The sequence below is a fragment of the Homo sapiens genome, chromosome 2, assembly GCF_000001405.40.
Source record: "Homo sapiens chromosome 2, GRCh38.p14 Primary Assembly".
Taxonomy (NCBI): domain Eukaryota; kingdom Metazoa; phylum Chordata; class Mammalia; order Primates; family Hominidae; genus Homo; species Homo sapiens.
Genome location: NC_000002.12, coordinates 131,309,598 through 131,432,185, shown reverse-complemented (window position 1 = coordinate 131,432,185; position 122,588 = coordinate 131,309,598). Strand labels below are relative to the sequence as shown.

The window sequence follows — 122,588 nt, the reverse complement described above, 5'->3', positions numbered from 1 at the left end:
TAAGCAGATGCTCAAGTGAGTAGCAAGATGCTAGTCTCGCCAGAAGACAGACAAACATACTCAGTTTCAGGAGTAAAGTGGGCCAGGGATGGCAGTTCTGCTGTTTGGAAGCTGTGCACACCCAGTGAGACTTCTCCCTTCACGGACCTTGGCTTATAGGAAGGGGGAGGAGATATATGCAGGAGTTAGTGGTAGAGCCAAATCTTCATTAATGCCTTTCAGTAAAAGCAAGATGTGGCTGGTCTCCTTGGCTTTGAGCCATGAAAACGGAAAAAAATCTATTTGATATTCTATTACATAGCATCACAGACAGACACAAGCATGAACATATACACATTATTTCATAATTAATAAAATTTTCTCCATAGTTCTAATAACACACACACACACATTAGTCCACTAGATACCAGATTGAGAGGTTTCCTCCTGCCACTGTTATCTAGTTTTCTGAATATTATGTAAATTTCATCATGACCAACACTAGACTGGATTTCGTCAACTCCTCCTTCCTCCCTCACCTTCCACAGTTAATCCATCAACAAGTCCCACCAACTCTTCTTCCAAACATACCCTGACCTCTCGCTTTCTCTCTCACACCCCTACCATCCATTTCCACAAAACAGGCAGGAGGATCTTGTAAAATATAAATCCGATCTTGTGAGTCATCACTGAAAACCTTCCAATGACTTCCCGTTGGCCTTAGAAAAAGATCAGACTCGCTGTGGCCACTCCAGCATGTGAGGTCTGGCCCTCCCTGGTCTCTTTTGCCTCATCTGGATCCGCTCTCTTTGAAGGTCTCAGCCACCAAGCTCCATCTACTTGGCCTGTACAGTTCCTCAAACAAAATGAACTCCTTGCAGCCACAGCCTTCGCTTCAACTATTCCCTCTACCTAGAAATGTGACCCATTGGAACTTCTCCTGACCAGCTTCTTCCCGATATTGGAACCTCAAATTAAAAGGCACCTCCTCAAAAAGGCCTTCCCTGACTATTCTCATCATAAGGAACGATTTATTCACTCCATTCCATCCACTCTGGGTAGTTCTTTTCACTCTCTGGTTTTTTAAATTGTCTGTGTGTTGTCTGTCTCCCCCTCAGCAGAATGCAGGCTCCCTGAAGGGAAGACTTTGACTGTATCCTTGACTGTATCCCCAGTGCCTAGAAGAACGTTTTGCATGTAGGAGGGCCTCAGTAATAATGCTCAATAAATGAATGCTCAACAAATCTGAATGAATACAATGGGTTATCTAATTAGCAATCAGATATTTTACTCATTAATGTCATTAATTATCAGATTTGTGTAAAATGTAAGCTACTTTTAGTTTTTAAAGAAGAAAAAATAGATCCATAGTATTATAAAAAACAAACGGTTCCTAATCATTTGGAGCCAGCGATACTTCTTTAGCCTGAAAACTACATTCCTCAGATCTTTTTCTCTCTTTTGCAGACTTCATGAAATGTTAACAATGGCCCCATTACCTATCCTATTCCACTCTTGGATGCTGCTACAATTTGTATTATCTGACACTGATTCAGGGAAAGAGGTGCTGTTGAAGAAGAGTGGGGTGAAAATTGAGGATAAAGGGGTGGCTTCAGCTGCCACGAATACAACTCTCTCTCAGTAAAGGAGATGACTGCTGGCTTTCTGATTCATGGGCCAGACTTTTGGCAGAAGTGGGTGGCAACATTTTTCTACCTTACTCCTGCATGCCCTGGAACCTCTCAAAGCCTGGAATTGGAATGGTCATGAGCTTGTTGATGACTTTTGATGGCCAGTGACTGATAATTCTTGCACAGATTGGCAAACTGCTGATGGGCATTTCTTATTCCCAGTGCCAAAAAATAACTTTATGTATTGTGACTTTATACCTTTTCTGTGCTTAAATGGAAGTATGACCATGAAGTTTGGGTAGAGATAAGGTTTCACCATAGCCTAAAAGCCCACAGGCATTGCTGGCAATACAACAAAGGTGAAACTGTAATAGTTTTATTCTCATCTCATAGCATTCAAAATCAGTTTTAGAGAAATGTGTTTTAATATATTCCTCAGTCTTTTCTTCACTTAGTCAACATGACTTCTATAAGTAATGCACAAATAGCATGTACCCAGTAAATCAAATCCTAGTTGAAAATTATCGACCAGCATGACCAACATGGAGAAAACCCATCTCTACTAAAAATACAAAAATTAGTTGGGTGTGGTGGTGCATGTCTGTAATTTCAGCTACTCGGGAGGCTGAGGCAGGAGAATCACTTGAACCCGGGATACAGAGGTTGCATGAGCTGAGATCGCACCATTGCACTCCAGCCTGGGCAACAAGAGTGAAACTCTCTCAAAAAAGAAAAAAGAAAATTATCAATTATCCTTCCAAGTCAAGGCCATTTGATATGGACTTCTGTCTTCTACCTATGAGGTGGGCATAATAATGATATTATCTAATTCAACGGTGGTTGCTGTGCTTGAATAAAAAAACTCTGGAGAGAACCTGACACAAAACAAGTGCTCATTGATGTAGACTGAGGTTGAGACTACTTTTATTTTCTTCTGTCTTTAAAATGTTAAGTGCAAAATGCCAGGGCTCATGACAGGTATATTTACTAAGGGGAAGTTACTGCTTTTTAAAAAAACTACATGTATCTCATACCTGATGTTGCCTGAGTGTGGCTAGGGGTGGCTGCATGTTTCTGCACATGGGTGTGAAAAATGAGGAACAGACAGAGACACCTTAGGGAATGGTCCAGCTGATGGGTCCAGGGGAGCCCATAGAGGACACTGCCTTTGTAGGCATCCAGGACCCAGCTTTAATCCATAGCAGATGCATACAGTCATACAGGTTTGATTTTTGTTGGTCCATGGAGGATTTGTCAGGATCTCAGGGGAAAGCCAGAGGTAGAAGGCATCTCACATTTTGAGCATTTATTGCTTGCAAAGCTGTGCGCTACACACTACAAATGCTGTTTCATTTAACCCTAACAACCCCCATACACTGCCTGTTTGTAAGAAGTGGAGAAAACTTAGGCTCATAGACTGTTCAAATGACTTGAAGGTCACACAATGCTAATAAGGGATTGAATCACATTTGAACTCAGGTACATATGATTTCAAACCCTCATCCTTTCTACTACATGGCACAGCCTTCCTCACAGGCTGACATGCACTAAGCAATTTAATTTAGGAGACTGGGAAGTAAACCAGAAAAGCCATGCATTATTTCACAATGTGTTTCAAACCTTTCCAGTGAGTGGAATACTTAAATCTGCCATTTTGGATATTCAGTTATGATTTAAAAATTACTTGAGAAGTAAAATTTCCAATCAGAACAAAATCCACCTAGTCTGGAGGGATCATTCTGAGTTTATTGGATTCTGCCTGGCTAAATCTCTCTGTCTTGTGTTGGGTGTTCCTCTCATGCAGATCGGCTACTGCTCTACCAGCCAAGGTCTGGGGAAGGCAGCTCCGGGCACCAAGGCACAAACTTCCTTCCTTGTCCTTGCTCCTTTTCCTCTGTTGCTGGTGGGTCTACTCTGTGTGCCCTTTTGCTGAACTGGGAGTGGTAAAACCTACTTGTGTTGGGACTTGCAGTAGAATGGACAGAACTAGTAATTTCACCTGCTCTGGCCTGTGGCTACTTTGGCCTCCACTTCCTCCACTTGGTCTAGCCTGATTGACCAGAGGTCCACAGAAGTGCTCGGGGCCAGAGCTCCAGCTTAGTAATGGTGATGACTTGCTTTGCTTTGTCTCCTGAGCTTGCTCCATTGTGGATCCTTGACAGGGACAGGGAAATGAAATATTCCTAAATCTCAGCCAAAATAACAACACATCACTTTGATCTCCTAATTGTCCCGAACATTCTGTGTGTGACTGCCAGATTCCATATCTTCCTCTCCTGGACACAGTTAGATAAACACTGCCAAATCCTTGGTTTTAGATTCCCTAACTAAACTCCATGTAAACCAACTTCCTTCTGCTAAAACACTGTCTTCGGACAAAATGACAACATCCAGTGTTTTTTTACATCTGCCCAATTCTGATGAAACTGATGAGGCTGCATTTCAATGGCAATCTTGCCTTCATTGGACTTCATAATTTCTCCAGTTGTTTAGCCCAAAACTTGAAGACCTTCTCTTTCTGTGGTGTATATCTCTAAATCGCTAATTTACTCATTCATTAGGTATTGTTCTCATATTTCCAATCACAGAGGTTAATCTTATTTCCAAGTTTGGGGCACCTAAATTTAGCCCATTTATGTCTGATTTTGTTAAGTAGATTTGCTGCTCCACTCTTCTAGAGACACATAGATTCATCTAAACAGAAAATTTAACAAACTTTTTTTTTTTTTTTTTTTTTGAGATGGAGTCTCATCCTGTCGCTCAGGCTGGAGTGCAGCAGCGCCATCTCGGCTCACTGCAACCTCCGCCTCCCCGATTCAAGCGATTCTCCTGCCTCAGCCTCCTGAGTAGCTGGGATTACAGACATGGGCCACCACGGCTGGCTAATTTTTGTATTTTTAGTAGAGACGGGGCTTCACCATATTGGCCAGACTGGTCTCAAACTCCTGACTTCATGATCCACCTGCCTAGGACTCCCAAAGTTCTGGGATTACAGGCGTGAGCCACTGCACCCAGCCAACAAACTTATTTTTGAGCAGACTGGTTGTACTAAATGATTACATATGGCAGGAGTCTGGGGAAAATTTTTACTTATCTCTATTCCAGAACATCTACTGCAAATGCCATAATAGACTATTGTTCTTGTATTATCTGAGCTATTTGAATTATCTGAGTAAAGCTGTTTCTGTTTTTCTTGACTCAGGAAATACAGAGTTCTAATGACTGAACTGGGAAGGTAAGGATTGGGTTTAGAAAGAATAAGATGGACTTGACAGCTTTCAAAATTACTTGATAATCCATTATTATCCAATGACTACCTGCATAATAATATAATTTCCATACAAAGTTAAACTGAAAGAGTCCTTTGAGGTTCAATTTCTACACACTTGAATATACCACAATGCAGAACTTCAGTTGTTATGAGTAGACAAAATAAAACTCATTTTAAATTTATTTAACTGAAAAGCAGAGAAATTATTCCCCAAACCAGCAGGCTTTCTCTTTAAGGCTATTTTTCTTTCTCACTGAACGGCAGCATCTACTGTGAGATGCACAGGCAGGGAACAGCTCTAAGTTTCTGATAGGAGGGGCCAATGGTTCATGGTTCAGGAAAGAACGGTTAGTCCGGAAATTCTCTAATTTAGAGAAACATAAAGGGGAGGCATCTGAACTGAAATTCTCTAAAGTGCTGCTTCCTTGTGGCTTACACCGTTCTCGTGTTTATTCATCAGTATGTATCAACAGCCCTTTGGACTGAGCATTTATGCTGATAAATGCTTTCTCCTCCTCCCCTACATTCTTCTTTTTTTCTTCTTCCATTCCTCCTCCTTCTCTTTCTTCCTCTTCTTTCTCCTCCTCTTCCTTCTCTTCTTCCTCTTGTTTTCATCCTCCTCCTCCCCTTCTTTCTCCACCTCTTTTTGCTGCTTGGGATATAGTTAGACAGTTTGAGCTAGATACGGTTATAGGATTGCTATCACCATGGTATGTGTTGGTATTAAAGATAAGACATATATGGATCTAAGTAATGTCTTCAGTGCCAAGATATTAGAAGCTTTGAAATCCATCTTAAACATCTTTGGAGCACTATTAGTTATTTTTTATGTGACAACAGTTATGGTGATAGGAACGTGTGCTTTCTGGGAGGAAATTATGAAAGGTGTTAAGTACAGGGAGGTTTAAGTTATAAGAAACAACATAAAAGCACACTTTTTTTTTTTTTTTTTTTGAGAGGGAGTCTCAGTCTTTCACCCAGGCTGGAGTGCAGTGGCACTATCTTGGCTCACTGCAACCTCTGCCTCCTGGGTTCAAGCGCTTCTCCTGTCTCAGCCTCCCAAGTAGCTGGGACTACAGGCACACGCCACCACCCCCAGCTAATTTTTGTATTTTTAGTAGAGGTGGGGTTTTGCTATGTTGGTCAGGCCGGTCTTGAATTGCTGACCTCAGGTGATCCACCTGTCTTGGCCTCCCAAAGTGCTGGGATTACAGCATGAGCCACTGCGCCAGCCAAAAGCATACGCTTATGCTGGGCTTGAGATGTCACACTTTGCCTACTCCCATTATTCTAATGTCCACTTTAAGGTTATTAAAATGTCCTAAGATCATTCAAGACAGACCAGTCTACATCTTCACTTTATTATCCCCAAGCCCTCAGAGATGCCACAGCTACTGAGAAAAGGTCACCTAACACTTCAGAATCAGAAAGTTCTGCAAAAGCCAAGGGCTCTTCTAAAAAGAGACCACATTGCAACTGCTTCCCGTACATGCCCGTCAACTAATGTGATCACAGAAGTGTTTTAGAAACAGCTTTTATCTTACTTGGTTTTCTCCTCATCAAAGGTTTTCAATTTAGTTTTTAGACATTTTAATTTTTCTTGAAAAAGAATCCCCCATTTTATAATTGAATCCTGGCGCTGTCATTTGCCAGTTCTGTGGTCTTCTGCAAATAACCTGTGTGCTTGTTTCTTGCCCCTGCCAATGGTGCCTACAAGACTTTTGTTTCAATGAAATGAACGTATGTGAAAACTTCATCACAGGGTTGCCGGGCGGGCGGGGAACCGGGTCTGCGCGCCAGCCGGGCGGTGGGCGCGGACAGGGCCGAGGGCGCCCGGGAGCCGTGTCAGGCGGCGGCGAGGAGCGGGCGCGGGGAGCCTTCAGCGGCCGCTCGCTGCGGGGACACCCCGGTGGATGAGTTCTCGCTGCCAGGGGCACGGCGTAGGGGGCCTCGGCAGGCGGCGGCGGCGGCGGCGGCTCGGGGAGCGAGGCGGGCCGAGGCGCGGGCGTCTGAGCGTCTGAGCGAGGCCGGGCGCGGCGGCTTCTCTCACGCGCCCCCCGAGCCAGCGCCCGCCTCCCGCGCCCGCCTCCCGCGCCCGCCTCCCGCGCCCGCCTCCCGCGCCCGCCTCCCGCGCCCGCCTCCCGCGCCCGCCTCCCGCGCCCGCCTCCCGCGCCCGCCTCCCGCGCCCGCCTCCCGCGCCCGCTTCGCTTCTCCCGTCGACCCAGACCATCCGCTTCCACCGCGCCCCCGGCCCACCTGGTGGCCCCGGCCCTGGCCGCCGCCCCCGCGGCGGTTCCCGGAGCTCGTCCCGGACGCGCGCCCAGGCGGCGGGGGCTCGGCAGCCACCGCTGCCTCGGGGGAGCGATGGCGGGAAGGCGTGTGTGCGCGATGTGAGCAGGGGGTGCCGGCGGGGCTGCAGCGGAGGCACTCTGGAAGAATGACTCTGGAGTCCATCATGGCGTGCTGCCTGAGCGAGGAGGCCAAGGAAGCCCGGCGGATCAACGACGAGATCGAGCGGCAGCTCCGCAGGGACAAGCGGGATGCCCGCCGGGAGCTCAAGCTGCTGCTGCTCCGGACAGGAGAGAGTGGCAAGAGTACCTTTATCAAGCAGCTGAGAATCATCCATGGGTCAGGATACTCTGATGAAGATAAAAGGGGCTTCACCAAGCTGGTGTATCGGAACATCTTCACGGCCATGCAGGCCATGATCAGAGCCATAGACTCACTCAAGATCCCATACAAGTATGAGCACATACAAGTATGAGCTCATGCACAATTAGTTCGAGAAGTTGATGTGGAGAAGGGGTCTGCTTTTGAGAATCCATATGTAGATGCAATAAAGAGTTTATGGAATGATCCTGGAATCCAGGAATGCTATGATAGACGACGAGAATATCAATTATCTGACTCTACCAAATACTATCTTAATGACTTGGACCACGTAGCTGACCCTGGCTACGCAACAAGATGTGCTTAGAGTTCGAGTCCCCACCACAGGGATCGTCGAATACCCCTTTGACTTACAAAGTGTCATTTTCAGAATGTTCGATGTAGGGGGCCAAAGGTCAGAGAGAAGAAAATGGATACACTGCTTTGAAAATGTCACCTCTATCATGTTTCTAGTAGCGCTTAGTGAATATGATCGAGTTCTCGTGGAGTCAGACAATGAGAACCGAATGGAGGAAAGCAAGGCTCTCTTTAGTACAATTATCACGTATCCCTGGTTCCAGAACTCCTCGGTTATTCTGTTGTTAAACAAGAAAGATCTTCCAGAGGAGAAAATCATGTATTCCCATCTAGTCGACTACTTCCCAGAATATGATGGACCCCAGAGAGATGCCCAGGCAGCCCGAGAATTCATTCTGAAGATGTTCGTGGACCTGAACCCAGTGACCAAATTATCTACTCCCACTTCACATGCGCCACAGACACCGAGAATATCCGCTTTGTGTTTGCTGCCGTCAAGGACACCATCCTCCAGTTGAACCTGAAGGATTACAATCTGGTCTAGTTGTGCCTCCTAGACACCCGCCCTGCCCTTCCATGGTGGGCTATTGAAGATACACAAGAGGGACTGTATTTCTGTGGAAAACAATTTGCATAATACTAATTTATTGCCGTCCTGGACTCTGTGTGAGCGTGTCCACAGAGTTTGTAGTAAACATTATGATTTTATTTAAACTATTCAGAGGAAAAACAGAGGATGCTGAAGTACAGTCCCAGCACATTTCCTCTCTATCTTTTTTTTAGGCAAAACCTTGTGACTCGGTGTATTTTAAATTCTCAGTCATGCACTCACAAAGATAAGACTTGTTTCTTTCTCTCTCTCTCTTTCTCTCTTTTTCTTTTCTATGGAGCAAAACAAAGCTGATTTCCCTTTTTTCCCCCCTAATTCATACCTCCCTCCTGATTTTTTTCCCATGTTACAATGGCCTTTATCCTAGTTCCATTCTTGGTCAAGTTTTTCTCTCAAATGTTACAGTCAGGACACATCGTTCGATGTAAGCCATCATCAGCTTTATATAAGTTTGTAGTTTTTGCTGAAGGATTATATGTATTAATACTATGGTTTTAAATGTGTTGCTCTGGATACACACATGGTTTCTTTTTTAATAGAATATACTGTCTTGTCTCACTTTGGACTGGGACAATGGATGCCCGTCTAACAGTTAAGTGTCATTTCTTTTAGATGTTTACCTTCAGCCATAGCTTGATTGCTCAGAGAAATATGCAGAAGGCAGGATCAAAGACACGCAGGAGTCCTTTCTTTTGAAATGCCACGTGCCATTGTCTTTCCTCCCTTCTTTGCTTCTTTTTCTTACCCTCTCTTTCAATTGCAGATGCCAAAAAAGATGCCAACACACACTACATTACCCTAATGGCTGCTACCCAGAAACTTTTTAGAGGTTGTTCTTAATTTTTTATTGTTGTTGTTTGAGCTTTTCCTTTCTTTTTTTTTCCTTAGTGTTTGGGCCACAATTTTAAAATGACTTTTATTATGGGTATGTGTTGCCAAAGCTGGCTTTTTGTCAAATAAAATGAATAAGAACTTAAAAAATAAAAGCTGGTATCTTAAAATGTAAGAGAGTAAGACTGTGAAGCCTAAAATGACTGGCTGAGAATGAACCAGAAATGCCAATTGCCAAACAGTTGGAACTGTAAATTTGATTCTCACGGTCCATTCTTTTCTTTGTCCTTAAGATGACGTTGTTAGTGTTCACGTCCCATGTTCAGTGTCCAAACCGGCAATGTAAAAAGTATCTTGTGAGGTTTAACAGGAAATCTGTTTATGTCTCTTTATTTGAAACCAGTTTTACTCTCAATGGTTCTTTAAGTTCAATTAAGTCTGCCAGGAACATTGGTTGATAGTATTATTCTGACACCTTTAATTTCCTAAATCTGAAGTTCCTGCTAGTTTACCACCTTCAAGATCTTCTTGAACTGGTAACTGATTAGGTTGAACTTACGGAAGATTTGTGGACTTAAAAGTAACCTCTCAGTGTTCTATAGAACATGTATTTGTGTAACTGAACCTACCAAGAGAAATGTTTGGAATTCTATATGTGCAATTTTTCAACAAATGCAAAAAAAATACAGCACATGTATTGACAAGCTTCTGTCAAGCAGCTTGAGTTGAAATTTGATTTAAGAAAATAAATCATGATTGTTTAAAGCTGCTGGGACGTCAGAATTAGGCCATGATACTGGTCTCATTTTAACTATAGTGCTATTTGGCACTAGTCTAAACTTCCATATAAATCACTGTTTTGGAACAACAAAATGGGGAGGGAGAAAAATCACGGCCTGTTAGATGAGTACCAAAACCACCAAACAGTAATGAGATGTTCTCATCCTTGATTCTCCCAGCCTCAAACAACACAGGTTACTTTTTTTTCCCCTTGCTCAGAAAGCACCTGTAATTTAACAAACAGACTGCCTGCAGGTATAGTGCAATTACAAATGCTCTAATCATTGTACGTACATCTCTCTTGATATTGCAGCATCCATACTGGCTTTGTAATCATTAATTTTTTGGCAGATTGAATGTGCTGTATCGATATGTATCTATGTAATTGTATGTCTATAGCTAATTCACATTTTGAATAATGTTATTTTATTTACTTTTTTAAGAGAGGAGAATGTAAATTTGTCAGTTTATTTCTGACTAGGGATATTTTCTTTCTATTTAGAAAAGAAGAAAAAAAAACCTTACTGTCATACAGAACGGTACTAGCGTCATGCTGTATAAAATCATTTGCACATTCCTGAGTAGAGGTATACTGATTATAAGATCCAAAGGTAATTTCATAGCAAAATACATAAAATCAGTCGGAGCTTTTATACAAACATGGAAACCAACTTAGTGGCACTTTTGCTGTTTGATCTAGGATTGGAATATGAGCTTTTATACAATTCATATTCTTATTTGGCAAATGCACAGTTTAGTATTACCTCTCTGATGGCCTTTACTAGAAAGGCAGTTTTAGAAGCTATTGTGATCCACTAAGGAAATGTTTTAACAGCTAGAGACCACTGCTTGCCTGAAAGGGCGTTCTTAAATTTGGTGCATCAAAAAAAAAAAAAAATTAAACAACAACATTTGAAGGCCTACAGTGTGTATAGAGAAAACCTCATCACAAGATCATAAGTGTCACGGTTTTAGGGAATCAAGATATTCTATTTAATAGAGCTATAGTAGATGTAGTCAATTAAACCTGATCTCAAAGCTTGAAGAAGCTGAGCAAAACAGGGAAAGATTGTTATATTGGTCATTATGAAATTGGGATGGAATTTGCTATGCAGAATTGAGGTTTGTGGCTTCACTGTTCCTGTAGGGTGCATGACAAGATCCCTTCTCTTGAGGAAGGACAAAATTGATCACCCTAGCAGCAGTGATGCATAGAAACCTAATTTTAGCCACACCAGTCAATCGAAGCTAAAGGATTTTCTTTTTTGTTTCTTTGGGGTTTTATTGAAGGGGCTAGGGGCGGGATGGGATTCTCTTCAGTTTTGTATAAAAACAAAGTTTACTCATGCTTTATATTATATTGTGATTGCAGGCGTTATAAGCGTGTGCCACTGGCCTCCTATTGTTGATGCTTAGGTAATGGAGGCCTGTGGTGAGTTTTATGGTGACTTGGGCATGTCTTATTGAAAAACAAAAACATAAAACACAGAAACCTTTCGTCTGCATACCAAGGCAAGCAGCCATTTCATGACTGACTTAACACATTGCAGTGTAGCAGTTTACAGATGATTTTTCCCTTTTTGCATGACATGGCAGTTCTAACCCCCAGAGAATTCCTTATTTGTAAATTGGAAGTTTCTACTATGCCTTACAGAGCTTAAATTCAGAAGTTTGTGCCTCATATCTGAAACAAAGGGAAATAACACACCCATTCAAAAGTAAATAAATCTCCTAGAAGTTCTTGTTTTTAACATTTCCATATAAAAAGCCCTGTTGAATGTCATGAATAGACTGGAAAAAAAATTTTTAGGAACCTGCATATGTTGTTTACTAGCAGATGACAACTACAAAAGGAATTTGAAGAACACGTGAAACTTGTTTTTTTTTTGGTAGATTAACTAGCAGGCCTATTTTAAAAAGGTAATTCAGCTAAAGGGCAATTTACTTTTTTGTACTTCAGACTATCTTGATTGTCAAAGTGTACGAACTGTAATTTTAAAATTTATACTGCCACATGATTGTAAATTTTAGTTGTCTTAAGTTAGGAATTGGTGAAAAGCTATTTATGCTGGATTTGGGTCAAAATGACTTATTTGCAAAAAAAAATAAATAATGGGAAGAAAGGGCTGCATAATGACAGAAAAAAAAAAAGCTTCATCACATACTGAGGACTTTCCAAGTCACCTGGTACATGATAAGTGCTTGACATAGGGTAGCTGTTACAATTGTTGTCGATATTAGTATATTACAGCAAAAAACTTGCTTTAATTCTCACATTAGCTGAACAGCATAAAGGGTGAGATGATTTGGTAGTCATGCTGACAAATTGCTTTCCAGCAGTGGGAAGGGAGGCTGCAGGAACAGCAGAGAACAATTCGGGACAAGAAGAAAACAGCAGGGTGCACCAGACGTAGTAATCCCCTAAAACCAAAGGGAAAGCCGCCCGCTCCCACGCAGTAAAACTAGGAGTATCCAGGAATGAACAAACCCGAAAAGAACGTGAGCTGTTTTCCAAAACGGAGACCTCCTCAGAGGATGAGGCCGGGCATTTCCTGGGACAGCCTGTGTTAAGACCACGTGCCCCTTGCCCTAACAACTCACTGTAGTACTCTTCATAGACACATCTTGCAGCATTTCTCTTAATACTATGCTTGTTTTTCTTTCTAAGCCACCACAAGCCATAGTGATAGGTTTGCCCTTTGGTACAAAAGGTGCATTAAAACTGGTGGAAAAGGCTTACTGCATTCTGGATAACCTGTGTGCATACTTTATGAAATCTCTTGTGTGGGGAAAAAAATGCTTTTTACAATTTGACCTAATTATATGCATTGTAAAATAAACACCATTATTTCAAACAAAACACCTATCTTTTTACAATATGTTTTATTTCTGTTTGAATTCTGTTGTTACAATGTTAGTGTTTTAAAATGTGATGGAAAATATAATGCTTCTAAGGAGGAAAGCCAGTGGAATGAATGTTTAAAAGATCTTCATGTGTTTACGGTCTGCAGAAGGATTTTTGTGATGAGAGGGGATTTTTGAAAAATCTAGAGAAGTAGCATATGGAAAATTATAATGTGTTTGTGTGTATATGTGTGTGTGTGTTTTACAAAGATTTCTGCTCTGTTTTTAGCCAGAAACTCTAAAAACTAAAATAATAACAAAGAAAAATAAATAAAAGAGAGACAGAAGTGTCTGGATTCCTGTTTCCTGGTTACCCTGCCATGGTAGACATTCTTTCATTTCATGATCATGATTCTTCTTGTCAACACCGTTTTGAGCAGCACCAGAAAGTGACTTTGTCCCATTAGGACTCAGGTACTAATTAGTCGGCCAACTCTCAAGTATAAGAATAGCCAGCCAGGCGCGGTGGCTCACACCTGTAATCGCAGCACTTTGGGAGGCCGAGGCAGGCAGCTCACCTGAGGTCAGGAGTTCGAGACCAGCCTGACCAACATGGAGAAACCCCGTCTCTACCAAAAATACAAAATTAGCCGGGTGTGGTGGTGGGTACCTGTAATCCCAGCTACTTGGAGAGCTGAGGCAGGAGAATCACTTGAACCCGGGAGGCGGAGGTTGCAGTGAGCTGAGATCATGCCATTGCACTCCAGCCTGGGCAACACAAGCGAAACTCCATCTCAAAAAAATATATATATTGGCCTTTTGCTAACACAGTAAGCATGTATTCTCTATAAAGCATTCAATAAACGCACAATGTCAAGAGGAATTAAAATCCTATCTAATCCCACTCACCACTACACAGAGGTAATCACTGTTAGTATTTTGACATATAATTCTCCAAGTGTTTCTTACGCACTTCTAAAATGATTTGAACAAATAAAATTAGGAGCCTACTATACATGTGTTTCCTAACCTGCCTCCTTCACTCGGTCCTTATTGAGATCAGTTTTCATGTCAAGAAGGTGGATACCACCTCATTTCTAACAGCTGTGTTATATTCCATAGTAGGCATTACTCAACAAACCCTTTGCTCTTGGATACTTAGTTTATTTCTTCACTGACCACACTGAATAAACATCTCAATAGCCAAACATCTGTGCACATCCTTCATTAGTGCCTTGGGATAAGTTGGTTTAAATAGCATTGTTGGGCCAAGGAGTATGCTCAGCAAGGAAAATTATTCATCATGTTGTCAATTATGCCCCAGAATGCTTGGACCATCGGTGTATGGAAATGCTGACTTTCAACCCCTAAGATTGTTTCTCCCTCCCCATATTTGTTATACATTTAAAGTTGGAACTGGTGACCACCTTGGGCAAGCTGCCTCCCTTCATCTGTGAGCCATCAGCTAACAACATTCTCAGCACTTCCAACACTGCTGGCAGCTGGGAAAATGAGTGATTTGAGCATCTCAAAGTATATAGCTAAATGGATGGATGGATAGATGATTGATTTCTTAACTGCCGGAAATGCCTATGCAACCTCCTCTATTTTTTAATGACTCACACTTAATAATAATCCCACTTAATAATAATATAAATCACAATAATAATCACACTTAATAATTATTATTATTACTTAATAATAATGTAACTGGTTAACTAGAGAAACTGAAGAATTAATAGCAGAGCTGCCAATAGATCTTCTCTGCCTTGCCTCCTTTTAAGATACATGAGAACCTACAGAAATAGTCTTAGCTTTTACTTTCCAGTTCTAAACAAATGCAGACTGACCATACTTTTGGTTTCTTTCCTTGGATACCTATAAAATTATTCTATTCTTACAACAAAACCCCTGGACTTGTACTAGCTTGAGGGTGTTTCCTGTTGGGGGAACCTGTCCCTGAGTGAAAAAGAAGGGCAGTTTTTTGTTTTTTGTTTTTTTTGAGACAGAGTCTCACTCTGTAGCCCAGGCTGGAGTACAGTGGCACAATCTTGGCTCACCGCAACCTCTGCCTCCCAGGTCCCTGTTCAAGCAATTCTCCTGCCTCAGCCTCCTGAGTAGCTGGGATTGCAGGCACGCATCACCATGCCCAGCTAAGTTTTGTATTTTTAGTAGAGACGGGGTTTCACCATGTTGGCCAGGCTGGTCTTGAACTCCTGATCTTGTAATCTGCCCACCTTGGCCTCCCAAAGTGCTGGGATTACAGGCGTAAGCCACCACACCCGGCCGAAGGGCCCATTTTTACCACAAGTTTCTATCTGCTATTATCACCAATTCAAAAAGCAAAAATAGTTATTTGGAATCATGGAAGGAAACGGTTGAATGAGACCTCAGAAGTTACAATCTCGCTTGTTGGAGAAAGGCTGTGTGAAAGTTCATCTGACTTCTCGCACATAGTTAGAGACAGATCTGGGCCCTCGAGTCTTCTGAATTTTAATTTGACAAACCAAAGTGTACTGATTTTTTGGTAACATAAATCTGGGCTGCTAGGGGGACTACTTATTTAGCATCATAAAAAGAGCAATGGGATAATGAAATTTCTGTTTCTTGTTATAGTCTGATATACGCTAATACTAATGATATTTCCTAATGGAAAATACTTTTGAAAAGCATTTTTCCCTGAAATATGTATTACATCATAATCAAAGACATGTCAACCAACAATATCAGTTAATTGTCAAATTTGTGACTTAACTGATAAGGAAGCATGCCATGTTCTCCAGATGAATGAAGCACCCAAGATAAGAGTATCTACTTTAAACTACCCTAAAGAAGATGCTTAAGCCTAGGATAGCAATGAAATATCCGCCTTTATTATTCAAACAACAGAGATAAGCAAGCAAATAAAACAAAAAGACCGCAAATCCCAAAGTAGCTACTCAAAATGTCAAAGTTAGCATTTTGGTGTGAATCCTCCCAGGCTTTCTTTCTGTTTTAGTGTTTAAACTTAGTAAGGCAGCATGAAAATTTCTCCATATAAAGAAACGTAACAGTATGTTTATATTGCACAGTTGCATAGTGTAGATGTATGAGTTTATTTTACCAATAATTTATGAAAACCGACTTTTAAATGTGGTTCCCAAGACATGCCAGGGTAAGACAGGTTTCTGTGACACAAATAAATTTCCGCCATTATTGAATACTCAAGATCATAAAAAACATTGGCATAAAAAAGTGCAAGGCTTACATGTTTTCTGTATTTTGTCTAATGAACATGTGTTGCTTTTATAATTATCAGATACTACAAAAATATTATCAGAGATACATATAGAATGTAGTTTGGTTTAAAGTCATTTAGACATGCTAACTTGAAAACTATACCCTTGATCATATGTGTTTTCACCTGGGTCCTCGGAGAAGCAAATGCCAAAACAGAATTAAATGTGCAAAATGCCCATGAGAGAGAATGGGGGGCGGATCTGGGTAGGGCTGGGAGAGCTATCAGAGCACAATGGATGTCCACCATGAGTGAAGGAGACAGGGAAGAGAGAAGGAATGCTGGGTGGAAGCATTCCGGATTGCCGCAATGTCAAAGAAGGTTTGGCAAGGCTGTTTGGGAGTCTTGAGCCAGTCATCTGTCAAAGGAATCCCTCATCTACCAGGGGCAGCTCTAAGTATCTTGGTGTGCTCAGTCACTGACTGGGAGCAACCCATAGGTAGAGTGGTCTTGCTGCAAAGGTGGCAATGAATTTCAGAGTGCAGGGATATAACAGAACCCTTGTCAATTATGGCTCCTGTCCTGTAGTTGGAGGTTGTGATTCTCATTCTCACAGTCATCACAGTATGACAATCATAAAAACATTAAAATTTGACCACTACGTTTTCTAGCACAATCTATAAAGTAGTGTCAAGCAACAAAATGTCTCCGTTAATTTCTGTAATTGGCAGCCACACACAATTTAATCCCTAAACCTTGGACTTTTGTCTTCATGCCTTTTCATGTCTTTTTTATTTCAAATTTATTGAAGACAGAATACGTTGATCACACTATAGATCTTACAGTATTTATTTGCTCTGCTACCTGAGAGAAATCTTTTTCCACTAGAATGTAATAAAATATTTTCAAAAAGGTAATTAATGGCAAGAACAAAGCCATAGTGTATAATTTTGCCTTTACAGCATAGGTCTAATATATTAGTTGTGATATTTATATGAGAACAATTTTATAACCAAAACATGCACCTGCAGTATCTCAATGAGAACTACTTTATAGTGGCCAGTATGGCTCACTTTAATGATGTAGTATGAAAAGGGAAAAGAAGCCAGGCACAATGGCTCACTCTTGTAATCTCAGCACTTTGGGAGGCCGAGGAAGGTGGATCACCTGAGGTGAGGAGTTCAAGACCAGCCTGGCCAACATGGAGAAACCCTGTCTTTATTAAAAATACAAAAAATTAGCCAGGCGTTGTGGCACACACCTGTAATCCCAGCTACTCAGGAGGCTGAAGCAGGAGAATCACTCAGACCTGGGAGGCGGAAGTTGCAGTGAGCCGAGATCGCGCCATTGCACTCCAGCCTGGGCAACAAGAGCAAAACTCCATCTCAAAAAAAAAAAAAAAAAAAAAGAAAGAAAAGAAAGAAAGAAAAGAAAAGGGAAAAGAATATACTATACTAACAATTAAATTTAGCTAACAGAGAGGATTCATAATCGGAGAACTATTTCTAAATTTCATAAAATTATGAGAACTTGAATAATATAACAAGATGTAAAGACCTTAAGCCAAAAAAATGGTATTATAAATAAAATTTCATCATGGTGCCAAAAGAAATCTAAAATAACATTGTTAATTCAAACTGATGGATTTTTAAAGTTCATTAACATTTTCATAATAACTCTAATCATTTAAAATATTTATTATGTCATTGAATTATTTCAGGAGCTGAAAATCATGTGGACAATTCCTGAGTCAATTTTCTCCCTTTTTGGAAAGCATAAAATGTCCCACTTTGGCGGTCATCCAAAGTAGCTTCCAATGGGTCAGCAGGTTGAGACATAGTACCGACAGGTGTCAGTGTCAGAGATCCCCTTCAGTGTGCAGAAAGGGGGCCACGACAGTCCAGCTAGAGGGCTGCAAATAGAGGACAGCATATTTTATAAAATCTGTCCATTTTCCACAGGGCATGCCAGGAAGGTGCTGGAGAGCATTAGGCTTGAATCAAGAATGCTTTGTGTGTCCTGTCATGGAACAGGGCTGGAGGGACTGAGTGGGGCCATCAGACTCTGGCTTTAGGGTCAAGGTGCATGACTGAGCCAGTACTAGAGACTGTTCTGTCTGGGGGAATTCATGCAGACATTGACCTCATCCCAGCAAAATCCTCCTAATCTGTTTGGCTGTTGGGATAGAGGCGCTTCCTGCACAGGGGTCCCATTGCCTACTTATTGAGCCTGTCCCTGAATTCAGACCCACATCCCACCAAATGGGTATCTCATCTCTTGACAGTTCTCAGCCCCAAGCTCCAAGTTTTTCCACTGATTTTTCAGTCTTTACTTGCCTCAGCCACAATGGTCCAGGACATGATTTTACTGCCTAAAGTCCAGCTAAATTTCAAGACCAGCCCACTAAGCTGAGGCCCAGGTGACTTTCCAGCCTTTTAAAATCTTTCTTCCCCAGGGGGAAGAAGATATTTCCAGGTACTGCCAACCCCAGTCCTTGCATGTCTGCCTCTTTGTTGCTGTGTTCCACCCACTAAATTCAATCCCCTTGAGACCAAGATGAACTCAAATTAAAGCTTAATCGGATCGATCTCTTTAGATATTATTAGATTTCTGGCTACTTACTTCAATTAGAAAGAAATGGCCTTTATGGCTTGTGTACGAAATCTTTGTACAGAATTCGTCACATATAGGCACAACTGAGTGTAGCTTGCCCTCTGCTGGTGAAATACAGTATCACGTTCAAGAGAGTTTTTGTTTGTTTTTTCCAACGCATTCAAAGAGCCGGACCACTCTTGAGGCAATAGCAGTGCACAATCATATTGTTAATACCCAAATACTATCAGGCCATGTAAAGCAGCAGATAATAATATTCAGCCTGCAGGAGCAGGGAAGGTTAAGGAAGTGTGGGAAGTGAGATATTTACTGTACTTATTTCTCTACACAATCTAAAGGAAGCCAATAATTGATTTACTTTTTTTTTAATGCATTCTGGAAAAAAACTGAGAAATATCCTTACTGATAACTCCCATGTACATAACTAGATTTTGTATAATTTAACGCTGTTCACAAACATTATGTTTCTCAAACATTATGTTGGAATATGAAAATATTAGAGTAATCTGTTACTAATGCTGAAGGATCAAAGTTTGTGGGTCTTTTTTTTTTTTTTGAGATGGAGTTTGGCTCTTGTTGCCCAGGCTAGAGTGCAATGGTGCGATCTTGGCTCACTGCAACCTCCGCCTCCTGGGTTCAAGTGATTCTCCTGCCTCAGCCTCCACCATGCCCGGCTAATTTTGTTTTTTTTTTTAGTAGAGACAAGGTTTCTCCATGTTGGTCAGGCTGGTCTCGAACTCCCGATCTCCGGTGATCTGCCTGCCTTGGCCTTTCAAAGTGCTGGGATTATAGGAGTGAGCCACTGCACCCGGCTGTAAGTCTTAATTTTATTAATGTTAGAGTTAAGAAATTACTTAAGAAAGTTAATCATTCAACATTATTCTCACTCGTCTGTAATCCAGTACGTTCTCCTGAGTGGAATGGAAAGGAGGGTGTCACAGCTAACATGCTGGGAAGTGCATATTACTCTAGCTATGGGCTTAAGAGCATGCCACTGCAGAAAACGTCATTCAGAATACATCGTTAGAGAGAAAACAAAAACAAAATTGGCTTACTACCTCCTATCACTGGGGACATCTGCATTATCTTACCATCAGGGAGTTAGGCACACAGCCTGCATTGTCCTGCAGCTTGCAAATTATATAAATGTATATGCCAGCTTTTCAGAGTTTTCTGCAAGAAAGTTTAGAGTCAAAATTTCGACCCATTTTAAATAGGCAGTATATGCATTTGTATTTAACTCTACTCCTGGCTTTATTTGATCTCTCCTATTGTCTTCTTCTCCACATTCCATGCTCCTCCCCGAATTATCTTGTTGCATGTTGTGTGCATTTATATACATTAAGTCTTTTGATTATATGTTAATATGAACTTATGTGTTATCTTCTCAAAGTTCTAGAAAAATAAAGATTGCATAATAAAATAAATGACAGTGCTGTATATTAATCTCTAAGTAAGCAGTTACCAGTTTCCATATTGGGAGTTTTGCACACAAATCAGAACAGGGAGATGGGCCTTTTTCTTTATCTATAGACAGCCTGATTGAGCAAGTAAGCAGTCACAGAACATTTACATAATGAACAAACATTTGTGACAGGGTCAAAAACAGTAACTTGTGAGCAAGCACAGCTTTCTACCCAACTCATTCCAGGATTCAGAACTGCTGGTTAGGCCAAAGGTGAGAAAGAGAATTGGAAGGGGCTGAGAAAGACACCAGGACTGATTGAGCAGCTCCTTCTGAACATGACGGACAGGCTGGAGTGTTAAGGGGGCTGTGGGGTGGCCTGGGGGAGCAGCTGGGGGTTCAGCAGGACTCTCAGGTCAGAGATGCCCAGGAAAGAGATTAGGGAGCTTGCTGTTATTGTTATATTTTGTTTAAAAAAATTCCTTTATTTTAAAATATCTCTTTAAGAGCTTTATTAGAGGCTTACTTTTTTCTTCAAAAAAAATTTTTTTTTCAGACGGAGTCTCGCTCTGTCGCCCAGGCTGGAGTGTAGTGGTGCCATCTCGGCTCACTGCAAGCTCCGCCTCCCGGGTTCACACCATTCTCCTGCCTCAGCCTCCTGAGTAGCTGGAACTACAGGCACCCGACACCACCACGCCTGGCTAATTTTTTGTATTTTTCTTTTTAGTAGAGACGGGGTTTCACCGTGTTAGCCAGGATGGTCTCGATCTCTGGACCTCGTGATCCACCTGCTTCGGGCTCCCAAAGTGCTGGGATTACAGGCGTGAGCCACCGCGCCCGGCCTGTTTTCTTCAACTTTTAAGTTTAGGGGTACAAATGTGCAGGATGTGCAGGGTACACAGGTCAATGTGTGTCGGGTTGGTTTGCTGCACAGATCATCCCATCACCTAGGTATTGAGCCCAGCATCCATTAGCTATTCTTCCTGATGCTCTCCTTTGCCCAATCTCCTGACAGGCCCCAGTGTGTGTTGTTCCCCTCGCATATGTCCATGTGTTCTCATCGTTCAGTTCCCACTTATAAGTGAGAACATGCGGTGTTTGGTTTTCTGTTACTGCATTAGTTGCTAAGGGTAACGGCTTCCAATGCCATCCATGTCCCTGCAAATGGCTGCATAGTAGTCCATGGTGTATAGGTACCACATTTTCTTTATCTCATCTGTCACTGATGGGCATTTGGGTTGATTCCACGTCTTGCTATTGTGAATAGTTCTGCCATGAACATACACCTGCATGTATCTTTATAATAGAAGGATTTATATTCCTTTGGGTATCTACCCAGTAATGGGATTGCTGGGTCAAATGATATTTCTGGTTCTAGGTCTCTGAGGAATTGCCACACTGTCTTCCACAATGGTTGAACTAATTTACACTCCGATCAGAAATGCTTACTTTAGTTAAGGGTTTTGATGTTAAGATTACATGCATTTTCTTTTAAAAATGTAAAAGTAGCTTAATTTTGCATCATTTTGGAGAGGGCTTTGTAGACTTAGCTTACAAGGGATTTTCGTGCTTGTCTAGGAAATCATTCTTCCTTATTTCACTATTTTTGTTACTATTTTTTTAATCCTGGCAATATGTCAGGGTTGTGTGTATAAAATTTGCAATTTCAGCAATTTAAGTGTACAAATCAATGGTATTAATGACATTTACGTGGTTTGCAACCATCACCACAAACTATCTCCAAAATATTTCATCAACTTAAAACTCTATACTCATTAAGCAATAACTTATAATTTCACCCTTCCTTCAGCCCCAAGCTGTTTATTTACTTTTTATCTCTATAATTGCCTGTTCTATGTACCTAATATAAGTGAAAGCATCAATATGTGTTCTGTGTCTGACGTTTCATTTAGCAAAATGTTTTCAAGACTCATCCATGTTGCAGTATGTATCAATACTTAATTCCTTTTCATGGCTAGATATTCCATTTATGTTTATATCACACTGTTTATTCATTCTTCTGTTATTGGACACTTGGGTTGTTTCTGCCTTTTGATTATTGTGAATATTTTTTCTATAAACATTAGTGTACACGCATATGTTTGCATCCTTGTTTTCAATTCTTTTGGGGATATACCTAGGAGTAGAATTGTTGGATCAAATAGTGATTCTACGTTTGACCTTTTGAGAAACTGCCAAACGATGATCCAGAAGAGGCGCCATTTTACATTCCCACCAGCCCAAGGTGACTGTGGGTTTTTCAACCACAGAACACTGTTTTCAAGCAATGCCCACTGTTTTTCCTAGCAGAATGGTTTCTGGGTCAGGTAAAACAGAGATGATGAATACCTTCTTCAGACAGCCTCTGGAAAGATTAAAACAGACAAGCATAATCATTTGTGAATCAGATCTGCTCTCCTCTCTGGAACCAGGGATAAGGGTCCCAGCCTGGGGAATCCAGCCTGCCGTCTTCAAGACTATCACCAAGCTGGACTTGTGGGACAAGCAAAAATGCCACACAGCTTTCATATCATTTTTAAGTTTCCTTTGTGTTGATCCAGCATTCTTTTAGTTGCCGTACACCTTTGATTATTTTCCCGGTTCTCACAAAGTTGGTTCTGACAGTGTCTGGTTGTTTATTCAACATTCCTATGGAAGGATGGGAGCTTAGAGCTGCCTTCCCTGCCATTTTGCTGACACCACTGCAATGGAGCATTCTTGACTCCCCTGCCCTAAGAGTTTGACTTACTCTGCATTCAAATGTCCTCTACCTAACATGACCAAAACACAACTCGTGGTATTTCCTTCTAACCTGCTTCTCTCTTGTGGGCCGCCTGTCTGGGAATGGTTAGATCCTTTACTCAGGTACTCAAGCCAAGAAGAGTTCTCATTTCCCTCTTCTTCTGATTGGTAGCCAGTCAGAACTGTGGCTGCAATACAGCCTTCTAAGACTTGTCTGATCATTCCACTTATGACAAAGTTTCTTTCTTTTTACAACACCCCAGGCTTCTCTCATAGTTCACTTTGATTACTGCAATGCCTCCTGCCTGGATAGTTTGTATCTCATTCTCCCTCTCCCCACTTCCTGTATGCATCTGCCCACAGAACTCATTCTTACCCCTAGAAGTAACCCAAAGACACATGTTCATATTCTATCCCTTGCTCTTGGAGTCATAAGCTGCTTTGGGACAAGGACTGCATATATCCATCCCTGCAACAGTTTCCAGCATATAGAACAAGCTGAACAAATGATTCCTGAGTGTCTGGAACAGACCCGAAATACCAGCCCTCAGAGTGATTAGACACAGTGTAGTATACATTAGTAAGACAGAAACCAGCAAAATGTCTATGCATGTAAATATGATTGCTTAGAAACTTGAAAAACTGAATTCTCTTTCTTGCGTCTTTATCTCTGATTTTGAAAATCCTACCCATTCTTCAAGGTCTATTTTTATTTCTTACTTTCTCCAGCTCCTAACCATGGAATATATTCCTGCCAATTCTGCACTGAATTATACACTCACTGGAAATCCCCTATATCAGCCCTAATGCTTCCTCCACCACAAAGTGGAGGAATATGCAGATGTTAGGAGAGAGACAGCAGAAGCAACAGAAGCTAGAAACAGAGTGTAGCTTCAATGACAGACCAGCCTGCCAGTAATTCATCACTGACATGCTTCATAATGTACTGCCTCATGGTGGCTATGATGAAATACTGTTACTGTGAGTTTTGTCCCTCCACTAGATTTGCATTTTCCTGAAGGTAACAACCTTCATCAACCAGTTTTGTATTAATCAAGAACCCACAGTTCAAGCAGACATACAATATATATTTTCCCAACATAAATTTTCATGTGTTGTTCATGCCTTGGTCTGCTATTGAGCTGGACTTCTGAAATAAACTGTGTTATGCTAGAAATAACTCATAACCAAAGTGTCTCTCCAGCAAAAGCAGGGAGGAAAGTGTCACCTTTCTCAGTACTAAGATTTTTCCTTAGCAAACGGGTGATCTCAGAGTAAGTACCGCTTGCCAGAATCGCTGAGTCCGTTTTCAGAGAGGAAGGAAAACGCTGTGAGCATCAGATCATGCTGTGTCCTGTGTGCATGGGTCTTTTCTTCAGTTGGTGACATTAGAAAACCATCTGGGAAATAACGCTCAAGGCAATGGCTCCCAAATAAAGCATAGAAGACACCTGTGGAAAGGCCCAAGAGTTTGTGTAAGATTTTCAAAATGATTTTGGTTGCACAGTCAACACTATTTTCAAGAACACATTTCTCCTGAGGAAAATGCTCTCTGCCATGCAGTTTGTCACTGAAGCTGTCATCTATGAGTGCCATCTGGACCAAGTTCCAGTTTGGTAATGGGCTCTCACATACATTTGCCCACCAAGAAATTCTGTAACTCATCTACAATGTCCATGGTAAGATTTGCATATCTTAGTTCAAATGAAATAGAAACCTAAAGAAATAAAATTGCCATCTCAGACAAAGAAAGAAGACTTTACCTTGTGAAGAGCCACAGCCTATTCCGAGGAAGTCTCTCTGGTCCGCTCCCCTCCAGGTGGTCCCTGAAATCTAGGAAACGTAGAGTCACTGTCAGCCACGGGAGCTGCTGAAGGACCTCTGGCAGCCTTGGGTGCTGAGGACGAGGACTGGTGTGTGCAGAGGAGGTGGGTGAGAGCACAGGCTGAGCTGCTGCTGGGCCACCCTCCTTGGTGGTGAAGGAAGGTAAAGGAGACCATCAGGAGAGCCCTGGAGGACAGAGCCTCGGGTCTCTGTCTAAGCCACCCTCATCACTGTGAAGTAGGCAGTGTTCACCCAGGCAGCACACAAATGCACGGCATCACTCCAGGACAGGGTCTCCTCACAGAAAGAGGCCTGGTAAATATCCTCTTTTTAAAAAAAGTTACAATGTTTAACGTTCCTGAATCTACATATGCTCCTTCTGCACTTACCATCTATATTACTGGATTTTAAATCATTATTTTGGTGAAAAATACACAATATGTATTATTTTGATTATTAAATGCACACTTCTGTGACATCAGTTCCATTCACAATGCTATCTAGAAAACTAAAAACAATCTTAATTCAGTTTTCTTACCTTCCACCTTGGGAAACTAGAGAAAAAAGTATTGTGTAATGTAAACCCAACATTAACATAGAAAAAAAATATATTCATTATAATAGAAATAATAAAATAAACAGAGAACAAAACAAAACCAAAAGCTGCTTCTTAGAAAAGATAAACAGAATTGATAAACCTCCAGCCAGGCTAACCACAGAGAAAAGATAGAAGACACAATTTATAAATAATGTAAATAAAAAGAGGAATCATTCCTGCTGATCCCATGAATATGAAGAAGATAATAAAGGAATACTTAGAATAAATCTATGCTCACAAATCTGACAGCAAAATTCCTTCAAAGGCAGAAACCATAACTACCCAAAGGAGACTCAGATAATCTGAGTAGGCTTGTATGTATTATAGAAATTAAATCAACAATAACTTTTTAAAAAATGCCCAGTAGATTTTACTGAATTCTACCTAATTCTTACAAAGGAAAACATAGTGTTATTATACAAAAAACTGATTAAAATTCTAAACATTTACCCAGTTAAATTTTAAAATTACACCCATTGCAAAATCTGCACAAGAATGAGGGCAGCTGTATTCGTAATTGCCTGAACTGGAAGCAGCTGAGATGCTCTTCAGGCGGTGAGTGCACCAACCCACACCATTACATGGACCCAATGGAATACGATTCACTGATAAAAATTTGTAAGCCATTAAGCTACAAAAAGATATGAAATCTTGCATGTATGTTGCTAAGCGAAATCAGTTAGTCCTAAGTGGCTGCATACTTTATGATTCCAATTCTATAGAATTTTGGGAAAGAAAATCCATAGAGGCAATAAAATAAATGATCTATAGTAGTCAGGGGTCCTAGGAAAAGAAGAAAGGGATTAATAGGTTCAGCATTGGTCATGTTTTGGGTGTGAAACTCTTCTGTCTGGGTGATGGATGACATTACGAGTTTGTCAAAATCCATAGGCTGAACAACACAGGGTGAGCCTTAGTGCAAACTCTAGACTTTCATTAAGAAGAAGATATCGCTATTGCTTCAACCACTATAACAAATGCACCACATTCATGTAAGATGTGGTCACAAAAAAGATACTGAGGGGGGAGGGTATATGGGAACTTTCTGTACTACTGCAATTTTTAAGTTAATTTACAAGTTTCACATGATGTCCATTTGTTTGAAAATGTGGCAACGCTATCTCAGGAAGAGTTCCATTTTAGCTAATGTCTAACAATCAGCTAGACATTATATCTAAACCTTGCATTAATATCTAAACCTTGCATTGACGTGTTCTTTACTCTTAAAAGTGAACCAAACTTGAAGTGGAAATACATCTTTACTTCTGCATTTGTAGCACTAGTGATTGACTTGTACATTTAAATTGGCACACATGAAATAAAGAAGAATATAGTGTAGCAATTTTAGAGTTATCTGAAGTTTGGGACCCTGAAGAATCTGGAATCCTTATGCTTGCAAGGGTGAGTAACTGAATTTCTACAGTACCTTCAGATGGCTCCCTGCCAGGGTGCACACAGGAATGGTCTGGAATCCTTCTGCTCCCAAGAGTGAGTAACTGAATTTCCATAGTACCTTCAGATGGCTGACTGCCAGGGTGCACCTGAGGATGAGGCCTGCAGCGGAGCACCACGTCTCTGAAACTGAGCTGGCGGACCGTCGATTTGTGACGGACAGTGGATTCTTTGGAGCCCTCAGGATCTTGCATCTTGGAGGCAACACTCTGGGAAATGGATTAAATAAAGACAACTGTTGATATCTTGCTGCAGAAGACCACAGAGAAAGGAGGCACCGTTTATTCACAGTTTAACCCATTTCCTGTGTTCCCCGAGAACACTGTGCTCCCAGCGAGCTGCACTTTTACTTTCTAAATGGGAAACGGGTTAAGTCAGGGGTTCCCAAACCCTGGGCCACCGATGGTGTGTGGCCTGTTAGGAACCAGGCTTGAGCAGCGGCTGGGAGCAAAGCTTCATCTGTATTCACAGCCGCTCTCATCACTCGCATCACCGTCTGAGCTCCACCTCCTGTCAGATTAGCCATGGCATTAGATTCGCATAAAGTGCACGTGGCCTGGATCCCTGGCCTGTGCAGCTCGCAGTAGGGTTTGCCCTCCTAGGAGAGTTGTATAATTATTTCATCATATATTACAATGTAATAATAATAGAAATAAAGTGCACAATAAATGTGCTAGGTTCATCCTGAAAGCATCCTTCCACCCCATCCCGGTCCACTGAAAAATTATCTTCCATGAAAACAGTCCCTAGTGTCAAAAAGGCTGGGGACCACTAAGTTCAGTGTTTGAACCATTGTCCCCTGTTCACCATCTGCAGAAATAAGCCTCCTGAATCTGAGTTGGGCGTTAGGAAGAACTTGCACTGTAGGTTGCACTTAAAACCGTGCAGACCGACTGTGTAGGCAAATCCCTGTACTGAGATGAGACGAGGTAGAAAGGTGGCAGATGGGAGTGACCAAGAGCACGCGGCCTGGTGCACAAAGGTCTGGCTCAAGTCCTTATTGGGAAGCTACATGAACCTGAGAAGTTCTATAGACCCTTCTGTGCCTCAGTTCTCTCTTCCGAGTGTGGAAGTTAACTGAAATGTGGCCATCAAGGCTGGTGCTTAAGTGATTTAGGGAATTAAATCTGTGACCCCCACTGTCTTCTGACTACTGATCTGAGCAGGCTGAACTAAGGCCTGCCTGAGAGTGGGCAGTGTCTAAATGAAGTTTATTGAATAACTTCAAAGTCACACCTGATCAGAAGGGCACTCGAATTTAACAAGACACGGCGTGTGTTCAGTCATGAGTGAATATTCTACTATAGAAGAAATGTAAGCAGAAGAGCTAGTAACTTGAGCAGGGGGGTACCTGGCTCTAACGAACAACATGGGAGGTTTCCTGGTCACCTGAAACAATTAAGACATCAAAAAGCCAAGAGCACAAAATCGTGCTGCCTCTGAGACAAACATTAGTATTTTAGACCTTTAAAAATAAGCATTTTAGTATTACAGCAGCAGAATTAGAACCTGCGGTGGGGGAGGCGGCGGGGTGGAGTTAAAGGGGCTGATGAAAATTTGAAGGAGAGAGTTATCATCCCAGCCTGGAAAAGATGCACCTTTTCCAGGAGAAAAGAAACAAAAGGCAATAATATGGGACCTGTAAATTACGTGTAAAGAGACACAGTAAAAGTCGAACTTCTGAGGTATAAATCTGAGAAGTTTAAAAAATAATAGATTTCAGAATGAAAAATTATTACCTCTTGTAATTTCATTGAGAACAAATTAATATCTTAAGAAAAGCTTATTTTTTAAATCAAAATTTTAGTTTGGTATTAGTGTATTTTTAATATTGTAGCTAATTTTAATAAGACCTTGTAAATAAATCACTTACCCTAGTCAATTTTGACTACAAAGTAAGATTTTCATAAACCTTTTATAACCTCTAATGATTTTTTCTATTTTGTAACTTTTTATATCCACCTGATTGTATTTATCTTTTAAAAATGTCTTTAATTTAAAACAATCCCTCGAAACCTCTTAACTAGGCTATTATGTTTCCCATCAGAAAATCTGTTTATTTTCTTAAAAAACTCTGGATTTAAGATGTTCCGATATCTGATTTAAGATTTTCACATCTCTATTCAGAAGACTTTGGCCTGTAATCCCCCTTTCATGGAATGTCTCTTACCGTATTTGGTATCAAGATCTCCTGATATGATGAAGGCAGTATTGTTGTGTTTCTTCTGGATCTATTCTATGGAAGAGTGTGTACAAAACTGGCCTAGGAAACAGCACATTCTTATAAACAGAGAAAAATATTTAAGGCAAAAAGCTTCATAGGACCGAAAATACAAATTGAGTCATAAAACTATAAAACAAATTTGTAAATCTGTAGACAAATTGGAGCTGGGGAAGTAAAAAGAATAAATTAAGAAGACATTTTAAGTACAAGTGGCCCACGTGAAGAAACTGCAGTGAGAAGATGGAAAGCGGCAAAGGCCACCTCCCATCTTTACCAGCAGTCTCCCAGGTGGCAGTTGAAACCCAGTGGCAGTTGGGATGGAGGGCAGGATATACATCATCACATGACCTCCGTGACAGGTCATCACAGAATATTCAAATGAACACAGGAACACGTGCCACACTCTGGGGTCCAACTGCCGCTCTCTAGACCAGTGCACTTTCACAAGGACAAGGGGCCACTCAGAGTCCACGCTTCATTTCAAAATCTGAATCCCAGACCCACAGTGTTATTCTCTGTGTATGAAACAAATGTTAAGGAAAAAAGACTTGCTTTCAAATATATTTAGTAGTGAAAATTTCAGGGTGAAAACAGTCAAAACTAGTATGTTCAGAATAAAATGAGGTTCCTTCCTTGATTTGAAACATTATCCCCACCCATTTTTACTATTCCTGAGTCATCAGAAATTTCTCTATTCAGAAATTTTAAATTTGTTCCAGATTAAAGTTTAAAATGCCTTACCATAAATTCAAATTTTAAAAGTCAATCTCTAAGAATATCTCACAGTAACTGTATGAAATCTTCTCTTATCAGCTATCTATGTTATCTACTGTTTTTCTCTATGCAACTAAGTTTTCATACTTACTAATTTCTGAATTTCTGAGTTCATTGAGAGATTTCTCTGTCAATGTGTATATGAAAGACTGGCTATTCACTCGGAGATGCTGAAAAAAGCAGCATTACATGTTTACCAATGTGTTGTTTGAAAATATATAAAGAGTGATTTTCTTTTTTTTATTATACTTTAAGTTTTAGGGTAGAAGTTTTAGATACATGTACACAACGTGCAGATTTGTTACCTATGTATACATGTGCCATGTGGGTGTGCTGCACCCATTAACTCGTCATTTAACATTAGGTATATCTCCTAATGCTATCCCTCCCAACTCCCCCCATCCCACAACAGGCCCCGGTGTGTGATGTTCCCCTTCCTGTGTCCAAGTGTTCTCATTGTTCAATTCCCTTGGCAACAAAAGCCAAAATTGACAAATGGGATCTAATTAAACTAAAGAGCTTCTGCACAGCAAAAGAAACTACCATAAGAGTGAACAGGCAGCCTACAGAATGGGAGAACATTTTTGCAATCTACTCATCTGACAAAGGGCTAATATCCAGAATCTACAATGAACTCAAACAAATTTACAAGAAAAAAACAAACAACCCCATCAAAAAGTGGGCAAAGGATATGAACAGACACTTCTCAAAAGAAGACATTTATGCAGCCAAAAGACACATGAAAAAATGCTCATCATCACTGGTCATCAGAGAAATGCAAATCAAAACCACAATGAGATACCATCACACAGCAGTTAGAATGGCGATCATTAAAAAGTCAGGAAACAATAGGTGCTGGAGAGGATGTAAAGAATGATTTTCTAAATGGAGAGTTCTGATAACCTCAAATGGTCCCTTCCTTGGAGGGTTATTTTGAAGAATAAGTAAGGAAGTATACACAGCATATTGCCTGACTGGTATTAAGCATTACATATTCTTTCAAAAAGGGTGGGCAGCTGGAGGGATGAGGCATGGCCCCCTTTTCCCAGGACCTTCTTTGGGCACATGGATGCCTAACCCTAAGCTGCAAAAATATGCAGCCCAACCCCCGAAGGAGAAGAAATGTCTGCTTCCTATTTCTCTTTGTGCGTGTGTTTTGCTTGGCCTTCTCAGGGCCTCTCCAGCACCAGAGCAGCCAAGCTGCTGGCCCACCACGAGCCCAATGTCCTCATGCCTCCCAAGCAGACACCAGAGATTGTCAGGTTCCTCAAGCAGATGGTGGAAGGTTCTCCCTCCTCCTATGGACAGGTGCCTTCCTGTGCTGGATCGCATGTGGGAATCAGCACTCCCAACAGTCCCTGGACAATATAAGGCTCCTGAGTGTCCCCTCCTGGTTTTGCTCAGGCAGTAACAGGGAGAACAGAGGCTGTCACTGCATGGGTGTGGGAAAAACAGTCATTTCCTCCGCTGTAAAACAGAAATGGTACCTGCGTTTCCAATGTCTCACAGGCAGTCTGTGCATGAATTTTACAAAAGAGAGAGACAGACATGAAGCACCTTGCATTTTTAAGAGGAAGAAAATCTGCATCCATGTGTAGTATCTTTGGGCTCTGTTTCCTCCAAGCTAGCCTTTCCCTTTAACATGGAGAGCATGTGTGCCTGATGAGACCTGGGAAATCAAATCACAAAATTGAGTCCGCCACATGACGCTGACAGACAGAAACCAGAGGCAGCAAGGTGTCGCAGGGTTAAATTGATGTGAAATGTGCAGAACAGGCACATCCACAGGGCAGGAAGCAGATCAGTGGTGCCGGGGCTGGGGATGGAGCAGAGGGTACTGCAGAAGGGCAGGGGGCATCTGCTGGCAGCATGGAGATGCTGAGGCTGGAGTGCAGGATGGTGACAACTCTGCAAACTTACAAAAAAGTCAACAAATGGTGCACTTAACATAGGTGAATGCTGTGGCCTGTAAATCACACCAGGACACAGCTGCCAGCATCACATCCTCCTATAGAGAGCTCCAGCCTCCAGCCTTGGGTCCTTGCTGCTGCCTGTTTCTCTGGCTGATGCCCCTGCTCCTCACCCAGGTATACTTGGCTCTGTACTTGTCCTAGTTGTCATTTTGATAGGGATCTTTACCTGTTAGCAAGAGATAAAAAGCACTGACATCGTGTCCATCTTTTCAAGATGATCCTCAGGTGGGTGCCAGCCACCGCTCCTCTGGTCTCTGGTGACTCCCAGGTGAGGAAGCCTCAGGAGAGTAGGAGCTTGGGGCCCCAGGAGCCGAGAGTCCCTGCTCAAGCTCCAGCCTGCCCTTCCCTGTCTGAGAAAGCTTGGGCAAGTTACATCTCTCTGAACCCTGTTCCTCACAGGATTTTGATGATCAAGCATGTTCCCATCCAGGAAAATGTGAATCACTGTCCAACATCTATGCCTGCTCTCAGCATTTGTGGACAGTTATCTGGGGGTTTCTGGGAAGAGCCTATAGAAGGTCAGGGAGTTTCTTAACCAACAGCAGAGGAGACCCACCTGGGATTGTTGATCTGTGACTGTTCTGAGACAGTCTGAGTCCCAAAATGCACTCAGCCAGGGGAACTAGCACTCCCCTCTCCCCAGGAACCCTGACAGGTGTCCGAAGCAGGAAAGCCATGCTGGCCCTGGCTCAGGGAACTGCTGGCTGGAGTGAAGGTTCTAGGTGCAAAGGATGCCTCCTGCCGAGCTCAAAGCAGGAGATCACCTTGTTAGAATTTCCCTGACCCTCACGAGATTATTAACACCTTCAGTGTTCTTCCCAGATGCCCAGCCAGTATAGCTCACCCTTGTTTCCCTTTCTATGAGCCCAGGGCTCTTGCTTTGTTAGATCTGCCTGACAGCAGCCTTTTCTGGTTCCAAGAACATCTCTTTGAGCTTAAGAAAGAATAGTTCTTAGAGTCTTCAGCTCCTAGGTCAAACTATCTTCAGTTGTATTCTTGCCAATGTGACAGCTTCAGGTTCCAAGGCCTCCATGCTGGGGTTTGCTGCAGCACAGATTGGAGAGGAGGGCTGGGGTCCTTCTAGGATATGAGGCACCTGTCACAGCTTTCTTCTGCAGCAAGCTCTTGTCATCTCAGATTCTGAGGAGATCATCGCTGCAGAGCAGCTGGGGTGTGGACATTGTGGAGGCTAAAGAGGAGACCAGATCTCTGCAGATATCAAGGTGCTGCCTTCTACGGGGTGTCGGGCAAGTGGCAGGGGCACCAGCCCTGGGGACTGTGCTTAGAGCAGCTGGTGTTCCACCTTTCCCTACCTCAGTGTAAGAGGCAAGGAACAAGGTGCCTAATTTTGATCTGTTTTCCACATTTCTTCTAGGTGGGTAACTCGCCCGTCATGGGGGAGTCTGAGCCCTAGGCCCGCTCCTCTGAGTTGCACACGAGACCCTCTTGGGAACAAGAACATCTGTTTCTCTTCTCCAACCTGTCTGGGAGGTGAGGCTGCTAGCTCTCGGGCTGCATGCCCACGCACACCCCTTCTCCCTTCTGGGGCCTCATGTCTGTTCTTTGTGACACCTTGTTACAAAGCTTGTCCTAGAGGAAGCATGAAACTGAAGGGCCTAGATGACACATGTTTGGTCTTCGTAACATTACACGCTCATGGATCATGCAAGCGCTGAGGGAAGGCTACAAGCTGGCTGTGTGCCCCTCATAGCTAACATCCCTGGAATAAAATGTCTACTTCCCTGGTAGGCATCGCCACGGCATAGTGATTGGCACGGTGACCGCACACCACTGGTCATATTGCCTCCTTGATCTCAGGAGTTGGAAATGAGAAGATGCCATTGCCGCTGAGAGGGGGCACTGTGTTGGTTTGTGGCGGGAATGGCCATCTCCACCAGCACCTTTTTCTTCATCATGGCAGTGTCCCTGCAGTATCACATCCTGGACTCTGTTATATTCCTCACTGGCATCATTGTGGCCAATGTGCCCAAGGTGTCCTGGCCACTGTTACTGTGAGTCCCTGCTGTTAGGCAGCTGCACTCAGCCCTGTGGACACAGCATTGCTGCTCTCTCCACCAAGTCCAGGGCACCAACCCTCCCTGCCAGGGACAATCACGGCACCTTCTGAATAGACTGTTTCTTAGAGGGACAAAAGGAACTGTCTAACATTAGACAAACTTACTTTAAAACAACAACAAAAATATTAACAGAAATAAGGATATTTTATAACGACAAAGGGTAAATTAATCGGGAAAATGTAAAACTTATTGACATGTATGCACTCAGGGAAAGAGTACAGAAACACAAGAAGCAAAACTTGACAGAAATGAAATAATTCAGCAATGATAGTTGGAGACTTTAATACCCCACTTACACTAATGGGTATAACAACTAGACACAAGATAACAAGGAAATAGAAAATATGAACAACATTAGAAACCAAATACACCTAACAGATACATATGGAACACGCCATTCAACAGCAGAATCTGTATTCTTCCCAAATGCACACAGAACATTTTCTAAGACACTATGCAAAGCCATAAAACAAACATCAATTAAATTGAAGGATTAAAATAATACAAAGAATATTTTCTCATCATAATAAAAGCAAATTAGGGATCAATGAAAAGAAGAAATCTGGGAAACTCCTAAAAATGTGAACATTAGCAAAAATTTTCCAAAATAATAAAAGGCCAAAAAAGAAACCACAAGTAGTATAAGACAGTATTTTAAGATAAATGAAAAAGTAGACAAAACCTAAAAAAACTTACAGGATTAATTGAAAACCATGCTCTGAAGGAAGCTTATAGCAGAATTCCATCAATGAAAAAGCAGAAAAATCTCAAATCAATAATTAAATGCCTGTTAAAAACATTTAAACGGAAATGGCTGACCCCACTCATCTGAGAAAAGGATATCAGTTGGGGCAAAAATAGTCTTGCTGAAAAACCCTAGGAAGGAAGACTTGGAAAGGACACCCTTTGGAATTTAGGGCTGTGACAATAGTTTTGGGAATCTAGAAGGCAATGTGGATGCTCGGGGCCAGGCACGTGATCAGGAATGACCCAGGAAGACCCTAAGCTCTCACCTCTGACCTTCAAGCTCTGCAGAAGAAGAAAGTAAAAAGAAGTTGTCATTAGATTAAAATAACTGGTTATAAGATGTTCTTTACAAGCTTCATGGTAACCAAAAACCAAAATCCTATGATAGGTATGCACAAAATAGAAAGCAAGCAGTTAAAACATACTACCAGAGCAACTCACTTTTTATACAAAGGAACACAGGAAGCACGAAAGAAAGGAAGAGAGGACCAAACAATCAACTAGAAAACAAGTAGCAAAATTGCAATACTATGCCCTTACCTATCAATAATAACACTGAAGGTAAATGGACTAAATGCTCCAATCAAAAAACACAGAGTAGCTCAATCAATTAAAAGACAAGAGCCAACTATCGGCTTCCTACAAGAAATCCACTTCACCTATAAAGACACATATAGATTGAAAATGAAGGGGTTGAAAAAGACGTTCCATGAAGTGAAAACCGAAAAAGAGCAGGAGTAGCTACACTTATATGAGATAAAATAGATTTCAAGACAAAAACTGTAAAAAGAGACAATAAAGTTTATTATATAATCATCAATTCTTCAAGAGAATATAACTATTATAAATATATATGTACCCAGCATTGGAGCACTCAGATATATAAAGCAAATATTATTAGAGTTAGAGAGACAAACACCAATAAAATAATAGCTGGGACTTTAACACCCCACTTTCAGCACTGAACAGATCATCTAAACAGAAAGTTAACAAAGAATCATCAGACAATCTGTACTGTAGACTCAATGGACCTAATACATATTTACAGAATATTTCATCCATCAGCTTCAGAATACACATCCTTCTCCCCAGCACATAAAACAGACCCAAAGATTGACCATATGGTAGACCACCAAACACGTTTCAAAAAAATTTTTTGAAAACATGAAATTACATTAAATATATTTTAATATTTAATAAAACATATTAAATATGTTTTATTTAATGCTTTATTAAATATTAACACATATTTAATAATATGGAATAAAACTAGAAATAAATAACTAAAGAAACTTTGAAAACCATACAAACACATGGAAATTAAACTACATGCTTCTGAATGACCATTGAGTCAATGAAGAAGTTAAGAAGAAAATGTTTAAAAAATTTCTTGAGACAAATGAAAATGGAAACACAATGTAACCAAATCTATGGGATACAACAAAAGCAGTACTAAGTGGGAAGTTTATAGCAATAAACACCTACATAAAAAGTAGAAAAACTTCCAATAAACAACCTAATGTTGCATCTTAAAGAAATAGCAAAGTAAGAGCAAAGCAAACCCAAAATTAGTAGAAGAAAAGAAATAACAAAGATCAGAGCAGAAGCCAGGGTGGTGGCTCACGCCTGTAATCCCAGCACTTTGGGAGGTCAAGAGTTTGAGACCAGCCTAGCCAACATGGCAAAACCGAGTCTCTACTATAAATACAAAAATTAGCCAGGCATGGTGGCTGGTGCCTGTAATCCCAGCTACTTGGGAGGCTGAGGCAGGAGAATCGCTTGAACCGGGGGAGGCAGAGGTTACAGTGGGCTGAGATCGTGCCATTGCACTCCAGTCTGGGTGACAAAGCAAGAATCCGTCTCAAAACAAAACAAAACAAAATCAAAACAGAAATGGAGACTAAAAAAAATACAAAAGACCAATAAAATTTCCAGTTATATTGAATCATCAAAACCAGCAACAGACGCAGCAGCACAGGGCACAGCTGCAGCTACAGGAGCAGCAGCAACAGGCTTTGCAGGCCCAGTGCCAATACAGCAGCCACCAATGCAATGAAACGCGGCTCACTCATGAGCCCAGCGGGCTCCAGCCAGGCCGAGCAGCAGCAGTGCCTGGACAAGCTAAAGCCGCTGCCCAAGTACAGGGAGCCCCTGCGCCGCCTGAGCAACGGGATCCACGGGAACCAAGACATCAAAAGGGCTGCGGTAAGACGAGCCTTCTGGACGCTCTGACAGTCCGCTCTCAGCGGTGTCCCCTGGAGACCCTGTGGAAGCCTGAGATCGCCCTGGAGAAACGCAAGCATGACCTGGAGGTGCCCACGCCCCGAGTGCCCCTGGCGCCGCTGACCACGCAGCAGCACCTGCGCTGGCCGCTCCTGGAAGCCGGCCTGGCCCGCATCTGCTCGGAATCCTGAACCATTCCCTGCACCGCGCCTTGGTGCTGCCCAGCACAAACACCTTTCCAAAGGAGGCAAATCAAATACGCATCTATCTCAGTGAGCAGGGGAGAGACTTTAAATAAAATGGGAGGCAGGGTTGCCCTAAGCAGCTCCCAGCTTAAGTTTAATTTAATGATTTTGGGGGGCCCAAAATATTTTCCTTTCACAGGCGCAATGGGAGCTCAGGGTCTCCTGAGAGTATCTTGTGTGCAGGCTCGAGGCACCTCCACTCGCTTCCACAGGGGAACACGGAGGACACAAGAAACCCTTCACACACACGATTCTCTGATCGCAGCTTTGGGTTCAGGCTCCCTGCTTTCCGCATCTGAACGCCGCAGGCGGAAGTTAGGGTCAGGGTGCAACGCTGCCTCTGGAGGGAGCCCGGGCCTAGAGGCTGTCAGCTACCCGCCCCCAGCTGGAGCTCAGCCCCGCCGAGCTTCGGCTCAGCACTGCGGGCGCCCGCGGAGCAGGGACATCGGAGATCCTGTCCTCCGCACCCCTGCCCCGCTTTCGGGTCAGGGCCGCACCCCTGCTGTGCAGGATGCCCCGCGATGTCTGGGGGCCCTGCGCTCAGAGCACCCCGGGCGCTCTGCGCCACTGCAGAGTGTGCGGCCCTGGCAGGAGAGCCGTGCCTCCCTCTGCTACCCACACTCGGGACCCAGAGCAGCTCTCTGGCCACAGGATCCCCCTTTTTAATGTGCGCTGCCCCATCATCCGTGACTTTTTCTCTTTTTTTTGGACACAGCTTCGCTTTGTTGTCCAGACTGGAGTGCAATGGCGCGATCTTGGCTCACTACAATCCCCGCCTCCTGGGTTCAAGCACTTATCGTGCCTCAGCCTCCTGAGTAGCTGGGATTACAGGCGCCGGCCGCCACGCCCAGCTGATTTTTTGTATTTTAGTAGAGGCGGGGTTTCACCATCTTACACAGGCTGGTTTCCACTACTGAGCTCAGGCAATCTGCCTCTCTGGACCTCCCAAAGCGCTGATTACAGGTGTGAGCCACAATGCCCGGCCTCGTGATTCTTACAATTGTATCACTCCTGTGTTTGTCCGGGGTTTATCACTGCAGCGGCCCCTTCTCCGTCCATCTGGGGCCCGCTGTCCCCTCAGGATGCTGTCAGCCTTGGAGCTGGCAGAGACCAGTCTGGCCCTGGATGCCCAGACCTTACCTCTCCTCTGATGCAGGGTCCTCTTCCTCCACCTGGTTCACCCCCCAGCTTCCTGGCACAGTTCTTGCTCCCTGTAGCAGCAAGAGACTGAGCTTAATGCCAGGAAATCTGGGCTGTGGGACATGAGGTTGGGCTGCCAGTGAGGGTGGCACTGAGCTGACCACCCAGGACAATGGTGGCACCTGGGGCTATGGCGATGGGGGCCACATGGGCTGGGCAAGGCACTCTGGAGATGGCTGCCCAGAAGGATGATGACCTGGTAGGACCAGGCCTAAGCGACCCTGTGTGAGGCAGGAGAAGCCAGCAGCTTGCCCCCAGCAGTGTGCGGTGTTTGTGAGGAAGCTGCCGGCCCAGCAGGGCACCAGGAAAGCCCTCCCGTCTCCAAAGAGGGCCTGCACAGCTTTGCCAATGGTTTTTTTCCAGGGTAGCTGCCAGGTCCTGGAATGAGCAAGACTCAGCTGCCCAGAGGGGTCCCTGCGGACAGCAGGGGCTGGGATGGGACACCTGATAGCCAGTGAGAAATGCAAGCACAACTTGGGAGAAACACAAGTCTTATTTTCAGTCTTACAGATAAGGCGATCCTCATTTTGTCATGTGCATTTGTGTACCCACTGAATAGCAAAATAACAGCAAGAAAAGATGACAATTTATATTTTCATAGACCCAGAAAAAGTAACAGGCAACCCTGTGTTTCAAATTTTCGATTAGTTGATTTTACAGTGCAAACATGGAAGAATCTGCAGCATGGTAGGAGAAAATAATTTTATTAATTTTATAATTTTACTGAGATTGCTATTTAAAATAATTAGATGTGGGGATACTACAGGAAAATAGGAAAACGTTCATGCTGCAGATGAGTTTTTCAGATGAGTTTTAACAAATATTTTTGAATCTTGAATCTTTGAATAAGATGAAATTATTCTGAATATGTGTGTTTGGGTGATAACAGTTGCCAACAAAAATATGGCTCATAACACCAGTTTCATTTGATTGCCTTTGGTACATTTTTTAAAATGCTACACTACTTTATTCCACATTAGGTGAAATTTATTTTTTCTTAAAGTCAGATTTTATCATGTAAAAAAACATTCTGGATATGTAGGTAAATTTGATTTATTATCTGATTATAGGAGTTTCTGACTGTAACTGGCATTGTTTGGATACAGGAGAGTTAATTAATCATCATTAATGAATCACAGTTAATATGTCCATTACAGTTGAGTGCTACATCTTTACACTGGAAGAAGCAGTGGATGTGTAGCAGAAACTTTCGAGTAAAATAGTTCTGGGTTCTTAATCCCTTCTCTGATATCTACCAACTCTGTGTCCTTAGGCAAGTTAATTACCATCACTTTCCTGATCCATAAAGGGAATAATACCAATGTCTACAAAATACAGTCAGAGTGAAGTTTCATGAAGTGATGAATGTAAATAACCTGGCAGAGTGCCTGGGGATACAGCATGATTCATCACGATACCTACTAATATTAATACTGTCCAGTTAGAAAATTATTTAGATAAAATCATCTGGGTAATCATCACGGTGTATTAGCAACACAAAATCAATTTATAACCTCTTTTTACTCCTGCTGGAGAAGCTGTAAAGCCTAAAGATTTGCCTTCTCAGTTTCCTTCTGGCTAGAGCTAGTCATGAGACCTTGTGGCCAATGGAATGATACCAACATACAAGACTTCTGGAAAAACCGGACAGACTCAGGTGACCTAGATTTTAGCTGTTTGCCCCTTCTCTTTTCCCTTGTCTTTCTAATATCTGGGATGTGGGTGTGATGTTTGAAACTGTTCCAGCCCTGGACTCGGGCGTTCAGAGTCAGAGGAACGTGTGTGGGCTGAAGGTGGCAGCGCTGGGGTGGCAGAATGGGTGGCGATGGGTCCAGCAGGGAGCATAGGGTCGGGGGACGTGGGTGCCAAGGCCCAGAAGCCAGGAGGAGGCAGGAGGGACAGCATTGTGCCTAGAACCTGGGAAGAGACAGAGGGGATCCCCAAGGTGAGTCCCCAGTTTAAAGTCTCAGGTGCCCTCTGCTGTGGCCACAGACGGCCAGGGAATTGGAAAACCCCACTGCATGGAGTTGGCCCAGGCAGGGCTGGACACCCATCGGGAGCACCCCAAGTGCAGCGTGGGCGACTGGGAGCTGGCCTGGGGGTACAGCTGCTGCCCGGCTGACAAAAATTCACCAATGGTTGCCGTGGTTCAGATGTCCCTCTCATGGCCATGACTGGGGGACACAGTGGAGAATGGGCACAGGCTCACAGGTCAGTGAGGACAGTGCAGGTGTCGGGGACTTGAGGGAGGGGAGTAGCACTGGGCAGGCCCCTGGCCAAGCCTGGATGACGGGGCAGGTGGAAGGGCAGGGAGTACCATGTGCCCGGCCGTGCACTGTGGACACGGGGGCTTCCCTGCTCCCGTCCTGGTGGCCAGAGTGAGGATGTTCTATGCTCCTTCAAGGACATCAACCGCCTCCCCTTCCTGGGACCTTGGACAAGGCGCACTGTCCAGGTTCCCCCCACCGGCCTCACAGGGTCTGGTGAGTATGGCAGTGGGACAGGGCCACTCTTGGCCCAGGCTGCAGTGAGCACTCAGCCAACCTGGCCACAGTCTGGTCACTGGGGACCTGGTGTCTGCTGCCCACAGGCCTAAGGACCCCAACACCCATCCCAGCCCAGGCTCCCCAAGGCTGGGCAGATGAGGGTGAGAGGCCCCTGTTCGCTGGGACCCATTCTTGACAGGCTGGGCTGGGCTGTGCAGGGGCACACCCGCTCTGGGGGGATGTGGGGTGGGGACACTTCTGGGCCTGGTTCTGTTGGCCCCAAGGACAGACATGGCATCCCTGGCAACAGCTACACCAGAGGCTCAGGAGCCAGGAGACAGAGCCTAGGCCAGCCGGGCCCCTACTGGGGATGAGTTACAGGGGCTGCAGATGCAGAGGGACTCTCTGGGGGGGTCAGCACCAGGGGACAGACAGAGGCTGCAGTCCCCCCGCCCCAGGCTGGGACAGAGGATGAACCAGCCCCCACCCTTCCCCACCCAGCATTCCCCAGGGGCTGCTGTCACCCTGCACACAAGAAGCTGTCCCAGGCTGTCACCATCTGACACTGCCCAGGCTCTCCCCTCAGAATCCCTGATTAGCAACTATGGCCACCCTAGTCCCTCCCACTAACCTTGGGCAGAGCACAGGGACCCTGATCTCATCTGCACTGCTGCCACCTCCACCCCCAGTATGGTGCATAACTGGGCTGGGAGGGGGATCCCAGGACGGTGCACGCTTGGGGAGCCCCAGCACCCAGGCAGTGGGAGGCCAGGGAGGAGCCATCCCTGCTGGGCACAGCACGGTCACTGCAGACCATGGGTCAGCCTCAGCGCTGAGGACCCACCAGCACACAGGAGGCGCTCAGTAAATGCTGGAGGAGTAAGTGACGGTCCACGTGGTGTGAAACTCCTGTGCCCTGGAGCCCTACCCAGACTCTAGCACTGTGATGTTTATTTCTCCCACCCCAAGCCCCCCTCAGTGACACCCTGGGACCCTTAACAAATGCCTTTTTCTTCCAGGGTCCATTTGGACCTCAGGGCCCTCTAGGATACCCAGGACCTCCAGGTGTCAAGGTAACTGACCTCCAGGCTGGGGATAAAGGACTGTGTTGAAGGGAGCGAGATGGGGTCTCAGGGGCTCGCTCCTTCCAACCCACCTCCATCCCCTGGCCACTCTGTCATCCTCTAATTTCAGGGTGCAGATGGAAATCGGGGTCTGAAGGGCCATAAGATGAAAAGGTGAGCAGAATTTCCCAGCACCTCACTCCTGCCATCGCCGCTCCTCAGCCTGCCCCTGGCTGCCCTCCAGCTCCTGATCCCACCCTTCCACCCATGTTCTCAGAATCCTCCATTAGAGCCCCCGGCCCTCTGTCATCTGTGGGGTCATCTCACCTCCACCTTTCTCAGGGGATGGCTTTCTGAGGTTCAAAGGTGACATAGATGTGAAAGGTGTCAGGCTGAGTAAAGACCCCACACTGGCCCCAACTCCATGTCCTAATGATTCTCCACTCTGGAGTCCCCAAGCACCGGTTCATTCCCCGGAGGTCCCGGGCTCCTCAATTCCAGTGCTGTGCATCCTTGGGGGCCTGGTCCCTGCAGGACGGCAAACCCACGATCTGCATCGCGCTGGCCCTGGATCACCACACTCTCTATACCCCACAGGCTCCCTCTCCTGCAACAGCTCCTGGGATCCGCCAGCCCCACTCGGCCTCACTGGTGCCCCTTTCCCCTCTGGGCCCAGACCTCATCCCCAGGCCTCCAAACTCACCTCTCCCACTCTCTCACTCACGGTGAGGCTGGAGCCCTGGTTCCAGAGGAGAGGATGGTCCCAAGGAGCAAAAGGAACACAATGCACTGACTAGAGATCCTGGGCTTCCCAGGGCTCGCAGGCAAGATGACGACAGGAAGAGAGGTCTGTGCCTGGACCCTCTAGGGATGTGGGCACTAGGTCAGGGCGGGCATGGGGGGTGCCCGCAGCTAACATCAGCCAGTTAATTGAAGATGGCCATGCATTAATTATGCTCCTCTCTCTATAAACGGCACCTTCTGGCTGCTGATGGGTTGAGGAGCCTATAGGAAAAGTCAAGGAAAAGCCGCTGTTGTGAAGAGTTGATTGGAGATGAGGCACAGAGTGGCTGCAGGTCCCAGGCAAAGTGAACATGCCCAGACTCAGAGCAGTGGCAGCTTCGAAAAGGGAGTGTCCAACAGCAGTGAGACCTGTGGTCTCCAGGGCTGACTCCCCCCAGCCCTCGCCATGTGCAGGCACTGTGCTAAGGTGTCCTCTCCATCCTGTGAGGTGGGCGTGGATGGTCCTGTTTTGCAGATGAGACTCTCCAGAGGCACAGAAAGGCTTGGTCATCACATGGGCAGTGATGCACAGGCCAGGGGCTGAGTCAGGGCAGTCTGGCTGCAGAATTGCTGCTCTCAACCCTTGCTCCACCGCATCCCGGGCAGGAGGAGCCCTGGAGCATCAGGAGGAAGGGGACAGGTTGGGGAGTTGGGGTGTTGTGCCACGTGGGCAAAGGGCAGGGGTCCTGCAGGGTGACTGGTCTTGGTGGATGGAGCAGGAGTGGGTGCTGGGACAGATGGTACTGAGGTCGGCAGGTGGGCTGCAGCTGGATCACAGTGACCCTGAGGACTTGACAGGGCTGCAGGCACAGGAAAGCAGGATCCCAGCACTAGAGTTGGGGAAAATTCGCCCTCTGGAAGGAGAGACTGCAAAAGGCAGCCATGGGGCAGGAGAGAAGGGGCTAGGAGCTGGGGTGTGTGGGTGCACTGGGGGATGGGGCATGGCCCTCACATGTGAGGGTCGGGGTCTCCAGAAAGTAGCACCTGGGCCTCCTCTCACTCCTAATTGCTCCCTGTCCCTCCACAGGGCAAGCTGGGTGTTCCTGGTCTGCCTGGCTACCCCGGATGCCAGGAACTCAGGGTGACACCGGGTGTGTGCCCCTCCTCCTTTTCACTTCCCTGACTTCGATTCCAGGGAGCACAGACTAGCAGAGCAGTGGGGGGCCCTCAAGAGTGTTTAGCGGCCCCCAGTCTACAGATAACAGAGAGGCCGAGAGCAGCAGGGGTTTGTCCCAGGCCACCTCATTTGTGGCAGGATCCAGGTCTCCACGCTGCTGCCTGCATGGCCTCTGCTGGCCCCCTCTGCCCCTTCCCGAGCCTGACCTCTCATAACTTCTCAATTTCCCCGCTTCTCCTTCCTCACCAGGGACTCCTGGGATTTCCTGGCTTTCCTGGAGTCAGTGGGGAGAACGGAGCCTGAGGAAGCTGGGGGCAGGGAGAAGGTGTGGAGGGAAAGGCTGGAGGGGTGTGGGGGGGGCTCTGTGGGGAGGCACGCCCCGGGGGATGTCCACTCCATTCCCACCAGGGCCTGTCAAGGAAGTCAGGGCCTCGAGGAGAATGGGGCCTCATGGCAAGTGCAAGGGAGAGAAACAGGGGGCTCAAGGTCCAAATGGGTTTGGGTTTTTCTGACAACAACGCTCCCCTCTCTAGGGTCCACAGGGTCAGCCGGGTCCTCGAGGTGCCACTGGGAACTCTGGAGCTAAGGTCAGTGGTCTCTGCAGGGCTCCCCCTGACCCCTGCCCACTGAGCCCCAGCTCTCCCTCAACCACCTGACCTTGGGGACAACTGAGGAGCAGCTCCTCCCACTCTGTTTCCCCCATAGGGAACATCGGGGGCGAAGGCCTCCATGGGCCCCCCAGAGACAGGGTGTGTGTGGCATGAGTGTCCTCTCTCTCCATGCTCCCAGGGAGCCTGGGTGAGCCAGCTCCTTCCTCACCCCAGTGAGGACCCCAGCCCCTGCCCCCATTCTCCTGACTCAGCCCACCTCTGTCCCTAGGGTCTTCCTGATTAATGTGTCTGGTCCTCTGCCTCCCTTTCCCCAGGCCATAAACTCTAGTCTTGTCTCAGGGGCCAAAAGAAGCCCCTTTCCCCAGGAGGGCTTCACTGTCTCCCTGTAGTGACCTTGGAGCACTTATCCTGGCCTCTGCCCCAGAAATGGGCCCACCTCCCTAAGCAATGACGCCTATTTCTGCTCCTCCTTCAGGGCCCACAAAGCGCCCCAGGAGGCATTGGGAACCTGAGTCCCCCTGGAGAGATGGTCACTGGGAAGGGGGTGAATGGACAAGTATTTCAACTGAGGGATGAAAGTTGGTTTTCTGCCAATTTTGACTGGGGAGACATAAAAGAATGAGATGTGGGGAACACCAGGATTTTTTGAGGGGGCAAATAGGTTTTTGACCTCAATCTCTTTGCAGGGGGAGCCAGGACATTCAGGATCTCCAAGGATCCAGGGTGAGCCAGGTGTCAAGGAGACTGGCAGCTCCAGGGCCCTACTTTCCAACCCCTTTCACCCCCCTCACTGCACCCCACTTTTCCTGTGACCTCTTTGAGCTGGAGCTCCTCTGTGGCCAGGAGTATCTGCTCTGGACCATACTCTCAATAAGCCCTTCCTCTCTTACCTCCAAGGGAAAGAGACCAGGGTCTCCCCTTATAGGCTGGACTTTCTGTGTCTGTCACATTGTCCCTGAGGGCAGTAGGGTGTGGCTGAAGGTGTCTTGGAAGCAGAGGCTGCATCCCTGATCTTCAAGAACCCCCAGACCATCTGTGCCCTTCACTTGTTCTGCAGCACCCATGTGGGGAGCGTGGGGAGAATACAGTAGATTTGGGGCAGCTGGGAGAGGCAGGACCACCAGGGCCTAAAGGACACTGGGGTCAGGTGACAGCCCCAAAGGGAACACTGCGATTTTGGGGGCATGGAGGCTGAGGCCCCTCATCCCTTGTGAATGACAGCCCTGGGATTATGGGTGTCTGTGAGCAAGGATCTTGGAGTGTGGGGAGCCCAGGAGTTGGGGGATGCCTGGGAGGGAGGCTCTGGGAATGGGATCTCCTGGGAGGATTCATGGGGTCTGGGATCCAAAGAGAAAGTGAGAAAGGCCCTGTGGCTAATACCCTGAAGCATCAGACGGCATGCAGTGAGTGCATGAAGTGGAGAGGGGGCACTTCGATAAAATCATCTTTCACTCTTCCTATACAATCAAAGATATCCTAGGTTTAATTTTTCTCCTCCTCCTTTTAATAATGCTAGCACTATCTTCACCTGACCTCCTGAGCGACCCAGATAATTACGCCTTAGCCAACCCCTCAAAATAGCCATCTACTTTATTTTATGATCAGGATGAGCAACCTATTCAAACTATGACTAATCGGCGTGTTACAAACCATCACCTAATTTCATATGAAGTTACCCTAGCCATCAGCCTATTATCAGTTCTACTGATAAGCAGCTCATTCAATTTATATATACTTATCACAACACAAGAATCCCTCTGACTACTCTTACCATCATGACCCCTAGCCATAATATTATTTATTTCTATATTAGCAGAAACTAACCTAGCCCCTTTTGACCTAACAGAAGGAGAATCAGAGTTAGTCTCAGGTTTCAACATCGAATATGCCACAGGTCCATTTGCCCTCTTCTTTATAGCAGAATACATGGATATTATAATAATAAATTCCCTAACTACTACAATTTTCCTAGGTACAATTATACTCTATGTATTCACCGGAATTCTATACTACGTATTTCATTACCAAGACCCTCCTCTTAACCTCCCTATTTTTATGAATTCGAACAGCCTATCCCCAATTCCGCTATGATTAACTTACACATCTTCTATGAAAAAACTTTCTACCACTTACACTAGCATTCTGTGTATGATATATCTCAGTACCCATCATAATCTCCAGCATCCCACCCCAAACGTAAGAAATATGTCTGACAAAAGAATTACTTTGACAGAGTAAACAACAGAGGTTAAAATCCTCATATTTCTAGAACTACAGGAATTGAACCCATCCCTGAGAATCCAAAATTCTCCGTGCTACCTATCACACCACGTCCTAAAGTAAGGTCAGCTAAATAAGCTGTCAGGCCCATACCCCAAAAATGTTGGTTACATCCTTCCTGTACTAATTAACCTATTAGCTCAGCTTATCATCTACTTTACTATTTCTACAGGTACCCTTATCACAATGCTAGCCTCACACTCATTTTTCCTCTGAACAGGCTTAGAAATAAATATACTAGCCCTCATCCCAATCTTAATTAAAAAATAAATCCCTGCTCCACAGAAGCAGCCACTAAATATTTCCTTATACAGGCAACCGCATCTAGAGTCCTCATAATCGGTATTCTCTCCAATAATCTGTTATCCGGACAGTGAACAACAATAAATACTGTAAATCAGTTTTCATCCCTAATAATAATAATAGCCTTAGTAATAAAATTAGGAATAACCCCCTTTCACTTCTGAGTTCCAGAAGTAACCCAAGGAACTTCTCTAACATCTGGCATACTTCTCCTCACATGACAAAAACTAGCCCCTATTTCAATTCAATTCAATCAAATTTTCCCATCAATAAATACGAATATTCTCCTATCTATCTATTTTAGTGGGCAGTTGAGGAGGACTCAACCAAGCACAACCATGTAAAATTTTAGCCTACTCCTCAACCACTCATATAGACTGAATAATAGCAGTACTCATGTATAACCTAAACATTACCATTTTTACCCTAATTATCTATTTCATCCCAACAATTACTGCATTCCAAGTACTCAACCTGAGTTCAAGCACCACAACCTTATCACTGTCTCACACCTGAAACAAATTAACATGATTAATATCTATAATCCTATCAATTTTATTATCCCTAGGATGTTTACCCCCATTAGCAGGATTCCTACCTAAATGAATTATTATCCAAGAGTTTACAAAAAATAAGTCTTATTATCCCAACCATCATAGCCATCATAACTTTACTCAACCTATATTTTTATATATGCTTAATTTACTCCACTTCAGTGACAATATTCCCCACATCCAATAATATAAAAAGAAAATGACAGTTCAAAAACACAAAACCCGTATCATTCCTCCCCCCACTCATCATCTTCTCTACTTTCCTCCTACCAATATCTCCACTGACACTATTTATAATCTAGAAATGTAGGTTAAGTAAGACCAAGAGCCTTCAAAGCTCTTAGCCAGTACATTATACTGAAGTTCTGCAAAAACCTAAGGACTGCAAAATTCTACTCTGTATCAATTGAATGCAAATGAATCACTTTAATTAAGCTAAGCCCTTACTAGATTGACGGGACTTAAACCCACGAAAATTTAATTAACAGCTAAACACCCTAATCAACTGGCTTCAATCTACTTCTCCTGCTATTGGAGGAGACAGGAGGGAGAAGCCCTAGCAAGATTGAAGCTGCTTGTTTGAATTTGCAATTCAACATGAAAATCACCTCGGGGCTGGTAAAAAGAGGTCTTGACCTCTGTTTTCAGATTACAGTCTAATGCTTACTCAGCCATTTTACCTTTTTCTCACTTCACTTATGTTCACCAACTGTTGACTGTTCTCAGCCAACCATAAAGATATCGGGATATTCTATCTACTATTCAGTGCATGAGCAGGGATAGTGGGTCCAGATTTAAGCCTCCTTATTCAAGCTGAACTGGGCCAACCAGGTACTCTTTTAGGAGATGATCAAATTTATAATGTCATCATTACAGCTCATGCATTTGTCATAATTTTCTTTATAGTAATGCCAATTATAATTGGAGGCTTTGGCAACTGATTAGTTCCTCTGATAATTCACCCCCCCCATATAGCATTTCCCTGCATAAATAGTAGAAGCTTCTGACTCCTCTCACCCTCTTTCCTACTATTATTTGCATCCGCTATAGTAGAGGCAGGTGCTATTAACTTTATTACCACAATTATTAATATAAACCCCCAGCCATGTCCCAATATCACACACCCCTCTTCATCTGATCAGTCTTAATTACAGCAGTTCTTCTACTCCTTTCTCTCCCAGTCCTAGCTGCTGGCATTACTATATCGTTAACTGACCGCAATCTGAATACTACTTTTTTCGACCCAGTTAGTGGAGGTGATCCTATCTTATATCAGCATTTATTCTGATTCTTTGGTCACCCTGAAGTGTATATCCTCATCTTACCAGGCTTCGGATAATTTCCCATATCGTAACATATTATTCTGGAAAAAAAAGAACCATTTGGGTATATGGGCATAGTATGAGCCATAATATCAATTGGCTTCTTAGGGTTTATCATATGGGCCCACCACATATTTACAGGAGGAATAGATGTAGATACACGAGCATATTTCACCTCTGCTACTATAATTATTGCTATTCCTACTGGTGTCAAAGTCTTTAGCTGGCTAGCTACACTTCACAGCAGTAGTATCAAATGATCCCCCACAATGCTCTGAGCCCTGGGATTTATTTTCCTTTTTACAACAGGAGGCCTAACCGGCATCGTACTAGCCAATTCATCACTGGATATTGTACTACATGATAGATATTATGTTGTAGCCCATTTCCATTATGCCTTATCAAAAGGAACCATATTTGCCATTATGGGAGGCTTTGTTCACTGATTCCCTCTATTTTCAGGTTATACTCAATCAAATCTATGCTAAAACTCACTTTGCTATTATATTTGTAAGTGTGAATTTAACTTTTTTCCCACAGCACTTCCTTGGCCTATCTGGTATGCCTCGATGTTACTCCAGTTATCCTGACACGTACACCGCATGAAATATTATTTCATCTGTAGGCTCATTTATTTCCCTAACAGCAGTAATACTAATAATTTTCATGGTCTGAGAAGCCTTCACTTCAAAATGAAAAGTTCTAATAGTTGAGCAACCATCTACCAACTTAGAATGACTATAAGGCTGTCCACCAACCCATCACACATTCGAAGAACCAACCTACATGAAGACCTAAGTGAAAAAGGAGGGAATCGAACCCCCCAGAGACTGGTTTCAAGCCAATCCCATAACCTCTATGACCTTCTCAATAAGATATTAGTGAAATTATTTCATAACTTTGTCAAAGTTAAGTTATAGTTTAAGCCGTATATATCTTAATGGCCCATCCAGTTCAATTAGGTCTTCAAGATGCTTCATCTCCTATTATAGAAGAACTACTTACCTTCCATGACCACACCCTTGTCATTGTTTTCCTAATTAGTTCCCTGGTTCTATACATTATTTCTGTAATACTCAACAAAACTGACCAACAATAGCACCATAGATGCCCAAGAAATAGAGACTGTCTGAATTATCTTGCCTGTTATCATCTTAATCTTAACTGCCCTCCCATCCCTACGTATGTTATCTATAACAGATGAAGTCAATAAGCCTTCTCTCACCGTTAAAACAATTGGACATCAATGGTATTGAAGCTACTAGTGTACAGATTATGAAGAGTTAAGCTTCGATTCTTATATGCTTCCAACAGCAGACCTAAAACCAGAAGAACGTAGACTCCTTGAAGTCGATAACCGAACAATCCTCCCAATAGAAATTCCCATCCACATGTTAACCTCATCTGAAGATGTCCTGCACTCATGAACTATTCCCTCATTAGGTTTAAAAACAGATGCAGTCCCTGGACGCCTAAACCAATTTACCTTAACCACTACACGACCAGGCCTCTACTGCAGACAATGCTCAGAAATCTGTGGATCTAATCACGGTGTTATACCTATTGTTCTAGAATTAGTTCCATTAAAAACTTTTGAAACTTGATCTATATCCACACCATAATATCACTGTAGTTACCCCAGTGTTAACCTTTTAAGTTAAAGATCGAGAGAAATCATACCTCTCTAGAGTGAATGCCTCAGCTAGATACTTCCACATGACCTATTATTGTATCAATAATCGTAACTTTATTTTCCATTATTCAATTAAAAATATCAAATTTCATCTACCATACACCCCCTTCACCAAAAATAAAGTACAAAAACATAACAACCCTTGAGAACTAAAATGAACAAAAATCTGTTCACCTCATTTATCGCCCCAACAATCCTAGGGTTACCCACAGCAGCACTAATCATCTTGTTCCCCTCCACACTCCTTCCAACCTCCAACTATCTAGTCAATAACTGATTAATTTCTATTCAACAATGACTAGTTCAACTTACCCTAAAACAAATAATTATACGTAACATTAAAGGACAAGCCCGATCCCTTATACTGATATCTCTAATTCTCTTTATTGCCTTAACCAATCTCCTTGGACTCCTACCAGACTCATTTACACCAACTACCCAACCATCAATAAATCTAGCTACAGCAATCCCCTTATGAGCAGGCACAGTAATCACGGGCTTCCGCTTTAAAACTAAAAACTCCTTAGCTCACTTCCTACCACAAGGCACACGCATACCACTTATTCCTATACCAGTATTCACCGAAACCATTAGTCTATTTATTCAACCAACAGCACTAGCTGTACGTCTAACAGCCAACATTACAGCCAGTCACTTACTCATGCGCTTAATTGGAGGAGCCACACTAGTATTATCAACTACTAACCTTCCCACAGCTTCAATCACCTTTATTATTCTAATTCTATTAACCATGCTCCAATCTGCTGTGGCCCTTATCCAAGCTTATGTCTTTACGCTTTTAGTAAGCCTTTATTTCTATGACAATACATAATGACCCACCAAACACACACCTATCATTTAGTCAAACCCAGCCCTTGACCATTAACAGGGGCTCTCTCAGCTCTCCTAATAACATCCGCCCTAGCTATATGACTTCACTTTAACTCTATTACTCTTTTAACCCTGGGCCTACTAACCAATACACTGACTATATATCAATGGTGATGTGACATTATCCGAGAAAGTACATTTCCAGGCCATGATACAACAACTGTTCAAAAAGGCCTCCGATGTGGAATAGTCATATTTGTTATCTCAGAAGTATTTGTCTTTGCTGGATTCTTTTGAGCATTCTACCATTCTAGTCTAGCCCCAGCTCCAGAATTAGGAGGACACTGATCTCCAACAAGCATTTCTCCCCTCAACCCCCTGGAAGTACCCCTCCTGAACACATTTCAATTACTTGAGCCCATCACAGCCTAATAGAAAATAATCAAAAACAAGTAATTCAAGCACTACTTTTCACAATTATCTTAGGCATTTGCTTCACCCTCCTACAAGTCTCAGAATACTTAGAGGCTCCCTTTGCTTTTTCTGATGGAATTTATGGCCCAACATTTTTTATAGCTACAGGCTTTTATGGACTTCACATCATTATTGGATCAACTTTCCTTACTATCTGCCTTCTCCGCCAATTAAAATACCACTTTACATCCAGCCATCATTTTGGCTTTGAAGCCACCGCCTGATATTGACACTATGTAGATGTAGTATGACTATTCTTGTATATTTCTATCTACTGATGAGGGTCTTACTCTTTTAGTATAAACAGTACCATTGACTTCCAATCAATTAGTTTCGATAGTATCTGAAAAAGAGTAATTAACCTAACACTAGCCCTAGTAATCAACACCCTACTAGCCCTGTCACTTATAGCTATTACATTCTGGCTCCCACAACTTAATATTTATACAGAAAAATCCAGCCCCTACGAATGAGGATTTGACTCGTTATCCTCCACCCGCATTCCTTTCTCCATAAAATCATTTCTAGTAGCCATCACATTCCTCCTATTTGACTTAGAAATCACCCTACTGCTACCCTTACCATGAGCCCTTCAAACAACCTGACACTAATAATTAGTACATCCCTTATGCTAGTTATCATTTTAATCCTAGGGTTACCTTATGAATGAACTCAAAAAGGATTAGACTGAACTGAATTGGTAAGTAGTTTAAGCCAAAATAAATGATTTTGACTCGTTAGTTATGATAGAACATGTTTACCAAATGCCCCCTGTTTACATAAATATTATATTCACATATACCATATCACTTCTGGGGTTATTAATCTATCAATCCCACTTAATATCAGCAGTTCTTCTACTCCTTTCTCTCACAGTCCTAGCTGCCAGCATTGCTATATATAAATACAACTTTTTTCCTACTATGCCTAGAAGGAATAATATTATCATTATTCATCATAAATACCCTTATAACTTTATTTACTTATTTATTTATTTATTTTATTATTATTATACTTTAAGTTTTAGGGTACATGTGCACAATGTGCAGGTTAGTTACATATGTATACATGTGCCATGCTGGTGTGCTGCACCCATTAACTCGTCATTTAGCATTAGGTATATCTCCTAATGCTATCCCTCCCCCCTCCCCCCACCCCACAACAGACCCCAGAGTGTGATGTTCCCCTTCTTGTGTCCATGTGTTCTCATCGTTCAATTCCCACCTATGAGAGAGAACATGCGGTGTTTGGTTTTTTGTCCTTGTGATAGTTTCTGAGAATGATGATTTCCAATTTCATCCATGTCCCTACAAAGGACATGAACTCATCATTTTTTATGGATGCATAGTATTCCATGGTGTATATGTGCCACATTTTCTTAATCCAGTCTATCATTGTTGGACATTTGGGTTGGCTCCAAGTCTTTGCTATTGTGAATGGTGCCTCAATAAACATACGTGTGCATGTGTCTTTATAGCAGCATGATTTATTGTCCTTTGGGTATATACCCAGTAATGGGATGGCTGGGTCAAATGGTATTTCTAGTTCTAGATCCCTGAGGAATCACCACACTGACTTCCACAATGGTTGAATGGGTTTACAGTCCCACCAACAGTGTAAAAGTGTTCCTATTTCTCCACATCCTCTCCAGCACCTGTTGTTTCCTGACTTTTTAATGATCGCCATTCTAATTGGTGTGAGATGGTATCTCATTGTGGTTTTGATTTGCATTTCTCTGATGGCCAGTGATGGTGAGCATTTTTTCATGTGTTTTTTGGCTGCATAGATGTCTTCTTTTGAGAAGTGTCTGTTCATGTCCTTCGCCCACTTTTTCATGGGCTTGTTTGTTTTTTTCTTGTAAATTTGTTTGAGTTCATTGTAGATTCTGGATATCAGCCCTTTGTCAGATGAGTGGGTTGCGAAAATTTTCTCCCATTTTGTAGGTTGCCTGTTCACTCTGATGGTAGTTTCTTTTGCTGTGCAGAAGCTCTTTAGTTTAATTACATCCCATTTGTCAATTTTGGCTTTTCTTGCCATTGCTTTTGGTGTTTTAGACATGAAGTCCTTGCCCATGCCTATGTCCTGAATGGTAATGCCTATGTTTTCTTGGGTTTCAGGGTTTTTATGGTTTTAGGTCTAACGTTTAAGTCTTTAATCCATCTTGAATTAATTTTTGTATAAGGTGTAAGGAAGAGATCCAGTTTCAGCTTTCTACATATGGCTAGCCAGTTTTCCCAGCACCATTTATTAAATAGGGAATCCTTTCCCCATTGCTTGTTTTTCCCAGGTTTGTCAAAGATCAGATGGTTGTAGATGTGTGGTGTTATTTCTGAGGGCTCTGTTCTGTTCCATTTATCTATATCTCTGTTTTGGTACCAGTACCATGCTGTTTTGGTTACTGTAGCCTTGTAGTATAGTTTGAAGTCACGTAGCATGATGCCTCTGGCTTTGTTCTTTTGGTTCAGGATTGACTTGGCGATGCGGGCTCTTTTTTGGTTTCATATGAACTTTAAAGTAGTTTTTTCCAATTCTGTGAATAAAGTCATTGGTAGCTTGATGGGGATGGCATTGAATCTATAAATGACCTTGGGCAGTATGGCCATTTTCACGATATTGATTCTTCCTACCCATGAGCATGGAATGTTCTTCCATTTCTTTGTATCCTCTTTTATTTCACTGAGCAGTGGTTTGTAGTTCTCCTTGAAGAGGTCCTTCACAGCCCTTGTAAGTTGGATTCCTAGGTATTTTATTCTCTTTGAAGCAATTGTGAATGGGAGTTCACTCATGATTTGGCTCTCTGTTTGTCTGTTATTGGTGTATAAGAATGCTTGTGATTTTTGTACATTGATTTTGTATCCTGAGACTTTGCTGAAGTTGCTTATCAGCTTAAGGAGGTTTTGGGCTGAGACAATGGGGTTTTCTAGATATACAATCATGTCATCTGCAAACAGGGACAATTTGACTTCCTCTTTTCCTAATTGAATACCCTTTATTTCCTTCTCCTGCCTGATTGCCCTGGCCAGAACTTCCAACACTATGTTGAATAGGAGTGGTGAGAGAGGGCATCCCTGTCTCATGCCAGTTTTCAAAGAGAATGCTACCAGTTTTTGCCCATTCAGTGTGATATTGGCTGTGGGTTTGTCATAGGTAGCTCTTAGTATTTTGAGATACGTCCCATCAATACCTAATTTATTGAGAGTTTTTAGCATGAAGGGTTGTTGAATTTTGTCAAAGGCCTTTTCTGCATCTATTGAGATAATCATGTGGTTTTTGTCTTTGGTTCTGTTTATATGCTGGATTACATTTATTGATTTGCATATGTTGAACCAGCCTTGCATCCCAGGGATGAAGCCCACTTGATCATGGTGGATAAGCTTTTTGATGTGCTGCTGGATTCAGTTTGCCAGTATTTTATTGAGGATTTTTGCATCAATGTTCATCAAGGATATTGGTCTAAAATTCCCTTTTTTGGTTATGTCTCTGCCCAGCTTTGGTATCAGGATGATGCTGGCCTCATAAAATGAGTTAGGGAGGATTCCTTTTTCTATTGATTGGAATAGTTTCAGAAGGAATGGTACCAGCTCCTCGTTGTACCTCTGGTAGAATTCGGCTGTGAATCCATCTGGTCCTGGACTTTTTTTGGTTGGTAAGCTATTGATTATTGCCACAATTTCAGAGCCTATTATTGATCTATTCAGAGATTCAACTTCTTCCTGGTTTAGTCTTGGGAGGATGTATGTGTCGAGGAATTTATCCATTTCTTCTAGATTTTCTAGTTTATTTGCGTAGAGGTGTTTGTAATATTCTCTGATGGTAGTTTGTATTTCTGTGGGATTGGTGGTGATATCCCCTTTATCATTTTTTATTGCGTCTATTTGATTCTTCTCACTTTTCTTCTTTATTAGTCTTGCTAGCGGTCTATCAATTTTGTTGATCCTTTCAAAAAACCAGATCCTGGATTCATTAATTTTTTGAAGGGTTTTTTGTGTCTCTATTTCCTTCAGTTCTGCTCTGATTTTAGTTATTTCTTGCCTTCTGCTAGCTTTTGAATGTGTTTGCTCTTGCTTTTCTAGTTCTTTTAATTGTGATGTTAGGGTGTCAATTTTGGATCTTTCCTGCTTTCTCTTGTGGGCATTTAGTGCCATAAATTTCCCTCTACACACTGCTTTGAATGTGTCCCAGAGATTCTGGTATGTTGTGTCTTTGTTCTCATTGGTTTCAAAGAACATCTTTATTTCTGCCTTCATTTTGTTATGTACCCAGTAGTCATTCAGGAGCAGGTTGTTCAGTTTCCATATAGTTGAGTGGTTTTGAGTGAGTTTCTTAATCCTGAGTTCTAGTTTGATTGCACTGTGGTCTGAGAGATAGTTTGTTATAATTTCTGTTCTTTTACATTTGCTGAGGAGGGCTTTACTTCCAACTATGTGATCAATTTTGGAATAGGTGTGGTGTGGTGCTGAAAAAATGTAGATTCTGTTGATTTGGGGTGGAGAGTTCTATAGATGTCTACTAGGTCCGCTTGGTGCAGAGCTGAGTTCAATTCCTGGGTATCCTTGTTAACTTTCTGTCTCGTTGATCTGTCTAATGTTGACAGTGGGGTGTTAAAGTCTCCCATTATTATTGTGTGGGAGTCTAAGTCTCTTTGTAGGTCACTCAGGACTTGCTTTATGAATCTGGGTGCTCCTGTATTGGGTGCATATATATTTACGATAGTTAGCTCTTCTTGTTGAATTGATCCCTTTACCATTATGTAATGGCCTTCTTTGTCTCTTTTGATCTTTGCTGGTTTAAACTCTGTTTTATCAAAGAGTAGGATTGCAACCCCTGCCTTTTTTTGTTTTCCATTTGCTTGGTAGATCTTCCTCCATCCCTTTATTTTGAGCCTATGTGTGTCTCTGCACGTGAGATGGGTTTCCTGAATACAGCACACTGATGGGTCTTGAGTCTTTATCCAATTTGCCAGTCTGTGTCTTTTAATTGGAGCATGTAGACCATTTACATTTAAAGTTAATATTGTTATGTGTGAATTTGATCCTGTCATTATGATGTTAGCTGGTTATTTTGCTCGTTAGTTGATGCAGTTTCTTCCTAGCCTGGATGGTCTTTACAATTTGGCATGATTTTGCAGTGGCTGGTACCGGTTGTTCCTTTCCATGTTTAGTGCTTCCTTCAGGAGCTCTTTTAGGGCAAGCCTGGCGGTGACAAAATCTCTCAGCATTTGCTTGTCTGTAAAGTATTTTATTTCTCCTTCACTTATGAAGCTTAGTTTGGCTGGATAGGAAATTCTGGGTTGAAAATTCTTTTCTTTAAGGATGTTGAATATTGGCCCCCACTCTCTTCTGGCTTGTAGAGTTTCTGCCAAGAGATCTGCTGTTAGTCTGATGGGCTTCCCTTTGTGGGTAACCCGACCTTTCTCTCTGGCTGCCCTTAACGTTTTTTCCTTCATTTCAACTTTGGTGAATCTGACAATTATGTGTCTTGGAGTTGCTCTTCTCGAGGAGTATCTTTGTGGCATTCTCTGTATTTCCTGAATTTGAATGTTGGCCTGCCTTGCTAGATTGGGGAAGTTCTCCTGGATAATATCTTGTAGAGTGTTTTCCAACTTGGTTCTGTTCTCCCCGTCACTTTCAGGTACACCAATCAGACATAGATTTGGTCTTTTCACATAGTCCCATATTTCTTGGAGGCTTTGTTCATTTCTTTTTATTCTTTTTCTCTAAACTTCCCTTTTCACTTCATTTCATTCATTTCATCTTCCATCACTGATACCCTTTATTCCAGTTGATTGCATTGGCTCCTGAGGCTTCTGCATTCTTCACGTATTTCTCGATCCTTGGCTTTCAGCTCCATCAGCTCCTTTAAGGACTTCTGTGCATTGGTTATTCTAGTTATACATTTGTCTAAATTTTTTTCAAAGTTTTTAACTTCTTTGCCTTTGGTTTGAATTTCCTCCTGTAGCTCAGAGTAGTTTGATCATCTGAAGCCTTCTTCTCTTAACTCGTCAAAGTCCTTCTCCGTCCAGCTTTGTTCCGTTGCTGGTGAGGAACTGCATTCCTTTGGAGGAGGAGAGGCGCTCTGCTTTTTAGAGTTTGCAGTTTTTCTGCTCTGTTTTTTCCCCATCTTTGTGGTTTTATCTACTTTTGGTCTTTGATGATGGTGATGTACAGATGGGTTTTTGGTGTGGATGTCCTTTCTGTTTGTTAGTTTTCCTTCTAACAGATAGGACCCTCAGCTGCAGGTCTGTTGGAGTTTGCTAGAGGTCCACTCCAGACCCTGTTTGCCTGGGTACCCGCAGCAGTGGCTGCAGAACAGCAGATTTTCATGAACTGCAAATGCTGCTGTCTGATCGTTCCTCTGGAAGTTTTGTCTCAGAGAAGTACCTGGCCGTGTGAGGTGTCAGTCTGCCCCTACTTGGGGGTGCCTCCCAGTTAGGCTGCTCGGGGGTCAGGGGTCAGGGACCCACTTGAGGAGGCAGTCTGCCCGTTCTCAGATCTCCAGCTGCATGCTGGGAGAACCACTGCTCTCTTCAAAGCTCAGATGAAAATGCAGAAATCACCCGTCTTCTGCATCGCTCATGCTGGGAGCTGTAGACCGGAGCTGTTCCTATTTGGCCATCTTGGCTCCACCCCTCCTTATAACTTTAAATATACATTTTACCCTAGCAACCGTAGTACCCATCACCCTACTAGTATTTGCTGCCGGCAAAGCCGCAGTGGGCCTTGCCTTACTAGTTTCAATTTCCAACACATATGACTTAAACTATGTGCATAACCTAAATTTACTTCAAAGCTAAAAGTTATCATTCTAACAATCACACTGCTACCAATAACATGACTCTCTAAAAATCCTATACTCTGGATGAATATAACCACTCACAGCCTAATTATCAGCTTTATTGCCCTATTATTCTTTAATCAATTCAACGACAATCTATTCAACTCCTCATCAACTTTCTCCTCTGATCCCCTAACATCACCCCTTCTAATCTTAACAGCCTGGCCATTACCTCTTATAATTACAGCAAGCCAGTATCACCTCTCCAGTGAATCCCTCCCACAGAAAAAGCTCTATATTTCCATATTGATCTCCCTACAGGTTTTTCTAATTACAGCATTTACAGCCACAGAACTAATTATATTTTATATTCTCTTTGAAACTACACTTATCCCCACCTTAATTATTATTACCCGCTGGGGCAACCAACTAGAATGCCTCAATGCAAGCACATATTTCTTACTTTATACACTAGTAGGATCTCTCCCCCTACTTATTATACTTACTTACACCCAAAATATCCTAGGCTCACTGAGCATAATAACATTTAATACCCAACAACTATTAATTTCCTGATCCAACAACTTTATATGGTGTGTATAATGGCTTTTATGCTAAAAATACCCCTATACGGACTTCACCTATGACTTCCTAAAGCCCATGTAGAAACTCCTATTGCCAGTTCAATAGTACTTGCAGCAGGACTCCTAAAACTAGGCGGCTATGGCATAATACGACTTAACCCTTATCCTCAGCCCCCTGACAGAATATATAGTCTATCCCTTCCTCATGTTATCCTTATGAGGTATAGTTATGAGAAGCTCTATCTGTCTATGACAAACTGATCTAAAGTCACTTATTGCATATTCCTCCGTAAGCCATATGGCACTTGTTATTATGGCTATCCTTATTCAAATCCCCTGAAGCTTTATCTTGCTATTATCCTCATAATTGCCCACGGACTTACTTCGTCCCTACTTTTCTGCCTAGCAAATTCAAACTACAAGCGAACCCACAGCCGAATCATATTACTCTCTCAAGGGCTTCAAATATTATTTCCACTAATACCCTTTTGCTTATAGCAAATCTTACTAACCCTGCCTTACCCCCCTCCACTAATCTAATAGGTGAACTCCTCGTAAGAGTGGCTTCACTCTCCTGATCAAATATTACCATTATGCTTATAGGATGTAATATATTAATTACAGCCCTTTATTTCCTTCACATCCTTGTCACAACACACCAGCAAACACTTACTTATTATATTAACAGTATTAAGCCCTCCTTTACATGAAAAACTATATTAATATTTATACACCTTTCACCTATTCTATTATCTCTAAACCCTAAAATTATTATACAGTCTATACCCTACAAATACAGTTTAATCAAAACGTGAGATTGTGGATCTAATAATAGAAGTCTGCTTCTTCTTATTTACCAAGAAAGTGTGCAAGAACTGCTGACTCATGCCCCCATGCCTGACAACATGGCTTTCTCAACTTTTAGAGGATAAGAGCTATCTGTTGGTCTTAGGAACCAAAAATATTGGTGCAACTCCAAATAAAATAATAATCACGTATTACCATAATAACCTTAATCTCCTTAACCTTACCAATTATTATTACCTTCATCAACCCTTACAAGAAGAACTTGTACCCATATTATGTAAAAATAGCTATCGCATGCACCTTCACCATTAGCCGCATTCCCACAAGAATGTTTATATCTACAGACCAATAACCCATCATCTCAAACTGATATTGAATAACAATCCAAACCCTTAAACTCTCATTAAGCTTCAGACTACTTCTCCATAATGTTTATTCCAGTAGCACTATTTGTCACCTGATTATAGAATTCTCTATATGATATATAAAGTTAGATCCTAATATTGATCAGTTTTGCAAATATTTACTTATTTTCCACACCACAATATTAATTCTAGTTACCGCCAACAACCTTTTTCAACTTTTTATTGGATGAGAAGGCGTAGGAATTGTGTCTTTTCTACTAACTGGCTGATGACATGGCTGAGCAGATGCTAATACAACAGCCCTGCAAGCGATCCTACATAATCGCTTTGGCGATATTGGCTTCATTTTAGCTATAGCCTGATTCCTCACATCCTCCAATACATGAGAGCCTCAACAAATATTTATCCTAAATCCTACCCCCGATCTTCTTCCATTAATTGGCCTTCTCTTAGCAGCAGCAGCAGGAAAAACAGCCCAACTTGGCCTCCACTCCTGACTTCCTTCTGCCATGGAAGGCCCAGCCCCTGTCTCAGCCCTACTCCACTCTAGCACTATAGTTGTGGCAGGAGTGTTCCTACTTATTCATTTCCACCCCTTAATAGAAAATAATGTGTTAATCCAAACCCTTACACTATGTCTAGGGGCTATTACCACTTTTTTACAGCAATCTGTGCTTTAACACAAAATAATATTGAAAAAACCGTAGCATTCTCCACCTCAAGTCAACTGGGCCTTAGAATAACCACAATTGGCATTAATCAACCACACCTAGCATTCCTACACATCTGCACCCATGTCTTTTTCAAAGTTATATTATTTGTGTGTTCAGGATCTATCATCCACAGCCTCAACGATGAACAAGACATCTGAAAAACAGGACTATTTAAGACTTTACCCCTTACTTTCTCCTCCCTTATTATTGGCAGCCTAGCACTTACGGGTATGCCCTTCCTCACAGGCTTTTACTCTAAAGATCTCATCATCGAAACCACAAACACGTCATATACCAATGTCTGAGCCCTCTCTATTACTTTCATTGCCACTTCCCTAACAAGTGTCTACAGTATGCAAATTATTTCCTTTGCCCTAATAGGACAACCCCACTTCCCAACCCTAATCAACATTAATGAAAATATTCCTTCCCTAATAAATCCAATTAAACACCTTATAGTTGACAGCATCTTCGCTGGGTTTCTCCTTACCAATAGCATTGCCCCTGCTTCATCCCCACAAACAACAATAGCACCTCATCTAAAACTTGCAGCCCTAGGTGTAAACATCCTAGGGCTTTTACTGGCTATAGAACTGAGTTCTAGAATTAATAATCTTAAAATAAAACACCCATTACAAATATTCAACTTTTCTAACATATTAGGATTTTACTCAATCACAATTCACTGTATAACCCCTCACTCAAGCCTATCTATAAGCCAAAACCTGGCATCACTTCTATTATCTAATTTGACTAGAAAAGTCCATACCAAAAACAATTTCACAAACCCAAATCACAGCCTCTGTTACTATAACTACTCAAAAAGGCCTAATTAAATCTTATTTCCTCTTCTTTTGTTCCATCCTTTTTGACTTTACTCTTAAGTATTTAATCTGTTGCCCTGAGTAACTTCAATTATAATATCAACACCAGCCAACAATTCAACCAGCAACCACCACCAATCAACACCCACAATTACAGAAAGCACCCGCACCCACAGAATCCTCATGAACCAACCCTGGCCCGTCACTCTCAAAAATTACGCAACTTCCCATACTATTAAAGTTAACTAGAACCACCAGCCCATCATACTCAGCTATTCATCAAGTTAACACCAACTCTACTGCTAAACCCAATAATAACGTTCCTAAAACCTCAATGCTTGATCCTCACTCCTCTGGATATTCCTCAATAGCCATCGCCGCAGTATAGCCAAAAACAACCATGATCCCCTACAAATAAATCAAAAAGACTATTAATCCCATAAAAGCCCCACCATAATTTAGTACAATAACGCAACCCATAGCACCACTAATAATTAACCCTAAGACCCCATAAATTGGAGGTTTAGAAGAAAAACCTACAAATCCCATAACCAAAAGAACACTTAATAGGAACAAAGCATATGTCATTATTCCCACACGGATTATAACCATGACTAATGATAAGAAAAACCATTGTTGTATTTCAACTATAAGAACACTAATGACCATAATACATAAAACAAATCCACTAATAAAAATCATTAATTATTCACTCATCGACCTCCCCACTCCATCTCATATCTCTATATGATGAAACTTGGGCTGACTTCTTGGCACCTGCTTAATCCTTCAGATCATCACAGGGTTATATCTGGCCATACATTACACACCAGATACCTCAATTTCTTTCTCTTCAGTCGCCTATATTAACCGAGATGTGAACTATAGCTGAATTACCCGCTTTTTTCACGCTAACGGTACTTCAACATTCTTCATCTGCCTCTTCCTACATGTCGGCCGAGGCTTATATTATGGCTCATTCACATATTTGGAAACCTGAAACACTGGCATTATTCTCTTGCTTACAACCACAGCAACAGCGTTTATAGGCTATGTGCTTCCATGAGGCCAAATACCATTCTGAGGCACTACAGTAACCACAAACCTAATATCAGCTACTCCATATGTCGGGACTGACCTTGCCCAGTGAATCTGAGGTGATTTTCAGTTGACAAAGCCACTCTTACACGATTCTTCACCTTCCATTTCATCTTACCTTTCATCATTATAGCCCTAACAATTCTCCACCTTCTATTCCTTCACGAAACAGGGTCTAATAACCCCTCAGGAATCTCATCACACTCCGATAAAAGAGACCCTCTTCCTAGGGAGGCGGTGTGGGGGATTGGTCAGAGTGGTGGGAAAAACTATAGGGAAAGGACACAAACCTTCTGAAAGGTCGGAAGTTTCTACAGAGCCCCAGGAGGAGAATAGCTGAAGGCAGCTGTTCTATAACCCTGAGGTAGAGGGCAAGGAGTAGCTACAAGGGAGTGTGGGGGAATTTTTCTTAAACAAGATTGTTCACTTACATCAACCAGGAACTGACCTTTGATCATCCGTGCGCCTGACGTTCCCTGAAAGGGGAACAATAAATGTTAATTATCTACAGGTTGTGTTGGCTCCAGGTTTTCACCATTGTGCCTGCACTGAATAAAAGCAAGCAGCTCCAGCTTCTCACAGCTGCTCTCTGGCCACTGGGGCCGGGCAGTCACCTAGCTGCTCTTACACTGCATACCTGTGTCTGAGTACTCATTTCATCCATCAGCCAGGGTCTGTGGGACAGATCCGGCAAGGTGGCAGGCACTGTCTGTACAGAGGGAGAGGGTGGCATGTGCCTGTGGTAGTCTGTGTTGAGCGGGCTTAAGGGGCTGCGACCTTGATCCTTGTTCTCTCTTTGGATCAGGGTCTTGATTTTCCTGGAGACCCTGACCCCCCTGGAGAAGGTGACTTGGGTGTCTTAGGGAGGGGGAAGGGGAAAAGAGGGTGGGGCTTCTATGAGGAGCCTCCATGTGGCTAATGGGCTTGGGTACTGGGAAGCTGGAGATATGGCAGGACAGGCAGGGGGATGGGAAGATTGGTGATTTTAGGGGTGATGCCAGCCAGGTTGGGGCCTCCTCTGGCCTTGCTTCACCCCTGCAGGGCCAGGACAGTGCTAAGGGTGACTGTGGCAAGGATGGCAAACCAGGACAATCTATGAATGACCAGTGACCCCACCACCCCCACTGAGCCCCAGCCTTCAGCCCCTTAGCCCTCTTCTATACCCACTCCTGAGAGGTCCCTTGGCTGGAGGCCAAACACACACCCATCCCAGTTCTTCTCTTCCTAGGCATTCCCTGGTCCTGCTGGGGAGAATAGAACCCCTGGGCCACTAGTCAAGTGGGTGAGTGAGGTGGGCTCTGGGTCCTTGGGAGGCAGTCCCTAGGCCATGTGGTAGAGATTGGGCAATGGCTGGTGGGGCGGGCAGGGAGATGCCTGGTATCTGTGCTGTCCCTGATGTGTGCATGGCAACGGGAGGCATGAGCACATGGGTTTGAGTCTGTGACGTCCTGGGTATGTTGTTCCTGAGGTTTGGTGAACATGTTCTCAACAGCAGTGGTCATGTTTACTGACCAATCAATGGACACTGGTGGAGGGACTGGCCAGCTTTTCTGCTGGGCCACAGGTTAACCTGGGCCTCCAGGTGGGGTGTGGGTGACTCGCTCTTCCTGAGATGCACATACACCTGTGCGTTTTCGCAACAGGACCTCTGCATCTGTGTGTGTGTGCCATGTGTGTGCAGTGTGTGCAATGTGTCTATAGTATGTGCATGTGTGCAGTGTGTGTGCGTGTGTGTAGCACAGGAAGGGGAAGAGTGGCGCCTGGCTGCCCAGGCCTCATGTTCTCTCCCTCCGTCCCATTTGCAGGGTCTCACTGGCATGCCTGGTCCCCAGGGCCGATGAGGAGTAAAGCCCAGGTGAAAGAGAGGCTGCCCCTGGGTGCTGGAGCCTCCCCTCTGCCTTTCTGCCCCTCAGGTGCCTCTGTCTCCAGATGTCTACCCACCACCCCCATCCACGTATCCCATGTTGACCCCTTCTGGGGACAGGGGTTTCCTATAGTTATTACTGCCCTGGGGCTCCCAGGCTTCGGGCCCTCCTCCCTGCCTCACGCCTTCCACTTTGAACTCCTGCTCCAATTCACATCCCCTCCACTGCCTTTCCGGACACATTCCTTGTGTGCATTTCTGGGCCTCCAGGTGCTGTGGGTGCCTTGAGTCCCACAGGCCCAGCTGGTGCTGATGGTCTGAGGGGCTCTGGGGCCCAGTGTGAGTCACTGCAGGCAAGGGCTGGGCTTGAGGAGGAAGGTGAAAAGCCCGGGGAGGAGTGCAATGTGGGGTGCTCCTCCCCGTCCCTGGGGTCCCCTCAAATCTGCAGGGTCAGCAAGGCCAACCTGGAGCCACAGGCCAGGCTGGGCCTTCCAGTCCTGTGGTGAGTGACTGGGATGGGGCTGGTGAGGGGTGAGGGTGGGCGCCCTGGGGCAGCCAGCTAAGGCCCTGCAGGAAGTGGGAGGCGATGGGAGAACCGAGTTTCCTCCTCTCTCTGGAGAGAGGGACTTCTGTCTCCCCAAAGGGACCCCCAGGGCTTCCTGGCTTCGGGAGCAATGCTGGAGCTGAGGAAGAGAAGGTGAGTGACAGACACATGGCCAGGTGTGTCTCCCATCACCCTCAGCCCTGAAGCCTGTGGGACTCTGAGGGGCCTGCTCTGCTCCAGGCCCCCAGCCACCAGGCCCCGGGGTCCCTGCTCAGTGAGGGCCCCCCACAGACCCTGTGCCCAGGGCATTCTCTGTGTCTTGGCCTTTCTCCCCCATCCACGTGACTCCTCCTGTGTTCCCCGACCACCTGCTCCCTTCTCTAGGGGCCACTCAGGTCTCACTGGACTGATTGGGTCCCCTGGGGGAGCAGGGAGAGAATGGGGATCAGGGTCTTCCTGGCCCTCAGGGCTCCCCTGAACAGAAAGGGAGAGGTGAGTACAGGGCCTGGTCCTGGAGGGTGGGGTGAGGGGTGGGGAGTGGGAGGATGGGGTTAAAACTCAGCTGTGGGTGAGGGAGCTACTTTTTAAAATTGTATATAGAGATGGGGTCTCACTACGTTGCCCAGGATGGTCTCTAACTCCAGGGCTCGAGCAATTCTCCCACCTTGGCTTCCCAAAGTGCTGGGATTACAGCATGAGCCACTGCGCTGGGATGACTTCTATTTTCTAAAAGCAACTCTACTGGGAGATTTATGCTGAGGAAAGTATGTGGTTATCAGACTCAGTGCCCATGGTGGATGACTTCTTTATTTATTTTTTTCTTTGTAGAGAAGGGATCTCACTTTGTCACCCAGGCTGGAGTGCAGTGGCATGACCACAGCTCACTGTAGCCTCGACTTCCCGGGCTCAAGTGATCCCCCCAACTCAGCTCCCCCAAGTAGCTGAGAATACAGGCATGGGCTACCACAACTGTCTAATTTTTTATTTATTTATTTATTTTTTTTTTGGAGACAGGGTTTTGCTCTGTCACGCAGGCTGGAGTGTAGAGACATGATCTTGGCTCACTGCAACTTCTGTCTCCCAGATTCAAGCATCTCTCGCCTCAGCCTTGGGAGTAGCTGGGGACTACAGGTATGTGTGGGTGAGTCTGGGTGTGGGTGGGTGAGTGCAGGTGTGTCTAGGTGTAGGTGGGTGAGTATCGGTGTGTGTCTGTGTGTAGGTGGGTGAGTATGGGTGTGTGCGGGTGTGTGTGTAGGTGGGTGAGTATGGGTGTGCAGGTGTGTGTGTGTGTATGTGTTTACATTGTGGTATGTGTCTGTTGGGTGCCGCCGTTAGGGATTTGGAAGAGTGAGGACCATAAACCTGTAAACATTTCTACATGCCTGCTCCACAACAAGTGTACCAAGCATGGTCAAAAGTAACTAAACCAAGTAAACAAATTAGACATTAATTAAACTTAATGCTGGGCAGGAAAGAAGTATTCAAGGCCAGGTAAAATGAAGAAATATAACCAAATAAATGAAATTTTAAAATTAGTAGAATGAGACAGAAATATTTTTAAAAGTTTTTAATTTCTGGTGAATATCAGTATATAAAACTAAGAATTATATGGCTGTCAATTGACTAAAAACAGTACTTAAGATTTCAGCTAGTGAAATAGCCATATATGATCTTGTAATTCCATTTTTCTGTCTCAAGAATGACTTGTTTAAATAATTTTTTTTGAATTGTTACATTGTCATCTTGAAAGAGCTTCACAAAACTTACATGAGAATCTGGATTGTCATAAGAGGTCTGAGTTTTTAATGGTATGTTCGTATTTCTGTTATGTACATTGATGTCAAACATTCATTTCCTGAGCTGTTCTCCAGAACACAATTTGACTTATAATGAACACTCAATAAATGGTTGGTTGGATAATCAAATCAACACCTTAGTTTCATCAATTTTCATTTCATATAAAAGTGACTGATCTTCTATACTCATCAATGAAACAGAGAGAGATGAGGGAGGGATAGCAGTGGAGACTAAGAGGATGACAAGCAGACCTCATTCTGCAGTGGATATCCTACACTCTCCACTTCTCAATGCTTGGAAACACTTGCCATACTAAAAAAATTGGTATTTCCTAGGCAGAAAATGGGAGTTAAAGAAAGTCCATATTTCTATACTACAATAACTTACACTATAATACATGGACGACATACATTTCTAAGCTATTCACTTCATAGAAAATGCAGATACATTTAGGTGAGCAAGATGCAGGAGAAGGGTTAATAATCAGGCTGAGTGTGATTGTGAGATTCAGTCTAATATCTTGATACAATTCTTGTGTAATTGTATCAGTTGACATATCTGTTCAAATGCAAGGCGGGAGAGTTTTGCAGGAGCTCCTGAAACTTCCTGCATGATGTTAGGAGACAGGTTGGTCCATGTGATTAGGCCAGATGTGTTTGCTTAATTGTGGCTTAGGAAAGTTAAGTTTCTGACCTCTCACAGAAACTGGGAGATAGGGACGCTAAATTTTATAACATTTCTGTTTAATATATATTTAATAATACATAATAAAGTCTTTAAAATGTCAATTTTGTCTTTTTTCTAGTTTGCAATATTTTGTTTTCACCGCCCCATTGTTTTTAGTACATATGTTTTGTGTATTTAAAAAAATGTGTGGAGGCGCCCTGGCTCGCCCCGCGCCAGAGGCTCGCGCACTCAGCAGGTTGGGCTGCGGCGGCGGCGGCTGGGGAAGCCGAAGCGCCGCGCGTGAGAGATCCCAGATACGTCTGCGGTTCCGGCTCCGCCACCCTCCGCCTTTCTCCCGCAGGTCTTGGAGCCGGGTGAGGAAGAAGGGAACGGCCCTAGCCTTGGGAAGCCAAAGCACACCCCTGGCTCCTGCCGACACCGCCCTCCTTCCCTTCCCAGCCGCGGGCCTCGCTCGGTGCTCGGCTACTCTGCCGGGAGGCGGCGGCGGCTGCCAGTCTGTGGAGAGTCCTGCTGCCCTCCAGCCGGGCTCCTCCACCGGCCCTTGCAGGGGCGCAGAGAGCTCGGCGCCCGCCCTTCCGCTCGCCTTTTTCGTCAGCCGGCTGGAGCAGCATCGGTCCGGGAGGTCTCTGGGCTGAGGCGGCGACAGCTCCTCTAGTTCCACCATGTCCGCGGGCGGAGACTTCGGGAATCCGCTGAGGAAATTCAAGCTGGTGTTCCTGGGGGAGCAAAGCGTTGCAAAGACATCTTTGATCACCAGATTCAGGTATGACAGTTTTGACAACACCTATCAGGCAATAATTGGCATTGACTTTTTATCAAAAACTATGTACTTGGAGGATGGAACAATCGGGCTTCGGCTGTGGGATACGGCGGGTCAGGAACGTCTCCGTAGCCTCATTCCCAGGTACATCCGTGATTCTGCTGCAGCTGTAGTAGTTTACGATATCACAAATGTTAACTCATTCCAGCAAACTACAAAGTGGATTGATGATGTCAGAACAGAAGGAGGAAGTGATGTTATCATCACGCTAGTAGGAAATAAAACAGATCTTGCTGACAAGAGGCAAGTGTCAATTGAGGAGGGAGAGAGGAAAGCCAAAGGGCTGAATGTTACGTTTATTGAAACTAGGGCAAAAGCTGGATACAATGTAAAGCAGCTCTTTCGACGTGTAGCAGCAGCTTTGCCGGGAATGGAAAGCACACAGGACGGAAGCAGAGAAGACATGAGTGACATAAAACTGGAAAAGCCTCAGGAGCAAACAGTCAGCGAAGGGGGTTGTTCCTGCTACTCTCCCATGTCATCTTCAACCCTTCCTCAGAAGCCCCCTTACTCTTTCATTGACTGCAGTGTGAATATTGGCTTGAACCTTTTCCCTTCATTAATAACGTTTTGCAATTCATCATTGCTGCCTGTCTCGTGGAGATGATCTATTAGCTTGACAAGCACAAAAAAAGTCAGCGTCTTCATTATTTATATTTTACAAAAAGCCAAACTATTTCAGCGTATTCCAGTGATAACTTTAAAAATTAGATACATTTTCTTAACATTTTTTTTCTTTTTTAATGTTATGATAATGTACTTCAAAATGATGGAAATCTCAACAGTATGAGTATGGCTTGGTTAACGAGCAGTATGTTCACAGCCTGCTTTATCTCTCCTTGCTCTTCTCACCTCTCCCTTACCCCGTTCCCTATTTCCGTGTTCTTACCTAGCCTCCCCCCACTTCCTCAAAACAAACAAGAGATGGCAAAGCAGCAGTCCGACCAAGCCCACTGGAATTATCCTTTAATTTTACAGATACCACTTGCTGTAGGCTGTGGACCAAGATGTCCAGAATTATTCTTGAGCACTGATATAAATTACTTAGATCCTCTTTGAGGTCAGAATTCAGCGATCACGGTAGGCAGTGCTTGAATGAGAAAAGCCTCCTGGTGCATCTTCAAAATGAGTCCTAAAGAACATACTGAGTACTTATAAGTAGCAGAACATAAAATGTATTTCTGACTAAAACAAATGGTCCTTTCACATGTGCTTTATTAGACTCTGGGAGAGAAAATTAACCAAGTGCTTCAGAACAGGTTTTTAGTATTTAATTCTTCATGGTAAGATAATGACGTTCTAATGAACTATTTCTCCCAAGGTTTTAAAATTGTCAAGAGTTATTCTGTTTGTTTAAAAAATAAGAAACCTCTTTAAGCAATAGATTTTGCTTGGGTTTTCTTTTTTTAAAAAATAATACTATGCAGGCAAGACACCATAAAAGTTTAATTCCTTACAGAAGAACCAGTGGAAGAATTTAAATTTGGCACTACGATCAAAACTACTGAATTAGCAGAAATAACGATATCTAAAGCTTACCAACAAAAGAACCCTCAGCAGAAGAGCAAAAACTTTGCTCAGGACATTTGAGGTCAAATTGAAGATGGAAACCGGAAACCATTTTCTTGTAAGCCCCTAGAGGCAGATCAGGTAAAGCATACATAGTAGAGGGAAAGGAGAGAATGGAAATAAAACTGAATATTATGCAGATTTATGCCTTATTTTTTAGCATTTTTTTAAGGTTGGGTCTTTCAGGCTGGTTTTCGTTTGTATGAGATCTGTATAGTTTAATTAACTAATGATTTAGTTTTATATTTAAGCTACGATTAATCTTTTTTCTTTGGTGATATTTCTTTGCTTTTTTTTTAACAACTTTCAATTTTTAGATGTTTCGTTGAATCTATTTAGAGCTTCACCATGGCAATATGTATTTCCCTTGAAACACTGCAAACAAATATACTAGGAGTGTGCCCTTTTAATCTTCACTAGTTATTGTGAGATTGCTGTGTAAGCTAATAAACACATTTGTAAATACATTGTTTGCAGGAAGAAAACTTCGAGTTATAGGTCAGGAAAAGCCTGCTGAATTTATGTTGTAAACGTTACTTAACACAGTATAAAGATGAAAAGACAACAAAAATATCTTCATACTTCCTCATCCCCTCATTGCAACAAAACCTTAAACTGGGAGAACCTTAGTCCCCTCTCTTTCCTCTTCCTCCTCCACTTCCCACTTATTGTCACCTTGTAATATTCAGAGAGCACTTGGATTATGGATCTGAATAGAGAAATGCTTACAGATAATCATTAGCCCACATACCAGTAACTTACACTTAAAGATGGGATGGAGTTATAAAGTGCTTTTATAATACAATATAATTGCTAAAGGCAAGGGTTGACTCTGTTTTATTTTGACATGGCATGTCCTGAAATAAATATTGATTCACTGTGGCAGATGGGTCATACTCTTTATTTGGAAGAAGTTGTGACTTCTGACATGGGGGTGATTGCCTTCCTACACTGTTGCATTTGATTCTTTTTATGTATTTTTTAAAAAGTAAGCAGTTATACTGCTTTTAATATTGATTGGTCTTTTTATTTGGCTTGGAGTTCTTCAAAGCAGTGAAGTGTGTTCATAGTCCAGATTTTTTTTTAGTAAACACAATTTTGCTGCCAAAAATATATAAATAAAACACAAAACAAAAATTAAAAAATGTTGAAAATATTAGACCATCTCCCTTTTTACCACCTTCCCTTTTTACCTTTTACTGCCATTTACATCCACACATCCACACACACAATGCTATGCTATGTTTAATAGCATTTCCCTGATTACCAATATTAGGCATTATATATTGTCTATTCATGTTTTCATATTTTGTATAATGTCTATATCCTTTGTTCATTAAATTGTGTTATTTGTATTATTCTTTATAATTCTTTAACACATTGCTGTTTATATGTTGGTTATATTTTACATTTTCTTCTAGTTTATGGGAAGTCTTTTTCTTTTCCTAAGACAATCTATTGATAAATATAAGCTATGAATATTAAAGTTATAATTAAAGTTATCAAATGTTTGAGATAAATTTATTCATTAGCTCTTTATGAGTTTTTGGTTTTTTTCAGGTTAAATGAAATAACTTCTTTTTTTGTTTTTTGATGTGAAGAATTTGGTGGAGAAATTAAAATTTCAGATGCAGAAAAAGAAGCAAGAAAATTGCTGGAATGACAGGCATGAGTAGGTAACAGGTGTTATGGTTAATACTGAGTGTCACCTTGATTGGACTGAAGGATGCAAAGTATTGTTCCTGGGTGTGTCTGTGAGGGTGTCACCAAAGGAGATTAACAGTTGAGTCAGTGAACTGGGAGATGCAGACCCACCCTCAGTCTGGGTGGTCACCCTCTAATCAGCTGCCAGCGCATCTAGGATAAAAGCAGGCAAGGAATATGGAAGGGCTCGACTGGCTCCATCTTTCTCCCGTGCTGGTTGCTTCCTGCCCTCAAACGTCAAACTCCAAGTTCTTTCAGCTTTTGGACTCTTGGACCTACACCAGGGGTTTGCCAGGGGCTCTCAGGCCTTCAGCCACAGACTGAAGGCTGCACGGGTGGCTTCCCTACTTTTGGGATTTGGGGACTCAGACTGGCTTTCTTCCTCCTCAGCTTGCAGACAGCCTATCGTGCAACTTCACCTTGTGATTGTGCGAGTCAACACTCTTTAATAACCCATTTTATATATACATTTATCCTATTAGTCCTGTCCCTCTAGAGAATCCTAATACAACAAGACACAGCACCCAGTCACAGTAAGAGGGGTGGACATTATTTAGAAGCAAAGACAGTTCACCCATATGAAAAGGAGAGATAACAGAATGTAGGTATAGATATATGAAGATGAGCAGATGTAGAGACTGGAGATTTTGAAATTCTTGTCAAATGACCACTTTTTTTTACAAGTGAAATAGAAAATAAAGTTATCAGCAAAGAGTGAAGATGGGAAGGAGAGAAAATAAATATGAACTGTTACTCTGGGAAAGGATGAGAATGAATGGAGCAGGGAATATTTTTTTCTGGGAAGCATAAAGACATGAGCTTTGTGATCATGAATTTCAGTTGAAACAAATCAACCTGATTCCCTCTTATTCTATTTTAAATTTCAGTTTTATTTATTTAAAAATCTGAACATAATATCCATAATTATAGTATTATACAGAAGAGTTTCACTGCCCTAAAATTCCTCTGTACTCCATCTGCTCATCCCTCTGTCCCCCATAACTCCTGGCAACCACTGATTTTTTTTTAACTGTCTCCATAGTTTTGCCTTTCCCAGAATGTCATGTAGCTGGAGTCATACAGTATGTAGCATTTCCTGATTGGCTTCACTCAGAAACATGTATTTGAGATTCCTTTATGTCTTTTTATGGCTTGATAGGTCATTTCTTTTTAATGCTGAATAATATTTAATTATTTGGATGTATTACAGTTTATCCATTTACCTAATGAAGGACATCTTGTTGGCTTCCAAGTTTGGCAATTATGAATTAAGCTGCTATAAACATTATTGTGCAGGTTTTTGTGTGGACAAGTTTTCAGTTTCTTTAGGTAAATACTAAGAAGCATTAATGCTAGATTATATGATAAGAGTTTGCTTAGTTTTGTAAAAAGCTGACCAACTGTCTTCGTAAGTGGTGTAACATTTGCATTCCTACCAGCATCATCAGCATTTGATGCTGTCTGCCTTTCATATTCATCAGGCTTAACCTTCATAATTTTGCTGCACTTACTTTTAAAATGAAAGTCTTCAATTCATCCCATGCTTTGTTTCTTAAACAATCTTGAATGAGTTCTTTAAAGTCTAAAAATCTCCAGAAAATAAAAGTGTTAACTATATATTGAGAGCTGAAGTTTGCAGAGCAAAGGAGTGACACTAAATTGGTGACGATGTAAAACCTCAGCTGAAAAATTCTAATAGCTACAGAAGAGGTATGATATTTTCATATATAGTTCCTTCTCATTTACATGTGTAAACTTAAGAGAGTCAGGAGTATTGTATTGTTAGGAAAATCAGAGCACTTCAAAAAATTGTTGTTTATAATGTTTAGAAATTTAGACCTAACACTTTCATGATATAGACTAGAGTAGACTTAGCTAAACAGAACCATTTATCAGTCTGTTGTACATATTGTTTTTGACACATTTATTATAAACTACAAAAGAATAAAATAATGTAAAACTACTTTGAGAGGGTATCTAATAAAAATAAGATAATTATGGGATTTCTATTATCCACACTCAATTAAGACTAATATTTTTAATTTAAAAAAGTTTTTTAAAGAAGAATTCCTAAATGGTAATTGATAGTACATTACCTTGGTTTTTCTGATAAAAATCCTCGAAGAATAAAAATAATTTCTTCCTGTCTCTATATTACAATTAGCATAATTGAAATAATATGCTTCAATTGTTAGTAAAGTAACATTTATGTTTTGGGATCAGTGAAGCTAAGCCAACACTAAGAATTTTATTACTATTCCTCCACTACATTTCAGAGAGTTATTTCTTCACCCTTAAACATACCCCAATAATGAGTCTGCTAGGTCCATTTAGATTATCAACCCAACCCTAAAAGAAAGAAGATTTCCATTGGTTACACATTTCAGAAGATTGTTGTATCTTTGGAACATCTGCAGTCTCATCTTAATGAATTTCAAACAAGAGCACTGAGACTCCAGCTAATAGAACTATCTAATTCAGTCTTATTAAGATCCCAAAGATCAATGGCAAAGCATTGGCTATTTTCTGCACTTTGTGCAAGAATTAAAATTTGGCCAGGATTGTTGTTCATAGCAGGAGTCATGAATGGTTTTGTGGTGTTTTATGACATCTTAAAGGCTACATTGAACCTTGTTCTTATATCATGATCTGCTAAGCAATTCACCAACCATACTTCTCCACTTCAGTCCTGATTTTAGCCTCCTTAGGAGAACACTGGAGACATGATTGGTAGTAATGGCCCATTTCTTGACATTTTTGACCAGCTATAGAGTCCATGCCAGATACACATATATATATATGTGTGTGTGTGTGTGTATATATATGTAGTGTGTGTGTGTGTGTGTCTGTGTGTGTGTTGACTTGCTTAAAGATGTTACAGGGAAGATTATGTTTAAGAACAGTTAGAGGGAAATGTCTTTTTGAGTTTGTTTCCTAAACCCTAAGCCATTCAGCTGACCTTATTATTTCTCTTTACCTTATAGTGTAAAAGTCAAAATGTCTGTGTATAATGGGAAAGGAGAGAGGCGGGAGGAGAAGATGAAGGGATTAATATCCATGAGCCTTGTAGTAAGGACCTGCCTTTTGCTAGAGACTGAGCACTCCTCATACATTGTCTCATTAAACCAGCTCTCCAAAATAGTATCCCTCCTGTTTTATGGAAGGGACAACTCAAAAATTTTGCATTGCCAGTAAGTGGTGGAGTTGGAATTTATCTGCCCCCAAAGCTTCACAGACTTGCTTTAAAGAAGATGGTTTAATTCTATCTCACACCAGTTAGAATGGCGATCATTAAAAAGTCAGGAAACAACAGGTGCTGGAGAGGATGTGGAGAAATAGGAACGTTTTACACTGTTGGTAGGTGTGTAAACTAGTTCAATCACTGTAGAAGACAGTGTGGCGATTCCTCAAGGATCTAGAACTAGAAATACCATTTGATCCAGTGATCCCATTAGTGGGTATATACCCAAAGGATTATAAATCATGCTACTATAAAGACACATGCACACGTATGTTTATTGCGGCACTATTCACAATAGCAACGACCTGGAACCAACTCAAATCTCTATCGATAGACTGGATTAAGAAAATGTGGCACATATACACCATGGAGAACTATGCAGCCTTAAAAAAGGATGAGTTCATATCCTTTGTAGTGACATGGATGAAACTGGAAACCATCATTCTGAGCAACCTACTGCAAGGACAGAAAACCAAACACCGCATGTTCTCACTTATAGTTGGGAATTGAACAATGAGAACACTTGGACACAAGGCGGGGAACATCACACACCAGGGCCTGTCATGGGGTGGGGGGATGGGGGAGGGATAGCATTAGGAGAAATACCTAATGTAAATGACGAGTTAATGGGTGCAGCAAACCAACACGGCACATGTATACATATGTAACAAACCTGCGCGTTGTGCACATGTACCCTAGAACTTAAAGTATAATAAAAAAAAGAAGATAGTATAATTCAAAGTACTTTCAAAAGGACATAGCGCTATACTGAGGTTAGAAAAAACAGTGTTCCCAAGCTGAGATCCTTCTGTGCACTTTGTAACCCTTGTTTACCCTGGCAGTTGCAATACTACCAATTTGACCATTAAGAACATTCGGTATGTTTAAACTATAGTGGGAAAGCCAAGATATGAAACCATCACCCATGGGAATTTTGAGGCTAGAGTAATTAGAAGCTAATTTAAGATCTCCATTCAACTCTAGGACAGTCAGGGTAACTGCCAGAGAAGCTGCATGCTGGGTAAATCCTGATCCCAAAGTGGAATTTTGCCCTAGTACAATGGGTTCATACTTGATTGGCTGCACTTAGCTATACATCCTGAGGAGGAGGAAGAGGAGGAGGAGGAGAAGGGGAAGGGGAAGAGGAAGAAGACGAAGAGGAAGAAAGAAGAAGAAGGAAGAGAAGGAGGAGGAGGGGGAGAAACGACATCAGAAAGTAATTGGGCTAGAAGAACTTTAATTTGGAAGCAAAACACAGAATCCAGGTGAGTGGGCTTACTGGGAAAGGGTCGTGCCACGTCGCTCCCACAGTGGAGGGCCTTATGATGGCGATGGTTAGGTTTCTGCTCTCCTGCTGCACCACCATTTCTCCCAAGGCCTTGCTGTAGGTGCAAGAATTGGGCGGATCTCTGATCAGCTTGGGTGTGATCTCATCAATAACAGCGTCATCTAACCACCTAAAAGGTAGTCAGAGTAAAAAGAATTCTAGCAGCATATGTTAGACAATAGACCAAAAGGAAAATGTGACACACAAATAGTCAAACAAAACTTCCACCTTTTAGCCTTGGTTCTGGAATTCAGAACAGTCACACGATACCAGGTTTGAGTGCATACCTGTTCAAAGCATGCATGAGCTCTTTGCTCTCCACTGCTAAGCCCAATCTCATCAGCCAAATCCTATGCCCTCCCATCTAGAGAGATAGGTAGGTAGACAGACCAATAGAATCAATAGCAATACCACTTTGTTATTACTACTAGTATAGGGCTATTAGTACTACTTGATTAGTATGACTTTAGCACTACTATTTATCAATTACTTTATCAATATTATTACTTTATCTGTAGTAGTGCTAATTTGAGGTAATTACATACAACCTCTTTACTTCCTCTCCAAGAAGCTCATAAGTAAATTCATTGCACGCATTTTTGATTCCCAATCATTCTCCCAGTAGTGTGCTGGAAGCTGTGTTCAGGGAGTTTGAGGCTCTCATCCAAGGTGTTTCAGTGGCAGCCCTGTTCAGTGTTGTCCCATAGAAACCAGTGCAGTGATCCTGAAGAGTTTAGCTTTACATTTTAAAAATTTCATTCAATGCAAATCAAACCAAAGTGACTACTTTTGGCAGACTGACAATCTGTTTTACCAAATCTATGTAATGCATTTTGAAGGTCTGTTTGGAATCTGTGCTAATAACTTGCTAATTATTTCCAGAGATTTCCAATGAATTCTGAAGTCTGTCAAGTGTGGTGATTATAGTACTCTGAAATTGCTTCAAAATCATGAATATTGAATTATCCTATCTCTAATATGACATGTATCATGAATAACTGAGTTACCATAGCATCAGCCTAATCTTTCTTAAAAATGTCAGAACTGGCCTGGCGGAGTGGCTTACACCTGTAATCCCAGCACTTTGGGAGGCCGAGGCGGGCAGATCTTGAGGTCAGGAAATTGAGACTATCCTGGTCAACACGGTGAAACCCCGTCTCTACTACAAATACAAAAATTAGCTGGGCGTGGTGGCACGCGCCTGTAATCCCAGCTACTTGAGAGGCTGAAGCAGGAGAATCGCTTGAACCCAGGGGTCGGAGGTTGTAATCAGCCAAGATAGCACCACTGCACACCAGCCTGGTGACAGAGAGAGACTCCATCCATCTCAAAAAAAAAAAAAAAAAAAAAGAACCATTTGATGAACCCGAAGTCTATCTACCTGTCTCTAAGAGACAAAAAAATTATTGTCAATTAAAATGTAACATTTATTCTGACAGATCTGTGTGGTTAAATTATTGATATAGCATTTTAAAAATTAAGCTGCCATTCTAGCTGATGTGAGATGGTATCTCATTGTGGTTTTGATTTGCATTTCTCTGATGGCCAGTGATGGTGAGCATTTTTTCGTGTGTCTGTTGGCTGCGTAAATGTCTTCTTTTGAGAAGTGTCTGCTCATATCCTTTGCCCACTTTTTGATGGGGTTGTTTGTTTTTTTCTTGTAAATTTGTTTAAGTTATTTGTAGATTCTGGATATTAGCCTTTTGTCAGATGGATAGATTGCAAAAATGTTCTCCCATTCTGTAGGTTGCCTGTTCACTCTGATGGTAGTTTCTTTTGCTGTGCAGAAGCTCTTTAGTTTAATTAGATCCCATTTGTCTATTTTGTCTTTTGTTGCCATTGCTTGACATAGGAACGATTTTACACTGTTGGTGGGAGTGTAAACTAGTTCAACCATTGTGGAAGACAGTGTGGTGATTCCTCAAGGATCTAGAATTAGAAATACCATTTGACCCAGCGATTCCATTACTGGGTATATACCCAAAGGATTATAAATCATGCTACTATAAAGACACATGCACACGTATGTTTATTGCGGCACTATTCACAATAGCAAAAAGTTGGAACCAACCCAAATATCCATCAGCCATAGACTGGATTAAGAAAATGTGACACATGAGGCCAGCGCCGGCGGCGGCGGCAGCGGTGCTGGGGGCGCAGAGGGCCGCGCAAGCGGAACCGGGCGAGCACGCGAGCTACCGGAGAGCGGGCGGCCTTGCGGGAGGCGGCGGCGGCACCCCAGGCCAAGCCGGCACGGGAGGAGTTCCAGGGCGATGGGGCCGCGGCCGGGCCTGATGCTTTGACAGCTGGAAAGAGCGCGGAGCCAGCGCCTGCTCGGGAGGGAGGGGAGCGCTGCTAGGAGAGCGCCAGCCAGCGAGAGAGGGAGGGAGCGCCTGGGAGGGGGCCGGGGGCGAGGGGCAGCTCGGGAGAGCCGGAGCGGTGGCGGCTGTGGGGAGGCTGGGCGCCCTCTTCCCTGCAAACCATGTTTGCCAAAGGCAAAGGCTCCTTGGTGCCCTCGGACGGGCAGGCTGGGGAAAAGTTAGCTTTATACGTCTACGAATATTTACTGCAGGTAGGAGCACAGAAATCTGCACAGACCTTCTTATCGGAGATTCGCTGGGAAAAAAACATCGCGTTGGGAGAACCGCCTGGGTTTTTGCACTCGTGGTGGTGTGTATTTTGGGACCTTTACTGTGCAGCTCCTAAAAGGAGAGATACTTGTGAACATTCAAGTGAAGCAAAAGCCTTTCATGATTATAGTGGAGCAGCTGCCCCAAGCCCCGTGCTTGGCAACATTCCCCCAAGGATGGGATGCCTGGAGGCCGAGTCCCCCCAGGTTTCTTTCAGGGTCCTCCGGGGTCACTGCCCTCGCCGCACGCACAGCCTCCACCTCACAATCCTAGCAGCATGATGGGACCCCACAGTCAGCCTTTTTTGTCACCGCGATACGCAGGCGGCCCCAGGCCCCCCGATCAGAATGGGAAACCAGCCTCCGGGAGGAGTTCCTGGGACACAGCCATTGCTGCCCAATTCCATGGATCCCGCACAACAAGGCCACCCCCACATGGGAGGATCAATGCAGAGAATGAACCCTCCCCGAGGCATGGGGCCCATGGGTCCCAACCCACAGAATTATGGCAGCGGCATGAGACCACCACGCAATTCCCTCGGCCCCCCCATGCCCGGGATTAACATGGGCCCGGGAGCCGGCAGACCCTGGCCCAATCCTAACAGTGCTAACTCAATTCCATACTCCTCATCACCTGGTACCTATGTGGGACTCCCTGGTGGTGGCGGCCCTCCAGGAACACCCACTATGCCCAGTCCCTCAGATTCAACAAATTCCAGCGACATCTACACAACGATTAATCCGGTGCCGCCTGGAGGCAGCCGGTCCAACTTCCCGATGGGTCCCGGCTCGGACGGTCGGATGGGCAGCATGGGCGGCATGGAGCCACACCACATGAACGGATTGTTAGGGTCAGGCGACATAGATGACTTCCAAAAACTTATCCTAACAACGTAAATAGTATTAGCAATCCTCCAGGCACCCCTCCAGATGAGGGCGAGCTAGGAGGGAACTTCCTCCACTCCTTTCAGAATGACAATGATTCTCCAAGCACGACGATGAGTGTGTGATCCCCCCTTCTCCAAGACGCTGAGAGAGCCGGCATTGCAGGCGGGAAGATGCCAGAAATCACGCAAGAAGTGAGGTGTCATTATCCAGGAGCTGGTGGGGAGGGCATCTCCTGCTCCCCTCAACCCCCTCCCACCCCATCCATGCCCACCTTTCCCAATTTTAGTTTCATGCAGTAAAAAGGCCGAACTTTTTATTCCATAAAACAAAACAAAAGAAAGAAAATGTGGCACGTATACACCATGGAATACTATGCAGCCATAAAAAAGGATGAGTTTGTGTCCTTTGCAGGGACATGGATGAAGCTGGAAACCATCATTCTGAGCAAACTATCATAAGGACAGAAAACCAAACACCACATGTTCTCACTCATAGGTGGGAATTGAACAATGAGAACACTTGGACACAGGGCGGGGAACATCACACACGGGGGCCTGTCCTAGCGTGGAGGCTAGGGGAGGGATAGCATTAGAAGTACCTAATGTAAATGACGAGTTAATGGGTGCAGCAAACCAACATGGCAGATGTATACCTATATAACAAACCTGCACGTTGTGCACATGTGCCCTAGAACTTAAAGTATAATAATAAAAAAATTAAGCTGCCAGAATATGCTAGTGTGATTTTTCTGACCAATGTGGTCCATTTATTTCTATTTTATACAACAGAACATAACTATACTATTTTGATTGTAGAAAATCTTCACTGTTACCACCTTGCTGACATGACACATTTTTGAACAACTAAGATGTGCATGAGGTTAAGACTTATTCAGAATCACAACTCTCAGTATTAATGCCTCATTTCATCCTGGGGTAGAACATGGGCATTGACTATAATGTTTCCATTTTTCTTGCTTTGCTTCTGAGTGCTGAGTGTGTTCTGGATACTCAAATGCCTTTTCATTTAAATTGAATAGAGAAAGATTGAGGGCTTCTAGAATTAAAAGCAACTTAAACTACATAGTAATATCAAGGATATTTTAATTATATGGTCACCTGGAGGCTGGGAAAAAGTGTAGGACGATGCAGACACCTCTCCATCTTAACAATAATCCTACCTCATTTCATTTGTGGGTCAACAGCAGATTGACTGACCTGAGATCATTTTCCCTCAACTGCAAAAATATACAGTTTATAAAAACCAGGTCTTCAGAAAATAGAGCTTAATATCAATAAGGCTGTAAAGAAAAATTCCTAGAAAACATCAGAGCCCAACAATGTGCTGGGATTGTATGTCACATGGCTAGTACCAGTTGCGGTCATTAATGTTGGGGTACATGGAAAGGATAATACTTGGGGGGATGGGGGCCTTATAAAGCTTAGTAGGTTTGCTTGTCTTAGAAAATGTTGTTTTTGGTTGTTGTTGTTTTGGTTTCGTTTGGTTTATTTGGGTTTTTTTTTTTTTTGCTTTTTTTTTTTTGAGAAGGAGTCTCGCTCTTTTCCCCCAGGCTGGAGTGCAATGGTGTGATCTCGGCTCACTGCAACCTCTGCCTCCCAGGTTCAAGCAATTCTGCCTCAGCCTTCTGAGTAGCTGGGATTATAGGTGCCTGCCACCACGCCTGGCTAATTTTTGTACTTTTAGTAGACACAGGGTTTCACCATGTTGGCCAGGCTAGTCTCGAACTACTGACCACAGGTGATTCACCCTCCTCGGCCTCCCAAAGTGCTGGGATTTCAGGCATGAGAAAATGTTGGTAATACACATGCAAGAAATTTTAATATTCTATAGATGGCTTGCCTCTGTTGTTCTTAGTTACACCTGTATTCCACTGTTTTATCTTCTCATTCCAATTTTACTTGTGAAAATAGCAATAATTATATTCATTCTAAATTCTCAGGCTATTATGAGGGTAAACAAAAATATTCACAACTGCATTTAAGATCTTTGATAAAACAAAATGAGCCAAAAACCTAAGGCATTCCTATTTTTAAATAAAACAACAAGGGAGCATCAAACATCTGTGTAGGTAATAGTTGGCTGTAAAATGTCATTTCTGGCCAGGTGTCGTGGCTCGAACCTATAATCTCAGCACTTTGAGAGGCCAAGGAAGGAGGATCGCTTGAGTCCAGGAGTTTGAGACCAGCCTGAGCAACATAATAAGGCCCTGTCTCTACAAAAAAAGTTTTTAAAACTTAGCTGGGCATGGTGGCATGCACCTGTAGTCCTACTCAGGAGGCTGAGGCAGGAGGATTGCTTGAGCCTGGGAGTTGAAGGCTGTAGTGAGCTGTGATTCTGCCACCCTACTCCAGCCCAGGTGAAAGAGCAACACCCTGTCTCAAAATAAATGAATGAATGAATGAATGAATTAATGAAACAAATAAAAATAAATTATCATTAATAATACAGCCAGACAGACCATCTGCTAGCTCATTCAGCCAGTTCCTAGGTTCAGACAGGAGATTAGTGTAAACACGCACATGCACTGACTGGGAAAAGCCCTTCTCAGGACTTTCACTCAATTCAGGGTTGCTGCTGTTGTTTGTCCTCAGTATGTTTTTAAACAGTAAATAAGTTACCATGGATAAAAAACACTATGTAAACCAAAATACATGTCTGAAATTAATCGAAATGTTCTTCAGTATACTCAAGAAGATGTTTTGACCCAGGGGTCTCAAATTCTAAACTCGAATTGCTTCAGAAGAAGCATAAAGTCATTGAAAATTTCAGAAAGCAATATGTATATGTCTATGCGTGTACATGCATAGACACATATACAATTTCTTCTAAAGATTACTATCAATTTTGGGGTTACAAACTTATTGAATGAACATGATGATATCATTAATAATTACATTATTTATGTATTTACGGAATGAAATGCCAAGAGGCATATGTATTTCCCCTCCCCGACCCTCCAATTTTCTTACGCAACAAGTTGGCAAGCCTAGTGGTTTATGAGGAAATCTGTTAGAGAGTAAGTAGTGGATACACTGTCTTATGATAACATTTGGTCTCTCTTTCTCCAGTCTAAATTATATAATTCACTTGATTGTTGTAGTTGTCAAGTTGTATTTGTTTATGTGTCTGTCTCCCCACTGGACAGTGAGTCCAGGAGAACAGGGATTATGATTTTTATCTCTGTGTCTAATCACTTTTCTGCCCCCAGGAGCCAGCTACCTTATTCAGTAAATCGATGCTCTTCCACATGGTAATCCTGATTGGCCAATTTCTGCACTATATAAGGTTTTGGGAAGCAGAGATGGACAATGATGAGAGAGAGTGGATGAAAGGAAGATGAGGTTATAGGGAGAATGTGAGAAAGGAAGGAAGGGGATATCTTCATAGAACAGGAAGCAAAATTGGAAGTCAAAGTGTGCAGTGGCAGTGGTGAAAAGTGTTGACCAACCTCGGTTTGGTGAAGGTGGCGTCAAATCAATTTAAACTTGTCACAGGGAAGCAGGGTATTTCTGAGCCTAATGCTTATGGAGGATTAGTCTCTGTATTTCCCTCCAGACTTTCACAGACTACTCAGCCTAGCCCAAACATGAGCCAGATGCCAAATGGACTGCCAATGTGAAAATTATTCGATTTGATTAAGAAACAATTTAATCTTACTCTGGTTTGTATTTAAAGCCTGCTAATATCAAAGTACACAGAATTTTCATTTTTATATCAGCAACTTAGATGCCATTTAGAAGCTGTGCCATCCTGAAATTAAAAGCACAAGTTGTAGAGTCAGCTTTCACCATTCCCCTAGAAGAGATCAGCTTTTTTGGTGTTAACAATGTGTTCTATAGCAGGAAGGAAAGGCTACTGTCCAACGTCTGACCTCCTTTCCTATCTCCTGGAGGGCTGTGATGAGGGCCACTGATGCTGGCTGTGGGGGTCTCCATTTCCCTGCCTCTCACCCCTGCACCCTTAGGGCACATGCCACCTTTCCTTTTTTACATGGCAGACTAGCTATGTCTTCTGGTGGCCATGTAGCTTCAGAAGTGTGGTTTTTAGTAGGTACAGATCCATGAGGAACTTTCATTCAATTAAAGCTTCTAGGAACTGAAAGACAACAGAAGGTGAGGAAGGCAGGAGAAAGAGGAAGCATGGGGTATTAGAAGATAAATGATCCTCATTTCAAATGAAGACTGCTTAATGAAAAATCTCCTTAAGGCACTATTTCCCAAACTTGCCTGGTCATCAGTGTGAATTACACAAGGCCCCTGGGAAAAATCCAGACTCCTGGGTGCCATTTTAGAACCACTAAATACATCTGCAGAGGTAAGAGTCTGGATAATCTGTATTTTCAATATGCCCTGGAAATTCCAACAGTCAGGCAAATTAGGGAATCACTAATTTAAAGAAGTCCGCTCCACCAACTTAAGTCATTAAGATTTGAATATATCAGGACTAGCTCTCAAAAACGCATTGCTTCTTGAAGTAAACATTTCAACAGAATTGAATTTTAAAAGAATTAAATCCCCTGAGGGTGGAGCGAAGACGGCCGAATAGGAACAGCTCCAGTCTACAGCTCCCAGCGTGAGCGACGCAGAAGATGGGTGATTTCTGCATTTCCATCTGAGGTACTGGGTTCATCTCACTAGGGAGTGCCAGACAGTGGGTGCAGGACAGTGGGTGCAGCGCACAGTGCATGAGCCGAAGCAGGGTGAGGCATTGCCTCACTCGAGAAGCGCCGGGGGTCAGGGAGTTCCCTTTCCTAGTCAAAGAAAGGGGTGACAGACGGCACCTGGAAAATCGGGTCACTCCCACGCTAATACTGCGCTTTTCCAGTGGGCTTAAAAAACCGCACACCAGGAGATTATATCTGGCACCTGGCTCGGAGGGTCCTATGCCCATGGAGTCTCTCTGACTGCTAGCACAGCAGTCTGAGATCAAACTGCAAGGCAGTAGCGAGGCTGGGGGAGGGGTGCCTGCCATTGCCCAGGCTTGATTAGGTAAACAAAGCAGCTGGGAAGCTAGAACTGGGTGGAGCCCACCACAGCTCAAGGAGGCCTGCCTGCCTCTGTAGGCTCCACCTCTGGGGGCAGGGTACAGACAAACAAAAAGACAGCAGTAACCTCTGCAGACTTAAATGTCCCTGTCTGACAGCTTTGAAGAGAGTAGTGGTTCTCCCAGCACACAGCTGGAGATCTGAGAACGGGCTGACTGTCTCCTCAAGTGGGTCCTTGACCCCCGAGCAGCCTAACTGGGAGGCACCCCCCAGTAGGGGCAGACTGACACCTCACACGGCCGGGTTCTCCTCTGAGACAAAACTTCCAGAGGAACAAACAGGCAGCAGCATTTGCGGTTCACCAAGATCTGCTGTTCTACAGCCACCACTGTTCTGCAGCCACCGCTGCTGATATCCAGGCAAACAGGGTCTGAAGTGGACCTCCAGCAAACTCCAACAGACCTGCAGCTGAGGGTCCTGTCTGTTAGAAGGAAAACTAACAAACAGAAAGGACATCCACACCAAAAACCCTTCTGTACATCACCATCATCAAAGACCAAAAGTAGATAAAACCACAAAGATGGGGAAAAAACAGAGCAGAAAAACTGGAAACTCTAAAAAGCAGAGCACCTCTCCTCCTACAAAGGAACGCAGCTCCTCACCAGCAATGGAACAAAGCTGGAAGGAGAATGACTTTGACAAGCTGAGAGAAGAAGGCTTCAGACGATCAAACTACTCCAAGCTACTGGAGGAAATACAAACCAATGGCAAAGAAGTTAAAAACTGTGAAAAAAATTAGACGAATAGATAACTAGAATAACCAACACACAGAAGTCCTTAAAGGAGCTGATGGAGCTGAAAGCCAAGGCTCGAGAACTACATGAAGAATGCAGAAGCCTCAGGAGCCGATGCGATCAACTGGAAGAAAGGGTATCAGTGATGGAAGATGAAATGAATGAAATGAAGCGAGAAGGGAAGTTTAGAGAATAAAGAATAAAAAGAAATGAACAAAGCCTCCAAGAAATATGGGACTATGTGAAAAGACCAAATCTACGTCTGATTGTTGTACCTGAAAGTGACGGGGAGAATGTAACCAAGTTGGAAAACACTCTGCAGGATGTTATCCAGGAGAACTTCCCCAATCTAGCAAGGCAGGCCAACATTCAGATTCAGGAAATACAGAGAATGCCACAAAGATACTCCTCGAGAAGAGCAACTCCAAGACACAGATTCACCAATTTGGTCACAGATTCACAGATTTGGTCAGATTCACCAAAGTTGAAATGAAGGAAAAAATGTTAAGGGCAGCCAGAGAGAAAGGTTGGGTTACCCACAAAGGGAAGCCCATCAGACTAACAGTGGATCTCTTGGCAGAAACTCTACAAGCCAGAAGAGAGTGGGGGCCAATATTCAATATTCTTAAAGAATTTTCAACCCAGAATTTCATATCCAGCCAAACTAAGCTTCATAAGTGAAGGAGAAATAAAATACTTTACAGACAAGCAAATGCTGAGAGATTTTGTCACCACCAGGCCTGCCCTAAAAGAGCTCCTGAAGGAAGCACTAAACATGGAAAGGAACAACTGGTACCAGCCACATGCCAAATTGAAAAGACCATCCAGGCTAGAAAGAAAATGCATGAACTAACGAGCAAAATAACCAGCTAACACCATAATGACAGGAACAAATACACATATAACAATATTAACTTTAAATGTAAATGGTCTACATGCTCCAATTAAAAGACACAGACTGGCAAATTGGATAAAGACTCAAGACCCATCAGTGTGCTGTATTCAGGAAACCCATCTCACGTGCAGAGACACACAAAGGCTCAAAATAAAGGGATGGAGGAAGACGTACCAAACAAATGGAAAACAAAAAAAGGCAGGGGTTGCAATCCTAGTCTTTGATAAAACAGACTTTAAACCAGCAAAGATCAAAAGAGACAAAGAAGGCCATTACATAATGGTAAAAGGATCAATTCAATAAGAAGAGCTAACTATCCTAAATATATATGCACCCAATACGGGAGCACCCAGATTCATAAAGCAAGTCCTGAGTGACCTACAAAGAGACTTAGACTCTGACACAACAATAATGGGAGGCTTTAACACCCCACTGTCAACATTAGTCCGATCAACGAGACAGAAAGTTAACAAGGATGCCCAGGAATTGAACTCAGCTCTGCACCAAGCGGACCTAATAGACATCTATAGAACTCTCCACCCCAAATCAACAGAATCTACATTTTTTTCAGCACCACACCACACCTATTCCAAAATTGACCACATAGTTGGAAGTAAAGCACTCCTCAGCAAATGTAAAAGAACAGAAATTATAACAAACTATCTCTCAGACCACAGTGCAATCAAACTAGAACTCAGGATTAAGAAACTCACTCAAAACCGCTCAACTACATGGAAACTGAACAACCTGCTCCTGAATGACTACTGGGTACATAATGAAATGAAGGCAGAAATAAAGATGTTCTTTGAAACCAATGAGAACAAAGACACAACATACCAGAATCTCTGGGACGCATTCAAAGCAGTGTGTAGAGGGAAATTTATAGCACTAAATGCCCACAAGAGAAAGCAGGAAAAATCCAAAATTGACACCCTAGCATTGCAATTAAAAGAACTAGAAAAGCAAGAGCAAACACATTCAAAAGCTAGCAGAAGGCCATAAATAACTAAAATCAGAGCAGAACTGAAGAAAATAGAGACACAAAAAACCCTTCAAAAAATTAATGAATCCAGGAGCTGTTTTTTTCAAAAGATCAACAAAATCGATAGACCACTAGAAAGACTAATAAAGAAGAAAAGAGAGAAGAATCAAATAGATGCAATAAAAAATGATAGAGGGGATATCACCACCAATCCCACAGAAGTACAAGCTACCATCAGAGAATACTACAAACACCTCTATGCAAATAAACTAGAAAATCTAGAAGAAATGGATAAATTCCTCGACACATACACACTCCCAAGACTAAACCAGGAAGAAGTTGAATCTCTGAATAGACCAATAACAGGCTCTGAAATTGTGGCAATAATCAATAGCTTACCAACCAAAAAAAGTCCAGGACCAGATGGATTCACAGCCGAATTCTACCAGAGGTACAATGAGGAGCTGGTACCATTCCTTCTGAAACTATTCCAATCAATAGAAAAAGAGGGAATACTCCCTAACTCATTTTATGAGGCCAGCATCATCCTGATACCAAAGCCTGGCAGAGACACAACCAAAAAAGGGAATTTTAGACCAATATCCTTGATGAACATTGATGCAAAAATCCTCAATAAAATACTGGCAAACTGAATCCAGCAACACATCAAAAAGCTTATCCACCATGATCAAGTGGGCTTCATCCCTGGGATGCAAGGCTGGTTCAACATATGCAAATCAATAAATGTAATCCAGCATATAAACAGAACCAAAGACAAAAACCACATGATTATCTCAATAGATGCAGAAAAGGCCTTTGACAAAATTCAACAATGCTTCATGCTAAAAACTCTCAATAAATTAGGTATTGATGGGACGTATCTCAAAATACTAAGAGCTATCTATGACAAACCTACAGCCAATATCATACTGAATGGGCAAAAACTGGAAGTATTCCCTTTGAAAACTGGCACGAGACAGGGATGCCCTCTCTCACCACTCCTATTCAACATAGTGTTGGAAGTTTTGGCCAGGGCAATTAGGCAGGAGAAGGAAATAAAGGGTATTCAATTAGGAAAAGAGGAAGTCAAATTGTCCCTGTTTGCAGATGACAAGATTTTATATCTAGAAAACCCCATTGTCTCAGTCCAAAACCTCCCTAAGCTGATAAACAACTTCAGCAAAGTCTCAGGATACAAAATCAATGTACAAAAATCACAAGCATTCTTATACACCAATAACAGATAAACAGAGAGCCAAATCATGATTGAACTCCCATTCACAATTGCTTCAAAGAGAATAAAATACCTAGGAATCCAACTTACAAGGGCTGTGAAGGACCTCTTTAAGGAGAACTACAAACCACTGCTCAATGAAATAAAAGAGGATACAAAGAAATGGAAGAACATTCCATGCTCATGGGTAGGAAGAATCAATATCGTGAAAATGGCCATACTGCCCAAGGTCATTTATAGATTCACTACAATCCCCATCAAGCTGCCAATGACTTTCTTCACAGAATTGGAAAAACCTACTGTAAAGTTCATATGAAACCAAAAAAGAGCCCGCATCGCCAAGTCAATCCTGAGCCAAAAGAACAAAGCAGGAGGCATCATGCTACCTGACTTCAAACTATACTACAAGGCTACAGTAACAAAAACAGCATGGTACTGGTGCCAAAACAGAGATATAGATCAATGGAACAGAACAGAGCCCTCAGAAATAATGCTGCTTAGCTACAACCATCTAATATTTGACAAACCTGACAAAAACAAGCAATGGGGAAAGGATTCCCTATTTAATAAATGGTGCTGGGAAAACTGGCTAGCCATATGTAGAAAGCTGAAACTGGATCCCTTCCTTACACCTTATACAAAAATTAATTCAAGATGGATTAAAGACTTACATGTTAGACCTAAAACCATAAAAACCCTAGAAGAAAACCTAGGCAATACCATTCAGGACATAGGCAGGGGCAAGGACTTCATGTCTAAAACACCAAAAGCAATGGCAACAAAAGCCAAAATTGACCAATGGGATCTAATTAAACTAAAGAGCTTCTGCACAGCAAAAGAAACTACCATCAGAGTGAACAGGCAACCTACAGAATGGGAGAAAATTTTCACAACCTACTCATCTGACAGAGGGCTAATATCCAGAATCTACAATGAACTCCAATAAATTTACAAGAAAAAAACAAACAACCCCATCAAAAACTGGGCGAAGGATATGAACAGACACTTCTCAAAAGAAGACATTTATGCAGCCAAAAGACACATGAAAAAATGTTCATCATCACTGCCCATCAGAGAAATGCAAATCAAAACCACAATGAGATACCATCTCACACCAGTTAGAACAGCGATCATTAAGAAGTCAGGAAACAACAGGTGCTGGAGAAGATGTGGAGAGACAGGAACACTTTTACACTGTTGGTGGTACTGTAAACTAGTTCAACCATTGTGGAAGTCAGTGTGGCAATTCCTCAGGGATCTAGAACTAGAAATATCATTTGACCCAGCCATCCCATTACTGGGTATACACCCAAAGGATTATAAATCACGCTGCTATAAAGACAATGCACACGTATGTTTATTGAGGCACTATTCACAATAGGAAAGACTTGGAACCAACCCAAATGTCCAACAATGATAGACTGGATTAAGAAAATGTGGCACATATACACCATGGAATACTATGCAGCCATAAAAAATGAAGAGTTCATGTCCTTTGTAGGGACATGGATGAAACTGGAAGCCATCATTCTCGGCAAACTATCACAAGAACGAAAAACCAGACACCACATGTTCTCACTCATAGGTGGGAATTGAACAATGAGAACATATGGACACAGGAAGGGGAACATCACACTCCGGGGACTGTTGTGGGGTGGGGGATGCGGGAGGGATAGCATTAGGAGATATACCTAATGCTAAATGACGAGTTAATGAGTGCAGCACACCAACATGGCACATGTACACATATGTAACAAACCTGCACATTGTGCACATGTACCGTAAAACTTAAAGTATAATAATAAAAAAAAAAGAATTAAATCCCCCAATGCTATCCCTTCCCTAGCTCGCCAACCCTCAACCGGCCCCAGTGTGTGATGTTTTCTTCCCTGTATCCATGTGTTTTCATTGTTCAACTCCCACTTATGAGTGAGAACATGCGGTGTTTGGTTTTCTGTTCCTGTGTTTGCTGAGAATGATGGCTTCCAGCTTCATCCATGTCCCTGCAAAGGACATGAACTCATCCTTTTTTATGGCTGCAGAGTATTCCATGGAGTATATGTGCCACATATTTTTTTTCCAGTCTATCATTGATGGGCATTTGGGTTGGTTCCAAGTCTTTGCTATTGGGAACGGTGCTGCAATAAACATGTGTGTGCATGTGTCTTTATAGTAGAATGATTTATAATCTTTGGGTATATACTCAGAAACGGGATTGTGAAGTCAATTGGTATTTCTGGTTCTAGATCATGGAGGAATAGCCACACTGTCTTCCCCAATGGTTGAACTAGTTTACACTCCCACCAACAGTGTAAAAGCGTTCTTATTTTTCCACATCATTTCCAGCACCTAATGTAGATGAGAGGTTGATGGGTGCGGCAAACTAACATGTCATGTGTCTACCTATGTAACAAACCTGCACGTTCTCCACATGTATCCCAGAACTTAAAGTATAATAATAATGACAATTAAAATGATTGAAAATTTAAAATTTTAATTTAAATTAGGCTTTAGTTACTTGCAAAATACATTGTATTTCCAAACAATGTGCAAAACAACGAGTTATTGTATACATTATCAATAAAGTTATATCACTTCTCATAAAAATAACATTAAAGAAAAATAATTAAATCCATCTTAGGACAATTAAAAAGTGTATCTGTCAATTTTCACATGAAAATTCTCTTACGTTTATACATCCCACATTCTAATAAGGACTAATTGGAATTGATTTATGAGCAGTAAAGAAATATGTGTATGCATGTCTGTATACTTATAGATGTATATCTGTTCCAATGGAAATATCTATTTGTAGTCAGAAAATCTGTTTGGTCCCAGTTCTCACTAATAATATGATCTTACTAAAACTACTTAAACTGAATAAACTCTACTTTCTCATTTATTAAAAAAAAAAGAATTAAATCCCTGGTACTAGAAATGTAAAACATGGCAAGTATGCATGTTCTAATCTGGAGTTAATTTGGTATGTGTAATTCCATAAGCAAAGCAGTAGCCATGTCCAATTGTTTTTTTGTTTTCTTTCCCAAAACACATTGCTAATCCACTGCCTCCCCCAACCCCTGGCCATATCAATATTACTGAAGCCCACTTTCATCAGTGTCTTTCCATGATAAAAACAAATGAGCAAACAACCAAAAATTACACACAAAACCACATACACACACATGGCCCTCCTTCAATGGGGCTCCACTGCCTAGAGAATTAAATCCAATTCCTCTGCATGGTATGCAAAATCTCCACAGTACAGCCCAGCCTGCCTCTCCAGCTTGATCTCTAACTGCTTCCCTACACACATGTGCTGCCAAGAGGGACTTCTGGCTGTGTCCCAAACATGCCTGGGTTTCCCAGCTCCAGTTGCCCTGCCTGGCACGTGTGCACATCTCACCTACCCACAATCTTCCCACTCTTCCAAGTCACCTCATATGCCTCTCTCCACTCCACCAGGCTTAATATGTACTGTTTTCCCACCACCCCACGTGTCTAATTCTGCCCTGTTCTATTTGTCTGGGATGTGAGGTCCTTGGGAACACAGTCTATATGCTAAGAAAGCACCTTTTAATCTCTAACACTGCCGAGTATGTGAGTAGACTGGAAAGACCATGAGCTTCAGAATCAAGTGGCCATGGATACCTTTCTTGGAAGTCTTGATAGACTTTCAAGGAGTTACTTAGCCTTCCTGAGCTTTTTGCTCCTTAATTAGCATAGCAGTGATGATAAATCAACCCTACAATATTAAGTTATGGAAATAAATGTCTGTGAAAGTGTCTTCCTCACAGTGATTGCTCAATAATGATTCATCTCCTCCCTTCCCTTCTTATTTCAGATTTATTTACATATGTTCAATAAACCAATAAGTATTTGTGATTCCATTTTTCTAGTTCCTAATTCTAGTTATTTCAGGTTTTTATACAGGTGCAGAAGCCCTTTTCTTCTACACTGGTTCCCTTAAGAGGAGTTACCTTGACCTAAAACATAAGAAAAGCACCAACCATAAAACTCTGCCTTTCTTGGTCAGTTATATGCATTTTTAAAAATAAACGTTCTACGTAAACCGTTATTCTGGAAAACCAGAATTTCACTGGCAATCCCTGATCCATTTATGCCCATAAATTTCCAAGGTAAATACACCAAATAGGCAGAAGCTGTTAATATGAAGATAGAGATGAGTCAGGATGGGAACTGGTGGCTGGGATGAGGGGCAGAAGACAACTACAGGTATAAGAGCCAGGAAAATTGTTGTTTAACACTGATTAATGGCCATGCTTGTCCTACTCATTAAAAGCATTAACTTCTGATTTAAGTTATTTGAAAATATTTTTATGCTAACATGCTAAAGTTTTTGTGCTAACAAAATCAAATTTCATCTTTCTGGAATATTTCAGAGCCAAGGTAATTCTAAAGTTTTTAGATAGGTGCTAAAGAAAGGGAGCTCAGGCCTGACAGTCTCAGGATATAGGCCAGATAGAAAATCAGGGGAGCTGAACGAGGAGAGACGTTAGGCCTGCAAAGGTAGGGACCAGGATGTTAGCATGAGGTTGAAGTTCACAGTCCCATTCACTTTATTAACAGCACTGAGCAGTATCACTTCTGCCCAAGCCGTCAGAAAGGTCCTGGCCAAAAATGCAAATCCTTCTTTATCTTCCAGAACTAGAATTCCCATTCAACAGATTTTCTGGAAAAATAAAGTTTCCTTTTACATTGTCATGGCTATGTTTTTGAGATCACAATGCCCAGAGTACAGCTTCAAGATTATCTTGATGTCTAACTCCTGGTTCCTTAAGAATGGCTGAAATACTAAGAGCAAATGACAGCTGCTAGACCCCTTGAAGTTACTGTTCAGAAAAAAAAAAAAAAAAAAAAAAAAAAAAACTCTTCCCTAGGTATTTCTCCGTTTCACTAAAAGATAAACTCCCAGGGGAAATAGAAACCTAAAAACCTTTGAAAATAATTCTTTTTTAACACAGGCCAATTACTAAATAGAGAACTCATCAAAGAAAAAGTATTTTCTTCAAACAAAAAACTAAACCTGTGTTTAGGTAAATTAATATTTATTCATAATGATTTTTAACGTTATTTGCCATTCTAAAACTACCAAAACTTCCGTCTGGTATAGGAGTTATTGAAATAGTCATAGATGATGGTATAGGTGGAGAGGGGTTGCTGGGCTTTGTTTAAAGTGCTATTCAAAGCTTCACATATAGGTTTCATTCAAAGTTTAAGAAGAAAAAAACAATCAGAAACGGGTAAGATGTGGGGATATAAATAGATATTTTGTACATAAGACTTCTGCATCCCCAAATATTAGCTTGCTATGGAATTCTTGTTCCAGTCAAAACAAGCAAACAAAAACAGTCAGAACAGCATGAACAACAATCATCTAGTTCCACCAAAAACTTTTCATTCATTCAGCAAGCATTGAGTCCCTAGCTGAAGATGCAAAGAGGAGCAAGAAATATTCTCTTCCATTGAGACGGTCATTGTCTAATGGAAAATGTAGATAAGCAACCAGACATTCAGAATGAGCTGTGTTACAAGCAATAATAAAGCTGAGCACTAGGTACTATGGGGCACTCGGGAAGGCTGCCTAAGCCAGAGAGCTTCACAGGGAGCCTTGATGTCTGAGTGAGAATTAACCAGGTGAAGCAGAAAGGGAAATAGGCTCTAGGAACAGAGAGCTTTGAGCGCAAAGGCAGGCAGAGTGTGAGGAGAGGAGGCCTTACTTCCTTGTGACTGCAGCATGAAGGTAAGGGGAGGGCTGAGAGAAATGAGCCTCGACAGCTGTTCCTGGATGTCCTAATTAATTTTGAATTAACAAATAATAAGTATGACTTTTTCTGTTTTTTTAAAAAAACTTCATTCCTTAATTGCATGCAAAAGGTATCTGTTGAGATAAAATAATTTCATTCCTGGTTCTAATTAGTTGCTTAAATAATTGTTATCCTTGGAGAACAGTAATGACAGATGAACATTAAAAATTTTGTAAAAATGTCAATTGCAGTTTGTTCATATATCACATACTTGAGGGAGTGTGGAAAGTGCTGAATGCCTGAAGATAAATCAACTCTTCCTCTGGGAGGTGAGTTTATTCTTCTTTGAAACCCATTATTTAGTGTCTGGACATGGTGGTATGGAGTACATAGAGAAGCCCTTCGTTAGCAGTGAACTCCTACTTCTTTTCTCTGATGAACCCTCAGACTCTTGCTGCCTCAAATTGCACTACGACCTGTCAGGTGTTAGAGAGATCAGCAGTGGAGAGAGTCCCAGGAAATGGCCTGGAAACAAAAGGAGTCTGCCCCTCTCCTTGGTATATCAAATATGGAAGCATCACATTTGCCAAGAGACAACACCATAAGAGGGTAACTGACAGAAGTCAATTCTATCCTGAAAATGCTCTGAGGTTTTAAACATAGTTTATTGCCTTGATGTTGGGCCTCAGGGTACACCTGCCTTTTCTCCCACTATCCTGATAAATTCTGCACTCTAAAATGTTTCTCTGTATCAATGTAGCAAACCTCCATTTATTAGCAACTTTAAGTAACCTCCAGGTCCTTTAGATGACTTTCATTCTTCTCTGTCCTGAACATTTTTATGACAGACAAAAATATCTATTCTCAGAGCTGGAGGAGATAAAAATGTTTCCCCTGAAGGGAATGAACTCTTAATTAAGCTAAAGCTTTTTAAAGAGTATATATTAAATGTAAATACAATATTATAGAAAATTATAATGTAATAAATTTACTGTGAAAGAGTCCATTTTTCTGGTATAATTATTTTTATGTAGAGTTTTTAAAAAAAATAGAACAAAAAACAAGGTAAACTTAGTGAAATGGAGCAGAATAAAGAAACAGAAAACAAACCTATCCTGAGACCCGAGCTGTGTCCTAGGATGAAAGTGGTTTCTGCTGTTTGGCAAGAAGAGAAAAATCCTAGACACTATTTCTCTTGCATAATAGGACAGTAAGGAAAGGGTGTCTTAACCAAAGAAGTCAAGAGACCTTCTGCCAGATCTTGGAGCAATTCTTATTCTTCATTAGTTCTTCTTTACTAATCATTTGATTAACTGATATTAAACACTCCCTAGCACTGCAATAAGTGTTTTATATAACTTTATTCAACCTCACAACAATCAAATGGGCCCATTTTACAAATGAAGGACCTGGGGTTCAGAGAAGCCAAGGGGCTTTCTCAAAGTCACACAGCTAGTTAGTTGTGGAGCTATGCCGAACTCATGTCTGACTCAAAAATTTTTCTTCTGAACTTTTATACTATACAATGTACTTGCTTTATCTAGTGACAATGTTAAGTTCATTAAGAAGTGAGAAACCACTTCTATGTATAATATTCCCAAGTACCTCATGCAATCCTATACAGTTTAGCAAAATGTTTCTTTAAGAATTTTCTATCCCCCTTCTCTTTCAGCAGTATATTCCCCACCAGGGGATGAAGGAGCTAGCAGGGACAAGGTAGCTAAGGCTAGCAGTGTTTCAAAGCATTTTGCTTCAAAAGTGTTTCACTTCATCATCTCATTAATAGCTACAAAGAATCAAAGAGAGCAACATTCTACTCACACCTGGATCCCTTTATTTGACGAATTATTCAAGGGAATCACAGATTTTTTTTGGCTCCACAGGGCACGAATAAACAACTTCATCGATGTGCTTCAGGTTACCATTTGAAAAGGCAGTAGAGATATGTATAAAGGCTTCCAGCTTTGGCATCTCACTAGCCATAAGAGCCGCTGGGTGGCAGTGATGTTAAGTTGCACAGCATGTCTACAGAAGATTAAGCAGAAGGAAATACAGTGAGGTAAGTCAGCATCATGCCTGGCTATAACTGCACCTACTCCCATAACCGGCATACCTATCAGATTTTGGTGGCTGCACCAAAACACCAGGAAGAAAAGGATGGGGCACGGCTGCACAGTTATGTGATACTTGGAATGTCTTATGTATTGATGATGTGTCTGTGTACATAAACCCTATTCACTGATGCACTGTACGCATATTTAGATGTCACTTGGCTCTAATCAACTGGAAAAAGAATCACAATCCTCTGAATTTACAAAGGTGCTTCTATAAGCAGCCATTAAAAGAACAAAAACATGTAAATTAAGCAGCTAACTGAAGAAATTGGAAAATATAAATAAACTGGAGAGGAGCAACAGTGGATTTTTAAATGAGCAATATCAGTTGTTATTATAAAGGTCTAGGCCAGACATGAAAATTGATGTCAAAATCTGAAATTGCAACTACTGGAATACAAAGCTATATAAACAGTATGTGATAACAATGAAGTAGTTCATTCCATGAATACATGGTTTATTGAATACCAGGAAACTTATTAATTTAATTTAACTCAAAAAGAGAAAAACTATTTAATAATCTATATGTATTTTGAAAAGTTTAAGATGATGTTTAGTTTTCATTTCCAATTTAATTAAATGAATTCACTAGAATAGGAATAAAATGATTAAACAATATATATTTAAATTTGCTAGCCAATGTCATTCTTAATGGTGAAAAGCTAGGAATACTGCTTGTAAAGCCAGGGCTAGAAATAATGCCTACAGTCACAACTACTATTTAACATTGTTCTGAGGTCCTAGCCATGTAAGTAATTAGAAAGAAAACTAAAATTAATGAAGAAATATAGATATTAAAAAGACAGTCACAAAAATTACTATAGGATTATATAATTGCATACCTGGAAAACAGAAGCAGCTTTTTTAAAAAGCTAAAGTGTACTATAGTTCAGTAAGGTGTCCGCTGATTAAAAATTATATAAAAAGGCTGGGTGCAGTGGCTCAAGCCTTAATCCCAGCACTTTGGGAGGCTGAGGCAGGCGGATCACGAGGTCAGGAGATCGAGACCATCCTGGCTAACACGGTGAAACCTCGTCTCTACTAAAAATACAAAAAAATTAGCCGGGCGTGGTGGCGGGCACCTGTAGTCCCAGCTATTTGGGAGGCTGAGGCAGGAGAATGGCATGAACCCGGGAGGCAGAGCTTGCAGTGAGCCGAGATCATGCCACTGCACTCCAGCCTGGGCAACAGAGCAAGACTCCGTCTCAAAAAAACAAAAATGAAACAAAACAAAAAAACCATTAGCTTGCCTATATATAAACAAAAATTAGAGAATACAATGGAAGAAGTTCAAATGTGGACATTTAAAATATAACAAATTAATCATAAATGAATATAATAACAAAAAACAACAAAAATTGAATAAATGGGAAAACTTTGTTCTTGGATAGGAAGAATCAATATTTTAAATATGCTAAATGTTTCTAAAGTATTCTATATCTATAAAGTAATTCCAATCAAACTCCCAAGATTTTTAAAAACCTGGCAAGATTATCTTAAATTTAATCAAGAAGTATATGCAATGAGAACAGTCAGGAAAACTCTGTAAAAATGAGAGTGTGGGAGGTGGAGGTTGCAGTGAGCCACGATTGTGCCACTGCACTCTAGCTTGGGCAACAGAGTGAGACTTCATCTCAAAAAAAATTAAGTAAATAAAATAAAAAATAAAAATAGAAACTCCTCATGTATGACTTCTGTAGTCAGACACTAACACTGTGTTTTTATTAGAAGCAGGAATTGGGTTGGGGGCATTAAATTTATATAATGCTTTTGAAACAATTCAGAAGCCTTTAATGTGGTCTCTTATAATCAACGCGTTAGCCACATGACCTCATTTGGTAGTATCCACAGGAGATTTGGCCTCTACTTCATTGGGCTCATTGAAGCTTTTCCAGTCAAACTTTTCAAGTCATGAGAATCTTTGGTCTTTAATTACTTTACTAAGTCTTGCTCTTCAAAAATAACTGTATTATTTAGTCCCATTAACCTACAAAGACCTGCTTACATACATATATATATATGTACCCAATGTACAGATTAACAAAAATTCACAAAATGTTAAAATTTTTGCTAGTTCACTAGTAACTCCCATAAGATGTAAAGATTAGTCTACATGTTTTTAATGCTTTAGCTAGGATCATTTCTATAACTCCATAAGGCAGCATGGTATAGTAGTATGGCCGTCAAACTTCATCATATAGCAGGGTTGCCTAGAAAGTTGCTCAAACAAACAAACAAACATACATCCTGACCCTGGAAATGCCCATTCAGCAGTGTCAAAGCTTGGGTATCTAGCTTTACTTTGAACACACTGTCTAGTAATTCGGATACACTCTGAAGTTGAGAACCATTGGTGTATTGGAAAGAACTCAGGCCCTTTGGAGTCATGAAAGACTGGATTTGAATTCTGATTCTGCCATTTATTTGCTATGTGACTGGGGCAAGTTATTTACCTCTCTGCACCATCATGTCTAAAATCCCAATCATGTGACTAACTTATCACGTGATCGCAGAGAAGTAGGATTAAGCACAGGTTATGCTGTTCTTATAGACAATTTTGCATTTAACAAAATTTTACTTCACTTTGCATAATAATCTATAATAAATGCTAAATGCAACACAATGTTTGATTCACCATCTTGTTATGCTTTCTTCCCACACCAAAGGTCAATTTCACAGAGTTCTTTAATAATTCTTTCTTGCATCTGGTCAGGAAAGGAACTAGGGTGGCTAGGAAGTTGAACAACCTTAAGCTTATTTCTGCTCTCCAACAGAATTGGTGGTGTCTCTACATTATTCATGCTCGAGGATGGAAGAAGTGTTCATACTAACTCAGAAGTGACAAGCAATAGTTTCCCCTTCTCCATGATATTGTCATGGAGGAAGAAATTTCCTAGGAGAGGCAATAAACTACAGTAGGGAAAGTATGGGCTTTAGAGATTAGAGACCGGCATTCCAATTTTGCTGTATAACTCGGCACAAATTACGTAACCTTGGATAGAGGACAGCTTTCATGAACTAATATCTCATCTGTGATATAGGAATGGGCACACTACAGAGATTTCTGAGGATTAGAGTAATGAAGTCAGATGTTTGTCTTAGTGCCTACCACATTGTAGGTCCCTAATAATAGGAAAATCCCCTTTCTACTTCCACAGCAGTACTCCATTTCCAAAAGCTGCTGATCAGAAAGCTGTGTCGTGTGTGTGTGTGTATGTGTGTGTTGGGCCATGCCAAGGTTTCTAATTCTATTCTGTGATCCAGAGTGTATGCCAAAATCATGTTGAACCTCGTGGCTTTTGAATAAAATAACTATGGGAAATTTGAAGCTTTTAAGAAAAAGACGGTGTGATTGGAAGAGATTTTTAAGAAAAGGAAAGAAGCTGGACATGTAAAACCATGCTGGTGATTGAATTAATTAGTGAATGATAGTGTAAAAGAAGGTAAGAAAGAAATTGAGAAAATAAATTGCTTCTGTTTCTGGAACTGTTAGTGTATCCCCAGGACTAAATTTCCCTCCCTTCCTCCCTCCCTCCCTCCCTTTCTCCCTTCCTCCCTCCCCCCCTTCCTTCCTTCCCCTGTAACTGGCCCACAGGGGAGAGGTTGAACATGCTTCAGCTGATCTGACTCCAGTAACAGGAAAAATGAAAACTAGTTACACTAGAGGCCTCTTGCTTTTTGTGAGATAATTTCTTAGGAAAAATTAAAAAAATAAAACTAATGAACACAACTGGCTTTGGAAATTTAAATGCAAATATTTATAATTTTGGAAGTTTCCAAATGCCTTTCCAGATGTTCCCAATTGCCTTTGCCTTATATAGAGGTTTAACAGAATCATTAATGTCGATCAGAAACTCATTTTTGAAAGTTGAGAAAAAGCAGCTTTCACACAGGGAAGCCTGGGGCAAGCATAAACACACTACTTTTTTTTCCTACAAAAGATTCTAAAAATTATCAAGGAACTCATAAAATAAAATTAGCACTTCTATTGTGTGCTTCTTTAATAATCAACAATGTTGCTCGCAGTCCCAGCGCTCCGAACGACGGTGCCTCCCGTTGACAGCAACCTGAGCGGACCCGCGCCTAGGCCCTCCGCCAGGCCAGGCCTGCGCTGCCTCGCCCCGGGAGAGGAAGACTGAGCCCGGCTCAGGTGGCTGCAGCGCGCGGGCCCGTTTCCTTTCAGCGATCAGTCCCCTGGCGTCCCAGCAGCGCCTTCCCCGCTATCGCGCGTCCCCAGCGCCCGCCGCCGCCGCCGCCAGCTGCTGCCCTGACCGCCGGCCCAGACGTGCCCGCGGACGCCGCTGACAGCGCCTGTGCCATGGGGCTGCCTACTCTGGAGTTCAGCGATTCCTACTTGGACAGCCCGGATTTCAGGGAGCGCTTGCAGTGTCAGGAGATTGAACTGGAGCGAACCAACAAGTTCATCAAGGAGCTCATTAAGGAGGGCTCTCCGCTCACTGGGGCGTTGAGGACAGGTAATGTTGATTGCCTACCCAGTTCCCTTACCCTTTCACCCTTTCCAAAGGAACACACCTCTACCCAGGTTGGGGATCTGTCTATGGCAGTGCAGAAATTTTCCCAGTCATTACAAGATTTCCAATTTGAATGTATTGATAATGCTGAAACAGATGATGAAATTAGTATTAGTCAGTCACTAAAAGAATTTGCAAGACTACTCATTGCAGCAGAAGAAGAAAGGTGAAGACTGATCCAAAAGGCTAATGATGTATTAATTGCACCACTTGAGAAATTTCAAAAAGAACAGATAGGTGCAGTAAAAGATGGAAAGAAGTTTGACAAAGAGTGAAAAATATTACTCTATCCTTGAAAAGCATTTAAATTTATCTGCAAAGAAAAAGGAGTCTCATTTGCAAGAGGCAGATACACAAATTGATCAAGCACATCAGAACTTCTATGAAGCATCATTAGAATGTCTTTAAATGGCTCACGCCTGTAATCCCAGCACTCTGGGAGGCTGAGGCAGGCGGATCACCTGAGGTTGGGAGTTCGAGACCAGACTGACCTACATGGAGAAATCCGTCTCCACTAAAAATACAAAATTAGCCAGGTGTGGTGGCACATGCCTGTAAAGCCAGCTACTCGGGAGGCTGACGCAGGAGAATCGCTTGGACCCAGGAGGCAGAGGTTGCGGTGAGCCGAGACTGCGCCATTGCACTCCAGCCTGGGAAACAAGAGCAAAACTCCGTCTCAAAATAAATAAATAAACAAATAAATAAAAATAAATGAAAAATATGTCTTTAAAATTCAAGCGGTTCAAGAAAAAAAGTTTGAATTTGTTGAACCGCTTTTGTCATTTCTTCAGGGTTTATTTACTTTTTTACCACGAGGGATATGAACTTGCCCAGGAATTTGCACCGCATAAGCAACAGCTGCAGTTCAACTTGCAGAATACAAGGAATAATTTTGAAAGTACTCGACAAGAGGTAGAGGGGTTGATGCAGAGGATGAAATCTGCCAACCAGGACTACAGACCACCCAGCCAGTGGACGATGGAAGGCTATCCGTATGTCCAGGAGAAACGACCGCTTGGTTTTACATGGATTAAACAGCCTTGTTACTAGCTCACCGGAAATGTTCAAAAACTTGTATCCGACGAAAGACAGATTCAATTGACAACCACTTCTGCTTCGACATACAAGTAGTTGAAAGGCATGGGATCATCACATTACAGGCCTTCTCAGACGCTAATAGGAAACTCTGGCTTGAAGCCATGGATGGGAAGGAAATGATTTATACTCTGCCTGACATTATAAGCAAGAAAGAAGAAAGGTATTTGAATGAAGCAGGGTTCAATTTTGTGAGAAACTGCATTCAAGCTGTGGAAACAAGCGGTATCACCGTTTTAGGCCTCTACTGAATAGGAGGAGTGAACTCCAAAGTTCAAAAACTTGTGAATATCATATTTTCTCCTAAATCCCCTCCTGATATTGATATTGAACTGTGGGACAATAAGACAATGAGTGGGCTGAAAAACTACCTCAGGTGCTTTGCAGCACCACTGATGACTTACAAGTTACACAAAGATTTGTATCATTGCTGTTAAATCTGATGACCAAAACTACAGGGTGGAGGCTGTACATGCATTGGTGTGCAAATTGCCAGAGAAAAACAGAGAGATGCTGGACATCTTAATAAAACATCTGGTCAAAGTATCACTGCACAGCCAACAAAATCTCATGACTGTCTCAAATCTTGGTGTCATATTTCTCCCAACTCTAATGAGAGCACAAGAATAAACTGTAGCTGCTATGGTGAATATTAAATTTCAGAATATTGTGTTAGAAATTCTTACAGAGCACGATGAAACGATTTTTCATACTGCTCCAGACCCAAGCATTCCTCTTCCTCAGCCTCAGTCTCGATCTGGATCCCAAAGGACACGAGCAATCTGCCTCTCTACAGGCTCTAGGAAGCCCAGAGGGACGTGTACTCCATACCTGGCTGAACCTGACAGTGACTCCTATAGCAGCAGCCCAGACAGCACCCCCATGGGGAGCATCAAGTCACTCTCTTCTCTTTCCTCGGAACAAAATAGCACTACAAAGTCAGCTTCCTGCCAGCCCAGGGAGAAATCTGGAGGGATTCCTTGGATTGCAACCCTTTCATCTTCCCATGGACAGAAAAGCCTTGGTCTCTGGACAACCAGTCCTGAATCAAGTTCTAGAGAAGATGCAACCAAGACAGATGCAGAATCAGATTGCCAGAGTGCTGCTTCGGTCACTAGCCCAGGGGATGTTCCCCCACCCATAGACCTAGTCAAGAAAGGGCCTTATGGACTTTCAGGACTGAAAAGAGCTTCTGCTTCTTCTCTCAGATCCATCTCTGCAGCTGAAGGAAACACCAGCTACAGTGGATCTATTCAAAGCTTAACTTCTGTAGGTTCCAAGAAGACACCCAAAGCTTCAAACCCAGACCTGCCTCCAAAAATGTGCAGGAGGTTAAGACTAGACACCACTGCAAGCAATAGCTATCAGCGTACTGGCTCAGTAGTGGCAGCAAAAGCTCAACTGTTTGAAAATGTTGGTTCACCTAAGCCAGTTTCTTCTGGGCACCAAGCCAAAGCCATGTACTCCTGTAAAGCAGAGCACAGCATGAGTTTTCCTTCCCACAAGGAGCGATATTTTCCAGCGTGGACCCATCAGTGGAACCAGGATGGTTAAAGGCAACTTATGAAGGCAAAACGGGACTAGTTCCAGAAAATTATGTTGTCTTCCTCTACTACTATTTAGTGGATGGCAGTATCTTCATGGTATCCATGGTAACAAATAATAAGTGCTATGATTTTATCTGACACAGATACAAGGGGATCAGCCCACTAAGTGAAAACAGTCAATTTCTATCAAGTTCTTCACCAGCAGACTATGTAGCTCCTTATTAATGGAAAAAAAAAGGTTTAAAAGGTTGGCCATTCTTTTTTGGTTGGTTTCTCATTTTAAAATTTCCTGCTTCTGAAAAATTTATTTTTGGATAATACGTAACTCTCCAGAATGTCTCTTCCATAGCAATTGCAGAGTTTTAAATACCGTATTAAGTACTATCTCCCAGAAATTTGGAAACCAGAAATCTGCTGTATGGATTTTGAGATGCGTCCTTTACTGCCTGGCATTCTCTGAGGATCTGTGAAACTGTTACTTAAAAATGTTACTGAAAAGCTAGTTACCTGCCCTTTGAGTGCCACAGTCCTGACCTGCTTGTTCTTGACACCTTACATATTACTTCAGAGTTCCCCACTGTGCAGACTCTCAGGTATTAACTGTATGAAACTCTTTACATGCTATTATAATCTGTAATCTCTATCTCTTCTAATTTAATGTTTCTAGAATAGGTTAAATACACATATACACACACAACTATGCCTCAGAAAAGTTATGCTTTTACAAATAAAAAGAATAGATTAGAATTAACAAGTAGGGTGAATAACAGTAGGCAGAGTCAGAATCAGAAATAAATATCAGTGGATCAAAATAAAAGAATGAAAAATATTCTGTAATAAAAATTAGCAATGTAATGTAAAAGTCTGATAAAAGGTTATCTTTTTCTTTTACCTCTTACTGTTGACCTCTGTACACTGTAATAAGGTGTTGCTGGATGGAACTTCTTGGTCTAGGTCCTTGGTGACCTTAGTAGTAACAACAGCATTGCTGACACCCTGATTACCCTCTGCTGAAACAGAAGGTAGTTTTTCAGTGTACCAGTCCCTTAGTCTATACTTGGTTTAAACACACTTGCCATCATCTGGTATCCTACTAGATTAGAACCTCTTAAAAGCAAATTGGTTTTCTTTCAAAGACCAACTTGACTCCAAAGAGAGATACAGAATCCTACTTCTGCTGCTGCATAAAGAAATTTCAACCTTCATTTTACTTGAACACAGACCAAAGTGTTCCTGCTTCTGAGTTGTCTGTGAGCTAATTCTACAGATGTTCCATTCAGATTTAAAGCTTTTTTATTGCACAGGACGTGGATATGAAGCCTAACTCTTGTATCTGATGGCAAGGCATATGTTGTAGCCACAGTGCTGGCGATGGTCCCTTTGCTGAAACAAGCTACAGAAGCACTGATTCAAGCTGTGTTTGTGCTAGGAGTTTTAATCTTGTAGATTTGTGAGGATGGCTCTTTTTCCTTCATAATAGATTACATGTATAAGCAAGTCAGGGCCATGTACTGGAGACAGGCTAAAGCTGCTTTTCCCTTAAAGAAAGTTTCCTACAGACAAGGTATTTATGAGCATTGAGAAAGTCGGGACACGTACTCTAAATCACACAGAGTGTTAATTCCACAGGAAGGCAACGCCAGACATTGGAAGAGGATCACATTCGACTTCTAATAGTAGTTCAATAACAAAACCTTAGCTTTTCAGAAACAATGTTGATACGTTAGAATTGCCACATCCATACCTTCAAAACATGCAATGTGTGCACCCCAATCACTGCTTACAGTATAATCAGCATGACGATGAGATTGAGGGGGTCTAAATTTAAGTGTATCATCTCCTGTGTTATGTGAAAATATCCCTCAGTACAAAACATTTGTGTATTTCACAGATGACTCGTTTTGCCATAACGCTACAAAGTTTATGGAAACTAGTCAACTGAAGGATTTTTCTGTTGTGCGATGTGTAAAGGTCTGAACAGTAAAATCATCTTTGTATTCCTGCAGTGTTAAAAAGTAATAATCAACATGTCAGATTGTTGGGCTTTTCTTTGCAGATGTTCTCTAATTCAAAGTTTTTGGTTGTTTGTTTTTTTTTTTTTAGTTCAAAGTTAATTTGTTTGCCTCTTGAAGATTAGTTTGTCTAAGCTTTCTAGGAACTGCCAAACAGTGATATTCTCAAAAGGATTCAATAAACTAGTTCAAAAAATGTTCCTATCTTCTATTGTCTTAAATCTAATCATGTTCTGTGAACTGCAGTCCCAGTGTGTAACCCAGCATGATTTATCACCCAGAGTTCTCCATTGTATTTCAAAGTTGATTTACCTCAGGAAAACTGAGGGTTTATTGAGTAACTCAAATTTTTCCAGAGAAACTGGTTTGAAGTATCCAGTGCAACCTGCCAAGCTCTGTCTTTGTTTATAAACCCACTTACTGGTGACATCATTCAGGGTAGTCCCTCTCTAAAAACCTTGAATTTTGTCTGGTCTTCTCAGATAAGGAATTCTGAACCTGGTACAATCTCATTCTAACTCTTCTCTTACGTACTAAGTGCTTATAATATATACCTTAATATAACTTAACAGGAAAAGGCTGACCATTTTTGGTATTCTTTCAGTGACACATTTTTCAGTGTCTAAGCTCACAATCATTCTTAATTAACTACATGATTTTTAATACAATTTCTACTACTTTGGGTTTTATTTCCCAGGTATAGACATTGTCCTCTTAATGTTTTCTTAAGGAATTATTCAGAGTAGATTATTAACAACTTAAGGTCCTAAATAGATATACATGGGACATGGTTGTTGTAAAAAGAAACAAATCTGTAAGACACTAGGAAATTCAAAATGCTTTCAAGCTTTCTTTGAACTTTACTACTGAATGATTTATTTGCAACTCATTATCTGGTATAGTGGGGAAGAGCCACTTATGTCTCTTTAAGCCAAGATATATTTAAGATAACAATAAAGATAAAATACCAATTTCACTATCTAGATTTGATTTTGACACAATGAAAAGCTGATTGGTTCACAATTAAATGGACAAATTTTCCATAAGTAAGAGATGAAACCCCTGGCTTGGAAATCCTGGGGATTGAAAGGTTGAATGTCCTTGGTCTGTGGTGAGCATGTTCACATTTAAACACATGAGATCTGGTGTGATTTCCGTAGCAGCTCCTCAGATTTTGTGAAAAACTAGAAGATAATTTTTTAAAAAGCAATGTTGAATACTTAGAATCGTATTTCTAATAAAAATAAGTCAAACTGTTTAATTTTGATAAACAGTTTCAAAACTAAACATGAACTGAACTTATACTTGATGACATAATTTTGTAAATTCATGATGAATTTCTTATTCTGATTTATTTACTATTTTAAAAGATAGGTGTTTCTTTTCTTCCACTGTAAACGTGTAATGTGTTCATTGTATTTGGAAAATGTGGAAAGTAGAAGATGACTGTTCTTACTTTTTCACTTTTTCAGAGGGTAATTGTTTCCACACCATAGAAGTAGAATAATCACACTTCTAATTTGAAAATTTGAAAATGTAAAAAAAAAATATTAATCCAAGATCATATGAACATTTAGGGCTAAGAGTTGAGATTATACTGAATATGGTTTTGCATTGAATATATTACAAGCCTTTTTGTGTCATTTACTATTTGATAAAACATGATTTTTAATGCCTGAATACTTTTCTAACACTTGTATGTATTGTTGTTGAATGAATCATTCCTCTATTGTGGAACATTCAAATTGGATCCAAGTTTACCATAAGTAATGCTACAATAAAAATATCTATACATTATTTGTGATGTCTTTGGTAGTTTTCTTAGAGTGCCACCTTAATTATCTTTGTGAGAAAGTCCTCAAGAATCCTGCCATTAATTCAGACACTTTCCCTGCTATTGATAGGTCCCTTTAAGAGTTCTGAAAATACTTAAGAAACTTGGTAAGAGGAAAGAAAATTAATCCTCTCTTCTGATTCTTCAGTTCCAACTCTCTGTGGCCACTGGATTTTTAAAAATCCTGTTGTCCAAAGCATCTCCCATTTAATTGTTTCTCTCTGACAATAGGGAAACTGGAAGTCAGAGGTGATACCATAAAAGGAAGTGAATGAAGCAGATGTATGAATTTTGATACATAAAACAGATGTCTTTTGATCACACTTCTTGGGCAATATAGTAGTAATCAAAGGAAAACTGGTAACATTTTTGGTTACTACGTTTTAAAGAAAAATTCCTAAGCCTCACAGAGCTGACATGGTTTATTTACCTTCAGGAACATGGTAGTACTTAGGGTAAGTTAGAATCCATTCATTATTGTGTGTGACTGGAGAGATACATTGCTTAAAAGCTATACCAGGCCCTACTTAGAAACAAGTTACAACTGCCTTTAAATCACTCTGTTTATGTCAAAATAGTTAAAGTTAAATAGCAGAATCTAGAGGGGGTCTTGATTAACATGAGATAATAAATATTTGCAGAATCTGATGCCTAGCAGAAGAAACTCTAACCCAGATAGGAAAGTTCTTCAGAGTAAAAATCGAGAAGGGTGAGAGTAGCTATGCAATAGAAGTAAGCCTTGGCCTGGACCCAGACAAGATCATTGCACAAGAAATTGGTTTTGGAAGTAGATTTGGCTGAGATTAAAGTCTCAAGTGACATGAAGATAATGTTTAAGATAAATCCAAACTCTCCTTTATTGCTTGACACTTTTCCAATCAGCATCAACTTCATTCCTGGTAAGTTGGTGTAGCATGGCGAGTTCTGCCTTATTTCATACTTTATTTGGTTAGAATCTGGGGGAGGGGGTAAAGGTGCAGGTTGGTTATTTCAAATGTGCAGGCGACCTCCACCAATTTTGCAGTATAGTGCTATTACTTAAGGGAATACACCCATAAAACTTTTGATTTCCTAGTAATTCTGCTTTTGTGCATTCTTAATTTGAGACTCAGTGAGGGTGAAAGAGTTGTAGATTTGGCACACACTGCACTATTTTCTCACATTTTTTGGATTTGCTAAAACCAATAACAAATGTATTACCTCTTTTTTTCCTTTAATTTTTAAATCCATGGCCTTTTCACTGCCTTTACTTTCCATGTGTTGCCACTGTATCCTCCACTGTATCCCCCACATCGGGCCCAGCACTTGACACTTAGTAGGCACTCAACCAATACTTGTTGAATGAATGAGTTTAATGCATTCCAGTTTTTTTTAGTTTTTAGATGGTTGTGCCTAATGCATACTCCTTCCTTCTTTCACTCCTTCATTAATCCTTTTGTTCATGTCTTTTACTTATGCCAAGCTGTCACACTGTGTGCATGAACTGAGGGATTTAGTTTTTCTTCCACAGCCCCAGAGCCAGCAAATGGCTGACCTTAAACCTAAAACTGTAGGAGTTTGGTCAGGGTGGTGGGAAAAGTTGTAAGAAAAGGTTATAGGGAAAGACACAAACCTTCTTGGAAGAATGGGAGATTTTGCAAAAGCTTCAAAAGAGAATTTAGCTGAAGGCAGTTAAATTCTCTTAAGAGCAAGGGTTAGATAACAACGGAATGTAAAGAAACTTATCTAGGTAAATTGTTCTACTTATATCTCTGGAAACCATGCTTTGATCATTCATGTGCAGGACTGCTCTCTACTCGGGGAGTTGACAATGTTAATTACCCACAAATTGTGTTTGCTCCAAGCCCTTGTCATTAAATCTGTACTAAATAAACGCAAGCGGGGCCAGCTTAGGGGGGCTGCACTCCTTTCGGCTGCTGCACTCTCTCATCAGCAGCACTGAGTGGTGCAGTCCCCTAGCCGCACTGTCAGGAAAAATACCTGTGTCAGCAAACTCCTTTCATTCATCACTTGGCCAGAGTCTGCAGGACAGATCGGCATACAACACTCATTGGTTTTCACCTTTACTCTTGCAGAATGAGTTATAAAGCCAAAGACCTCAAGAAAAGCACACTCCTTAACAGCCAGTTCAGAGGTGACAGCCAGGGAATAAGAAATAAGAACCTTCCAGAGGATGCAGCCACCACCAAAAATGACGGAAAAGAGGGTTCCTCCCAGAGAGTAGATTCAGGGGCTATTTAAGGAATTTCCCCATGCCCTGTGTAGGGAGCTTCTCACTACTTGCTACTCTGGATTTCCTTATGGTTATACTCTAGGGACTGCTGCTTGCCTGTCTGTCTTCTTTCTTGCATAGCAGGTTTATTTATTTAATTTTATTTTTTTCTTCAATTATGGTGGTCTTTTCACTGTTCTACCATGACAAGAGGTAGAACAGAGATATTTTTACCTCTACCTGGGAGGCAGAAAATTGGCCTTTTTATTCAAGAATGCCAAACCAGAAGCTTACATATCAGAATCTGATACAGAGTACAGTCTATTCCCCTTTGGACTTTGGACCTTGGACTTTGAACTGGATGCAATAATGGTATGAGACCCTTGGGTAGGAATGAGTGTCTTGTATGTGTGGGAAAGACAGGAAGGCAGACATCTGGTGACCTAAAAAGAAGGCCATGGCAGAACCTCATTAGTTGTTCAACAATCCTATTTTCCTTTCTTCCCGGGCACACAGCTATGTATTTTCCAGCCATCCTTGTACTTAGATGTAGCCCAGTGACACTTCTGAGGGTGGAATATGGGCAGATGTGATGGGCACTGCTGGACCTGGACCATAAAATCCTTCCACATGATGTCAGTGCCCCTTTTACTCCATTGGCAGCTGGATATTGTCATCCAGAGAGTTGGATGACTTAGAAGCCATGTGCAGAAGATGGCAACCTTCCATCAGCATGGATCCTTGAGTGACTGTGGAGTGCAATGCCTTCTACCAGTTAGAACTACTGTGATTGACAATCACATTTCATTTGTATTAAGCTACTGATTTGGGGGGTTTATCTCCTTCAGCTCCCACATTAGTACAACTCATGCAGAATGGAGAGTGACTGTGAACACATGTGGCACAGGCTGCTGAAACCTAGGACTTTATAGATGAATTTCTGATTATACTCTCCTTTCTTGCAAAAAGCTTTTTTCAAATTAAGTGTTATAATATAAATGTGAATACTTAAAATTCTTTCTAATGAAATGACTAACTGTAGAAAAGAAAATGTAGGAATGTATACATCCTTGATAAGAGTGTGAAACTGATACAGGCAATGTAGAGTCTTTCTTAGGGATAGTGAACAAAAGAACATACCTGGGTAAAAGAAATGAGAGGTTACTGATAACAAAACTAATATTTATATTGCACAATATGAGACATTATTTTATACATAGGATTACATTTGATTTTTGCAAATCCCCGTGAAATAGCTATTATTATCAGATCCACTTTACGCATACTAAAAACAAGACTCATATGGGTTAGCTAACTAGGCTATGGTCTCTCAACCAAGCTCTACTTCTCTGATTGAGGAGACGGTAGTATCTAGAGATTCAGTGTTCTTTCTACTGCCCTATGCTACCACCCAGTGCAGATGTAAGAACAAAACCTATTAGTAAGTGTTTAGACCTTTAGCAACTTTAATCATCCAAAACATAGCTGTGAGACCAAAAAGAGGAAAACAGTTTGCAAAAGCCCACATTTATTACACCATGAAAGACCCAGGTCTGTGAAATGTTGCCTAGAATTTGTGTACTAAACTCAGCAAAATGAATTAACTCAGTGACCTCATTTTCTCCTAAATTACAGTAAATGGAAGATTTAAAAGATGAAAAAAATAAACACAGAAAACTTCAGTTAACAAGGTAGAGGATGACCCATTGTAAGATTGGGTGTCCATGTGTGGTAGGTAAAAGCAGGTCCTATAAGTGTTAGGCAGGCCTAGGCACGTGTTTTCTCTTTTTGTTGTTTGATCTTAAATTTATGACAAATGAAGAACGAGGCCTTTACCTGGTCTGGATCGACTTGTTATGGAGTCTATGTGAAATGAAAATGATTCATAAACAAAACTGATCCATCCCCAGCAACAGCAGAGATGACCATGAACAATTAGCCACCTGAGAATCCTCAACAGTTCTTGGGGAATTCATTAATTACATTTTATTAAAGGGCAGGGATATCCAAGCTGACATATGGGTTACAAAGGCAAAGTATAATTTCTTTATGGGTTTTGTTAATGTGAAATATAAATTAATAAGCTTTTGATTTTACTAATACAAACATACCCATCAATTGGTCATCTTCAATTCAGAAATAACTAGAGTTTGAGGGTATCTTAAACCCAAAAAATAAAAACAAAAACCTAACCAGCAGCCATTTGCTGAATTCCTGAGTGCTTAGAACTCTCCATTTCTAGCCTAGCAAACATCTTCCAGTTGCAATTTTAAACCTTTTTTCCCAGATCTTTCAAGAAACCTCTAACAGTATCAAGTTCAGCACACAAAGCTAGCTTTTTCTGTAAGCAGTCTCATCTACCCGCCTTTAAACAGGCTCCTAAAGTCAACCTTAGAATAAAAAGGACTTTTCTTTTGTTATTAAAAGTCTGTTCTCTAGCCAGGTGTGGTGGCTCATACTTGTAATCCCAGCACTTTGTGAGGCTGAGACCAGAAAATTGCTTAAAACCAGGAGTTCAAGACTAGCCTCTACAATGTAGTGAGACCACCATGTCTACAAAAAAAAAAAAAAAAAAAAAATTAGCCGGGCATGGTGTCACACACCTGTGGTCCCAGCTACTTGGGAGGCTGAAGTAGGAGGATCACATGAGCCCAGGAGGTTGAGGCTGCAGTGAACCATGGTCATGCACTGCCTTCCAGCCTTGGTGGTAAGAGCAAGACAGATGTTACTATAATTTTTTTAAAAAAGTCTGTCCTCTGCCTCAAATGGACTTTGCTGTTATATTAAAACTATTGAAATATGTATAAACCAGGTGTGGTGGCTCACACTTGTAATCCTAGCACTTTTAAGAGGCTGAGGCAGAAGGATTGCTTGAGACCACAAGTTCAAGACCAGCATCAGCAAGATGCTGGTGAGACCCCATCTTTGTGAGACCCCATCTCTACAAAAAATATGAAAACTAGCCAGCTGTGGCTGTGTATGCCTATATTCCCAGCAACTCAGGAGGCTGAGACAAGAGAATCCCTTGAACCCAAGAATTTGAGGTTACAGTGAGCTGATTGAGAACTGCACTCCAATCTGGGAACCGGAGTAAGAACAGGTCTCAAAAAAAAAAAAAAAAAGGAAAGAAGAAAATATGTAAAAATGAATGTTTTAAATTGGAACAATTACTATAGCATCAAAACGCACATTTGATGAGATGTGAAAATTTCTTAAGTATTTATCCATTTCTGGTTTTGTAGCAAAGGCATTATTATACTTCTATAACTTGTCTAATAGAGTCAGATAGAATCAAGCAAAGTTGGCAGAGCCTAGGCATCTACCTAAAAGAAATGCTCTCTCCCATTTCCGTGAACACATTAACTCCTCCTGAGTTCCAGTGGCACTATTTCTGGAGTCCTTTTCAAGGCACCTAATCCTAAAGCAGGTGTCACTTGTTACTCTCTTTCAAAGCGTCTTGCTCTTTTTCTTCACAGTACTTTTCAAAATATTTAATATACACTTATTTCTTATAGAAGTTGCCTACCTCACTGGACTTTAAGATCTATGAGGTTAATCCCATGTCTGTTTTGTTTTCTACCTTATTGCCCCTGCTCCCCAGGCACAGAGCAATATGTACCTGACGTATATTTGGCTCTCAATATACATTTGTCATATTTGTGTGTGTGCTTGTTCAACTTCTCTCACTCTGTTTGTGTATAGGTGTGTACTTTCTTGTCATTTCGGGACACTTAGGAATTTCCTTATTTTGCCTCAAGTTCAGCTATGCATTAAAACTATTTTATAAAAACATATTTTATCTTTTTTTCTTTTTCAGACAGAGCTTCACTCTGTTGCTCAGTCTGGAGTGCAGTGGTGTGATCTCGGCTCACTGCAGCCTCTGCCTCCTGGATTCAAACCATTCTCCTGCCTCATCCTCCCAAGTAGCTGGGATTACAGGCAACTGCCACCATGCTCAGCTAATTTTTGCATTTTTAGTATAGACAGGGTTTCACCATGTTGTCCAGACTGATATGGAACTACTTGGGAGGCTGAGGTGGGAGGATTCAGCTACTTTGGCTTCCCAAAGTGCTGGGATTACAGGGGTGAGCCACTGCACCAGGTTTAACATGCTTAGGTGTTTTATATCAGAAGACATTTTTCTGGTCCTCTATTTCAGGAGTTGGCAAACTTCTGTAAAGGGCCAGATAATATTCTCAGCTTTGCGGGCCATGTGATTTCCGTCCCAACTACTCAACTAATTCACATTTCCTGTCATCATCAGCATCACTTGAGTTCTAATGTTTTATTATTATTTAAGTAGTAGGAAATCTTCTAGCTGTCAAGATACAAAAGACCTTCAATGGGAATGTCAGACTCTAAAAGATAAAGCTCAAACTCCCTCCCATATTTGAGTATGAATTTAAAGCTAGTATTTGCTGAGTGCTTACTGTGGTTCAGGCACTATTCTAAGTGCCTTTCCTGTTAACCCCTTTACATCTCACAACGGTACGAAAGACAATGACCATTATAATCTCCATTTGGAAACTGAGGCTCAGTTACATAAAGTTACACCACGCAGTGGTGGATAAAGGACACCAACTCAGGTCTGACTTCAGAAACCACACTCCACTCAGAATGCTAACCCCCTAACACCCAGTCTTCTATCTCTTGATGAGTTCTGAATTATCACGCAGGTATTCACCCTTCTCCAGTAGCGACCTTGCCTCAGAAACACATAATCTAACCCCAGCTTCAGAGAAAAGCTGATTGATCTCCATGCACTCTTACATTCTAGACAGTGATTGGCTTACGTCTGAGGTTTCTCAACAAATTAGTACATGGCATAATCTCAGGCCACAGGGGCTGGCCAGAAATGGACAGGTAACCTTAACTAAGCTGATGCGATGGGAGGGAAATTTGCTGAGGGTTTTTAGAAAACAAGTTTCATCAATCTTGGGAGAAAATCTTGAACAGGGCCAGCCTCTCTTCATCCAAAGATTGCCATATTATGTGTGCAAAGCTTGAAGCTACAGCAAACATCTTATTCATCATGAGGATAAAACCAGAACAAAGTGGCAGAGTTGAGAGATTCAAAAACCAAGGCAGCCAGAGTTCTAGTTGAATCACAGCTGCTCACCACTCTAGTACTGGATTTTTTCCATTGTACATCAATACACCACCTTTGTGTTTTAAACCAGTTTCAACTGGGTTTTCATTCAATGGAGTGTAACCTGACTGCAGTTATTTGAAATCTTTCAAGATCTGGCCTCAGCATACCTTTCTAGTCCTTATTTTTACTTGTCTAGGGCTAAATAAATTACCCAGAGTTTCCCAAACACACCACACCGTTCATGGATTTGCAAGCGTGATTCTTTCTGCCTTCATTGTCCTTTGCTCTCCTCTCCCTGGAGAATTCATGTTGGGTTGCAATTATGTTTTAAATGTCTGTCTCCACCCCTTGATTTGGCTACATCTTTTTTGTCTTTACACTCTTTGCACTTCTCATGCACTTAAGACATAATAAGCACTCCAATAAGTGTCTATAAGATTAATAAAAAAGATGGGCAACATGGAAATCTGAATCATAATATAAATTTTCTCTACAAGATACTTGGCCTGGTGCAATGGCTCATGCCTGTAATCCCAGCACTTTGGGAGGCCAAGGCTGGTGGATCATGAGGTCAGGAGTTCAAGAACAGCCCGGCCAAGATGGTGAAATCCTGTCTCTATTAAAAATTTAAAAATTAGCTGGGTGTGGTGGTGGGCGCCTATAATCCCAGCTACTTCAGAGGCTGAGGTAGAAAATTGCTTGAACCTGGGAGGCAGAGGTTTCAGTGAGCTGAGATTGCACCACTGCACTCCAGTTAAAAAAAGAAAAAAAAAACCATTTAGATCAATACTGTCTGGTTAAATATTCTGTGATAATGGAAATGTTCTGTACCTGCCCTGTCCAATAAAGTAGCCACTAGCCAAGTGCGTCTATTGAGCACTTGAAATGTAGCTAGTATGTTGGAAGAACTGAATTTTAAATTTCATTTAATTATAACTGATTAAAAGTTAAGTAGCTAGTGGCTACTATACTGAATATCACAGATGTAGACAACAAATTTTAAAAATTCTCCAAATATGGGAATGGGTCACCTAAGTGATTTTAGATACCAAGCTAAATAAAAACATCTGGAGATGGTACTATTTTGACTCTAATAATTTTTTTGTTGAAAGCAATATATATATTATATATACACACATATAAATATATATGCATACATATATATATAATCTAGAGATTTCTTTCCTTTCAAAAATACTTCATACCTATAACTTAAAAAATATAATTTTATCTTTCTTGTCTTTATTTTGAATTTTCAGTCATTTCAAAGTTAATATGAGCAATATCATTAAAAAGTGGGCAAAGGATATGAACAGACACTTCTCAAAAGAAGTTGGCCAACAAATATATGAAAGCAAGCTCAACATCACTGATCATCAGAGAAATGCAAATCAAAACCACAATGAGAGACCATCTCATGCCAGTCAGAATGGTGATTATTTAGAAGAGTCAGGATACAACAGATGCTGGCGAGGCTGTGGAGAAATAGGAATGCTTTTACACTGTTGGTGAGGATATACATTAGTTTAATCATTGTGGAAGACAGCATGGTGATTCCCCAAGTATCTAAAACCAGAAATACAATTTGACCCTGCAATCCCATTACTGGGTATATACCCAAAGGAATATAAATCATTCTACTTATTGCAGTACAATAGCAAAGACTGGAACCAACCCAAATGCCCATCAATGATAGACTGGATAAAGAAAATATGTTACATATACACTATGGAATACTACGCAGGACATGAGAGCATGTCCTTTGCAGGGACATGGATGAAACTGGAAGCCATCATCCTTGGCAAACTAACACAAGAACAGAAAACCAGACACTGCATGTTCTCATTCAGTGGGAGTTGAACCTTGAGAACACATGGACACAGCGAGGTGAACAACATACACCATGGTCTGTTGGGGGATGGGGTGAGGAGAGGGAACTTAAGAGGATGGGTCAATAGGTGCAGCAAACCACCATGGCACACGTATACCTATACAACAAACCTGCACATTCTGTACACGTATCCTCTTTTTAGAAGCAGCAATAAGGAAAAATAAGTGATCGCTTCATTTCAGGAGGTAGAGTTTTCCTCTTAAAGGTTTTCAGATTTAATCTCAAAGGTTTGGCTTTTTATGCATCTCACTACATGTAATTTGCAGTTAATACATCAATGCCTTCTGCTCTTCTTACGTCTCTCCTTAAAACAGTACATCTTTTTGCTTAACTAAAGTGGTGACTGTCTCAATTTTTTTTTTTTTTTGTCAGTTCCTATTGCATTTTTCCCCACTTTGCACTCAGGTATTATAACCTGACACTGAGAATGTTTGTCTCAAAAAAACTGGAAAAAACAATGTTTTTCCAGTATAGATTAATTCTGTACTCTTGGCTTTTCCTGTTGTATCCCAATTGTTCTATGTAACCAGGAAATTTCACATGCCCTTACTTTTTCTAAAAGCCATCCATTTCCCCTGGTGGAGGTACTACGTGTGTGTGTGTGTGTGTGTGTGTGTGTGTGTGTATTATTCTATAATATGGTTTACTTATAACCTTAGACACACACTCTTCCAGTGTCTAATTGAATTAAAGTAGTTTTTCATGGGGTTTAATTTCCAGTTTATGCAAAAGGGCATATACCAAGAGCAATGGTCATATTACAAAAGGCTTTTTTCTCTCTCTCTAAGTATTCTACCTAACAAGCAGATATTTTATGTTTTAAGATAGCTTCTTGTGGTTTGGGCTGTCTTTATTCGGGTTTTGACCACCTGAAAAAACTAAGACATCTCTAATACAGGTCTAAGTATTTTTTTTCTCTTGACTATGTAACTTTTGAATTTGTTTTTGAAGTCTTTCCATTATTACTCTGATTAAATAAGTGACCATTATCTCTCAAGGATATGTAATTCTACTTTAATTAAATATTTTTAGGCTTTTTGAATCCAAACAAATGACAAACTTCCCCAGAATCAAATTCAAATTTAAGCCTTTTTCACCTAAAATTGACTAAGGGATTTTCTAGTTGGGCTCCTGGGAAGTCTCAAAAGATTTGTCTCCCATTAGGCTTGTTTGACCAGCTCCCAAAATCTTCTCTAGTGTCCGTGAGCTTTCTTTCAAAACAATATGTAGCATTTCCCTCGCTAGTAAACCCCCAATCTTCTCTTTGTCCTTCACACATATAGAAGACCACTGTGGTTTTCAGTTTTGTTCAGAACTACAATTCTGTGATTCCCAAATAAATTGTATACTTTAGAGATCCATCTTTATTTTGACTTCAATAGTGATGATAAATTCTGATACAATATTCAAGAATATGTTTTATAACAATACTACATCAATTTAGAAATGCATTTTACTGCGATATAAAACCCTTAACTTTTCTCTTCCACTGACATTATGTATGATTTTGTTATTAATTTACAAGCACTTAAAAATTCTTTATTTTACATAAGGTTTATATTAGATATTTTGTGAGGAAAATAAAAGGTCGGTTTTCTATTTGCATTGTGCTAATTCAGACTGCACTTGGTTCTTCATGCACACTGGTATAAGCTAAAGTTTAAACAAATTACTGTAAAAACTGATACACATATAGACCATTATAGTGTTATTTTTAAAAGCACAAGAAACTACTTTAGAAGATCCCAAGGAGATTACAGCAAATGAATCTTCATATTCATTACCTCAATGAAATATAATTTAACACTAGTTTCAATGTCTTTTTTTCCAAAAGACTAATTTTCAAGTGAAAGCTTTAGATCTTTGAAAATAATAGAAGACAGAAAAGATACATAATTCATTTCAGCAGTTTTCTGAGAAATACCACATTTTCCAAAATATATATGTTCTTATAAGAAATGGATTCTATTTAGGCTACTAGAATATCAATCTTCTACAATAGGCCAATTGTCAAAGCACTAGGCCTATGTTCACTCAACCAGTCTCATGAAGCAAAAACTGAATTAAGATATTCCATTTATTTTAGTCCACATATTTATCAAGCATAAGAAACTATGGAACAAAGACTCTTTCTTGCTGAAGTTGCTGGGATTTCCATGGTGCTTAATGCATATTTTTTTAAATCGTGAGATCAAAGAACACAAATCTTGAGCCATTGTGTATGTTACCTGGGTAAAAAAATTAAACTTGATCTTTTCAAATATATAATGGAATCCCAGGCATAGTGATTTATTAAAATATGAACTTAAATATTTAAGAGAAAATTAATCCCAATGAAATGAGTTGATTTTCTAAGAAAAGCAAGTATGTAATTAAGGAATCATTAGCAGACACTCTCAAAACCACTACAACATTTAAAAGCAATCAACATTACAACTCTTAGGGTGTGTTTTAAATTTCTCACAACCTAAACATATACATTCATTAATTATTCACTTGCCATGATCAACAATGAAAGATGAGTTAGAAAAACCAGAGGCTTTAATTCAAAAATGACAATCTTTGGTACTGCAGCAAGGAAATAACCAGCTGGTGAAATTAATGACTCCACCTGGCTTTATCTTGGCAATGTTCTGAAATACATGCAATGAACAACTTGACATTGTTTGATGTTCTTAATTCATTACAGCCATCTCTATGGGTGGTCTTAATAGATAAGATCAATCAGAAATGATCATATTATGAAATGTAAATCACTTCACATGACTTATCTGGAAAATGTGCTTGTACTTACTTGCACCATCTCAAGTTCCAAGAGCCAAAAACATATACATGCTCATGGAGGAGAATTTCCTTTCTGATTTTAGAACAGTCTGAAATGGAGTGAAAAAATGAAAAAGAAGAGGGAGCTTACAAATAACAAAAATGTATATCCCAAGTGAAAATTAGAATGTCTATGGAACTAGTAGCAGTAACAACAGTAGACGAAAGATAGGCTGTAGATGTGAAGAAGATGTCTACAAGGGAAGCACAAGACTCCAAATGCTCTTGCTACTAAAACGCAGATTCAAGCTTTACCATCTGTAATACTCTGCTGCCAAGTGCATCTATGGCCACTGGTACTGTCTAAAATGAGGATGTATATTATTAAATCATCAAAAAGGACTGCATAGCAGAAACTTTTCTGATATCAAGGGATCAACTTAACTACAATTATATACAGGTGCCAATTTCCTCTGGAGTAAACTACCACACGGGGCCTCATGTACCAGTTAGATAATCCAAGTCAGCCTTTATTGCATGACCTATCTAAAAGATTGGACTCTATATTTTGGCTCTACAGAACTGAGAGAAGAAATGTATAAATAGGATAGTGATATTGCCCTTGTCTATGGGAATTCTTGAGTCTAATAAAAAAATCTGGGAAAAATCTAACTTCATGATTACACTTGGGCACATAGGTGATTAATACGAATGAAGTAACAACCATAAATACAATCGTAATCACAAGAACAACAGTAATTCAAATCTTCTCACTTCATAGATGTTCTTAGAATGCTTTATTGGTATCTTGTAGGTGCTCTCCCCAAGCCTCAGGTGTTCTTCCATAATCTCAGTTGATGCAAAGGCAAACACCACACTCTCCTCTGTTCAATGTCTGCCATCCCTGTCTTTTTGGCCTCTGACTCTTCCCTATACTATTGTCTATGCACTTGAGATCTTCACTGACATAGCTGGGCTCTGTATTTATTGATAAGAGTATCTCTTTTCTCTTAGACTAGGTATGACCAAAAGGTTAATCTGGGTTCAAAGATTAATGACAGTGACCACTCAGTTTTTATTCAAGATCAATTTTATTTGTTGTAAAAACAAACATGGGTTATGTTTCAGACAAACAGATATAAGTGAGTAGACTTATGCCCTGGTGCCTCCTTGGCTCTTCACAGGATGCAAAAACAAATCCTGCCAGCAGGAGGTGGCAGGTTGCAGAGGTGGCTGATTGCTCTTTCACCCAGCTTGGCCTTGTCTGGCACGCACAAGTTCCAGCACAGCAAAACATTCAGGGAGTAAGAGTGTTGCACAAAGGATTTTACCAACCTCGTCACATTAAGCAGCATTCAAGGATTTGCTGACCACCACTTATGCAAATTTTGTGTTATGCTATAGCAATGAACTTACTTGTTCTATTTCTAAACAAAACATTGGGTTCACACACAGGCCTGGACAAAGCTTCCCACTTCTGAACTATTTACTGATCTTCTTATTCTCAAAGAATGCAAGATGAATGATGTGCAATACCATGGCTATGGCATGTGACTTTTCTTGACCTGGATGGTTAGTGTCCCAATATTTAACTGATTTTTGTGGGGGTGAAAATATGCCATAAGTTCTTCCTTCTATCATCCCCATCACTACCATACATGTAATGACATAATCATGTCACAGTGTGTCCTCAGAATCACTATTCCTAGCTGAGTATACTAAGGCTTTCTATCTAGGTCAGTTCATTGTGTCTGTGTCTCCTCTAAACCCTCCTTCATCATGCCTACCTTGAGGAATTTAGCAAGTGATCATTCATGCAAGCTAAGGGATTTTAGCTTTCTCTGCCATAAAGATTATTGCTAAAATACATACCATACAACAAACCAATCCATTCCCCACAAATCTGTCTGACTTCTCACAGAATACATGACTTTTATTGTGTCTCTTCCTTCTGTGTTTCTCTTTCCTAACTGAACTTTGTTCTTTATCCATGCCTTCTTCCAATCCTGATATATTTTATAACCTTTAGCATTTCTGCCTATAATATTTGGGTTTTCTTCTTTTCGTGTCTTTATTTAATAGTCCCATACAAATATTTTCCCCATAATCACAATGGTTTCTTTTCACTTTGCTCCAAATTTGGATAAACTCTACATTGGCTAAGTTTTAGTCATTTGCACTGCTAAGAAAGATGACAATTCAACATGCTGAAGATGACTTCCTCCCTTATAAAGGGGCTAACACAGACAGCAATACTGTTCATGTTTCTGATTCTTGATCACAAAAATTGCTTTAGGCAATTACAATCATGTCTCCTCTGACACATCATATTATTCAAGTGAGACAGAGGAAGAAGATGTCCTATGTCACACAGCTGAGTGGTGACAGCTGCTTTAGCATCAGCACACTGCGTTCCCTCTGATTTCTTCATTCATCTCTAAGTAGCAGTAAATCTAGTCATGAATACTGACTTTGACACTCAGCTTTCTCCACATCCTTCCTGTCACTGCCTTTGAGACTACTTCAGATTCTTCCCTTAGCTTCTATTTCTCCATTTGTAAAATTGGGTTGATGAGGGTATCTTCCTTCGGTAGCTGCGACAATAAAAACGGGATCATCATGCATCCTCCTTAGCCCCACGAGTAAGCTCCCAGTAAGTGAGGTTGTCATCATTACTGGATATTTAAGATTCTCTACCTATTTGAAAAACCCTAGCGACAGAGTCTCAGTTGCTTTTCTTTTTGCGTGAATGATCACTTGCTGAATTCACCAAGCAGGCGCTTTAACATTTACCTTCCTTTATTATGCTGGAGCATTTTTAATGTAGGAGGCTTCTG

At 41.7% G+C, this 122,588-nt stretch overlaps 1 protein-coding gene, 2 long non-coding RNA genes and 19 pseudogenes across 3 annotated transcripts, besides 2 other annotated features; 16 read left to right on the top strand and 6 right to left on the bottom strand.

Moving 5' to 3' along the window:
- Positions 7,046 to 9,743, top strand: GNAQP1 (G protein subunit alpha q pseudogene 1; annotated as a pseudogene).
- Positions 18,059 to 18,305: a silencer, noted in NCBI's record as "fragment chr2:132171454-132171700 (GRCh37/hg19 assembly coordinates)". NCBI's record gives its function as "represses an EF-1alpha promoter that drives an FKBP-Casp9 reporter gene in an ReSE screen in phorbol 12-myristate 13-acetate-treated (for megakaryocytic differentiation) K562 erythroleukemia cells {active_cell/tissue: K562(+PMA)}" and the evidence as "EXISTENCE:reporter gene assay evidence [ECO:0000049][PMID:32094911]".
- On the bottom strand, positions 23,958 to 29,285 carry LINC01120 (long intergenic non-protein coding RNA 1120). The gene is made up of 3 exons (NR_036499.1): positions 28,935 to 29,285; positions 24,654 to 26,973; positions 23,958 to 24,341 (listed from the first exon to the last, which is right to left on the bottom strand). It is a non-coding gene; the product is annotated as a long intergenic non-protein coding RNA 1120 (long non-coding RNA).
- MED15P3 (mediator complex subunit 15 pseudogene 3) lies at positions 36,644 to 36,969 on the top strand (annotated as a pseudogene).
- On the top strand, positions 37,961 to 44,264 carry LOC112268425 (uncharacterized). The gene is made up of 4 exons (XR_002959421.1): positions 37,961 to 39,885; positions 41,734 to 41,787; positions 41,909 to 41,952; positions 44,212 to 44,264. It is a non-coding gene; the product is annotated as an uncharacterized LOC112268425 (long non-coding RNA).
- Positions 45,763 to 46,486, top strand: MTND1P26 (MT-ND1 pseudogene 26; annotated as a pseudogene).
- NMTRQ-TTG9-1 (nuclear-encoded mitochondrial tRNA-Gln (TTG) 9-1) lies at positions 46,555 to 46,626 on the bottom strand (annotated as a pseudogene).
- MTND2P18 (MT-ND2 pseudogene 18) lies at positions 46,696 to 47,725 on the top strand (annotated as a pseudogene).
- Positions 48,125 to 49,543, top strand: MTCO1P18 (MT-CO1 pseudogene 18; annotated as a pseudogene).
- On the bottom strand, positions 49,548 to 49,617 carry NMTRS-TGA2-1 (nuclear-encoded mitochondrial tRNA-Ser (TGA) 2-1; annotated as a pseudogene).
- MTCO2P18 (MT-CO2 pseudogene 18) lies at positions 49,689 to 50,346 on the top strand (annotated as a pseudogene).
- Positions 50,596 to 51,270, top strand: MTATP6P4 (MT-ATP6 pseudogene 4; annotated as a pseudogene).
- On the top strand, positions 51,273 to 52,033 carry MTCO3P18 (MT-CO3 pseudogene 18; annotated as a pseudogene).
- MTND3P18 (MT-ND3 pseudogene 18) lies at positions 52,125 to 52,444 on the top strand (annotated as a pseudogene).
- On the bottom strand, positions 58,372 to 58,532 carry MTND4LP28 (MT-ND4L pseudogene 28; annotated as a pseudogene).
- MTND4P21 (MT-ND4 pseudogene 21) lies at positions 58,536 to 59,877 on the top strand (annotated as a pseudogene).
- On the top strand, positions 60,102 to 61,872 carry MTND5P23 (MT-ND5 pseudogene 23; annotated as a pseudogene).
- MTND6P10 (MT-ND6 pseudogene 10) lies at positions 61,885 to 62,401 on the bottom strand (annotated as a pseudogene).
- On the top strand, positions 62,475 to 63,124 carry MTCYBP10 (MT-CYB pseudogene 10; annotated as a pseudogene).
- Positions 68,018 to 71,694, top strand: RAB6D (RAB6D, member RAS oncogene family). The gene has a single exon (NM_001077637.3). The coding sequence runs from the start codon at positions 68,466 to 68,468 to the stop codon at positions 69,228 to 69,230; it is 765 nt and encodes a 254-aa protein (NP_001071105.1). The 5' UTR covers positions 68,018 to 68,465; the 3' UTR covers positions 69,231 to 71,694.
- Positions 76,416 to 96,686, bottom strand: LOC100420006 (fatty acyl-CoA reductase 2 pseudogene; annotated as a pseudogene).
- Positions 78,748 to 80,300, top strand: SSBP3P2 (SSBP3 pseudogene 2; annotated as a pseudogene).
- Positions 84,845 to 85,346: an enhancer, noted in NCBI's record as "H3K4me1 hESC enhancer chr2:132104413-132104914 (GRCh37/hg19 assembly coordinates)". NCBI's record gives its function as "activates a minimal SCP1, AML or CMV promoter by ChIP-STARR-seq in naive H9 embryonic stem cells {active_cell/tissue: H9 hESC(naive)}" and the evidence as "EXISTENCE:reporter gene assay evidence [ECO:0000049][PMID:30033119]".
- ARHGAP42P1 (ARHGAP42 pseudogene 1) lies at positions 100,889 to 104,310 on the top strand (annotated as a pseudogene).
- Positions 104,311 to 122,588: the final 18,278 nt, after the last annotated feature.

Excerpts from the sequence above, each read along its gene's own strand:
- RAB6D (NM_001077637.3), top strand. The coding sequence starts at position 68,466 with ATGTCCGCGGGCGGAGACTTCGGGAATCCGCTGAGGAAATTCAAGCTG.